Source organism: Nuphar pumila, chromosome 2, assembly GCF_984573655.1.
Source record: "Nuphar pumila chromosome 2, dmNupPumi1.hap1.1, whole genome shotgun sequence".
In the NCBI taxonomy this organism is placed as follows: Eukaryota; Viridiplantae; Streptophyta; class Magnoliopsida; order Nymphaeales; family Nymphaeaceae; genus Nuphar; species Nuphar pumila.
In genome coordinates this window covers 9,146,325-9,290,503 of record NC_143250.1, presented here as the reverse complement: position 1 = coordinate 9,290,503, position 144,179 = coordinate 9,146,325, and the positions used below count along the sequence as shown (strand labels likewise).

At 36.7% G+C, this 144,179-nt stretch overlaps 3 protein-coding genes across 5 annotated transcripts; 1 reads left to right on the top strand and 2 right to left on the bottom strand.

The window, feature by feature from the left end:
• Nucleotides 1-49,969: 49,969 nt before the first annotated feature.
• LOC149844687 (pre-mRNA cleavage factor Im 25 kDa subunit 1-like) lies at nt 49,970-79,640 on the top strand. 2 transcript variants are annotated; one of them, XM_089997302.1, is made up of 7 exons: nt 49,970-50,157; nt 50,521-50,566; nt 78,262-78,355; nt 78,627-78,700; nt 78,986-79,072; nt 79,151-79,261; nt 79,390-79,640. In XM_089997302.1, the coding sequence occupies exons 1-7, from the start codon at nt 50,039-50,041 to the stop codon at nt 79,459-79,461; spliced, it is 603 nt and encodes a 200-aa protein (XP_089853428.1). In that variant the 5' UTR covers nt 49,970-50,038; the 3' UTR covers nt 79,462-79,640. The 2 variants fall into 2 exon arrangements, with proteins under 2 accessions (XP_089853428.1, XP_089853426.1); XM_089997300.1 differs by having other exon boundaries at nt 78,627-78,704; nt 78,990-79,072.
• An 82-nt stretch (nt 79,641-79,722) lies between these two features.
• Nucleotides 79,723-82,084, bottom strand: LOC149844686 (RING/FYVE/PHD zinc finger superfamily protein). Its single transcript, XM_089985883.1, has 3 exons — nt 81,185-82,084; nt 79,871-79,927; nt 79,723-79,791 (listed from the first exon to the last, which is right to left on the bottom strand). Exons 1-3 carry the CDS (start codon nt 82,082-82,084, stop codon nt 79,723-79,725), a joined length of 1,026 nt encoding a protein of 341 aa, XP_089842009.1.
• Nucleotides 82,085-84,713: 2,629 nt separating this feature from the next.
• On the bottom strand, nt 84,714-134,758 carry PTAC14 (plastid transcriptionally active 14). 2 transcript variants are annotated; one of them, XM_089995100.1, is made up of 13 exons: nt 134,672-134,758; nt 134,374-134,538; nt 131,577-131,714; nt 123,996-124,121; nt 110,232-110,360; nt 109,669-109,758; nt 108,266-108,416; nt 95,225-95,334; nt 94,105-94,176; nt 85,681-85,786; nt 85,393-85,590; nt 85,106-85,148; nt 84,714-85,016 (listed from the first exon to the last, which is right to left on the bottom strand). In XM_089995100.1, exons 1-13 carry the CDS (start codon nt 134,723-134,725, stop codon nt 84,938-84,940), a joined length of 1,461 nt encoding a protein of 486 aa, XP_089851226.1. In that variant the 5' UTR covers nt 134,726-134,758; the 3' UTR covers nt 84,714-84,937. The 2 variants fall into 2 exon arrangements, with proteins under 2 accessions (XP_089851226.1, XP_089851232.1); XM_089995106.1 differs by having other exon boundaries at nt 85,393-85,557.
• Between the last annotated feature and the right edge of the window lie 9,421 nt (nt 134,759-144,179).

The window sequence follows — 144,179 nt, the reverse complement described above, 5'->3', positions numbered from 1 at the left end:
CAGTCAGAGAGTACCATACTGTAGGGTATGGCCAATATTTTCTAAAGAAAGAAGCAAGCATTTTGGGGACAAATTTGTATGTAGTTTTCTAAAGGTTTGCTCTTTAAAGATTCTTTTCGATAACGGCTAGTGCAATATTTGTTATTTAATAAGTTAGGTTTCTTTGGGATATGTGCATGGCTTTGTAAAACCCCTTTTTATTAATTAGTGAAATTTTCATTAAGGGATCAACCTTTTGCCCCTAATTTCAAAAGAAGCCTTATGTTTCTGGCCTTTCCTGCTATGGACCTTTTCTTTTAGAGACCTTTTTTTTCAAAATTAGTGAAATTTTCATTAAGGGATCAACCTTTTTTTTTAATTTCAAAATAGAGATGTGCTCTTACAATCAACTGTTAAGTTAAAATTGAGTCGGGGTGAGCTCAAAGAGTTTACGCTGTCAGGACAGCACGACCGTAAGTACGACAGGCAGAGCCGGCCACTGCGGCTAAGTCTCTGATCTTGAAGGTGGTTTCTCCGTGTAAATATAAAAGAAATGAGTTAAATTGACTCAAATAGTACCCTATTGTTTTCTATAAAAGTAAATACATATTTTTAAACTTCAAAAATCAATATGGAAGACTAAAAAGAATCACATTTTTCATATATGGAGGTTAACCTACAGTTGCTATTTGGCCGATTTCCAAGAAATCTATGACATATATCAGAAATTCAAAAAATTGAGGCTAGTTTTTTGCAATTAAGGATAAAATGTTGTCCCGGGTAGACCTTAGATGCCTATTCTTGCGCCCTAAATGCGCTATCCCAATAGGGGTAAAGGTGTCTTTTTATTATGACAAGGAACCCTTGCTCAAGCGAGAAAAACCCCTGGGAGAGAGCCCCACGACCACCCTACCTTACATGGCCTACCTCTGAAAGCTAGGACACACCCGTGCCAATAGGGTAAAAGTGTTACTTTATTACTTCAAATTAATTCCATTGGGTCATCTATCAAAACGACAATTTATGGTCGATTTACTTATTATCCCACGTTGGTCTCACATGGGATTCAATGTGAGGAGTTTTCCTTTTGTTATTCTAATACAAACCATGCATCCAAAGTCCCCCTATGGTGCCTACAAGATGAGGCTGTCCCTGTGAACTTAAACTGCAGATCAAAAGGACTAGAACAATTGGAACATTGGAAGCAATTATTGAATTGAAGCACATGTCAAGTCGTGCCCTAGTTTTTAAAAAATGGGTACTCCATGTACAATATCCGAATCGAGTACCGTATACGTATACGTGTCCCCGCATCCATACTTGTCCGTGTCTGTGTCCGTGTCCTTATGACAGCTGTTATGTCCCCTTCTCTCCATGTATTTAAAATTAAGTGGTATGCTTACCATGCTAAATGTGTAATATCAAGGTTTTGCTTGTTACTGAAAAAGTCCAGAGAGCTCGGCTCGAACTCATCTGACTATATAAACAAGCCAATTGTGAGTGCAAGGCAAGGCTCAGCATACATAAAGAGCCAAACTTGATCAAGGCTAATGAGCTCAATTAAGCTCGGTTAGCTCGTTTAACATAACCCTATTGGCATATGAATAAGTTTAAAAATAAAATAAAATAAAACATGTCCTACTCTAATGGGTAAGGCACTGTCCTTTGATTCAAGAGGTGGTGGCTTTAAACTTTGAACCTTGTCCCTTCTCTAAAGCATTTCAGTTTTTTTTTATTCACCCAGCTCGAGGATAGCCAAGCTATACTTGGTAAGTGAGCTTTACGAGACGAGCGTGAATTGTTCAAAGCTTGGCTCATTCTTGTAGTGAGTCAAGCCAAGTTCAAGCCGGCTTATTTATAGAAAAAATATATTGTGTTTTAGCTGGAAGAAATGAGACACAAAATAATGCATGTAAAATATATCTAAAATATGTCTTACTACTCAACATGTTTATATAAGCCTAGCCAAGCCAAGTGCTTGTTTCCCGGCCCTAACTTGGATAATGGCACTATCAAGACATTGGTGATGGACTAACGGGCATATGTTGGTTGCCTTGAAAAGGAAAACTAATATTTTTGAGGGACGAAAAGTGAATATATCAGTTACATTCCACTATAATATAGTCTCTGGCAAATATTTGCATTTCAGGTTTTCTCGCACTAGGGGCCTCGTGCTCCCAAGGGCCCGTGTCATTGGTGATCTCATGTGTGGCAGATGAGCCCCGCAGATAGCCTTGAAATGTAATTCCTCTTCGTCGGCGGGTTGAATCCTTTGCGGACGATTTAAATACCGACGGGGTATATATTATAAGTGACAGGGTGGCCTTGCTGCCACGATCCATTGAGATTCAACATCGATTCGTCCCTCCCATCCTTTTTCACCACACGAAACAAACTTTTCTCTAGTGCTAAAGGATGCTTGTGAGCACTTAAACGACTGCTTTTAGTTGGGGCATAACAGCTGCCTAAGTTACCTCAATGCGAAAGAAGGTTCTCGAATAATATGGTCCGGCCCACTTGGTGTTAGCTGACTGAATAGCATATCCATATCCTTTAGTATCAAAGGTTTACATATGGAGTGGAAAGAGCAGATCCAATACTCAACTGACTGAAGAAAGATCAGGTGCAATGTGATTACATTTTTGGTGTGCTGCTGCACCTGATCACCCTCCAACTGCTTTTGGGCCCCACAGCTTGAGGTAGGCATCGAGCCGGCTCACAGCCCGTGTATATATATATATGTATATATATATATATAGGCCTGACCGGATTAGGTCTACGGGTCTAATGGCCGAACAATGGGCCAGAGTTTTCCCAACTGACTGGCCCCAACTGAGCCCAGCCTTGTGCCTACCCCTAGCTGACAAGCTGTGTCACACTAAAAGAGTACAGCAGCACACTAAAAGAGTGCAATCACATTGCACCTGATCCTCATTCGAGAATGGATGCATAAAAAGGTATGCTCGATTGCTTTATTGGGAGCACTATATATATATATATATATATATATATATATATATATATATATATATATATATATATATATATATATATATCATGGGCCTTCAGCTTGAAACAGGACCTGGCTTACCACATGGGATACCACCTTGGTGGTAGTATATTTGTGTTGGAATGGTCGTTGGCTTTACCAAATTATGCTCATATTTCATCACCACCGCACATCTCATTTGATGGAAGTAGGAGCGGACCCACACTCACACATAAGTGAGATGTAGAGTGCAGATTAAAGATGACGGAAGCGATATACAATATGACGAAAATCACTCCCAACCCTGGCTAATCTTCATACTTGCACTTGAATCAAAAAGTCTAAAATGATGTGAAATCCTTGAAACTCTCCTAAATGTGTTGACCTATGGTCGTAATACATAGATCTCAGAACATTTCTGGATCCGAAATCTAAGGCAGTCAAACACATCTTAAATTTTCACTAAGCAATCAAACTAAACAGAAAAGGAGTAAGCCCACAGAGTCTTACTCTGCCAAGACAGTGATAGTAAGTATGGCTGACAAAATCAACATGGCTAGGTCTCTAATTTTGGGAGCAGTTTTCCCGTGTAAATTAAAAAAAAAAAACTGTCAAACCACTTGATCTAATTTCTAAGCGCATTAATTTGCAAAACACATGAAAAAATACCACTTTCTTAGGTTTTTGAGAAAAAAAAAATTCAAGCCAACCACTTTCTCAAGTGCTTACAAACTTGAAAAGTGCAATCCAAAAAAGTTGACAGTTTTTTTTTTTTACTTTTTTTGACAGAGAAAGCTGAGGTTAGCCGGACCCCTTCCAGTAATACAACCATGTACCATTCAGGCAAGTCCCAACACAAGGTGACGTGCACTAACTGCTCCTACCAGACAAGCCCGCTGGTAAAGTTGACAGATAGAGAGTTGATGCCGAGTTACCTGGGAAAGTGGGACACAGATTTGACCCCGTGACCGGCTTTCTCGGGAATAGTACCTGAGATGGTTGCAAACGTCCCCCAACACACCAACTTAAATGGGCAAAGACATGATGGGAAATAGAGTTTCAAAGTCATACGAAAAGTTTGGATCACTTGAGAAAACTTTATCCACCAGACCAGATAATGAAGTGAACAAAGAATACCTCAAAAAACTTGCATGGAATGCTTGCAAAGAGAATATTTTGAAGATTGCATGCTCAAAAGAAGAGAATCGGGTGCTGAATATTTGGGGCACAAGAAGGTCCCACCTTACGTTTTGAGACCACCTAATGCAGGAGAATTGCTGCTCTTGTTTACTATTTGGGGGTACTGAGGGAGCAAAAGCCTCTTTTGCAACAAGGGACTCAAGATGACCATTTCATTCTTGATGGGAGAGTACTAGAATTACTTTGATTGGAAGCAAACTTATGGATCATCAACAATGACTAAACGGGTTGGATTCGGTTCAGATGCACACGCTAGCGAATCTGACCTATTCAAATGTGCCTTAATCAGGGCCCATGACAGGGACTGGTGTCTCTACAAGAAATCTCTTGCCAGCCTTCCTGCAAGATGCAGGAAGCTGTTACCAAATCCAGATCCGATTACATAAATTAGCTAACCGGACATGAGTTTTACATGCAATGATAGACATTAATTGGATTAGGGTTCTGATTAAGATGTAAAACTCTCAAGAAGATTTGTATCCAAATAGTAATTGGATGCTACCTTTTTTTGGGATAATCCAAGGACAAAATCACCGACTATACATATTGAATGGCCTCTGGTTGGTAAAACCCTCGAGGCCCCCCTGCCCACCAGAGAGTATACCCAGCTTGGACCTTACGATAAGTCACATGTGGGTTTCGAACTTGTGACATCCCATCAACTTGGTGACATTCACAAGTTGCCCCTACCAGATGAGTCGAGCCCTTATCGGTAATGCTACTATATATATTTTTACTCAATACAACTAAATGGAATCGAATTTGTTGGGATATCTGACCCAAATAAATCCGGTTGGTATTCCTAATGTCATGGTTGTGTAATACACTATAGTCAATAGAATAGGGAATATCTCATGTATTTGAAAGGTTATTCTTCCAAATAGGAACCTAACATGGGATATAATATATCGTGCAAAAATTGCTAATACTAATTGCTTGTTAAAAAAAAGCCCTGAACTTTGCACATGTAGTGTTGGAGATGCAACCCTTGGATTAAGCCAAGATTGGTCAGTGTATCTCACAAGCTAAAAGTGCCTAGTCTTTGTCTAAACGATAGCACCACAAAAAATGGTGTCATTATATTAATCCCAGACATGTGATGGGACCCACACTTTTATATTAATTGCTCTAGTTTATTAGAAAGGTGAATACCAAAATTCTGTCAACCAATATAAACAATATGCAAAAGCTATTGGAAATTTTACAAAAAATTGACAATTTAGTGGAGCTAAGGTTATAAAGAACTACTTAACCTTAGATTGCCCTTTTTCTTTCACGTTATACCCTATATACCAATTACACTGGCCTACTTTATGTTTTGACTTACACCCCAAAGCTTTTCCAAAGATTATTTATTAGTACCATAAGTATCACCCTTCCTAGTTTTTGAAAGCTTGATTGGTTATTAGTATCATAAGCAGCACTTATGTGTATGCATTTATTTATTCATCATAACGTTAAGTTGGCCTCAATTTAGGGGATTCGACGGAAAGAAGGTATGATCCGTGGGTCATACCCATTTGCTTTCACTAGTTCATTTTTCATTTTGATACTTTAACTTGTACTTTTTCTCACCATGTTCTTATTTTTATATTGGCGTTAAATTGGAGCCTTTAGAGGAAAGACAGACAATTGACCTTCAAACTCACTTTCATAATATGCTTTTCTTCAAGGCACTACCAACCTAAGAGTCAATATTATGATTTGTATACACATTTGCACACAGCTTCATGTTGGTCCATTGGGCTCTTTTCTCCTTATATTGAGGCTTGGTGGTAGGGATGGCAGTGGATCAGGAGAAACGAGGATCCGTTCAAACACTACAAGAAAAATGCGGATTAGCGACAGACATTATCTGTCGTTAATCCATTTAGCGACGGATTGGTGACAAATTAGCGATAGATAGCATCTGTCGCATATCCTTAGTCGCTAATTAGTGACAGAACTGATCTATCGTAACTCCCGTCGTTAATTGGGGACGAATTAGCGATGAACGTGATCCGTCGTTAAATAAGCACATATTTGGTTTTGCGATGGATACATATATGTCGCTAACCCGTCTCTATTTTAGCAACAAATAATATCCGTCGCTAATCCATCGCAAAATTTTTAAAATTATTAAAAAAAATTGAAATATAAATATCAATAAAAAAATTCTCGTTTTACAAAACCATTTTTTTTTTAAATACTACACATTGAATGCAACTAACGTAAGTATAAAAAGGTGTGTTGTTAGATTAACTGTGATGAATTGAAGAAAAAGTCAAAATTTGTGATTATCCCTTAAACTATAATGTTATTGTGCACACAGAGAAGAAGATACAAACACAGATAGTTTCAGATTCAATGACCTAAGTTGGTCATGCACCTATCAATATCATCTGATGTTCTGGACATACAACCAACTAAAACCAGTTGACAAGATCCACAATAATACATAGTTAAATGTCCCTTGCTAACAGATTCACTACCATGTGAAAGCGACAATTAAGTGAATCTGCATTTACTTCACTATGAATCAGGTAATCACCCAATTATTACACACAACTAACACATTAGAAATGCCAATAGACTAAAGCATATGAAGGATATAACAAGACAACATACACTTAATCATTAACATTAACATACAATACTGAACTTCATAGAACAAACTACATGATTGTTCTCTAGGCCAATAAAAAAAATATACTTTTGTTATGCAGGATAACACATGACCTGTATCCAGAATCAAAACTATATTGCAGTGATATAGGATCCAATTTCATAGCCAACATTACTTAGGAGGCCAACCTTGGGATGGATCCATGTCAGTTAGATATTGGCCCATTCACATCCCTAACAAAAACTTTACCAACAAAGAAAACACAAAAGCACAAGTAGAAATTGAACAAACACAGACAGCAGAAAAACCATGTAATATTCAGTATTGACTGTATGAGTAAAGAAATATATTATTGTTCAAATACAAAGAGATAACAATATATTGATCTTGCTATGATTGTCATATACCCCGTAGATTGGGCATGTCCTTTCATAGCTGTGTATATGGCCATAGATGGCAAGGTCGACCTTATACTTTTGCCAAAGTCCTTGTAGGCTCTTTCTTCCCATGGGCTATTCAAAAGAGTCATCCATTGTATACACTAGATAAGAGGAATACCCCAAAACATGATGCACAATGAAAATAAGCCATGGCTGCTTTTGCCTATCAGTTGTTGCAAAACAATGCTCAATAAATTTGTATTGCTCAGTCCCTGGCCTCCAATCCTGCTCGGAGTCAGCTATATAGAAACAAAACATGCCATAATCTGTTGAATACCTGGATGAGCATTAGAAGTTAGATACACTTTTTTCTGCAATATCTGGATAGCATGTAGAAAAAATTAGGAACAAAAATTCAAGATCCCTGAGCAGGAGAAAAAAAAAACAATCATAATCAATGTCAAATGTGCAGCAAAGATGACTTAAAAGTCTGAAACAGATGAATCTGCATGCTGAGTAAATTACTACTTTGTGAAACTGTATCGGTGTGAATTAATTAATTAAGATTCATTCTTTATGGTTCAACTCGGTTCATTCCTGGACCAGAATAACTGGCCACAGAAGAACCAAGTTATTCCAGCTGAGTTTTGGAACCAATTCATGACTTGTGGCTATGACAAATCAGAATGGTAAGAAGCAAACATGGGATACATCTACTAGATTATTGACTATACAAAGGACATCTACCAGAACTTGTCCATGTTCTCAGCAGGAAAATAAAACATGGTTTCAGCCAACACTCCACATCTCCCTCTCGAGTCCTTGCCAGTATAGAATGAGCCAGACCCTGGCCAGTCACGTTCATGATTTCCACTGCATGAAACGGTTCACAAGATTTTTAAATAAACAAACCTAATGCATGAAAACCATCAGTAAATGTTTTGAATGCAAGTAAAACCAACTTTGCAATCATGTAGGGTACAGTGGATGTAATCGGTTCGATCGGTGCTATAAACTGGTCCCACTGATATATATCCATCAGCATAACGTATGTCACCAATATGGAAGACTATGTCAATATCCTTCAAGTCCTTTATGAGCTGATCTATAGTGTTTAGAGCTCATAGTCAAAATTGTTATATTCATTGGAACCATCACGCTATGCCTGAAAGGAATATAAATGATTATGGTTCTTTAAAGGAAATAAAACTCACATTATAACACAGAGAGATGGCTGATGAGCTCCACGCCATCCCACTATCCTTGCTGGAGATCCTACAAAAGGAAAAAACTTAATTAATTTTTAAGAGATTGAGAGGCCCCAAAATTATGTGAATTCATGTTACAATTCAAATAGCCTGAGTGCCCATCACAAACCATTCACCAGAATCACCACAGATTAGCATTCCCCATGTTTCTGCACCCTAAAGTGAATTTGTTTTTTAAGCAACTTGCAATCTAGTTTTTGTAGGATTGCACGGTTCTGCACCATAAAGTGAATTCCTTTATTTTATTGTTGAAATATTCAACAAAATCATGGTTCTACACTGTCACAATTTCTAATTCTAAAAGAATCGTATTTTTTCCTACTATTGTGACCACGCCCAACACATACATAGCGTCCGATTCTGCCAAAATTTGAACATAAGAGATTTGAAACCCCAAGAGGGTGTTTGACATCATGCATGTAGCAACTACGAACAATCACCGATTCTCGAGAAAAGGTAAGCAATAAACAACAATCCAGCTCTCATCTCTATTGTGAACGAGAAGCGTTGTGTGGAATATGGACACAGAAAAAGAAAAATAATTAAGCGTGGGAACGAGCAGGGGAAAAGGATGACAAATTTTTCTTTCGTTAACCACAAGACGAACGAGCATATCGCCCTTTCGCTTTCAAAGAGCGACCCTCAATTGCTCAAATTTTCTCCCTTAAGGCCCTCGAAGGCGATCGATTGTGCAAACCACCCCCCCCCACCCCCCCACTATTTATCGAATTTAGGAGATCTTGAACAAGGAAAATCGCAATGCGCACACCAGTTTTAAAATTAATAGAATAGATGAAATCACAAACTTAGAACTTTCAAGTAGAAATTGAAAGTTAAAAGTTTATGATGTTTCCACCACAAGAGGTATAAATAAAGACCTAAGCATATGCATTATTCGAGAACGACAAAATACAAGGATTTAGATATCACGGATCCAGATGCTCAGATATAGAGAGGCGACACAAACAATCACATACAAGAATTAGGAAGAAAAGAAACGAAAGAGAGAAGTTTATTTTACATATCCAATAGCTGAGATATACACAAAAATGCCCTGGAACCGCAGTAACACGAGCAAGAACCAGGAAGAAAACCAGCATATTTGGGGGTAATGAGAGAGAGAGAGAGAGACTTAAAAGTGAGGGAGGGAGAATTTTGTGCCTTAGATGGGCCGATTTAAATCGAAATGTAGCGATGGATTTTGTGATGGAAACATTTCATCGCAAAATCCGTCGCTAATTAGCGACGAAAAAATTTTTGTCGCTCATCCATCGCGAAGTTGTGATGAAGTTTGCGACAGAATGTTTTCGTCGTTAATTAGCGACGGATTCTGTGATAGAATTTATCCATCGCTAATTCTCTTGCTAATTCCAATTTTAACGACGATTAATTTTCTCTAGCTAATCCATCACAAATTTGCGGCGGAAATAATCCATCACAAATTTGCGTCGCTAATTAACATTTTTCTTGTAGTAAAACCCATCTCGTTTGGGGCGAAGATGAAGGACACAAAATAAGGAATGGACCCAGAATGAAGGTGAAAATAAAAAACCGTGTGGCAATGAAGGCAGGGATGAACTTACTCTTGCCCCACTCAGTCTCTAATCTTCATTAATAAAATTACTAATATATCTTTATTATAATATAAAATAATATTTAAATCATATATATTTCTAACCCTAAGTTCCTACTTTCTAACCCTAAAACGGACCCCTTTCTCTCATCTCTCCTTACTCTATCGGATATAAAGCAGGAACATGTAAATTCTATACTGAGACAAAACGGGGATTCATCCGAACCCACCCCATTTGTAGCGAGGATGGAAGACATTGGACCAAGGATAGAAGTGAAAATCAATACCCGCCACCGAGATGGATTGGGGATGGAGGGAAAAATTTTGAGACAAGGCATGGGTGGAGAGCTTGTCCCCATGCTCACCTCTATCCACTGCCATCCCTAATTGGTTGTTATTTTTTTTATGTCAGTTATTAATCAAAGTTCATAAAAGAGTTGAATGGATTTTATTGAGCCGGCATTCCCCTTCTATTTCATGGCTGCCCAAGTGGATGTGTTGTCTTACATTTGATGCCAATGGCTAAGATATCTTTCTAAGTCTATGGCGTGTTATGTTGTGATTGGATGAAAATGGGAAAAGAGAAAATTGGGGCCCCACATAATACTAAATTCCTCCTATCAATTACTAATTGCCACTTGAAGAGTACTTGGCACCATGCTAATTTTTACTAAAAAATTAAACAGCAAAATGACAACAATATTAGGCAATCGGTGTGTGCGGCACGATATTTTCAAAAATATCATGTTTTATCTCAATATTATCATTTTGTTAGCGAGATATGTATAGTTTAATAATTTTACTGCTTTGTTTCAAAATATATATTTCATGTTCAGATTCAATCTTACATGATTCTATTCAAATTCATACTCAGATTCAGGTCAATTGCACAAAATTCTTATTCAGATTTAGATTAGATAGGATCCTGCTCATATTCGATCCTTGTTTAGCAGTAAAATCACAAATATGTGATTTTAAGATGAACAGAGAAGACCGCATAAATAATATAATGTTTTGCACGCTTCTTGAAGACTAAAAAAAATATGTGTGAATATACATTATACAAAAAAATATGTGTAAATATCCATTTAAGTGATGTTTTGACATAGCAGACCAGCAAAACGATATATCGCACAAAAATCATGAGGTTCACTTGTGCGAAGGGTAGATAGTCAAATTTTTTTATTTGCGGTTTTGGACAGTGGGCGGATTTCAGAAATCTTAAAGCATTTGAAAAAATGCATAATATTTGTCGTACAAAACCATAATTTTTTTATTCATTTTTTGTGGACGCCATATATGCCTTTAGAAGAAGCAAATTGTTTTAACATGTACAATCTCTTAGTTGGAAATCATCAAGTTGGCTGACCCCAGCCATTCTCATTAAAAGGAAAAAAGAAAAAGCCGCTTTTCTCTTAATTCCTCACATAAAATATTACGGATATGTTTGAATACAGACCGGATCGAGTATAGAAGTTTTCTATTTGTGGTTGTACCGACCTGATCCAAATCCGGCTTTCATATGTATTTAGTTGTTCTGGATCCAATCCGTTTGCATTAGTATTTAATACCAGGTCTGGCGCATGGCCCCACACCAAGCTCGAGGTTTACTCAAACTATGGATCTCAAATCATTGATCTGCAATTGAAATATACATATATATATATATATGTAGTAAATTGTAGGTGCTTAATGGGTTTTTCAGGTTTTTTCATTTTATTTTTAAATTCTGACCATAAAGATGTGATCTATGTACTTGATTTTATAAGGATCAGCTCTCACATATGGGTTGGTTTTTATAAGGTTTGAAAAATAACAGTCCAAAATCTTTGTAAACTTTTGAGGATCCAAATATCATTTTTTTCATAAAAAACACATGATGCAGGTGTGGATTCCTCATAAATCAACCATACCCAACACATTTATGGGGTCAAAACTGCAAAAAAACATCAAAAAAGCAGAAAAATCTATTAAGCACCTACGCTCTACTATATATATATAAATATAAATTATGGTTTTCTAGCCCAACCTGAGAACAAACCGGGGTATTCAAGTGCACCTATGTGTTATTTTTACTATAAATAATTTAATAGCTGCCTATCAACCCCTAAATGCAGGCACCAATATCTGCCTTTTGTGTTGGGGGTTTGGGTGGGAGGGCAGCATGGAGCCATGGACCCCTGTCTATCAACTCACCTTTTGTGTTGAAGAGATGCTAGGAGACATGATCTATGGAAGTAAATCCTCAAAGGTTGTGACATTATTGTGCACATTAAAATAATTTACAACTGAATAAAAAACAAAAGGTCTTATAATGTCTCTAGTCCTAACTTTAGTGCATGTCAACTTTTCACCTCTCCCAACAAAATGAGCTGTAATGGAAGGCAGCATCAGTGAAGTGGTTTCATTATACCAAGCTCGATTATGAAGCAAATATTTAAAAAATACATCACTAATGGAAGTTGCAATCATGAGAAATTTTGGTTTTTGAGCTCTTTAGGCGGAGCTCATGGGAACACGTATGTAATTCTTCAAATTGAGTTCGCTTCAATGGGGGTGCTTCTTTTGGTACCGTTTAATGGCACTCAAAACTCAGTCTTAAACTGGGTTTTGGGTGTAGGCCGGATTTTATTTTCAAAAATCAAAGTTTTAATTTGGTGTGTTTAGGTGACACACCTAAACTTGGTTTTTAACCCAGTTTTAACAGAACTTGGGTAAGTGAAAAAAGGGCCCCCCTGGTTTGTTTATCCCCCCCCCCCCCCCCCACACACACACACACACACACTCAAATGACTCTTTCTTTCTTTCTCCCCTCCCCACACCTACTAATACAACTCGCAAATCCAGTTACCTTTCCGCCGGTCACTGGCCAGAAAGGTCACTTTCTGGCTGGTAACCGGCCAAAAAAAATCTAAAAAAAAACTTTTTTTTATTTTTGCATATTTGTGTTGGTAGTGGCTGGCTGCTATTTTCCGGCAAGGAAATGGCCAGCCTAGGATCGCATGGCACGGGAGACCCCAAGCCTGTCATTTCCCAACTGATGGCTGGCCGAAAAATGGCCAACCGGCCATTCTTTTTTGCTTTTTTTCTTATTTTTGACCTGGCCAACCATTTCCCAGTGGGTGGCTGGCAGGAAAATGGTTGGCTAGCCATTCTTTTTTTTTTTTATTTTTTTTCAAAGTTAATGGTTGGTCGGCCATTTTTAGGCCAGCCACTGGCCAGACCATCAGTGGTTAGGCCGAGAATGCGCCCACTTTTTTCCTTTTTTTTTTCTTTTTTTAGATTTTTGGTCACCCAAACAGCCCAACAAGACTGGTTCTTGGCAAGCCAGTTTACCAATAACCTGGTTTGAGCCAAAACCTGGCTTGCCGAACACCAGGTTTTCAACCCTATCATCCAAACGGCTCTTTTGTGTTTACAAGTAAAATATGATGTTAGTAACAAATTGTTACCAAGGTTAGCAAATATTGTTGTTTGTATTTTTATGGGTAGTTTACATTTGGGAACCAAACATATGGCAAAATTTATTTTTAGTGGCCTCAAGTTTTAAATATTTTTTTATGCTTAACCTTTCATTAAATTGCTCAGTCAGTTGCTTTTTAATTCACTTGACTTTAGCAATTTTTTAAAATGACACTTTGGACCTTTTTTTTTTCTTTAAATCATTGATGTCACTAAATTTTATAGTAAAAAATCAGTAAGTAATTTCAGTGAGAAAAAGCATGGTCTGTCATATGAGAAATTCTTGCAGCCAATCTTAAATATTCGAAACTTGAGAGGACTGAACATAATTACATGTAAATTACTTTATTATTAAACTACCCCTTGTCTATGAGAGAGAGAGAGGTAAAAAAGTGTTTCAAGTAACTAATTAGCAAGTTCTTGCAAGAATAAAATTGTTACCCAGATATATGTTATATAGGGGTGTCAACGGGTCGGGTTTGGTTCAGACCCAGGTGAAACGAGACCTGTCTCGCTTTTTATGTATGGTATCGGGTTCGGATCCAGGTCTAATCAAACTCATCATAAGAGAAAATATACCTGCACTCAATAAGACCCAGGTCATACCCGGTAAAATAATACTTTTATCATTTTTACATTGAAAATTTATGGGTCTTAATCGGAACTCAGGTCAGGTCCAAGTCTGGTATAAAATTTCACAAACTATACCGAATTTATATATTAATCAGACATTCGGATCTGGACTCGAATCTTAATAGGATCTTCTTATTTATCACCATACTCGGATCCTATAGGCTTTGGTACGGGTCGGGTTTGGGTAAACCCTACCAGTTAGACACCCCTAGTTATAACCTTATCCAAATGCCCTAATCATTGCTGGTAGCAGTTTTGCCACTCAAAAGACAAAAAGGTTTTACCCTCAAAAAATGTGCTGCATTTTTTCAATGCCTCCAAGGGCACCGGTGCAATTATTCAGCTTAAAAACCATCTAATCATATGTATGCCCCATTAGGGGTGGCAAAACCTGACACGACCCGCCAACCCCCTTCTTAGGCGGGTTCGGGTTGGGCTTAAGCCAACCCGTTAAATAAATGGGTTTAACCCGTTTATTAAATGGGTTGGATTTGGGTTAGGGGTACGCCAACCCACCAACCCGTCATACCCGCCCACCAACCCGACCCGCCAACCCATTTTCCTGACCCAACCCATTTATTAAACGGGTTGGCGGGTCATGTCGGGTTACCCATTTATTAAATGGGTAGGGTTAGTGTTTGCCACAGCCGACCCGTTTAATAAATGGTTCGGGTTCGGGTTGAGGTATGCTGACACGCCAACCCGACCCGATTGCCACCCCTATGCCCCATGACGCTAAGCCTGTGTATAGAGCGGATCAGGTAGGGTGTCAATGGATCGGGTTTAGTACCTAACCAGTACCAAACCCTATAAGGTCTGGGTATGATGATAAATAAAAAAGACTCGAGTCCTGACCCAAAGGTCTGATTAATACATGGAACTGGCTTTAGTTTATGAAATTTTGTACCAGACCCGGGCTCAACCCCAAGTTCTGATTAAGACCAGCAATTTTTCAATGTAAAAATAATAATAAATTATTATTTTGCCAGGTATAACCCAGGTCTGGTTCATGTAGTTTTTATTGGGTCCATATATGGTTTCTTTATGGTGGGTCTGATTAAACCCAGGTCCAGACCCAATACCATACCCAAAAATTGGGGCCAAGTCTGGTTTCACCTGGGTCCGAACCAAACTTGCACTCCTAGGATTAGGTCAGGGCAATGTTGTTAAAATCCGTTCACTAAGTGTATCGGTTTCTTTATAAAATCAAAGCATCAAATCAAATCCAATTTTTGGAAATGGAAGTATTTTTTATTAAAAATCAGGAAAAAAAAAGAATTTGCCTGATTCTAGGACGATTCTACTTCAAATCAGATTTTTTTGAGAGAAGAGTAAAGAACACAAAAATTTATGTTTAGACAAAATACTTTTCAAAAAAACTCAATTACAGATCCAATTGAATCAGATTTTAGGTTTGAATCGCAATGATTCTTGAATCCGAATCACATTGTTCTTTGATATTTTCATGAATTTTTTTCATCTATATTTCCCTTTTTTAACTAAAACCCAATTAAACCCGTAAGTATTATTTGCTGATGTTTTTGTCATTTCACGTTTTGCTAGCTATGGGGCACTATATCTTTTTTTTTTTTTTGCTCGAAGAAACCGCTCCAGGCGCAGATACCTAGCCGTGCTAGCTCAGCCTGCCATACGGTCTCTATTCATGTCAGCGTAAAACTCTGAGGGCTTACCCTTTGACCCTAAGGAGTCACGAAGGGTAGGCTTATGCTCATTGGGATTTGAACCTAGACAGTCCGGGCCCTATTCCACTATGCCAAACCCCTTGGGTCTCATGATGGATATCTTGCGTATAGATAAGTTCCACAATTTTTTCAGTCCATGCGGTTACCTATGTGGTTAGCAGGGTTCTGTATCAAGCAATGTTGTCATTATCGGTATCGACCTTGTATAGTTTGTCCAACGATTCAAGTGAATCGGCCGATACAGATACTCAAGTGAATTGTTCTGAATCCACTAAAAAATAATTAAAAAAATATTATGTGTCAATCACAATGTGACATGTGTTAAAACCATTAAAATAAATTTTAAAAAATAATTTTAGGTGTTTTTTATATTTATTAAAAATTAGTCTATTCAAGGGTGAAGCGTATCAATTTTCTGCAGATATGATATGTATCGGGCCATATGCAATACTTGGTATCAAGCTTAAGGCCCAGGATCGAATCTTATTAGCGCATGGGGGGCTGCCATTGCCTTATCATGATTGAAGCACTTTAGCCTGGGTGGTTGTGTCTTCAACCCGAAGTTTTGGGTGGCATGGAGGTGGGCCCTTTAAGTGACCCGGTTCTCAATGAAGGGTTTTTTTCATCATAAAACACAAAAAAAATCAGAGTCGATGTCATAAATGAACAGCACCTAGGGCTGAGAGAATGAACCCATGGAAACCAAACCCAAGTACTGGCGGTTGGAATTAGGGATGGCAGTGGGGGCGGGGCTGGGGACAAGGTCTCCGCCCCCGCCCCCGCCCGGCCTCAAGATTTTATCCTCCACCCCTGCCTCCATCCCCGGCGGGGATGGATTTTATCCTCCACCCCTGCCTTCATCCCGGTTTCATGTCCTCCATCCCCCTTTCATGTCCTCCATCCTCGGTTCAAGCAGGGATGAGGTGGGGCGGGGCGGGGATATTGCGGGGAAAAGTGGTCGGGGCGGGGCGGAGAAAAGTGCATGTCCATCCCCGCCTCCATCCCTGGATGGGGATGGATTTTAACCTTTGACCCCGCCTCCATCCCCGTTTCATACCCTTCATCCCCGATCCAAATGGGGCGAGGCAGGGCGGGGCCGCTTTCCCTGTCCACTGCCATCCCTAGTTGGAATGCCCTTCATCAAGTAGATCAACGGCACCAAAGGGGCCCCTTAACAGATTATTGCTAGGAATACCCCCGACTTTATCTGCTCTCAGCTCTGTGTGGATGGGTCTATAGTGTGAACGAGCATACAACTTGTGCCATAGTATACCAAATTTCTAGGCTTCTACGCATCGAGGGAAAATCTTGAGATATTTTGAAAATTATGGTTTCGCAGGAAAAAAAATTAAGATAATATCAACATATAAAATATAAATAAAATTATGAAATAATATAAAAGGCTCGACTAAAAGGTGTTATTGCATTAATAACTAATATTATCAAAATAAGTGATATTTCGAAAATATGGTGCCTTTTTAGCATTATATCAGCCCTTGAAAATATCTCAATAAAATCCCAGTAATTTCAAAATATTGAGTCATTGGTGCACACCATGATAATGGCACTTCGGTAATTTCAATCATCCCCTATATCATCCTCCATCTTCATACCATCTTATTGATCAAAATTGTTTTGATGAAATCTGACACAATAGATGGATTCAGCATGGCCAAATTAATAAGAACCAACCATGGGATTGCATGTTTTTGACAAAAAAAAATATGATTTTTTAAGTCACAAAGTTTATGCTTTGTTAACTGTTGATTTTTTGAATCGCCAAAAAAATCTTGCACACAAGTCGCATTCCAACAATTTAAATGTCAATCTTCACTGAATGAATGATTTAGATCATATCTATGAAGTGTGATTTGATCAAAACAACTTGCATCAATGAAATCCCAATAAGGGGTATGAAGATAGGGATGGCTTTGAAAAATGAGTGGAACCCGTTTGTGATAATGGTAGCCCAGGAGTCCTACCAGCATTCTCTTCATATTATTTCTTCGACAGAGAAACCAGGGGTTAGGCAGACCCCTACCAGTTATACAACTATACCATAGTGATTCAAACTTGCAACGTCCCAACACAAGGTGACCTGCACTAACTGCTCCTGCCACACAAGCTGAGCCTTCGTTGAAGGAATTCTCTTCATATTTGTTAGTGAGGAATGGCAAGCATATCAAGGAGGTAGGGTTTGACCTTGAGACAACCCAGATAACTGGATCCGGTTCCATACAGATAGGTCCAAACCCGGTTCCATAAAACAATTTGTGCATTGTAATACCATCACAAATAGGTTTAGGACACAATGTGCCCTCAAAATGACCATTATCTAATTTTGATATTAGGTTTCTTTATCATTTAACTCTATTTTGAACATAAACGATTCTACCCTTCCTTTAGACCCCCCTACACATTTTTCTTAATATAAACTCCTCCATCCACCCACCCCTAGACCACCTTTCTACCACTCTAAAAATGGTTGGTGATACTCGAAGTTGTCAGAATCGCATCCTTTAGGCGTTGTTCTACCCATATCATGGAATCGATGGCCCCTGTTACAATGTTTTAATATCTATGATAAAATAACCTTAATATTATATTACATAAACAAAATGAGCTTCTCTGAATGAATTATTATGTCATAGCATCCTCCAAACCTCAGCCTATATATCACACACATTTGATCTAATGAACTCATAATTTCTCAAAAAATCATGGTTGATTGGGTCGATGAGAGCTTTCTTTTTAAAACAGAAATAATTTTGTGTTTTGATTTCTTTAATTCAAAGTAAGGAGGGTGGAGCAGCCCTAGCAACCTTTCTTTCAGTTAGGCAATGTTTAGAGGTAAAGAATGAGATGTTTTGAGGGTTCAAGATGATGGAGGCATGAGGCTGAACTCAAATGGCAGATGAAAAACAAGGATAACAAACAGAAGAAGAAAGGGCATAGATGTATTTGGAGATTTTGGAAAATAAGAAGACGGAAACAATTATTAGGATTATGGAAGAAAATCAGGGACTTTTTGCATGCTCAACAGACTTGAAGAGCTTATAATTTTTGGTAGTTCCAGTGATGGGCAACCAGTGGGTAGGGATGGCAGTGGACCGAGTGAAAACAGGGCCTCGCCCCGTTTGAACCGGGGATGAAGGGCATGAAACAGGAATGAGAATTGAAATGAATTTCAAAATTAAGAATTGGAATTTGAAATTTGAAAATAAAAAATTTGAAATTGAAATGAAATTCAAAGTTGAAATTTGAAATTCAAAAATGGAAAGTTAAAATTGATATTAAAAATTGAAATTAAAATTTAAAATTTGAATAGAAAATTGAAATTAATATTTAGAATTGAAATAGAATTTTAAGAATTGAAATTACTTTTTTTTTGAAAAAATATTTTGAAAAGTAAATTGGAAAATATTTGAAAATACTTGGAATTTGAGAATGATTTTGAAAATACTTTAAATTTGTAAATGATTTTGAATTTCAAAAATGGATTTGGAAAATAACTTTGAATTTGAGAATAGAAATTGAAAATGACTTTGAATTTTGAAATGAAAATTGTTTTTTAAAATCATTACAAAAATCACTTGAAAATTGGAAAATAAGTTGAATAAAAAAATGATGTAATTCTATCTTAAATGATGAATATGCTATTTTTGAAAAATTATTTGAATTTTAAGAAAAGATTTATACTTTATAGAATTAAAACAAGATTAATTTTCATATATTCATGATTAGAACCATAAATATACTTTAAATTAATTTTTATTAAAAATTCTAATAAAGAAAAAAAATATACCTTTATAGAATAAAAACAAAATTAATTTTTAATATATTCATAATTAGAGTCATAAATATATTTTGAATTAAATTTTTTTTAATTCAAATAAAGAAAGAAAAGAGGATTAATTTTGAAAGAAATGATGATTTTAAAAAATGACCTAAAAGTGTAGGTCAAAATTTTATTCAATAAAGAATAATAACTCTAAGTATTATTCGTATTCTGACTATGGTCGTAAATATGAACTTTACTTAGTTTTATTTATTCTTTATTGAATGGTGCACATGTCATTCATATTTTTCATAGTGTATTAAAAAATAAATAAAAATAAAATACAATAAATAAATTATGAAATTAATTTATATGCTTATTCATTCTAAACTAAGTATAAAATAATATTTTTATTAATAGAATTATTACAACCCGTAAATTAATTGCAATAATTGAAAAGAAAGAAAAAGAAAGAAAATCTTGCAAAATGTGCAAACATGTTAGAAATGTAGGCATTTATGGATTTTCTTCAATTATTAAAAAATTGAAGAAAATATCCAAATTAGCCTTTTATGCCCAAAAAAAAAAGAAAAAATTGAAATAAAATGCAAATGATGCATGGCCTTTGCAAAAGCATTTTAAAAATATGTCTTTGTAGCTTTAAATTTTTGAAATTGTGGTTTTAAACATGTAAATTCATTTTAAAACTTGAAGTTAAAATGAATTTATCTTTGAAATTAAGGTTTTAATGAAAATACATTGAAAATGATTGAAATAAAAAGCAAATAAACTTCAAAAATTTGTTTAAAATGAAGTTATGACATTCTAAGTTGATAAAAGATATTTTCAATTCATGAAATACATGAATTGTATTTGAAAATTAAATTTGAAAGTGTTAAAATGCCCAATTTAACTTCATTTTAATAAGACAATGCCTTTTACAAAATTAGTCTTGGAAAATGCAATGGATGAAGAATTAAATAATCATAGAAATTTATAAAATTTGATATGGATAAACTAGAATCAAAATGGAAGAAAACCCTTTTTACAGATCTTGAAAATGAGTTTTCATTAGAGAGAGATAATCTAAACAAGTTGAAATAAAATTTTAAATAATGCTTAATGAGGCTAAATGACAAGGTTCTGATTTTCGATCAAAATGAAACATGAAAAATCTATAAAAAATTTTAAAAATTTTCAGAAATAAACTAGACATGCAAAGGAAAAAAATACAATTTACAGATTTAGAAAATAATCTCCCATTGAGGAGATCCAATCCAATCAAATTGACCAAAAACCTATAAAAGCGTGTGAAAGAAAATCGATAAGGTTCTGGTTTTTTATCCGAATGACAGATGAAAAGTTGATCAAAGTTTATAAAAATTGTTATGCATAAACTAGACATTTTAAAGAAAAACTCTTTTTTATAGATTTGAAAATGATCTCCCATTTGAGAGATATAAATGCAACAAGTTGATCTTGGGTCTGAGCAACGCCTGGGATTGCAAACAGACAGGGTCTTGACTTAAAATGCAAAAGAAATAGAAATCCTCCATAGAAATGGATGAACATTTACAACGATTAACTAGACATTTAGATGAAAAATAATATTTTTACAGATCTAAAAAATGATCTTCCATTAGGGAGATATGACTCTGATAAAATGAGCTAAAAATCGAATAATAAAAGTGATATAGTATAATAGGGTTGCAGTTTTTAACCAAAATCGGAAATGAAAACACCATAGAAATTGATAAAAATTGAAATGAACAAACTAGATTCAATGCGGGAGACGTCCCTTCTTATAAATTTGAGAAATCATCTCTGGTTAGGGAGAAATCACTCTAATAATTTGATCCAATTTCCAGAGAAAATCTGGACGACCAAAAATGACAGGGTCTGAATCCCAATTTTTTTGAGAGGTCAAACCAATTCAGAATGATTTAATTTTTGGTGGAAATCCCAAAAATACATGAATAAAGATGCAGTAAAAAATCATATCAAAATGACATTTAATTATATGTGAATTGATGATGTTAAAATCAGACCATAATTGAAAATATCATCTAAACATGATTGATCTAAGGATCAAACATGAGATCTATCATTTCAAATCATGGGTGATGTTGAAAATGATGCAAAAACAGAATTAATTCCTCTAAAAATAAAATTGAAAGCATTGAGACATAAATTGAAATCGATTTTGCCCATTGAATATGGGATTTGATCTATTGAAGATTAAATCCCAATTCCAAATGGCTATAATGAAAATATATAAAGTAAATAGCAAATTGAATGGATCAAAAGCATAAAATATAAATTAAAATGGAACTAAGATAGATCTACATTGCTATCTTTTGAAATTAGCAAGAAATTGAGAAAATATCTAATTTACAAAAATAAAAAATTACAAAAGAAAAGAAAGAGAAAAAAAATCAAAAGAGGGAAGAAAGGGGCTTACCTTGGGCTGAAGAGGGCTTGAAGCTTCCCCAAAAATGATGTCAACTTCAAGGAGGAAGGAAGGAGAGCGGGAGAGAGAAGAGGAGAAAGAGAGAATTCTTTTGATTCTCTCAATTTCTCAAATTTTCAACTTGTGAAAGAGAGGCCCCCAAGGGGTCTATTTATACCTTGAAATGGAGGCATTTCCTCTTTTTGCAAATGGGCAAAAAAAATGATTTTGGCAAAAAATGCACATGTGGTACCCATTTTCCAAGTGGGTGCCCATGTGGGTCTTTTTGAAGTTTTGTAAATGGGTAGAAGGGGGATTTGATAAAAATTTTGACACATGACATCACTTGGCAAGTGATGTCCATGTGTGCTTTTAAAACAAAGGGTATTTAAAAGTGGATTTAGAAACAACTTTGGTTTGTTTTTTTAAATGCCAAGTGGCGCCCCTTCTTTAAAAATATATTTTTTATCTTTGATTTTAAAATTAATATGAAAAGTGAAATAAAAATAAAAAATAAAAAGGAGAATTTGAAAATAATTGGATTCGAGAATCCAATTTTGATTTTCGAAAATCCAAATTGGGTTAAAACCGGATCTCGATTGAATTTTTTTTGCAAAAATATTGAATTTGGGTTTAGAATTCAAAAGATTATTTTTGAAATTGGGATAAAAATTAGATTTTGATTTTGAATTTGAAATCCCCAAATGGATTTTGAATAAAAATTATATTTTGAGACTCGATCTGGATTCGTTTTGATATTTTGAAATTCAAATTAAATTATGAACTGGATCTAGGGTATTTTTCAAAAAAAAATTACAAAATAATGGATTTTGATTTTGAAATTCAAGAATTGATTTTGAAATTAGAATAAAAATTGAATTTTAAAAAGGATCTGGATCTCAATTTGAATGAAATTGGTTTGAAATGGGAATGGAACCCTGAATATGGATTTCTGAAGAGTTGAAAATGAAAAACCCCAAATTCATAATAAAAATTAGGACTTTTGGATTTGGATCTTGAATCCAGCTCAGAGAATGTAATTGGATCTTGGATCTAAATCAGAATCCAAGAAGTAAAATTGAATCTTAGATGTTAGATTAATCTGAGTTTGAAAATTGATTCAATTTAACCTTCTGAATTGAACAGAAGGTAGATCTAGATTGAAATGGATCTGAAATGATTAATTGGATCCTTGATATCCGATAGGATATTCCAAGTTTAATAAATAAATTGGACTCTGGATATGGATTATAAAATGAATCAGATGAAAAATCTAGGTTCGGGATGGAAATTAGACATTAGATCCATCATTGGATCCACTATCCCAATTGAAATGGATTGGATCTCAGATATTGATGAAATATCAAATGAAAGAATTGATCTGAGTCCAAATTTAGGACTTGTCCTAATTCAAAAATTGTTAGAAATGATTTTTGAAGAAATTAGTATTTTTTTGTTTTCACTCTGCAGGGGTAAAAACACGATACTAGACTGGTTTAAACTAATTTGAACTAGACTAAATTGGAATGAACTGAATCTGAAGCCAGTTATACTCAGATGAACTAAATCTAAAGCTAGAACACTAGCTCAACCGGCTGGGGCTAGCTCAATTTGGATTGAATTGAGCTAAAACGAAGGTCCAAGTGTGAAAAAGTGACTCTTAACTGAAACTGGGTCATTCAAACTCTTAATGAACTTAGATTAGACTCCTAGGAATAAGATCTACTAGATTTGTCTGACTTAGGGACAGTCTGGCTAAAATTTGAGCTAAAATTAAGCTTATTTCTTGAGAAATAAACTAATTTTAGTTGAAATGGTCAGAAATGATCAGGATTTGCTCATCGTGAGCTTAGGGAAGTTAGAAATGATAGACATTCTAATTGTTCTGAACTTAAAAAAGAGTTTGGCTAGGTCTGACTCACAAAAAAGGTTAAGGGTGGCTCAGGGGTAAATGGTAATTTTATTATCAAAATAGGGTAAACTGACCTCTAGACTGGGATAAATCTAGGGGTGAGACTCGACACTGCCCTACAGGGGTTTGGCATTCGAGAGAAAGAATGTTTGGAATCAGACCTAAAAAATTTAGGATGTTTACAGGCTCCCAGGGTAACTTAGCACACAAGTTGTATTTTATTACTGGGTTTCAAACTTAACCCTCAACTAATATTAGGAATCAACACCATCCATCAAAACATTAGAAATCAACAACTAATGTCGGGACACTATAAAAATCAAGAACCATAATGTCAGTTTTCTTGGTATACCAAAACAACAACTCTGTCTACACACCACCCTTTAAGCAAAGTGGAAGACTCTCTCTAAAATCATGGTCAGGAGAAGAACCTTAATATCGGGTTCAGGGGCAACAATAACGCACACAGAGTTTTAGTATCCTCACGGTTTTCCCAAAACCGTAATATCCAAGATTCTCACACTAAAGAAGGGACATCAAGGGAACGTAGATTACACTGTTCTTTAATTTTTTGTATCTTGTTATTAATTTATTTTCTTTAATTTGCAATTTAACATGCAAAATTAATAACGTAAGCTTGCAAATCGACATGTCAAGTTCTTTACAGGACCACAGCTCGTGGCAACATGGAGCAGTGCAATAAAAACAATAATATCACATTTGATTTTTGCAATGCATTTAACAACTAAAACAAAGAGCAACACATGCTCAAGGCTCACACAGCCCAGGATGATCCATTTGATCATCAATGCATTCATCAAAAATCATGAATAACATGTCAGCATACATTCTTTTCACATGCTTTTCAATGCACATTCATGTATAAAAATTTAAAGATGTGTATGAAATAATAATACTCATATGCATGTGTGTGCGTTCACATAGTCATGTTAATTTCATGCTTTTATTTAATTCGCATGCTCATGTCAAATGCATATTCAAATTCACCTATTCATGTCATATGTAATACTTTCGCATGACACACACTTTAATCACACCGGTGAGCAATCAAGTAATGGTGCACGTGCCAAAGGCCTCACTTTAATATATATAAACATAAGGTGCAACCTTGAAATGTTACATTGAGTAAGCATGATATATCATATGCAAGTTGGTGAAACCGATTGTTCTTTTACATGCATACAGCTAAGCTCATCCACAAGTCTGGGAATTAATCACCTAACTGACTATGTCTACGCTAGGCATGTACTCGAAACCAAAACTTAAAATGACATATTGTTTGTGCACATGTTACCCAGTTAAAGCATGTGAAAATCTCATTCTTAACATGCATTAAAATACGCACACTTAATAAAATCTGAGAATTTAGAAAACACACAACATATATAATAAAATCTGGAAATTTAAAACACACACACACACATATATATATATATTGAGAACATATGACCCAGTCGACTAGGTCATTTTTCCCCAGCCCAGCCGACCCAGTCGGCTGGGGGCTGATTTCCCATGGCTCAGCCGACTGCAGGTCGGTTGGGCCCAACTGTTTAAAAACTCTCTTTTCTTTGAGAAAAATACAGCCCAACACCCAACCGACTAACAGTCGGCTCAGACTCGGCTCCAACCCGACCGACCCAATCGATTGGGTCAGCCCTGGCTCGCTGTATCAAAGTAATTAAGTTCTTTTTTTGTAGTACAACAATCGACTACACCCAGCCGACTCAGTCAGTTGGGTCAGTCCTAGCCCAGCTGACTCGGTCGGCTTGGGCCAACTGCCCCGCGACATATATATATATTTTTACATACGTAGATGCCCTTTATTTAAATTTTGTTTATGCATGCCTATGTTAACACATATACAAATTGCAAGGACAAACGATTTTCATCCTTCAAGTGACATGGCTATGTTAGATTTGCAGGCACATACAACCCACCCACTGCATACATTTAAATGCTTATTAAAAACCAAGACCACGTGCCTAATCAAATTTTCATAGTGTCATGGATCAATAGACCACCAATACACAGACTTTTCATGCAAAATACATGAGTATAAAGTATTCTAGCCCATTCTTATCTGCATCTAACGATCCATGACATGGATCACCCATGGAAATCGATAATACCCTAATGTAAGGACTTAGCAAGCCATTTGAATTATCAAATAAATTTGGTTTTAGCATGAAAATAATGGTGGACAGATTTTTTATTTTTAAAAGGATGACAAGAATCAAGAACACATCCATGGAAGAGGGTACATAAACCCTCTGCCATGTACTTTAGAGTAAACATTCATATTTACTTCATTTTCATGGATTTTCTCAAAAACATTACATGTAAATTGAATCCATGCTCTTTTTCTCGCTCGAAACAAGAGAGGAACTTGTACCATGAGAAGAAAACAATGATAGATATTGAAAAACGCAGATGGATGGCTGGAGAAGACCGGATCTCCTCCTCTTCTTCTTCTTCTTCTTCTTCTTTTCCTTTTTCTCTCTTTTTCTATCTCTTTTCTTTCTTCCCTTTCTTTTTTTCTCTCTTTTTTTTAGACCCAAAGGCCTATTTATAGGAATAGGGGGTGACCCCCCCCCCCCACTCACTAGAGAGCCTTTATCAAATGGGACTCTCACTCCCAATTTTTTGAATTTTTTGAAATTTTTGAAATTCTTCAAGTGTTGGCTTTTCCAAATTTAATGTTTTTAGAAGTCTTTTTTAAAGCCACTAAAGCATGGACAAGGCTCTATAAAGAGTTTTAACAAATATCAAATAAAATTTTGGAATTAAATTATTTATTTAATATTAAATAAATTTTCAGAAGCTTTCAAAAATTACCAAATTAACTTAAGAGGCTTCTTAACATTAATAAACCCTAATTTAAAGGTCTTTAACAAATTTAAAGTAGGAAAATTTGTTGGGCATGAGTTTGGATTTGGATCCAAATCTATCTCAAAAATCTAAATGGATCTTGAGCTGGATCAAATCCAGATTAATATGGGTCTTGGATAGAGCCCGAATTCATATTAATTTGGATCAAATCCATTAGATCTGGTCTGATGCAAGTTCAGATATAAACAGATAAACTGCTCAATTTTTAAAAAAATGCAATTTTGGGGCCAACCATTGCCCGAATCAAAGAAAATAAAATATATTACGCTCAAAATTTTGAGACGCATCTAATGATATATAACTCAAATTTTGCTTCAAAAATTCATCTAAAAATAACGTGAATCTCGCTCAAATTTTACTTGAATTTAAAAGTCGAAAATAAATTTTTTTCTCACGTTTCGATTGACTCGTTTAAACCTAGTTGATGAGACTTGGGCCAAGCCCAGACTCAAAAGCATCAATCTAAAATCGAGGTTCAAACGATTTTTCTCCCAGACTTAACCAATTTTTCAAGAATCTCAAGTTTAACTAAGTGTGAAAAATATGTGACATGGCAGAGTTTTCTGTTGTCGGCACGATGACCGTAGGTATGGCAGGCTGAGCCAGCACGACCAGGTCTTACTGCCAGGTGTGGTTTCTTCGGGTTATAAATTCAAAAAAAATGTGAGCAAAATCATTATAATTTGCACATTAATGTTCACACAAGACTCCCAAGTGTGCAGAGGTCAAAGCTTGGTATACTTTCCAGTGTGCAGACCTCAAGGGTTTTACCAACCAGAGTCCAGTCCGTTGGTGATTGGAGGTTTCTCCTTCGACTATCCAAAAAAAAAAAATCAAAGCCTAACATAGGCTCCGTTTGGTTATAGAATTGCACATTAATAAACTATCTTATAAAAATGACATGAAAATGGTTTAAATTTCCCCCAACAAAACGATAGCGTGACAACTTTTTCTCAAAATATTTTTACTTTTATGCAATAAAGTTATTTTGGAAACTTTGTCAGAATGATTATTCCTTTTCAAAAAGTACCAACATCGCTTTAGAGAGGATGCAGATCAAATCCCATGTCTAGGCCAAGCTACAGGGTCAAACAATTGACGCCAACCGGTTGATCTACAAGGTTTATGTAACTGCATAAAATACTAAGTGAGCGATTCAAAGTAATTGTGTAATAATGCATGACAAGTAATTTAGGCCTTTTCTCAATGTTATCAAAATCAGTTTCTGAACTGAATCATTTTTCAGAATGATTCAAAAGTTCAGCCTGAACCAAATCGGATTGAATCATTTGAATTTGTTTGTTTAAAATTTATTTTTCAAAAAAAAATCAAAATTCATAAAATCAAAAAACCGAAAACCTTCAAGAAAAATTATCTAAGAAAAGGAAAACACAGAAATAAAGTAGATGCTGATTTGAGGTTCAATCAAATTCTAAAGCATGCATTTAATACTTGAGTTTAATAACAAACAAATATTATAATTATCATAAACTATTCAGAAAGAAAGAAAATCGATTCTGAACAATTTCCAATAAATTGGTGGTTCCAATTTGCTTCGATTCATTTCGATTTTGACAAGATTGAACATGTTTGCCTAATTGAATAGCAAATTTCAGATTCTCCTCAATCTAAACTCATGGTGGCGGACAGAAATGAAGGATGGAGTTGCAGTAGGCACCTCCCTATGCTCATGGAATTCAAATAGGGTGTTTGACCCAAATATTGGGTGGCCTCGCTCAATCAGGATGTCCCCTTAAAGCTCTGTAACAATTGCAGAGGCTCATGGCAGCCGGCCACTAAACTAATGAATTGTGTTCAGAGAATACAAGGAATACGTGATGAAAACAGTAGGGTTCGACTTTACTTGAGTTGCTGGGGTGCAGAGAGAGATAGCTGGTCGAAAGTGGCCCAGGCAGTGTGTAGTTTCAGACCCAAGGAGCGCACGCAACTCATAATGTATCCGCTAGCAGTGTTGCTAGACAAGGAAGGAGAATTAGCTGCTCGCAAGATGGCTAACGTGTGGGGTCAACTGAGCACCCCTGCATTTTTTACGACAGTGAATTTGTGTTTGCTGACATGGAAATTGGGAGTGGTGATGGGCCCGACTAGAAAGTGGGTTCAGGTGCACAGTAGCCAGAGTTCTTCAGAGTTATGCAGAACCCGCCTGTCAACTTTTTGACATTAAGCTACAAAGAAAGTTGGCTGCAGCAGAGACGAATATGGCAATTTTGTTCCCATCAGCAAACCATTTTTTTACTCCACTCGGAGTGCCCGTCTCAATTCTGTTGGAATGCTTTTGCTTCCTTAGAAAAGAATGTAGACCAAACAACAGATAATGATCCCTTCAGTGACAAGGAAACTCTAATAATGTCAACACGCTGATGAAGCTAAAAGACGATCACCTATTAGGATTGTAGAGCAGGAAGGAATTAAACAAAAGTGTGGGAACCCTGTGGCCATGAAATGGAGGGTACATCATAGGCTTCAACAAGGATCTAAAATGGGAATAGGGACAGCAGGAGTCAACGACCAGTCAACAGAAGTGACGGTTACAATTAGAATAGAAACTCAAGGGCTTTAAGGAAATTGGGTCCAGCAGACTGTGGGAGCTGTAGAAAACACTATGGAAAGGTTAAAAGCTAATTGCCAACATAGTACAGCATACCTAACATGCAGTAGACAGAAGAAAGAAAGCTAGAAGCTAAGATGAACAGGGTTGGTAATTCTGCAGCACCAACCACTGTTGGTAAACAGTCAAGGCGAAAACCACCAGGGCTGCAACTACCACTCTTAGTGACAGGAGCTCCCATAAGACTGCTACAGCATATCCCAAAGAGACCATGGAGAAGATGCACACAAGGCATAACTAAGGGAAAATTGCAGCATGCACATACTGCCAGCCTTCCTATGTGCACCATACAAAATACAGCGCACAGCCAATAGGTGCTCGCACACAAAAAGCAACACTGTTAAACAGTGCAGAGTATTGCTATTGCTGCTGGACGTCCTCAATCCTGCACACCGCCCTCGTTCGGAGTGTTGACGGAACCAGTAAGTACATCTAAGTGGGTTGCTGCTTGCAACATACGTGACAATGCTCTTTGCACATTACCTCACTTCTTAAGGTACATGCCTACAACAACAAACTGCCAAGTGCCTTGTGTTGAACACGCTGTTGGTGAACCCCTGTCAGTCAGTGGTGCAAACCTTCAAAGTTATTGATGGTCTGCACTTCTGCTACATTGACCATTGCACACTGTCACACAGAGAATCGCTCTCGATGTTCAAGCTCTTGTGCTCGCCAGTATACATCCCATGCAGTCACCCTGAGGTAGTCACGCTAGCTATATCGCCTCAAGCTCTGAAATTTACAAAATTCAGGGAAGTGTACCATTGGATGAGTGCACCACAGGAGTTGTTGGTCGCCTCTGGGAGCTTTGAGGAAATAGCAAACTGCATATGTTATGGCCTGCACAACCCTCAAGGGCAGTTGCAAGCAGACACCAAATCATCTTCCCACCATCAACAGTTCGCATATAGAAGCCTCCCTATGAGTGCCACAACTATCCGCATCTCCCGAGCTTCTGTGCAACCATCAGACACACGATACTTCAACGGAAGCTTGTACCCCTCACGCCATTGCTTGCCAATAAGCAATTATAGTAGTAACAGGGCAGCACTTACATTTGTCAGAGCATTGCACCAACTCTCGACAACGCCAATGACGTCAGAAAACTAGGCCCGCGTGTATTGCTACCGCTTATGCACTCGTGCATGCAGTCCCCACTGTCACCTGCAGCCCTGTACATCAGTGGTGCCCAACTATCTGCATGGAGAGGGTGGTGTATGTTCCCCCCCCGGATGATTCACTGAATCTCACGTCTGTGTTCGGGGCTTTGAATGAGCACCACTTATACAAGCACATGGGGCTCGTATTCTCGTGTATGTTGACATAACTTTGCATCGGACTCTGGTGTTGTTGCAAAGACTTAAGTACCCTTTCTTCCTATTCTTCTCATAAAGTGATGGTTTGAGAAAATGACAAAAATGTCTTTCATTCAAAAAAAAAAAAACAGTTCAAAAAAAGGACAAACATGTCCTCCATCCAGAAAGTCGAACATGATGTTGACTCTTCAAAGTCTTCTTCTTCTTTCTCCGTAAAACACTGTAAAACTCCTCCTCTCTCTCTCTAGAGAAGAAATCAAGGGAGGATTCTTGAAAAGACTTAAGTGCCCCAAAGATGATTATTTAAGACCCCGTCTTTGCACTGCAGGATTATCCGAGAAAGAAATCTCTCCTGGAGGAGGCCATGAACATCAACCCTCTCACTCCCTTCTCTTTCTGCTTCTGTGCACATCCAGCAGAAGATCCTACATTGCTCCATCAAGCACCGACTGCCCTGCACATTGACTCTTGTGGAGCCTGATTCAGAGTTTTTACCCTTACAGGAGGAGGGTTTGGGGGCTCCTCTCAGCGTGGGTATCATCATTCAACTAAATGAGTTGTAGATCCTGATTCAGAGTTTTTACCCTTACAAGAGAGGAGTAAAACCTCATCTCACTCTCTCTCCCTTCTCTCTCTACTTCTATGTACATCCAACAAACGATCCAACATTTCTCCATCAAACACCGACTGACCTGCACACTAACTGTAGCATCGTTCAACTTGATGAGTTGTGGAGCCTGATTTAGAGTTTTTGCCCTTACAGGAGGGGGGTTTGGGGGCTCCTCCCAGCGTGGGTAGCATCATTCAACTTGAAGAGTTGTGGAGTCTGATTCAAAGTTTTTACCCATTCATATTTTAAGGCATTAGATCTCATGTTTGAACATCCACGCATGTGCAGTTTGCTTTCATCATGTTCAGTTGCTTTCTAGATTATACTTTGAATTCTGGTGCATTTTAGATCTATCGATTTGTATGTAACTAGAGCTCATTTTAATCTAAATTTTTTACTGCAACTTTATGCATATGTCTTCATACTCTCAACCAAAAATCAAATCATTCTGAGTTTGTTTGTCCAACTTTAAAAATCGAGATTCAAAACCTGTTATTTTGCACCGTTAGGATTTTAGCAGAATCAGGACCAACTTGCGGGAGTGATTTCTCCCTAACCAAAGATGATCTTTCCGATCCGTAAAAAAGGTTATTTTTTAAATTGAATCTAGTTTATTAATACCAAATTTCAGTGATTTCTATGGTGTTTTCATACCAGTTTTGGGTCCAAAACCATAACCCTGTCACCCTGTGTCATTTTAACGGTTCAGATTTTGATCCATTTTGTTTGAATTTTAATTCCCTAATGGGAGATCATTTTTCAATTCTGTAAAACGGGTTCTCTTTGTTTATGTGTCTAGTTCATTCCTGTAAATTTTCAGAATTTTTCATGATCAATTACTATTTTATTTTGATTAAATACCAGAACCTTGTATCCAGATTTTATAAATGTTCTGATTTTGCCCCCCATATCATGACTGTTGTAGCACTTCTTCAACAAATCGTTATTTGATTGACAATATTCTTGAGCAAATTGTTGTTATGATTTTTTTGGGTCTCTAATGAGTCTCTACTATGATTTGTAGTATTTTTTGGTCTCCAACGAGCCTCATAATGATTTATAGTGTTGTTCGGTCTTTTAACTATGATTTATAGTGCTTTGGGGTCTCCAACGAGCTCCACAGCAATTTGTAGTATTTTTCGGTCTTTTAACTATGATTTATAGTGTTTTCGGGTCTCTAACAAGACCCACAGCAATTTATAGTGTTGCTGGACCTCGCTATAACGATTTGTAGTGTTTCTCACTAAACACTACAGCGATTTGTGATACAAATCGCTATCCGAATCAGGACCAACTTGTCAGGGCCATATCTCCCTAACCAGAGATCGGATTTCAAATCCGTAAAAAATGGTGTTTTTGTTATGAAGTCTAGTTTATTTCTGTAAATTTTCAGCGATTTATATGGTCATTTGATACCTCATTTGGATCTAAAACTAGACCCCTATCAGTCTACCTTATTTGAGTGACATAGGTTTTTATTTCATTTTGTAAGAGTCATATCTCCCCAACAAAAGATCATTTTCCAAATCTGTAAAAAGGGTTTTCTTCCTCTATGTGTCTAGTTTATATCTGGAAAGTTTTATAACTTTTTATGCTCATTTGATATTTCAAACCTGTTAAAAAACGAGACATGTTATTATTCTGTTTTAAGTGAGTGGATGGAAGTTAATTATAACTTGTTGGAGACATGTCTCGGTTTTTAACAGGTTTAAAATATCAAATGAGCATAAAAAGTTATAAAACTTTTCAGATATAAACTAGACACATAGAGGAAGAAAACCCTTTTTACGGATTTGGAAAATGATCTTTTGTTGGGGAGATATGACTCTTACAAAATGAAATAAAAACTATGTCACTCAAATAAGGCAGACTGATAGGGGTCTGGTTTTAGATTCAAATGGGGTATCAAATGAACATAGAAATCGCTGAAAATTTACAGGAATAAACTAAACTTTATAACGAAAACACCACTTTTTACGGATTTAAAATCCGATCTCTGGTTAGGGAGATATGGCCCTGACAAGTTGGTCCTGATTCGGATAGCGATTTGTATCACAAATCGTTGTAGTATTTAGCGAGAAACACTACAAATCGTTATAGCGAGGTCTAGCAACACTATAAATCGCCGTGGGTCTCATTAGAGACCCGAAAATACTATAAATCATAGTTAAAAGACCGAAAAATACTATAAATCGCTGTGGGGCTCGTTGGAGACCCCAAAGCACTATAAATCATAGTTAAAAGACCGAACAACACTATAAATCATTGTGAGGCTCGTTGGAGACCCAAAAATACTACAAATCATAGTAGGGACTCATTAGAGACCCAAAAAAATCATAACAACAATTTGATCAAGAATATTGTCAATCAAATAACGATTTGTTGAAGAAGTGCTACAACAGTCATGATATGGGGACCAAAATCAGAACATTTATAAAATCTGGATACAAGATTCTGGTATTTAATGAAAAAAAAAATAGTAATTGACCATGAAAAATTCTGAAAATTTAGAGGTATGAACTAGACACATAAACAAAGAGAACCCGTTTTACAAAATTGAAAAATGATCTCCCATTAGGGAAATAAAATTCAAACAAAATGGATCAAAATCTGAGCCGTTAAAATGACACAGGGTGACAGGGTTATGGTTTTTGACCCAAAACTGGTATGAAAACACCATAGAAATCGCTGAAATTTAGTATTAACAAACTAGATTCAATTTAGAAAATAACCCTTTTTACGGATTGGAAAGATCATCTCTGGTTAGGGAGAAATCACTCCCGCAAGTTGGTCCTGATTCTGCTAAAATCCTGACGGTGCAAAATAACAGGTTTTGAATCTTGATTTTTAAAGTAGATCAAACAAACTCAGAATGATCTGATTTTAGGTGGAGAGCATGAAGACATATGTATGAAGTTGCAGTAAAAAATTTAGATTAAAATGAGCTCTGGTTACATACAAATCGATAGATCTAAAATGCACCAGAATTTAAAGTATAATCTAGAAAGCAACTGAACATGATGAAAGCAAACTGCACATGCGTGGATGTTCAAACATGAGATCTAATGCCTTAAAATATGAATGGGTAAAAACTTTGAATCAGACTCCACAACTCTTCAAGTTGAATGATGCTACCCACGCTGGGAGGAGCCCCCAAACCCCCCTTTTCTTTAAGGGTAAAAACTTTGAATCAGACTCCACAACTCTTCAAGTTGAATGATGCTACCCACGTTGGGAGGAGCCCCCAGACCCCTCTCCTATAAGGGTAAAAACTCTGAATCAGGATCTACAACTCATTTAGTTGAATGATGCTACCCACGCTGGGATGAACCCCCAAACTCTCCTCCTGTATGGGTAAAAACTCCGAATCAGGCTCCACAACAGTCAATGTGCAGGTCAGCCAGTGCTTGATGGAGCAATGTAAGATCTTCTGTTGGATGTGTATAGAAGCAGAAATAGAAGGGACAGAGAGTGTGAGAGGGTTGATGTTCATGGCCTCCTTCAGGGGAGATTTCTTTCTCGGATAATCCTCTAGTGCATAGACTGGGTCTTAAATAATCATGTTCAGGGCACTTAAGTCTTTACAACCACTCCTTTTCAAGAATCGTCATTTTTTTTTGCTCCAATGGAAGAGAGGGTACTTAAGTCTTTGCAATCACATCAAACTCCAACGCTAATTAATGCTGACAAACATGGGGATACGAGACACACATGCTTACATACGTGGTGCTCTTTGGGACCCCCAAGCATGAGATGTAGCTAACTGCCCTGTTCGGGGGGGGAACATATAACTTGCTTTGATCTGCATGCGTGCAGGAGATGCCTCGGAAAATGGTGACAAGCTCCACACTGACCACCAACTGCATGTGCTACCCTGTTCACAGGCCTCCAATCCAGCAGCCAAGATGCAAAGATGCAGCTTCCTTTGGCCGAATGGCACGCACACACCACCATGAGCAACAGTCTGCCCACCACTCGCCAACCAAATTCACCTCTCACTCGTAAGAATGCCATGGCTGGAAGCAATGGAAGCCACCATGGGCGAAGTGGGAACGTGCACACAAGTTTACCAGTCACCTTGAGGACAAGGTGATTTTGCAGGAGAAGATGATACGGACTGACGCACAAGTTTTGGGCCTCTGAGTCCAATTGTATAGCGCAGGTTTAGAGAAGGTTAGGTTTGGGTTCAAATTGTGGGTCACAGGTCCAAATGAGGTGTGCTATGAGATTGGACGCACACATTATATATATATATATATAAAGTGGTAGTTGTGCAACCCTTAGATGCGCAGCTATGAGTGGAATGCTGCTGAGTAATGGAAGCTCAGCGTCCTTTTCTTGCAAAAATGTAGTTCAGCATCAAAATTGCGCAAAAAAAAGACCTTTAGACCGCCGCTAAAGGTGGGTGGTCGAAACTGCCGCTAACGCCCCTAGGATGTGTGCGTCATTTTTAAAAAGAGCTTTAGCGACAATTGAAAATTGTCGCTAAAGATATTTTTTGCACAATTTTCATGCTGAAACAGTGTTTTAAGCATCCATCACTCTCACGATAGATGATCAGCAGCATTGCGCTCCTATTGATTGTGCACCTAGGCATCTCTCTCTCTCTCTCTCTCTCTCTCTCTCTCTATATATATATATATATATAATATAAATGAAGTGTTGGCCTTTGGCTTTGGGGCTACTCCACCTCGAAGGAGCTCCCCGTTTCTTTCTTCTCCTCACACCTCTCTTACCTTCCATCATTCTCTGCACAAGGTGTGATATATAAACAGCTACCTATTTAGTCGGTTAATATCATAATACAAAAGGAAAATGCACTTGAGAAAAAATTACTCCTAGTACATGTGTATTAGAGTGTGAGGTTTGAGGTGGTTCGATATGGATCTTGATCCATATCTATATCACTCACGTCATTATTCATGACGTTATTGTTCACTTCACATCTCTTAGTTTCTTGTTATATTTCATTATATATTATGTTCTTAAAATACCCTTTATTAATCTTCTTGTATTTTGTGTTAATAAGGATGTTTTAATAAAGATGTATTTTAGTGTAAAATGAATATAAATAGTCACAGTGAGGTACGAATTTCCCATATTGAGAATCATGAGAGTTCAGTCCAAACCTTTCTCTTGTCTTCTTTCTTTCTGCAAGAACCTAAGAAGACCTAAATCTAACAGGGTGGACAGGGCTAGAAAATCTTGGTGACAATCTTTATTTTCCCAGGTAACAATTGAGTCTTCTCTTTTCTTCTATTCTCTTTTCTTTTCTTTTATCTCAAACTTGTGTCTCTTCTTTTGGTTCTTGATTCTTAAATCATATATGTGTATTTTTTTATTCCCTAATCTCTCTTTATCTTTGTTTTCTCATTATTTCTTTCCCTTTAAATCAGATTTGTGTATTCCTTGACTCTCTTTTTTTCTCTCTAAGATCTTGGATTTGATATCTCTTTTATGAATTTTGGCTCTATTGTGTTTTGGGTCACATATGTCTGGCCGAACAAGATTTATTAGATCTGAAAAAATATATCAAATCAGAAAAATAGATTGGCATCACCTAAGGCCAGCGATTCCTGTTTTGCATCATTCGACAAAAAAAAAGGATTCCAAGTTTACTTTGATGCGTGATTTTATTAAGATATTTTATTTATAGTGGCATATCTAATTTATTGTTCACAGTCCTTTCCACACAAAAAAGGACGTGATTGTTATTGTTGCCAATTACTGTCGCTAATTTTCTATATCTTTGTTATTGATTATCTTATTTTCTTCTTTAATTATTTGCTCTCATGTTTTATTCATTTTGCATTGATTCCTTATTTGCCTATCATGGATTCAAGTTCTTCTTCAGGATCCATCTCTGCTGACTTTCTTGGCCAATTAATTTCTAAAAAACTGAATAACTCCAACTACCTTACTTGAAAAAGATAGATTATTCCTTTTATTAGGAGTCAGGATCTCGCTGGTCACCTTGATGAATCAGTTGCTGCTCTATCTGAGTTTCTTATGCAGGAAGATAAAGATGACAAAGGGGTTATAACTGCAACGAGGACCGTTAGGAATCCAGATTTTGTCAATTGAATGAAGAAAGATCAAGTCTTAGTGGCTTACATCACTTTGACCCTATCTCAGGAGGTATTGGTGGGAATTCCAGATGATTGCACTGCGATGATGTCATGGAATACATTAGAGCAAACTTACTCAGAGATTTCAGAGGCCAAGATCAGATGTTGAAGGAGGCATCCATGTCTATTATGGAATGTTTCAACAAGATAAAGTCCATTACAGATCAGCTAGTGTTAATTGGATGTCAAGTGTCAGAGAAGGACAAAATTCAGCAAGCTCTAGTTGGCTTGGGACTCAAATTTCATGCTTTGTCCACTACTTTACAATATACTGGGATCGTTTGTACTTTTGTTGACCTAAAAGTCAAACTCCTCAATTATGAGATGTCGTTGAAGGTGATGACAGATACAGAAAAGACTGAAGCAGATTCCCATGATGTGTTGTTTATGAGATCCTTTTCAGGTCATGAATGTAGAGGATGACGTGGTAGAGGTAGAGGTTACAATCAGGGAGGCCGAAAAATTCTTTCTACTCCCAACATCCCTCCGGGAGAAAGAGGTGTATTCAATAATAGCATTACTACATGTTAAATTTATAAGAAGAAAGGACATATAAAAGCAAAGTGTTGGTTTAAAAATGATTTGAGGTACAATCCTGAAGCTAAAGGCAAATATTTACCTAAGGATCAAGGGTAAAAACAAGGGTCAAACTGGTCCTAACAAGGAGCTTTTGTTGGATGACTTTTTGAACTGAGTTTCAAGAAAAATGATCAGGTTGTTGTTACGTTGATTCAGAAGTTGTCAGCCATGTCACAAGTAACGCAGGTAAATTCTCTAAACTGATTCCTTATTTTGGTAAAAATAACACAGTTACTGAAGATGGTAGACGTCACCTAATTACACACTCCGGAGATATTGTTCTTCCTTTGTCTAAATCACATTTTGTCAAGTTGTTTGATATATTGTGTTCCTTTAATATAAAAAAGAATAGTCTTTGTTTCTAAGCTTGTTAAAGATATCAATTTGCATATTAAATTTACTTCATCTTCTGTGTATGTCAAGGATCTTCAAACAAGAAAGACGTTCACTGAGGGAGAAAGATGTGGCAATATATATGTCTTCAAAGAAGATCCCTTAACTGCTTGAGCTACATTGGATAGTCACTCGAAGCCTGAATCCTCTGCGTGTGTTTTTAATATTTCAAAATTCAATCAGTCAAATGTTTGGTATAGTAGGTTAGGTCATTGTGGTGGAGTTTTTCTTAAAACACTGCAAGAAAAATGTTAATTAGCGGCAAAAATTTGCGACAGATTTTTTCTGTTGCAAATTTGCGATAGATTAGCTAGAGAAAACTATCCATCGCTAACATTTGTATAATTTATGAAATTAGCGACAAAAAAAACATCGCTAATCTGTCGCTAATTTATGAAATTTAGCGATGGATTAGCAACGACAGTTTTTTGTCTCTAATTCTCAATACAGGAAAAAACATTTTAGCGATGGATTTAGCGAGGAAATTTTTCCCTCGCTAATCTGTCACTAATTAGTGACGGATTAGGGACGAAAAAAATTCTTTGCTAAATCCGTCGCTAATTTTTTATTAAAATCGACCCGTCTAGAGCACAAAATTTTCCCTCTTTCCCCGTTCGAAATTTAAACCAACCTCTCCATCGCTTGATTTAAACCAACTTCTTCGTGGAGGGCGACAAAGTTCGGACAACTTCTTCGTGGAGGGCGCAAAGCAGTTCGCTGCGACCGGGTTGACGCCATCGCCGACGAGGTCATTGACGCTGCAGAGGTTCTTCCGGTGGCCATTTCCTCGACCGTCATCGGCGAAGCATATCAAGGCATCCCTGTCCAAGTGGCAGGGAAAAAGGAAGCAGAAAAGCGGAAGGGCTGATATCGGAGAACGGCGACGAGGCAGAGTGGCCGCTGGACAAAAGTTTCATGAAGGATGGCAGGGCTGATATCGGAGGACAGTGACGTCAGAGAGCACGTTGGTTCTATGCAGAAGACCCCGCAGTGGTGGGCCGGTCCGCTCGGGTCTAAGACCCTGAGCAACGCCTGTCGGGTGTGGTACAAGTCCGGCTTATTGATGTCGGAATACCGCCCGACAGGGAGCAATTTTTTTTAATTTTTTTTTAAATTAGCGACGGATAATGTCCATCGCAAAATAAAATCGATGTTGCTTATTTAGCGACGAACTAGTGATGGATCATGTATGTCACTAATCTTCGCAAATTAGCGGCGGAAGTAACGACAGATAAGTTTTGTCACTAATTAGCGACCAAAAACTTGTGATGGGCGCTATCCGTCGCTAAATAGTTTAGCGATAGATTAGTGATGGATATCGTCTGTCGCAAATCCATGATTTTCTTATAGTGAAAGACTAGTTTCAAATAAATTGTTACCAAAATCTGTCTTGGGTGAAGAATCTTGTGATAGACTGTCCTAGTTGTCAAGTTTTTAAGAGTCATATTTTGCCATTTAATTCATATAATAAAAGAGATTTGAGACCTTTTGATATTATTCATTATGATGTTTGGGAACCATCTTCACTTCCTTCCTATTCTGGTAGCAAATATTATGTATTATTTATTAATGACTATTTTTGTTACTCTTAGATATTTTTCTTAAAGCATAAGTCTGATGTTTTTGGTGTGTTTAAAGCCTTTTAAGCCTATGTTCATATTCAATTTTTATCAAATATTATAAATCTTCATTATGATGGTGGTGGTGAATACTCGTCAAAGGAATTTATTGAATTTTTACAGAATAATAGAATTGGTCGAAGAGTTTCATGTCTGGGGATACCTCAACAAAATGACATTGTTGAAAGAAAGCATCATCGTATTGTAGAGAGTGTGATGTCCATGATTCATGAGAGTAAAGTTCTCATAAAGTTATGGACCAAGGCATTTAATAGAGTTGTATGTGTTATAAATAGATGGCTCATAAAACTTTTGCAAAACAATTCTCTTTATTTTATGTTATACGAGAAGCAACCAAATTATAATGAGTTAAAGGCATTTGGATGTGTGTGTTATGTTCATGTGGACAGCCGACTGAGAAATAAATTTCAGAATAAAGCCCATATTTGTCATTTTGTTGGATATGTTGATAATTATAAAGGTTACAAATGCTATGATTCCAAGTCAAGCAGAATTAAAATATCTAGAAATGTTGTGTTTGATGAGTGCAACTTTTCTAATGATTAGTGCAGCCATTATATTTTGCAGGACAAGAATAATATTGAAGTATATATATCAATCTTTTTTGGATAATAGCTTGTTTTCAACCATGAATGATAGGGTACAATAACTAGATCTTTTTTATGATCAAAGCCAAGATGTCTTAGAGGATCCACCAGCCGAATTGAAATGTGACACAAAAACTTATTCAGGCAATGTAGAAAGCACATTAAGAAGATTCAAAGAGGAATGTGTTTACACAAGGCATAATCAAAGTCAGTCGGTCCTGCAAGAACAACAACAATCGTTAGATCAGAAGAGACAACTTCAGTCAATAAAAAATCAAGCAGGGTGAGACATCTGATTGAAAGATGGGTAAGTTATGAAAATTTCAACATAGATTTACAAAGCTTTCTTACTCAAATCAAACAGCAACAAGAACCTAAAATATTTCAACTTGCAGTGCAGTCAAATAGGTGGATAGAAGCTATGAATGAAGAAATGCAAGCCTTGCATGAATGTCAGACATAAGAGATAGTGAAAAGACCGCCTGATAAAAATGTAGTTGGTTTGAAATGGGTGTATAAAATAAAATATAAACCATATGGAACTATCGAGAGATATAAAGCTCGCCTAGTAGCAAAAGGATTTACTCAGGAGTATGAGCATGATTATGATGAGACCTTCAGTCTTGTTATTAAAATAGGCATTATACAGATCATCATTTCTCTAGCGTTTGATCATGGGTGGCAACTAAGTCAGTTGGATATAAAGAATGTGTTATTACATGGGCATCTTAAGAAATAAGTTTATATAGAGCAGCCATCAAGGTACAGTGAAAAGGATCCAAAAACTCATGTTTGCAAGTTAAAAAGAGTTATTTATGAACTGAAGCAAGCTTCGAGGTCTTGGTTTGAAAGTTTTTCGGTTTCAATTCAAGACTATGGTTTTACTCAGTCCCCATTAGATCATTCAACTTTCATTTACAAAGGTAACAATTTTATCACTATGTTACTAATTTATGTTGATGATATAATCATTACTAGCAACTGTAGTGAACATATTGAAGAAGTAAAGAGGTTCTTACACAAAAAATTTAAGATAAAAGATTTTGGTCCTTTATGGTATTTTCTTGGGATAAAGGTAGATCGGCAAGCTGATTCCCTTATTTTAACTCAACAGAAATACATGATAGAACTCCTAAATAAAACAGGAATGAAAGATTGTAAACCTGCTGCAACCCCAGTTCTCATTCATTAGACATTGGACGCAAATGATGGAGAATTATTTCATGACCCAACACAATTCAGAAATATAGTTGGAATGTTGCAATATCTCACTTTCACTTGTCAATATATTGTTTTTGTTGTTAATCGGGTGTCAAAATTCATGCATCAGCCTAGAACATCAAATATGGAGAGCGTGAAAAGAATTTTGAGATATTTAAAGGGCACTATTAGAGATGGCTTGGTCTACAGAAATAAGCACCACATGAAGATATGTTAATGGTTATGGATTATTCAGATGTCAATTGGGCAAGAGATCCTAATGAGAAAAGGTTTGTTTTTTGGATACTGTATTTTTTTAAAGAAATTTGGTCTTATGGAGTAGTAAGAAACAAAAGGTCATTGTGAGGTCCAGTACAAAGGCTGGATATCGTTCCATGGTTGCAGTTATAGCTGAGATGACATGGATTAGACACATGTTGTATGATTTAGGAGAAGTCATCCCCAAGTCACTCTTACTGTGTGATAATCAATGAGCTATCAAGATTTTAGTAAATCTTATTCAACATGAAAAGACAAAACATATCGAAATTGATCAGCATTTTATTCATCAAAAAGTGGAGGATCAAAAGATTGAGACCAGCTATGTCTAGACTGAAGACCAAGTGGTTGACTTATTCATTAAAGGCCTCACAAAGAACAGGTTTTGGTATTTAAGAACCCAAGTTGTCCATGATTATTAACCATGCACAACTTGAGGGAGGCTATTAGAGTGTGAGGTTTGAGGTGGTTGGATCTTGATCTTGATCTACATCCATATCACTCATGTCATTGTTCATGACGTTATTGTTCATGATGTCACTATTTACATCTCCTAGTTTCCTATGCTATTTCATTATATATTGTTTTCATAAAGTACCTTTTATTAGTCATCTTGTATTTTGTGTTAATAAGAGTTTTTTAATAAAAATGTATTTTAATGTAAAGTGAATATAAATAGTCACAATGAGGCATGATTTTTTATATTGAGAATCGTGAGAGTTCAGCTTAAACCTTTCTCTTGTCTTCAACTCTAACAGTGTGTGTGCATGCATGCTTGATTCAACTGAGAAATTGAAGCTTACCCGACTGAGCCACAACCATAGTAACATGTTGAATGGTCTAAAATCTATGAAGTCCCCATCTATTGCTACATAGTCTGAATAAGTCCCACTTAGCAAAAGTTGATGAAACACCAAAAAAAGCAATAGAAACTTGATACCTGTCGTCAATCAAAACTAAACCACATGGGTGACAACGGCAAGAGAAAGTAAATGATCAGTAAGTAATACATACACATACACTACTTGCGAGCATGATTATTACTTCAAGAAATATTCTAGTTGTCAGGTTAAACTTTTTATCCTAGTAACCAAGACTTGCACATACGCAAGACCAAAACAAAAGGGCAGAGAGAGAGGATATTGTTTAATGTAATGACTTAGAATTTTTGTTTAAGAGTTTACATTTAAGATTATATTCATGTTTAATTACTTTAGGTTAAATTTTTTGAGTGCATATAATCACGTGGGCACAGGCACGCACGTGTTTGTGTGTACAGAAAAAATATATAGTCGTGTTTGTGTGTACAGAAAAAAATATACAGTCGTGTTTGTGTCTATATTACATAGATATAGAGGGTTTATCTAACATTAAACTTATTATATTTTACATTAACTACATTGAATTAAATGAAATGACCAAAACACCTTTATAAATGTGATCTACATGATTTGTTTAGTTGAAAACATGGATTGGATCATCAAAACACCCTCTAAGAACACACACATGTTAAAAACATGGATTGGATCATCAAAACTCCTTTTAAGAACACACACATATACACACAAACACAAGGGTTGTAGGGAAGCTACCTTCGTAAAGACCCACGGACCAACACACACACAATTGAAGAACAAACCCAGAACCAGAATAATCTCAAAGAAAAAACAAGAAAAGGGAAAAACACAGAGGTTTTTTACGTGGTTCTGACTTAAACTGATTTCTTAATCGTACTCCACGGGGTGCTGGAATATTTCCACTATCAAGAAAGTCTGAATGAAGAAATTACAATAGGAAGCAACCCTAATTTGCTTTTATATCCCAAGCAAATTAATTACATCACAGACCACCAAAAAAAATGTGTACACAGTAGTCCGGACCGGTCTCACATTGGTCCGGACCCGGGTCATAAAATCCAATCAATCTTCACACTTAACAATCTCTCACTTGAAGATTGATTTAGACATTCCGCCAATCATCAATTGTGAACAACTGTCACCAACAATCATCAACACCACCAGCACTCAACCTCCCACTCAAGCTTGGAGACTCACAGAAGCTGAACAGGACTTCAGCTTCTCCACAGTAACCACCTTCGTAAACATGTATGTCGGATTATCTCTATTGTGAATCTTTTCCAAAGTGAACTGACCATCCTCTAACAAAGAGCGAATAAAGTGATACTTTATGTCGATATGCATGGTCCTCGAATGAAAGGCTGTATTCTTTGCCAAATGTATCGCACTTTGACTATCGCTGAACAATCTGCAATTACCTTGATCCTTACCCAACTCTTTCATGAAGCTCCTCAACCATATCATCTCCTTGCATGCCTCTGTGGCTGCAACATACTCTGCCTCTGTTGTGGAAATAGTTACTAATTTTTGTAGCGGCAAAACCCAACTAACTGCTGCGCTCCACAAAGTAAAAACATACCCAGTAGTGCTCTTTCTACTGTCAATGTCCCAAGCTAAGTCTGAATCTACAAATCATTGCAAAAAAATATCAAAACCCCCAAAACACAAAGCCAAATTAGAAGTACCTCTCAGATACCGCAGAATCCACTTGACCGCCTCCCAATGATCCTTGCCTGGATTTGCCATGAACCTGCTGACAACTTTTACTGCATAAGCAATGTCTGGCCTTATGCTAACCATAGCATACATCAGGCTGCCTACCGCTGAGGCATACAGAACTTTGGCCATATAGTTTTTCTCTTCATCAGTTACTGCCCCTTTTTTCTTCGAAAGCTTGAAGTGACTCGCCAATGGTGTGCTAACAAGCTTAGCACATTCCATGTTGAATCTTTTGAGCACCTTTTCAACATATTCTTCCTGTGACAACTTCAACTTTCATTTCACTCTGTCCCTACTGATTCGCATCCCAAGGATTTTCTTCGCAAAACCCAAATCCTTTATTGCAAACTCTCTAGACAATTGTGCTTTGAGATTAGCAATCTTATCCATGCTTGAACCTGCAACAAGCATATCATCTACATACAATAAAAGTATAAGATAAGATTTACCAAGCTTCTTAAAATAACAGTAGTGATCCCCATGACATCTACTAAACCTTGTTACTGCCATAAAAGTATCAAACTTTTTATACCACTACCTAGGTGCCTGTTTCAATCCATACAGACTCCTTCAAAGCTTGCAAACCTGATCCTCCTTGCCTTTCACAACATAACCTTTTGGCTGATGCATGTAAATATCCTCCTCCAAATCCCCATGAAGGAATGTAGTTTTTACATCTAACTGCTCTAAGTGTAAATTCTCAATAGCTGCAATATTAAGAACACATCTGATAGTAGAAATCTTCACAACAGGAGAAAATATTTTAGTGTAGTCAATACCTGGTTTCTGCTCCAAACCCTTCACTACCAACCTCGCCTTGTAGCGTTTACTCCCATCAGATTCTTCTTTAAGCATGTATACCCATTTTTTGTGCAGAGCTCTCTTCCCCTTTGGCAATTGAACCAAATCCCAAGTCTAGTTTGATGAGAGAGAATCCATCTCATCATCCATCGCATGCTCCCACTCCTCTCTAGTATCCACCTGCAATGCTTCCTTAAAACATTCTGGTTCACCACTATCAGTCAACAACAAATAGTTTAAAGCCGGAGAATAACGCATTCTAGGTTTAATCGTACGAGTGGACCTCCTGAGAGGAGGAGTCTGTGGATCTGCATGTGGAGTAGGTTGTGTATTAATATCCTGAGGTTTTAAAACTTTCCTGTTAGGGATCCCCTCAAACTCTACAAAGTCTGAATTTTCATTAGCCTCCTCGGATTGATTTTGTCTATTTTTATACAAAACAGACTCATTAAATACCACATCCATACTCCTGCGTGTTTTTCGGTTTTCAAAATCATACAGCTTATACCCATAGCTATCGGTACCATAGCCTATGAACACGCACTTTCGAGACTTAGCATCAAGTTTATTCCTTCCTCTTGATTCAATATGCATGTATGTCATGCAACCAAAGACTCGTAAATGCGATAAATTTACCTCTTTACCTGACCAAGCCTCCTCCGGCAATCCATGATCCAAAGGAACTGAAGGCCTCCTGTTGATTAAATACACAGATGTATTCATTGCGCCAGCCCAAAATTGCTTAGGTAACCCAGCATGTGACCTCATGCTCCTTGCACACTCTAGGATTTTCCTATTCATGCACTCAGTGACTCCATTCTGTCTTGGCTTCTTTGGGATCGTTTTCAATCTCTGAATCTCATTCACAACATAGTAAGCTTCAAACTTACCATCACAATATTCGCCGCCATTATCAGACTTTAAACACTTTGATTTCTTTCCTGTTTCATTCTCAACTAATGCTTTCCAGTTCTTGAAAACACCAAACACATCAGATTTGTGCTTGAGAAAATAAACCCATAATTTTCTAGTAGTGTCATCAATGAAAGTGACAAAATAACATGAGCCACCAAGAGAGGATACCTGAGATGGGCCCCACACATCCGTATGAACCAGCTCCAACTTTTCTGATTTTAAATTTCTTGCCACCTTTGTAAAGCTAACCTTTTTCTGTTTCCTGAAGATGCAATCCTCGCAGAAGTCTAAGTCCAATGACTTACAACTCGGAAATTTCCCCTTCAACAATATTACTTTCATCCCTTTTTCACTCATGTGTTCCAACCTATGATGTTGCCACTGCGATGCTACTGTAAGTGCCTGAAGATACATATAGGGTTCCTTCCTTTTCACCTCGAGCCACAACCAGTGCCCCTTTGCTCATCTTCCAAGCATCTGTTGTAAATGACGTGACTACTCCACCCTCTGACAACTGACCCACTGAAATAAGATTCCTTGTTAGACTAGGCACATGTCTAACAATCTTCAGATTCAGTATTGTCCTGTCTGTCTGAGTTATCTGCACATCCTCTTTTCCAACTATGTTGCAGGCTTCATCATCACCCAAATAAACCTTTCCAAAATTTCCCTGCACATAGTTTTGTAACACATCCATGCGTAGAGTGGCAAGGAATGAGGCTCCCGAGTCTACAATCTAAGACTCATTGCGAGAATCCAACGAACAAATTAGGGCTTCATTATCCGACTCATCGGTAGCATTGACGTTGTTCTTACTTCCCCGATTATTCATGTTTTGCTATTTTTTCAATGGTACTTTACAATCTCGCTTCCAATGCTCCATCTGACCACAATTCCAACAACCTTTAGGTTTTGGATCTCTAAAATGAGATTTACTCTTGTTTCTACTACTTCTGGAATTTCTTCTTCCCTTACCCTTGTTGCCTCCCCTATTCGTAGACCTGCCTCTTTCCTCTATGCTTAGTGTTGAACCCAAAGCAGCATCCTCACCTGATGCTCTTCTCCTAGCCTCTTCTCCTAATATCAATCCAGTAACATCTTCCATTTTAATTTTTGTAGACTCGAAGAAATTACTCACTGCCATGACAAGTTCATTCCAATTTTCTAGCAAACTCGATAATAGGATAAGAGCTTTAATCTCATCATCAAAATTAATGCCCACGGATTCTAACTGATTCGTGACTGTATTTAATTCATTAAGATGTTCAGCAACAATAGAGTTTTAAGGCATCTTTAGGTTAAACAACTTTTTCATCAGATATACCTTGTTCACCGCAGAAGGTTTCTCGTACATCTTTTCTAGGGCTTTGAATAAATCTGTTGTAGTCTTTTCTTTGGTAATATTTGACGCAACCAATGGCGCGAGGCTCAGTTGCACAGTCTCCAAAGCATTGCGCCATCGGTTGGGGATTGTGCGACTGAGGTTTACGCAACCGATGATGGCGCGAAGCTCAGTCGCACAATCCAAAATATCCCAATCTTCTTGTTTTACGCTATCTGGCTTCTTTCCGTTGATCAGCTGATATAAATCCTTTTGATACAAGATATCCTCCATCTGCATCTTCCAGAAAGTGTAGTTCGTACCATTGAACTTCTCGATCTTGTATTTGTCTTCAGCCATTGTGTTAGCCCTAGACCTCCGAACGTAGGCTCTGATACTAGTTGTAGGGAAGCTACCTTCATAAAGACCCACGGGCAAACACACACAATCGAAGAACAAACCGAGAACCAGAATCATCTCAAAGAAAAAACAAGAAAAGGGAAAAACATAGAGGTTTTTTTACGTGGTTCCGACTTAAGCTGATTGCTTAATCGTACTCCATGGGGTGCTGGGATATTTCTACAATCAAGAAAGTTTGAATGAAGAAATTACAATGGGAGGCAACCCTAATTTGCTTTTATATCCCAAGCAAATTAATTACATCGCAAACCACCAAAAAAACATGGGTACACAATAACCCGAACCGGTCTCACGTTGGTCCGGACCTGGGTCATAAAATCCAATGGATCTTCACACTTAACAAGGGTGTCCATGGCAGGAAGTTACTGGGCAGGACAGCTGAATAGTTAGGCATTTGTTATGTCTTATCAAGCAACTACATTTACAATATGATGGATATCTTGCAGACCAAACTAATTAGAAGTTGCAACCTAATAATATTCAAGGCTTCTAAACCAGTCTTTCAACCTCTCTGTGTCAACAAATCAAGCTTTGGGCTGGTAAGAGAGGCAGTTGTGAAGATGCCAGGGGGTGTCAAGATGGGCGCTGAACGCTTGATTGTGCAACAACCTCCTCGCAGAGGTTGTAGCCAAATTGGAGAGAGTGATGGATTTAGCGCTGCCCAACTCCATCCAGTTTCCAGTATTTGAAATATCCATCCCAAACAAGAGAGGGTGTCGGGATTCTACAAATCCCATCTAATGCCAAGCTCCCACCAGAGGTAATATATTTTGCAAAAACCTCAACTCACATCACAAAGATGTCCCCAGAAAAAAAGACCAATTATATCTTGTCCTAAATGGCCATGTGTGTGTGCATCACCAACATAACAAAAGATCTACGAATTTAGCTGAGATGCGGAGAGGGTGTAAAAGAGAGAGAGAGAGAGAGAGTGGCAGGATGACGCTTCTTACATGGTGCAGGCAAGGATGATGAGGTAAATGATAATATAGTTGCGGATATATCTCTTCACAATCTCTTGAATCCTCAATCTAGCTTGGGAGGAGCTGGAGGGCAGCGAGTACGATTGTGAAGGGCCAGCACCCGACTCGAAGAATTCAGCAGTCCAAGGTGCCGCAGGACTGGTGAGGTCATGTCATCTTGTGTTTGGACGCATGTTCAAAACCCAATGGTATTATTGTATAACTGGTAGGGGTCTGCCTAACCCCAGCTGCCTTTAAAAAAAGTACAATGTACTGATATTTTTCCAAGACTTTTTCAAGATTTTTTAAATATATTGCAAGAATTTCCATTGTGAAAAAAACGCTAACGAGATATGTGACCATGGTTAAAAAAGTAATTAGTTTGCCGTCCGTTGTACCAAAACCGGCCAAACCGACAAACGAGCATGCAGCCGTTGTCCATAACGCGTGTACTCGAACACGATGAAACAGACAATAAAACCAAGGAAACCATACGTGCTTCATAGATTCATCTTAAAAAAAAACATTTGAAATTGACCCCTTTACTCCAAAAAAGAAAAATCAAAAGTGAAAATACTCTCTTGGTAAAACTGACAGAAAGTTACTGCAGAACTTAACTCGGATTTAACATTTCGTCACAACATCATTACCCGTCAAAGGAAAACCACTGGACCATCCAAACTACCAACGGCTTCGGGTCTCACACCGTATACTTACGTTAAAATGATTCTTTTTTTGTGATAGAGTTCACTACATGCCCCCCAACCTTTCCTCTCCCCTCAATTAACTATTTGGACATCTACTTTTTGCATAGTACTCTGAAGAGAGAGAGAGAGAGAGAATGGATTCTGGGCTTGTTGTTGACGTCTATCCCCTGTCTTCTTACTCCTTTGGCTCCAAGGAAGCTAAAGCAGAGAAGGATGAGTTCTTATCAGATAGAATCCTCAGGATGAAATCCAAGTAAGGTCATCGATGTGGTCTCTTTCAATGGTTATGAACTGTTATCTTTTTTTTTAATCATATATTTATTATGCCTTCTTGTAGTGATTCCTATTCAATTCCTTCTTGTTACTCTTTGTTTTTGAATGATCTCAAATACCCATATGTCACCATTGCAAATATCTTGATTCTATGCATGATTCTGGGTGTATTGTGTTTCTAGCTTGTGATTTTAACAGCGTGGTTTGTTGCCGTCTTTATGCAATTGTGCTCCTTTGATCGTATCCCAACTTAAGTTGATGCTTATGTGATTCCCGGCCTGCGGGGACGCGATCTGTTTCGCTTGCGTCGAGCTAATCGGTTTTCCTTGTACTTGTGTATCAGTTTTATGAGAGAAGGCATAAGGAGGTGTGTGGAAGGAATTGTTCTGGTTAGTGATTGTTAGCTCGATGAGTTCTTCATTTCTGTTTGCCATATTTCTTTTTACTTTATGACTTATTTCCAGTTTGGTAAGTTTGACTTTAGTATCTTTAAGCAGGCTGCTTTCTTCATAAATACATCCATATTTGTTTTTTGTTGCTTGAGATGCCTGCAATTTCCCATCCCACTTCTTTTTATTGCTTGGAATGTGCACAATAGGTGTTTTCCCTTTGGATCTGAGATCATAGTTGCACAAATTCTGGTTCCTGTTTTGTTTTTAGGTTGCACAACTTCTGGAATATGGCGACTAATCTGAAAGGACAGCTATTTGGAAGAAATACAAGTATATAATTAAATTGATGTGCTGAAGCCGACCTCAAGTAGTTTTGATAAGACTTCATCATGATGATGAATTAAATCGTAATCCTGACTGCAACTAATTAAGGAGTAACCATTATCCCTGTAGACGGTATATAGAAGAAATAAATAATATTTAAAAAATGGTAAAGAACCACAGCAACATCACACAATTTTTATAGAGGAAGCATATATTCTGCATATCTACGTTGTTTGCGAACTTGGGACTTTCATGGAAGCAGCTTTGGTGGTTGTTCATGGTTTCAGATGATTTTAACGAATATTATGTCTAGTCATACACATTGTCTAAGTACAGTTCTGAAGATAGTAGGATAAGGAATTGTGTAATGTTTTCTCTTAGATTGGAACAGCTCCTAATTGGTTAATGAGACATAGGAGAATAAAAAAAATCACCTTTGGTTTGGTATGAAATGATTATCATGCTAAAATCTATCAAAGAAAGCTTTTTTTTTTCATAACAGAGCTGGGGGAATTAAGGCCCCCTCCTTTTACAACGGTTACACAACCACCTACATAGCAATGGGTATCGAACTTGAGATGTCCCATTACATGGTGACATGCACTAACTGCTCCTACCAAACAAGTGGAGCCCCAAAAAACAGCATTTTAGTTATGTTCTTCCACACTGCTGAACGTGCCATGCTGTTCCATTCATCAACTTTACTGCAATTTGGCAAAAAAAAATCTGAGAAAGTGGATATTGATGCACATGCTTTGGTGGATTAGAAGTGAGATCATGGTTTGCATGGAAGAAAAACTTTGCATGTGCATAATCATTTATGATGTGTCTTATCAGCATGAATTATGTTCAAGTTTATCATGAAAACAAGTTGGTCCCATAGCAGATTACATGTTTTGTCACTGTGGGGTTAAGTTTTTGGTTGTGCAATTGTAATTTATTAGGATTCAAACCAAGGGGAACATATCAATGTTGCATTTGAAAAATTAAAGATGACATACTTAAAGCATACAGAGATGATGTTGAGATAGAGATGAATAAAATTTCAGTATGGAAGTGGAATTTCCCTAGTAAGTTGAAATTGGTTCGCTTACATGAATGAAAATGAATATGGTCTTATCACTCTCAAATATCTTACTCTACCTTGTGAACAACCAAATTCTTGCATATAAAAAATGATGAAGCATTTGAGATAATAGTGATAAATGTATTATCTTGCCAAAGGTTAGTGTATTTTAATAAATATATTCCATATTAAACTCTTGTTTGTGTAAATTCTTCTTTGTTTGACTCGCAGTGACTACTCATTGCTTGTCTCTGATGATGTTATTTAGTGTATTCCTTTTGTTTGCCAAAAATAAATACTTTATGACTTCTACCAAATAATTTTCCATATTTCAAAGCTACAATGTTTCTTGTAAATTGGAAAATCTTGTATGAAGAGTCTACAACTATGCTACATGGATACTCTAAGTTATTGCTTCAAAGAAAACAGTGGAGAGGAGAGAAAATGTGAGATGCCTCTATATGCATGCCATAAAATGGAATAGGTCTTCCTTCAAAATCAATTGTCACTCTCTAATCAGACAAGCAAAAAGTGGATTCCTCTGATGGTTGTTGCCATGTATAGAACAATACCCTCAGTCAAGTAAGAGTAAATATGTTGTTTATGTTGGGGCTATTTAGGTTGGCTTGTGACCAGCATAGGGTGGTGTTAGGCAGTTTAAAGTTAGGTTAAATCAAGCTAGATGCAACTGGAAGAATATTCTAGCGTACTTGGTGAGCCAACTCACGAATTGGTGACTAGGGGAGCTTTGGTATTTTCTCTTAAGGTCATCAGACAGGGAGCACTGGTTTTGGATGTGTATGACAGCATAATGTATTTTACGTAGCTTTTGAATTTTAGAATTGAGGACAAATTTGGTCTAATCTGGTTATTGAAGACTTTTCTATAATTATAACTTATTTCCTCAGATTAACAATATAAATTTCAAAAGTCAAAATTCCATCAAACAGCAGTGGTGAGAGAGGGAGAGAGCATTACAAGAGCAATTAATGTAATTTTTAACATATATGGTTTTGAAATCTGAAATAAAATATATTGTAGATATCATTTATGTTTTTCAGTCTGGGGGGATTCAGACCAATCAATGGCTTGAAATAAAGCTTAGTTGATGGATTGCTAATATGTTGGCTTTGTAATTCATACCAGCTGCATGTGGTAGGTTTGTGTGTCTGTATAGATTGTTGGATATAAAGATAGTGCTCTATAGAGTATAGACTCACAAAGGCATAGGATGCAGGTCATTATATTGATTAGAAAGTCTTGCAGCTACGCCAAAGTCGGTCATTGTATCAGGTTCAACACCATACCAACGGGGGGCTCCGCTTGTCTGGCAGGAGTTAGTGCACGTCGCCTTGCGTTGGGACGTTGCAAGTTTGAATCCCAATGGTATGGCTGTAAAAGTATCTTCAACAAGATACTAATAGCAATATTACAATATTCTTGGAAACAAATGCGTACACATACGCACAACAAGAACACTTGAAACACTTGTGCATAAAAAGTACAACACAAACTCACAAATGCGCAAAAGCATACCCAAGAGTCATAAGATTGAAAAGGTGCTTGGGCTATAATTCCAAAAGCATAAGAATACACAAGGGGAGAGCCACTTTAAATAGAGGAGGTGGAGTCCTTGGAGAGGCTCCACCTCTAACCGTTGGAGCCCCTCCAACGGTCACAAATGTGACCGTTGGAAGGGGCCCAACGACTAGATGGTGGGCCCCTACAAGGTACTTTTTACCTTTTACAAAAAGAACAAAAAATAAATAATAAAAATAAAAATAAAAAGAATTACAAAACATATTTCGAAAAGAATATGTCTAAAAAGACTAAACTACCCCTACGGCTAAACAATTAGAAATATATATTTTATATATATAATAAGTAGATACATATACATATATATTAATATATGTATATGTATTACCTTATATATATAAAATATATATATATAACATTACATGATTGATTACATAATTTAACACCCCCCCTCAAACTTAGGGCAGTATGACTGAGAGTTTGCTAAGAAGGAAGTTGAAGCGCGGAGCACACAAAGCTTTGGTGAAGAAATCCGCCAGCTGATATTCTGACGTAACATATGGAAGGTCAATGACTCCTTTGAGGTACGCCTCACGAACATAGTGACAATCCATCTCTATGTGTTTGGTCCGCTCATGAAAGGTGTGATTCTTAGCAATATAAATTGCACTTTTGTTGTCACAACATAGCTTGGTAGGTCATTCGATTGTGATCCCCATATCTTCCAACAACTGATGAATCCATACAATTTTCATTGTGGTAGTTGCCATGGCACGATATTCGGCTTCAGTTGATAATAGAGACATTTTTTGCTGCTTCTTGCATCTCCATGAAATTAGTGAATCTCCTAAAAACACACAAAAACTAGTGGTGAAGTGACAGTTATTTGGGTCACCTCCCCAATCAGAGTCAGTATAAGCAATTAACTTTAAGTCAGACGAAGAGGATATAAAAACTCTCTTGTTTAGAAGTACCCTTAATGTATCTTACGACTCGTAAGATAGCACTCATATGGACAGATGTTGGTGCATGCTGAAACTGACTTGCAGTATACACTGCATGAGAGATATTTGGTCTGGTAATACTCAGATACATCAATGATCCTACAAGCTGTCTGTAGGGAGTAGGATCCGAAAGAGGAATACCATCATCAATCTTCATTTTAGTTCCCACTATGGCAGGAGTTTTACAAACCTTTTCATCTGTAATACCTGACTTGTCAATGATCTCAGAAGCAAGCTTAGTTTGAGATAAAAAATACCCTCTATGAGAGTATGCTACTTCAATTCCCAAAAAATAAGTTAGAAAACCCAAGTTAGACATTCTAAATTTATCTTTTAAAATTGATTTTATACCCTTAACCCCATTAGAATCACTTTCGATGATGAGCATATCATCCACATACAACAACAAAATCATAATCCCTGCATTGGATTTTCTAACAAACAAAGCAGTATCAGTAAAGCAAGAAGAAAAAACATTTTCCAACATTACTGAGTTAAACCTATCGTACTAAGCCTTAAGAGCTTGTTTTAGGCCATAGAGCGCTTTCGTAAGACGAAGCACTTTTCCTTTGGGAGTCTCTATTCCAGGTGGAGCATCCATATAAACTTCCTCATTCAAATCATCATTCAGAAAGGCATTCTTAACATCCATTTGATAGATGTTCCAATTGTTAATTGATGCAACAGTGATGAGACATCGAACAATGACCATTCAAGCTACAGGTGCAAAAGTTTCTTCATAGTCAATCCTATACTCTTGACTATAACACTTGGCAACCAATCCAGACTTATATCCCTCAAAAGATTCATCGCTCTTAGTTTTAACTTTAAAAACCCATCTACACCCTATTGTTTTCTTACCCTTAGGAAGAACTTGAAATTCCCATGTCTTAGCTTTTTTTAGAGCTCCGAGTTCATTTTCCATCGCAACTATCCATTCAGGACTTTTACTAGCTTCCGCAAAGTTTCTAGGTTCTACGTAGAAGTGAATGGCACTAAAACATCTCTATATCTAGGTGAAAAAGAATCATATGATATGAACCTAGAGGGAGCTTTTTTGTGTCTTTCGGTTCTACGAAGATTTTCCTCACCTTGAGGAATAGTCTAACTATCATCATATCTTTCAAGAGCACTTCTAAAAGTGCTCATATCTCTATGAGTATAGGTGATGGGATCTCTAGATGGCCCTTCATCAATAGGTTGGTGAGAGGAGTAAAGCGAAGAAATGATTTTCTCAATATCAATATCACTTGAGTCATTCTGATTTGACTCATCATCACTAGAATCATCACCTTTGGCTAATAGTTCAAACAAAAAAGAATAATCAACATTTTCATTATGTAATTCTGGACTTTCAAAACCACTAAGATTTTCCAAAAAATTCACATTTCTGGAAACATAAAGTTTGTCATTTTTAATGTCATAACATCGAAAACCCTTATGGGTTTCGGAATAACCAAGAAAGGCACACGAAATGGCCTTTGGGGAAAGCTTTTCATTTTTATATGTAAGGACAAAGCACTTACATCCAAACACCCTTAACCTGCTATAATCAGGTTCTTTTTCATGCAACTTTTCAAAAGGAGAAATTTTACTCAAATTCTTCGATGGAAGTCTGTTTATGAGATATACCGAGGTAAGGGCGGCTTCAGCCCATAGTTTCTTTGGAATGTTTTGTGAAATGAGCAAGGTTCTAGTTTTTTTAATAATATGCCTATGCTTCCGTTCGACTAACCCATTTTGTTGTGGGGTTTTAAGCAAGATTTTTGAAGGATAATACCATAACTTTCAATGTAACTCTTGAATTCATTTGAAAGGTATTCACCACCAGAGTCAGACCTAAGAATTTTTAAACATTGAAAAAACTTCATGTTTATGTTTAAGAAAGTATATCCAACAAAACCTAGTGTAATCATCCACGAAGATAACATAATACGAGAATCCTCCTTTAGATATCACAGGAGCAGGTCCCCATACATCGGAATAAACAATTTCAAAAGGCTTTGTTGAAAACATGGATCTTTGAGAAAAAGTTAGATTTTTCATTTTCCCAAGAATACAATCATTACAAACAAAATCTCATTTACAAAGATGTTTAATAAAAGGCAAATAAGAGATTTTAACAATGTTGGGATGTCCCAGTCTTTTATGTCATACATGAATATCTTTGTTTTGAACAACATTACAAAATTGATTCTTGGGAACTTGAAGAAAGTCAATGTAGTAGAGTTCGCCTCTCCTAGAGCCTTCCCCAATCAATCTCCCGGACTGGCGATCCTGAATCCAACATTTATCAGAAGTGAATTTTACATCGCAACCATGATCCGAGAGTTGAGAGACCGAAAGTAAATTTAAATTTAATTTTGGTATAAGACGAATTTTAGGGATAAAAAAATCTTGTTTTTCAAAATTTCTTATTCCTTTTATTTCAAGAGGTGTTTCATCCACCGTTGAGACAAAAGATGGAAGAGGATTTTTAGAAAATTCAGAAAGGGAGCAAACACTTGGAGTCATATAAAAAGATGCGCCGGAATCTAAAAGCCAAGATATCTTACCGGAAGGTGAAGAGGTAGACATAGCAGCTCTGAAAGTTCCTCCCTTGAGAAGAGGTTGCAAAGGTTCTACAATTTGATGAAGAGAGAGAGACCCATTTGACGATGATGGACGTTCCTCTTGTTGAGATGTCATGGCCATAGCAAGTATTTTCTTTCATTTTGGGCATATAGGTTTAATGTGCCCCGGTTCTTACAAAAATAACATGTAAGCTTGCTATAGTCCTTCTTTACACCTTGACCAATTGAATTTTGATTCTTAAAGTGAGGAGGCTTATAAGTTTTCAAATTGCTCCCCGGTCTTGATACGGCATTAGCGCCTTCATTTTCTTCATTACTTGAAGTAGCAAGAACACTTGAATTGTTTTTGCTAAAGTTCATACGAGTTTTCTCCCCACTTAGCTTTGTAATGACATCTTCAAGAGAGGGGGAAACGAAGGAGGAAAGGAGAGAGGACCGAATTTGCTCGAACTCGGGTCTAAGACCATTCAAAAAATTAAAAAAATGGTCCTCTTCCAATTGTTTGTATCTAAGCTCAATAGCTTCTTCACTCCACTTAGGCTCAAGCATTGCGAGTTCATCCCATATGGACGACAATTCCACAAAGTATTCTCTTATGGACATCTGATTTTGTTGAAGGGTCAAAGCCCTTTTTTGGAGATAATACTTATGTGACAAGTCTTTTGACGTGTACATTTTTTGTAGATAATGCCAAGCTTCTGATGCTTTCTTGAATTTAATAATGTTGGCATTTATCTTTGTTTCAACCGATGAAAACATCTAAGAAAGAATCTTGAAATTTTTCATTTCTCATTCTTCATGTTTCTTGGAGTATTCCTCAAGAGCTTTGTTCCTGTCTTCTCCTTCGAGAATTTTGATTTTGCCTTTCTCTACCAAAGTAATCCTTGGTTCGGGTTTCGGTATAGAACCAAGAACGTATCCCCAAAGACCCTTACCTTTTATTTGAGCTTCCATGTTCCCGGCCCAAACATGATAGTTTGAGCCATTCAATTTGAAGCCAAGAGAGAAATGGGAGTCTTTTTCGCCCATTAGAGAGGATAGAAGTTGAAAAATAATGCGTACTTCAAGAAACTTTCACGCCTTCCTTAACAAAAGAGACTCAAAATATTGCCCGAAGAAGGTTATCCACTTCAAATGCCAATAGCTTGAAGGCACGTTTTTCAAGGCACTTGAAAAATAAATAGAAGCACGAACCTCCTTCAACCAAGCTTTGATACCATGTAAAAGTATCTTCAACAAGATACTAATAGCAATATTACAATATTCTTGGAAACAAATGTGTACACATACGCACAACAAGAACACTTGAAACACTTGTGCATAAAGAGCACAACACAAACTCACTAATGCGCAAAAGCATACCTAAGAGTCATAAGATTGAAAAGGTGCTTGGGCTATAATCCCAAAAGCATAAGAATACACAAGGGGAGAACCACTTTAAATAGAGGAGGTGGAGTCCTTGGAGAGGCTCCACCTCTAGCCGTTGGAGCCCCTCCAACGGTCACAAATGTGACCGTTGGAAGGGGCCCAACGACTAGATGGTGGGCCCCTCCTATGAAGAATCCTTGCAAACAATCAAGTTTTCAAATAACTTATACTTCAAATACCCAATACACAAAATAAATGCACAGTGTTTATAAGCTTTACACCAAATAAAGTGCAATAAATGCACAGTGTTTATAAGTTTAAGGAGACAACTCCTTACTCTAATACATACCTACAATGGGATCACATAGCCCTTATTTATAAGCAAGCTTAAGAGACGTTGGGCTAACCCAACGTCTATATTTTTAAAACTGTGTACACAATAAAATGGCTGACTGTTATACACTCAGCCACTGACTGTGTACAAAAACATTATATAAAAAAACAAAAATAAGAAATGAAAAAAATTACAAAAATAAAAAGGAGGAATTACAATCATATTCAAAAACATGAATATGTGTAAAATGTAGAAATGACTAAAATACCCCTACAGCCAATACAATAAAGAAATATATATTTTATATATACGAGTAGATGAATACATATACATATATGATATATATATATATATATGTATATGTATCTTCTTTTATATATATGAAATATATATATATATGTATCTTCTTTTATATATAAAAAATATATAGAGAAAATACATTTTCTTATAAATTACAATTTAACACCCCCCCTCAAACTTAGGGCAAGATGACCGAAAGTTTGCCAAGGAGGAAATTGAACCGCGGAGCACACAAAGCTTTGGTAAAGAAATCTGCCAACTGATATTCTGAAGTTACATATGAAAGATCTATAACTCCTTTCAGATACGCTTCCCGAACATAGTGACAGTCTATCTCAATGTGTTTAGTCCGCTCATGAAAAGTATGATTTTTGGCAATGTATATTGCACTCTTGTTATCACAACATAGCTTGGTGGGCCCTTCTATTGAGATCCCCATGTAATGAAAAGAGGCGGAAGCACCAATAGAGCAAATGTCACTCTTAAAGAGTGACCACTAAAGCCAAGAACACAATCACCAAATGTGCACACACAAAAACTCTCAAATATGGAAATGACTTAAAGTCATAAGTTGGATATTGAAGAAGAGAAGAGAGAGGGGTATAAAACCCATACATAAGAAGGAGAACACCTCCTCTATTTATAGAGGAGGGAGGCTCTAAGGAAGAGACTACAAGGGGGCTCCCTTGTAGTCGTTGGGAGCTCCAACGGTCAGAAATATGACCGTTGGGGCCCCAACGACTACAAGAGTGGGGCCCCTTGTGGTCATCCTAAAAGGAAAAAAATAAAAAGATAAAAAGTAAAAAGCAAAAAGGAAAAAGGGAAAAAAGATAAAAAAGAAAAAGAAAAGTACATTGACAGAATTACAATAATACCCCTATCGGGTATTTCAATAAAATAGAATATGTATATATATACATATATGTATACATATACTTGTATATATACGAATGTATATATATAAGTATATGTATGTATATATATATATATATATATTTTAACACGCCCCCTCAAACTTTACGGGGAGAAGACCGAAAGTTTGCTAAGGAGAAACATGAATCGTGGAGTTGGGAGTGCCTTGGTGAAGAAGTCCGCTAGTTGATGCTCTGAAGTAACATATGGTAATGAGATAGTCCCTCTGAGGTATTCGTCTCGAACATAATGGCAGTCCATTTCAATATGCTTGGTCCGCTCATGAAAGGTGTGATTACTAGCAATGTAAATCGCACTTTTGTTGTCACAGCAGAGCTTGGTGAGAGTAGAAATGGGGACGCCCATGTCAGCAAGGAGACTTCTGAGCCATACGATTTCCATAGTTGTCATTGCCATGGCCCGATATTCAGCTTCAGTGGATGACAGTGAAACCTTCTGCTGCTTCTTGCATCTCCACGAAATGAGGGATTCACCTAAAAAAATACACAGACCCGTTATTGAGATACGATCATTGGGATTTCCTCCCCAGTCAGCATCAGTAAAAGCAGTTAAGTCAAGAGAGGAGGAAGAGGATAAGAAGAGTCCTTTGGATATAGTATTTTTGATATATCTGACAATTCTCAATACGGCTGCCATATGAACCGAAGTAGGTGCATGCTGAAACTGGCTTACTGCATGAACCGCATGAGCAATATCTGGACGTGTGATGGATAGATAGGTGAGAGATCCGATTAATTGACGGTAGGGGGTTGCATCCTCAAGAAGAACACCATCTTCAAGTCTCAGTTTTGCATTAATGACTTCAGGAGTCTCAACTTTCTTTTCATCAGATATTCCTGATTTGGCACAAATTTCTGCAGCTAATTTCATCTGAGATAAGATGTATCCTCGCGGGGAATAAGCCACTTCAATCCCTAAAAAATATCTCAAATAACCAAGGTCAGACATATCAAAAGTTTCTTTTAACATGGACTTTACATTATTTACTCCCTTTTTGTCATTCCCAGTAATGATCATATCATCAACATACAACAGAAGCATAATAATGGAGTCACCTGTCCTTTTAACAAAAAGAGCAGTGTCAGTATAACAAGAAGAAAAACCTAAATTTATTAATACATTACTAAACCTATCATACCAAGCTTTAGGGGCTTGCTTAAGACCATATAAGGCCTTTTTTAATTTCAAGATTTTTCCATTTAAATCCATACCCGGAGGCGGTTCCATATACACTTCTTCATTTAAACTACCATTCAAAAAGGCATTTTTGACATCTAGTTGAAAGATTGGCCATTTTTTAACTGCGGCTATAGCAATAAGAGCTCGAACACTAGTCATTTGAGCAACGGGGGCAAAAGTTTCATCATAATCTACCCCATACTCTTGGGCATATCCCTTGGCTACCAACCTAGCCTTATATCTTTCCAAAGAACCATCACTCTTAGTTTTTACTTTAAAAACCCATCTACATCCAATGGGTTTCTTGCCATTGGGAGGATCAATGATTTCCCAAGTTTGTGCCTTTTTAAGAGCATTAAGTTCAAGTTGCATAGCATCATTCCAATGAGCATATTGCTTAGCATCATTGTAATGAGATGGTTCATGAAAAGAGTGAAGGGCAAGTAGACATGCTCGAAAATTAGGCGAAAAAGAGTCATAAGAAACAAATCTATTTGGTATTTTAGAAATCCGATTTGACCTTCTTTGAGAAGTCTCTTCGATGGACTCATTTTGGGAAAATCTTTCAAGGGCACAAGGAGGATTCCTTTCATTCCTTCTAGAGTAGACTTGTATTGGTCTTGAAACATTTTCTTCTAGGTTTTGATCATCGCTTGGATGTTCAACAAGATCTTCACTAAGAGATTCATTAGAATCAATATGATCATCTTTAGGCAATAAGTCAAATAAGAATGAATAATCAATATTTTCATTTGGTTGGTGCGAAAAACCACTTTCCTCTTCAAGAAATGTGACATCTTTAGAGATATAAAGCTTGTTTTTAAGTATGTCAAAACATCGATATCCTTTTTGTTTTTCGCCATATCCCAAAAAAATGCATTCAATAGCCCTAGGGGAAAGTTTATCATTCTTGTGGGTTAAAACAAAACATTTACATCCAAAAATTCTTAGTCTTTTATAATCGGGAGACATATTGTAAAGTTTTTCAAATGTAGAAAGATTTTTCAAAGAGGACGAAGGAGTTCTATTGATAAGATATGAAGAGGTTAGAACCGCTTCGGCCCAAAAAGATTTTGGAATGTTTTTTGAGATTAACAATGTTCTTGTAGTCTCTATTATGTGCCTATGCTTTCTTTCCGCAAGGCCATTTTGTTGCGGAGTGTTGGGGCAAGAACGTTGGTGACAAATTCCATTTTATTTCAAATAGGTTTGAAAATCATTGGACATATATTCGCCTCCCGAATCGGATCTAAGAATAGATAGAGTTCCCAAAAATTGGTTTTTGACCATTGCATGAAATTCTTTAAAGAAGGAAAAAACTTCGGATTTACGACTTAGGAAGTAAATCCATGTGAATCGAGTAAAATCATCAATAAATACAACGTAATACGAAAAACCACCTTTAGACAAAATAGGGGAAGGTCCCCACACATCGGAATGGATAAGTTCAAATGGCCGAGTGGTAAAGTAACTTCTTTGTGGAAATGGAATAGCTTTAGATTTCCCAAAAATGCAATCTTTACAAGGCATGTGATTGTCTTTACAAGTATTGTTCAAAAACGGAAAAAGAGACATTTTTACAAAATTTGGATGGCCAAGTCTCTCATGCCATATTCCAATACTTTTGTCTTTTACAAGATTGCACGATGGCTTAGATGGAAGAGTCAAAAAATCCATGAAATAGAGGTCACCCCTTCTATGCCCTTGCCCAATCAGCTTCCCTGACTGGAGATCCTGCACGGTGCAATCCTTGGGTGAGAAAGAGACTTGGCATCCATGATCGGTAATTTGAGATACGGAAAAAAGGTTTAAATTTATTTTAGGAACGATTCTTACTTTAGGAACAAAAAAATTCTTAAAATTAAGAGATCCAATACTTTCAATTTTTAATGATGTACCATCGGCCGTTGAAACACAAGAAGATATAGGTTCTGAAAAAATATTTGAAAGAGAATTTTTATGAGATGTCATATGAAAAGAAGCACCGGAGTCTAGTATCCACATACCTCGAGGAGATGAAGAGTAGGCAATGGCAGCCCCGGATGTTGAAGGAGAAGCCTTGAGTAGATGTTGGAGAACTTCAGAGATGTGATTTAGAGTTTCTTTGATATCTCCTTCTTTGGTGCTTTCTTCCTTCTTTGGAGAATCTTCTCCAACCGCGGCAACTTTTCCTTTAAGCTTTGGGCAAACGGGTCTTATATGCCCCGGTTCATTACAATAATGGCATATAATCCCCTTTCTAGGTCCATAGTTATTTTTGTTAAAGTGGGGAGGTCTATATGCTTTAACATTTGATCTGGGCCTAGTAACGACCAAAACATCATCACTCTTAATGCTCAAACCAAGCCGAGTTTCTTCTTGACATATCTCGGCAAAGGCATCTTCAATAGGTAGGGCTTTGCTTCTATGGAGAAGAGATGCCCTTACTTGTTCAAATTCCGGGCGAAGTCCATGAAGGAATTGAAAAAAGTGCTCCTTTTCAATTTGTTCTCTTCTTAGCTCAATATCTTGTGGGGCAACCCACTTAGGCTCAAGAAGAGCAAGCTCATCCCAAAGGGGGGTTAGAGAGCTAAAATAGTCCCGGACACTCATGTCCATTTGTTTGGTAGAACGGATTTTCTCTTGACAAAAAAATTGTCGAGCAAGATCCTTTTGGGTATACATACCCTTAAGGAAAAACCAAGCCTCATTGGCCCTTCTAAATTTGGCAATATTAGCACAATTTTTAAGATCTACATTGTTCATAAACCATGCCAAAATTTTGGCATGGTTACTTTCCCAATCCTCAATTTTGGATTGATGATCATTAATGGCTTTGATGCGCTCATCGCCATCTAAAGCCTTCTCAATCTCATTTTCAATTTTGGTGAGAACAAGAGAGGGTTCGGGAGTAGTTCCCATAACAAAACCCCAAAGTTTCTTACCTCTTAGGTGATTTTCCATAGCGGAGGCCCACATGAGGTAGTTGGACCCATTTAGCTTAAAAGAGAGCTCCACTTTAGAGTCACGTTCCATCGGCACCAAATATTCTTCTTTTCTTCAAAAAACTTTGAGAGGCACGCGTTCCAAGATGACAAGAGAGAAGCCCAATCACCAACCGAGCTCTGATACCATGTAATGAAAAGAGGCGGAAGCACCAATAGAGCAAATGTCACTCTTAAAGAGTGACCACTAAAGCCAAGAACACAATCACCAAATGTGCACACACAAAAACTCTCAAATATGGAAATGACTTAAAGTCATAAGTTGGATATTGAAGAAGAGAAGAGAGAGGGGTATAAAACCCATACATAAGAAGGAGAACACCTCCTCTATTTATAGAGGAGGGAGGCTCTAAGGAAGAGACTACAAGGGGGCTCCCTTGTAGTCGTTGGGAGCTCCAACGGTCAGAAATATGACCGTTGGGGCCCCAACGACTATAAGAGTGGGGCCCCTTGTGGTCATCCTAAAAGGAAAAAAATAAAAAGATAAAAAGTAAAAAGCAAAAAGGAAAAAGGGGAAAAAAGATAAAAAAGAAAAGTACATTGACAGAATTACAATAATACCCCTATCGGGTATTTCAATAAAATAAAATATGTATATATATACATATATGTATACATATACTTGTATATATACGAATGTATATATATAAGTATATGTATATATATATATATTTTAACACCCCATGTCTTCTAATAGTTGATGAATCCATGCAATTTCCATGGTAGTAGTCGTCATGGCACGATATTCAAGCTTCTGTTGAGGATAAAGACACTTTTTGTTGCTTCTTACATCTCCATGAAATCAGCGAGTCTCCTAAAAACACACAAAAGCCAGTGGTGGAGTGACGGTTATTTGGGTCACCTCCCCAGTCAGAGTCAGTATAAGCAATTAATTTTAATTCAGAAGAAGAGGATAAGAATACTCCCTTGTTTAGTGTGTCTTTTATGTATCTCACAATCCGCAAGATGGCACTCATGTGAACTGATGTTGGTGCATGTTAGAACTAACTTGCAGTATGAATTGCATGAGAGATATTTGGTCTAGTAATACTCAGATACATCAAAGATCCCACAAGTTGTCTGTAGGGGGTGGGATCGGAGAGAGGAATACCATCATCAATCTTCATTTTGGCTCCTACTATAGCAGGAGTTTCACAAACTTTATCATTTGTAATACCTGACCGGTCAATAATCTCAGAGGCAAGCTTAGTTTGAGATAAAAAATACCCTCTATGAGAGTAAGCTACTTCAATACCTAAAAAATAAGTTAGAAATCCCAAATCAGACATTTCAAACCTATCCTTCAAAATTGATTTTATGCTTTTAACCCCTTTAGAATCACTTTCGGTTATAAGCATATCATCCACATATAAGAGCAGAATGACAATCCCTGCATTGGTTTTTTTAACAAATAAGGCAGTGTCAGTGAAACAGGAAGAAAAACCATTTTCTAACATTACGGAGTTAAATCTATCATACCAAGCCTTAGGGGCTTGATTTAAACCATAAAGTGTTTTTCGAAGATGAAGCACTTTCCTTTTGGGAGTCTCCATTCCTGGTGGAGCATCCATATATACCTCTTCATTCAGATCATCATTTAAGAAGGCGTTTTTAATATCCATTTGATAGATGTTCCATTTGTTGATTGAGGCAACGGTAATGAGACATCGGACAATGACTATTCGGGCCACAGGGGCAAAAGTTTCTTCATAGTCAATCCTGCATTCTCGACTATATCTTTTTGCAACTAATCGAGCCTTATATCTCTCAAAAGATCCATCGCTCTTAGTTTTTACCTTAAATACCCATCTATACCCTATTGCTTTCTTACCCTTAGGAAGATCTTGGAACTCCCAAGTCTTTGCCCTGTTGAGAGCTGAAAGCTCACATTCCATTGCTTTCAGCCATTCATCATTCTTTTTGGCTTCTTCGAAGTTTTTGGGTTCTATATAGGAATGGATGGCGCAATGGCAAGCTCTATGTTTAGGAGTAAACGAATCATATGAAATAAACCTAGAAGGCATCTTTCTACTTCTCTCAGTTCTTCGTAGGTTTTCATCATTTATTGAATTGGACCCACTTGGTTCACTGAATTTTTCAATTGCACTCCTAAAACTGTTTTTATCTCTATGGGTATATGTTATAGGATCTCTCAATGCTCCTTCACTTCTATGTTGGGAGATAGGTGGATGGGAAGAGCCATCTTCTTTATCATTGACGTCATTATGAATGAAATCGTCATCAATATCATCACTATCATCATCATGTGCTAACATTTCAAATAAAAAGGAGTAATCCATGTTTTCTTCAAAGGGTTCACTCCTTTCAAAACCATTAACATTTTCCAGAAAACTCACATTTCTGGAAACATATAGCTTGTCATTCTCAATATCATAACAACGAAACCCTTTTTGGGTTTTAAAATATCCAAGAAAAGCACAGGCAATGGCTTTTGGCGAAAGCTTGTCATTCTTGTCAGTAAGAACGAAACATTTGCAACCAAAAATTCTCAACCGACTATAGTCGGGTTCTTTGGTATACAATTTTTCAAAAGGCGAGATATTGTTCAAGTTTTTAGAAGGTAGCTGATTTATCAGATAGATAGATGTTAAAGCTGCTTCAGCCCAAAAACCTTTTGAGATGTTTTGAGAAACAAGTAATGTTCGAGTTGTCTCTATTATATGTCTATGCTTCCTTTCGGCTAATCCATTTTGTTTAGGGGTTTTGGGACAAGATCTTTGGTGACGAATACCATGACTTTCAAGATAATTTTTGAATTCACTTGAAAGGTATTCTCCACCAGAGTCAGTTCTAAAAATTTTTAGATCCTCATTAAATTGATTTTTAATCATCATATGATAGATTTTAAAAATTGTGAAAACTTCATATTTGTATTTAAGAAAATAAATCCAACAATATCTCGTGTAGTCGTCAACAAAAATGACATAATATGCAAAGCCTCCTTTTGATAGGACGGGTGTCGGTCCTCATATATCCGAATGGATAATTTCAAAAGGTCTTGTTGTAAACATAGATCTTTCACAAAAAGACAATTTTTTCATTTTCCCAAGAATACAGTCATTACAAGTTAAATCACTTTTACATAGACTTTTAACAAAAGGTAAATAAGAATTTTTTGCAATATTTGGATGTCCAAGTCTCTTGTGCCACACATTAATATCCTTTTGTTGGACAACATTACAAAACGGGTTCTTTGGAATTTGAAGGGAATCGACATAGTATAGATCGTCCTTCCTAGAGCCTTCCCCAATCAATCTCTCGGACCGGCGATCCTGTATCCAACATTTGTTAGATGAGAACTTTATATCGCACCCATGATCCAAGAGTTGATAAACAGAAAACAAATTTAAGTTTAATTTGGGTATAAATCTAATTTTTGGAATAAAGAACCCTTGTTTTCCAAAATTTCCTATTCATTTTACTTCGAGAGATGTTTCATCCGCAGTTGAAACAAAAGATGAAGAGGGATTTTTTGAGTATTTGAAAAAAGAACTAAAACTTGGGGTCATGTGAAAAGAAACACCTGAATCTAAAAGCCAAGAGGTCTTACCGGGAGGAGAAGAGGTTGAAGTGCATCCACGATTTGTTGCAATGAAAGAGCTCCATTTGAAGATGACGAGCATTCTTCCTTTTGAGGTTGGGATGTAGCAGCCATGGCAAGTAACTTTTTCCACTTTGAGCAAATAGGCTTGATATGCCCCGGTTCTTTACAAAAATGACATAAAAGCTTGTTATAATCCTTCTTCCCCCCTTGACCACTTGAGTTTTGATTCTTGAAGTGAGGAGGCTTGTAGGTTCTTAAGTTGTTCCCCGGTCTTGAGACGACATTAACTCCTTCATTTTCTTCATTATAGGAAGGTGTAGCTAGAACACTTGGGTTGTTCTTGCTTATACCCATACGAGTCTCTTCCCCATTTAGTTTAGTAATTACATCTTCAAGAGAGGGGGAAGTGAAGGCGGATAAAAGAGAAGATCGGATTTGTTCGAATTCAGGCCTAAGTCATTCAAAAAATTAAAAAATCTATCTTCTTCCAATTGTTTATAACGAAGCTCTATGGCTTCTCCACTTCACTTGGGTTCGAGCATAGCAAGCTCATCCCAAATAGAAGAGAGTTCGGCAAAATACTCCCTTATAGTCATCTCTCCTTGACGAAGAGTTAGAGCTCTCTTTTAAAGGTAATATTTATGAGATAGGTCCCTAGAGGTGTACATCTTCTCAAGGTACTCCCACGCTTGAGAAGCCTTCTTAAACTTGATAATATTGGCGTTAATTCTTGTTTCTACGGATGAGAAAATCCATGAGAGGATTTTAAAATTCCTCATCTCCCATTCTTCATGCTTTTTGGTGTAGTCTTCAAGAGCCTTGGCTCTTTCTTCGCCTTCAAGGATTTTTATTTCTCCTTTCTCCATCAAGGTTATCTTATGCTCCGGTTCGGGAATCGAGTCTTGAACATAACCCCAAAGCCCTTTTCCTTTAATATGAGCCTCCATGTTTCTGGCCCAGACGTGATAGTTAGACCCATTGAGTTTGAAGCCGAGAGAAAAATGAGAGTTTTTTTCACCCATTAGAGAGGAGAGATGATGAAAAAGAATACGTACCACAAAGGATTTTTAGACCTTTCTTGATAGAAGAGTCTTCTAAAATATTGGATGAACAAGTGAATCCACTTCATTCACCAAAAAAATCGAGGGCACACTTTTCGAGGCACCCGAAAAAGTGAGAATCCGCACGATCCTTTTTTTTTCTCCAACCTTGCTCTGATACCATGTGAAGAATCCTTGCAAACAATCAAGTTTTCAAATAACTTGATACTTCAAATACTCAATACACAAAATAAATGCACAGTGTTTATAAGTTTTACACCACAAAAGAAGTGCAATAAATGCACAATGTTTATAAGCTTTACACCAAATAAAGTGCAATAAATGCGCTTAAGGAGACAACTCCTTACTCTAATACATACCTACAATGGGCTCACATAGCCCTTATTTATAAGCAAACTTAAGAGACGGGCTATTCCCAACAGCTCTTATTAGAGACGTTGGGAATCAGCCCAACGTCTATATTTTTAAAACTGTGTACACAGTCAATGGCTGACTGTTGTACACTGTACACAGTCAGCCACTGACTGTGTACAAAAACATTATATAAAAAAACAAAAATAAGAAATGAAAAAAATTACAAAAATAAAAAGGAGAAATTACAATCATATTCAAAAACATGAATATGCGTAAAATGTAGAAATGACTAAAATACCCCTACAGCCAATACAATAAAGAAATATATATTTTATATATACAAGTAGATGAATACATATACATATATGAAATATATATGTATATGTATCTTCTTTTATATATATAAAATATATATAGAAAATACATTGTCTTATAAATTACAATTTAACACCTCCAAGGTACTTTTCACCTTTTACAGAAAGAACAAATAATAAATAATAAAACGAAAAAGAAAAAGAATTACAAAACATATTCCGAAAAGAATGTGTAAAAAGACTAAACTACCCCTACGGCTGAACAATTAGAAATATATATTTTATATATATAATAAGTAGATACATATATATTAATATATGTATATGTATTACCTTATATATATAATATATATATATAACATTACATGATTGATTACATAATTTAACAATGGTTATATAACTGGTAGGGGTCTGCCTAACCCCAGCTTTCTCTGTCGAAATGGGAAGGGGAGTAGATTCCCTACTAGTCTTGCATTGTCGGATGTTAGATCCTTGTTATAAGCCCTACCTTTATGCACCTTGTTACTAACTAAAGATAACGTGAGTATAAAAATCAGTAATGTTTATTGGATATGGAGAATAAAAGTCAAATTTGTTAACACTTAGAAGGGTTAACAATATGCTAAAGAAGGTCGTTAAAATGTATATGTATATACATATGTAACATATGTGTATATATATATATATATATATATATATATATATTTGTAAATAATCTTTTTATTTTTATTATTTTCTTCTTTTTGACCTAATCAATATAAGTTGACTAGAAGGCTTAGAGCCGTTGGAGCTAGTCCAACGGCTATAATTATAGCCGTTGGGCTAAATGGCTCTATGCGCCTCTCTTGTAGTATATAAAAGGGATGACTCCCCTCGTTGTGTATATGCATTCTTGCATTCTCTTATTAATAAAATATCATTATTTTTATCTCTTGTGTGAGTTTTGTGTGAATACCCCTTTGTGAGTTTTGTGTGTGGACTCCATTGTGAGATTTCCTTTGTTGATTGTCCACTTATGTATTTATTTGGTGGACTTTGGTGGTGATATTTAAAGATCACCATTTCATTACATGGCATCAAAACTTGAAAGTGTTGAAGCTCATTTGGGACTCTTATTCAAGTGCACGTGAGATCGTGATTGTGCAAGTGCTTGTGTGATTGTGATTGTGCATTTAAAGATTCAAGTGATCGTGTGATCCATTGGTGGTGGAGTGCTCGTGTTCTTCACCTTGCCTCTTCTTTTTCTTCTTCTTCTTCCTTTTTTTTCTCTATCCTTCTCTCTTCTCTTTTTATCTCTCTTAGCCCTTATAAAAGTAGATGGCAATGAAAATGACACCATTAAACCCATAAAACTCAATGATTTCAATTATGTAACATGGCTTTCAATCATGAAGCACCTTATATGGGGACTAGTTGATGGGTCTGATCCATAACCTAAGCTAGTTATTACCAAAGTAGTGGTTGAAAAAGTACCTCTTACGGAGGTTGAGAAAACTAAGGTTATGGCTACCTATGAGAAGGAATGGAAGGAATGAAAGATGGGGCATGCCAAGATCATATCTTGGCTTATTAGTAACCTAGATATCAAAAGGTGATCTAGCCTTGCTAAATTTGAACATGTCCAGAATATGACTCAAGGGGATAAAAGTATTAGACAATAAAATAACGAGTTGTTCGAGCTTTGAGAAGAGTTGTCTCTCTAGACCCAAAATAGCATTGTCTCAAAGATATAGAACTCCGCAAAAATAAATAGATGTAGAACACTTCTACTAATTCATCAATGGATTGAGGTTGGAATTTGAATCCACCAAATCGGTTTTCTTTCATAGAGTAAAAATTTTCTCTATTAAACACATTATATAAGAGTTAAGTATGGAGGAGAATAAGTTAAAGAAACTCTCTACCAAAAATGAGGATGATTTGGTCATTGTTGTATCTAGACCAAAAAATTATATATGTACTTACAAATCACCACATTATGGAAGTCAAGAAAATGAGTATGATAAGAAAAAAATAATTTGTCACTATTACCACGAACCGGGATACATAAAGTCCCAATGTCCCAAACTTAGAAGGACTTATGAGAAGAAGGTCGTCTCGGTTAGCTCTCCATAAGAACCAAATGACATTGCTCCTACTCAAGAATCATCCATTGAAAATATGTTTCCTGGCTCAACTTATGGAAGCTCTTCAACCTCTTCTCAATGGAGCATATTCATCAACTAGAGCTAGTGTCTCATCATTCTCGTATCCCGGTAAAAATCCTTTACTTTTTTACTTCAGTGTCTCGTTTCATATGACACCTAATGGTGATATTTTATCTGAATGCCACGGTAACTCATGTATGTCCAATTGTTTAATGTTGATGGTACATCTCTTGAGATAAAAGAAATATGAAATTTAAAAAAAAAATCTCAAAATTCAAAAGTTTTATTATTTCAAAAGCTAGATTTATTCCTAAACTAAACTTAAATATTTTATTTGTTTTACAAATATCTGACCATGGATGTAATGCTTTTTTCTCCTCTGATGGTTGTTGGGTGTAGGATCGCCAGTCAGGAAAGCCGCTTGGGAAAGGCCATAGGGAATGAGGCCTATATTACATGGCATTTTTGGAAATTCTCAAGAATACTTTGTGTTGTAATGTTCAGAAAATAGATTTGGATTTATGACATAAAAGACTTGGCCACCTTAATGCATCCAAAATTCAATACTTTCCAAATTTGAAAAAAAATTGTAATTCTTAAGAGATTGTCAATGCAAAAATAAGAATTAAAGATGGGGAAAACACTTGCAGATCCTAAACCCTACAGACAACTAATCGGAGTTCTTTATTATCTCTCAATCACTAAACCTAATATAGCACATGTTTTACACACAACTAGTCAATTTTAGCACGCTCCTACTTCTGGTCATATGAGAGTTGTTTTATGCATTATTAGATATATTAAACATTCTATTTATCAAGGTCTTTTCTTATTTGTTTTATCTATCTTGGATTCAACTGCCTATATTGATGCTAACTGGGGAAGTGATCCTAATAACAGACACTCAACCATGATTTTTTGTATTTTCTTAGGTGAATCCCTAATTTTATTGCGATACAAGAAGCAGCAAAAAGTTTCTCTTTCCTCAACTCAAGCTGAATATTGGGGCATGGCTATAACAACGATGGAGGTAGTCTAGCTTAGAAGATTGTTGGTTGATATAAGAGTTCAGATATCAGGAGCTTCACGATTGTGCTGTGACAATAAAAGTTTCATCTACATTGTCAGCAACTAGACCTTTCATGAGTGCACCAAACACATCGAGATGAACTGTCACTATCTTTGAGATGAGTATCTAAATGACACTATTAATCTACCATATGTTGTATTTAAGTACCAGTTAGCAAATTTCCTCACCAAACCTCTCACCGCTCCTCGTTTTTACTTTCTCTTAGGTAAACTTTCGGTTGTCATACCGTAAGTTTGAAGGATAGTGTTAATATATATATATATATTAGAAATATTTTTATTATTATTATTATTTTTCCTTTTTTTGACCGAGTCAACATAAGTTGACTAGAAAGCTTAGAGTTGTTGGAGCTAGTCCAATGGCTATAATTATAGCCGTTGGACTAGCTTCAACGGCTATATGAGCCTCTCTGATTGTATATAAAAGGGGATGACTCCCCTCATTGTGTATGTTCCTTTTTGCATTCTCTTATTAATAAAATATTATTATTTTTATCTCTTGTGTGGGTTTTATGTGAATGCCCCTTTGTGGGTTTTGTGTGATAACTCCATTGTGAGATTTCCTTTGTTGATTCTCTATCTGTGTATCTATTTGGTGGACTTTGGTGGCGATATTTAAATATCACCATTTCATTACAAACATGTGGTGGTGGTGTTTCACTTTCTAAAGCAATTGGTTGTGAGCTTTAGCATTTGGTAGACATCTAGTCTAACCGGTCTCTGTCAAGATCATGCATATGAATTTGGTCACATGAAGCACTTGTTGGAGAGTAGCATGAGGGGAAACTGTGTTCCCTTGTTTAGAGCAAACAATGAAGGGAGAAAAAATATCTTTATTGAACAAATTAGATATATGTCAATGATTGTGAATTCTTTGTAGAACTAATCATAATGACATAAAATGCATCTTTCACTAGATTTTTTTTATTACTTTTTTCTTCTCTTATAATATTTGTATGATATTTTCCATATCTTCTTTTTTTTGTATATTATTTGGCATGCATAATGCCATTATCATTGAAATCTGCACATTATGCATTACTCAGCTACTGGCCTTACAAATTGAATCTTGATTTATTGTCTGTTTATGATAAATCTAAACTAGTTTTTCAGATTAGTTGAATACCATATCAATGGCAAAATGGATGGTATGTTTTGATTACTCCAGCTTGCATATTAGCGCTAACCCAGCATAAAGGTTATGTCACAGGGACACGTGGATTTGGTCCTGTGCCATGCATGACACGAGCGGATACATGATACGGCACATTTATGACTACGACACACCTTGGATGGGAGGTTGACCGAGTCGGATGCATGTCATGCCCCCAAAAAGTCCTTTTTATCTCTGTTTTTAAACATAACATGAAAAAAGGTGAAAAGAGAGAGAGAGAGGCTGTGAATAGTCGTTCACAGCTGGCCACTCTGCCAGGAAAAGGGTGGATTTTGACCTCCTAATCAAATCTGACTGTCCCATCTGTGTAAGATCAGATGGCTGAAGCTACTATTCATAGTTTGTACATATGTGAATCATATCACCATGTATATATATATATATATATATATATATATATATATATATATATATATATATATATATATATACTCGTGTCCTCGTGTCTTATTTTTAGAAATTTTTTAATCCGTGTCATGCACCCGAGTCACGTGTCCGTATCCAATGGTGTCTTTGTGACAGCATAAAAGTATGGCATTTATACTATCCTCATAGTTGATTTTTGCATGCTTGGTAGCATGTAGCTATGATAAGTAAAAGCTTCTCATGTATCCACATGTACACAAGTGGATCCCCCAATAGGTTCATCTCCTTGGTATGCATGGCATTTGTCATGATATTGGGGTTTATGTTTATACATGTGTGCATTATGATATTCTCATGGAGAGAAGGAGAAAGAAAAAAAGAAAAGAGAGGATGAAGTTCATGAAGTTCACACCTTGGGAGAGGAAAAGGATATAGGTGAGAGATTATTCAGGCACATCACCTGCCCCAGGTATAATCTTGTGGAGTGACTGAGGTTTATTGGTGAGCAACTAGGAAGTGAATACATTTCAGTGGCTGATATGTTGAATCATACATCATATTGGAAAAAGGAAAAGAAGGAAAATACCAGTGAGGTCCAAGCATGATAATGAGAAAGGGAATGACTCATTGCATGACTAGCAGGGATTTTGGTCCAACAGTAGTTAGAAACAGTCAAGATTCACAGTGAATAATTTAGGTGGATCTCTGTCTGCCTTAATATATTATCATGTGTGTGCATGCTAAAATATGTGGAACATACCTTGCAACCGTGCTAGCATTTTAGGACTGAACAGCAATTTGTAATTTAGTTGTGCATTTAACACCATGTGTAGGATAAAGATTCTAGCTGTACATGTTTTTGTCAGTTGGCAACAAGTCTACCTTTTGACAAATCTATCAAACTCGTGACTGTGAGCACCCATCATGGTCATGCCACCAAAAACTACAGGCTGTGATCTCATGACAGTCCATCCCAAGACATAATCTGGAAGATTGAGATGAGCCCAGATTGATCGAGCTAGGTTTGATAGAGCATATATCAGGCTCAAGCTCAAACCGAGCTTGAACATTTGTTTCGAGCTTGACTCAGCTTAACTCAAGCCAGCAAATTCAATTTTTTTGTTTTCCATTATTGTGTTAAAAAGAAAGGGTGTTGGATTTGAACAGAGTGTCTCTTTTATTAAAAGATATGACACCACTTCACCAATGTACATTATGATGATAAAATTCATGTATAAAACTTATATACATATTTGTATGTGGCTTTACAAAAATATAATATAACTTATTGAGGTTTTGTGAGCCCAAGATCAGGCTTGAACTTGGCTCGTTTAACTGAACAAGCCTTATTTGAGCTCAAGCTGAGACCTGGAGACTTGGTTCATGATGCAGCACATCTGGGGGATGTGTTCAGGAAAAATGTTTCATCGGACCCGAATGTGCGAACTCTGTCCATCTTGGACATCCCATGGACAATTTTGGTATTTTTGAAATTTTGAAATTTTTTTATATTTAATTTTTATCCACAAATGTGATTTATTAGAATTTAGAAATTATTTTGATTGTTATTTTTATTTTTTAAGATTTTCGGTCTGACAAAATAATCGGATCCAGATATAGGTCTGATAGCCTGTTAGGATCTCTTTAGGGCTATTGGAGGGTGTATAAGCTTTTCGGGTAGTTTTCTTTTTAATTTTTGGGTCTGAATTTTTTTAATATGAGTTTGAATCTCTAAATTCATATTCTGGATCTCCTCGGGTTCACAAATATAGCTGTTGGCAACCAAGCAGACCCATTGGCCCAAAAAGAGGTGGTTGGGCCTAGCTTCCGCCTATTGGTCCAATGTGGGATGGATCTCTCCCATTGGACCTATGGAGCGGCAGCCCTAAAACCCTACCCTCTTGCAAAAAGTTGTAAAGGGTTCATCTCTAAAAGAAAACCCTAGAGATAAAAGAAAAGGAGCTTTGTTGTTTTCGAAGAAAAAAAAAAGAAGAGTTTTGTTGTTTTGAGATAAAGAAATAAGAAGAAAGAGGAGCCTAGGGCTTGAACGCCCCTCCCTCTCTACCATGTTCCTCCAACTGTAGCCGTCAAGTGACGTGAACTGCATGGAGAACACATCCATGGCCATGCGTAGACCTTGTTGAGGTTCGTACGTAAGCTAGGAAACTGGTGAAAAATTTGCCGCAATCTGTGTTGGCCAGCGACGAACACCGGAACTATCAGATTTGGATTCCTTTCCCCCTCTGTTTTATTTTAGTTTCTTGTTGAATGTCATAAACGAAACCTGTTTTGTGTGCTTGAACGATATTGCTGTACCTCATTTGTTGGATAAATGTTTTAAATGTCGGTTTTTGGGTGAATATTTTTCTTTGGGATTTTCTTATTGTTGGATTGAACAATATCTAATTTGATTTTTGATCTATTGTTGGATTGGATGTTGACTGCTCATATGTTTTTCTTCAAGCCTATTTAAGTTCATTTTATGCCTGGATTTTCTGATGGAATGGTGGTAGGGAATTGGATGTTTCTGTGCATTGATTGCGTGAGAAATTGAATGCACAAAATCTGTTTTTGTTCTTCTCTATTGTTGACGTGCCCAATCTGATGTGCATGCATGGGCATATTTTGTTGTTTCATGTCCTAGGCCAAGAACACGTTTTATCTCTTTCTGCTCATCCTGTTAAAGGCCAATCCAGAACATGTGCAGGACTGATAACAGACCCAAGTGTTTAGAGTGAAGCTCATTGGGCAGATACTCTGTCCCCTGCAAATTCGTTTCTGTATTTTCCTCTGTTCACGCCCGCTCGTGTTGAACTCATTGGGGCGTTTTAAAGTGTGATGTGCTGCGCCTGACTGTACTCAGATTTTCTGCTTGGAATTGGGACAGCCGATGACCACTGTCCCGGTTCATCCCATGTTCAAATTCTGTTTACGCTTGTTATTGAATTGACTCTGCTGGTTCTTCGTTTAATCAGGATATCATGCTGCTGACCTGAATGCGTTCAGGCCCTATTTAAATTTTCTGTTATCTGCATTGACCAGACTGTGTTATCATTCTTTAAACTAAGATGTCAACTGAATTGGCATGCAGTTCCTTAAATCGTGTTAGTGTCTGATTAAATCTGAAATCTAAATAACTTAAAGGTGATAGCAAAACAGTAATATATATATATATATTTTATCATCATACCTATTTAATTTTTCTTAGATTAGCCCTATTCCAGTAGGCTTGTATGATTTAGCGTTCAGAACACTAGGGTGCTCCTTAGCATCATACCTCCATTTCTCTTGCATCAGGTTGGATATATATTTGTTGTCATCGACTTCCTAGGTTGTGGTTCCATCTCCATAGTTTCGTAGGATTTAGTGTTTGGGACACCATTAGGGTGCTCCTCTTTAGCATCGCTGTCATTCTTGTGTCAGTTCATTGCTTACCCTTGCACATTTTCAAGCAGCTTCTAGGCACTTCAACAGTTTTGTTGCAATTGCGGTTCTCATCTTTCTTAGCATTTTCAGGTTTTCTTTTCTTTTTTTTATCTTTACTAATTGAAATCTCACTGCCAGAGGAGAGCTCATAGTAAAATGTGTCAGAACAGATTAACTATTTTCTAGGAACTGTGACTTGAAAATATTCCTCTTAGTTTTATTCAGTTTGCCTCTATTTAATGCACCTGACATTAGCAAACTTGCTCTTACTGCTTCCATTAAATGGTCCTTGTCATTTTACATTATCTTGCTATTCTATAACCACCACCATCCCAAAATAGTAGCTGATAACATTTGGTTATGTTAATAAATGATTGTAGTCATCTAGTTATGGAGTTGAAACCATTATGTTAACGCTTTTAGATAGTGAAAAATTCACCACTACGCCTTCAGATCATGCCTCAAAATATAATCTTTTGTATGTAAATTGGTTCGTATGTGCATTCTAACATTAGTGAATGTATTGTTGGTTTTCATCATTTCTGCTACTTCACCCCCTCCATTGATGATAACCAAAGCTATACAATAATAGGTGGAGCAGTCCGATCACCCTCATGTGTTGTTGTTGCAAGTAAGAAATTCCTTCTACAGGCTGCCTGGTGGTCGCTTAAAGCCTGGTGAAACAGGTAAATTATTTGTGGCAGTTCTAGTTTTGTTCCAACATATTTTGGCATCTCTATTTTTTAAAACTTATCCGGACACAAAATGATGATTTCTCTTTTATCAAGGCTGTTGCTTTCAGCTCTAAATTGGCAATCATCTTGACAGATGTAAATGCTTTGCTGGTGCTTGTATATTCTATTGCAACATGCCATAGGAAATTTTTTTTTCAGGTGTTAAACAGATCTGTTTTTTGACTGATGAACTGAATGAGCAGTGAATGCATACTTTTCTTAGAGATTGAAGGGCTGAAACGCAAGCTATCAAGCAAGTTATCTCCTGATGAAATCGACTCAGATGCAGAGTGGCAGGTAGGTCTATGAGTTGTATTTTAACCATGAGGTTAATCTTAGTAAACATTTGGGTTGGGCTGTAATGATGTAATATTCACGTTTTAAAGTCAGCTGTGTAATTGTGGTTTATTTTCAAGATCAAGCATGAACTTAGGCCAAACTAAAAACACCATGATCTGGATCCATGACTTCATAGGTGAATATTTTAGATAACATTTTATCCAACCATGCAGTGAGCTTCTCATACTGGAGTGTCTGATGATTAGTAGGCTAAGGTCAAGTGAGATTTCTTTTTTTTACCAGGGAGGAGAATGTGTTGGCATGTGGTGGAGGCCTGGTTATGAAACTCTCATGTTTCCTTATTGCCCATTTCACGTAAAGCAGCCAAAGGTGGAGAAACTTACACAACCGCAGAGACTAATTTCATTCAGCACACTTCAACAAATTCTCACAACCATTTTCATGCAGGAATGCGTGAAACTTTTCTTGATTAAGCAGTCTGCTAGTCGGAAGTTCAGAGTTCCAAGAAACATGAAATTGCTTGTGGTTCCACTCTTTGAACTCCATGATAATGCCAAGGTATTACAAGTTAGATACCTCACATCAATCAGAATCATGACACTATGTTAATCATTTTGGTTTAAGCTCTCTCTCTCTCTCTCTCTCAATATTTTTCTGATTCTAATTCCAAGCACTTCATTTTGTAGACTTATGGCCCTATAATATCCAGTATACCAGAACTTCTATCAAGATTCTCATTCAACTTTGTCCGTGATTGAATATGTTGCGCAAAAGATCTCACAGGAGGAAGTAGCTGCATTGATTGTGGATATTACATCTTACAAGGGTCTCTTTCAACAACTTTTGTCCATGATGTGTTTGTGTGGAGTTTTGGATTTTTCCATGGACTGTATCATATTATGCTCTATTAATAGAAACCAAACGAATTTCAAACTAAGATGCAAGTACATTTATATTGCATAATGATTCAAAACGGAAATCATCATGACAGTTTTGTGATTCGTATGGCCCAAATAAGTTCAATAATTACCAAGGTGAAACTCTTTAGTAGTAAGGGTCTGCCTTGCATAGAGATTGAAGAACACTAACTAGCATGACAAATTAGAACTCATTTACAACATGAATGTGTAAAGGAGAGGGTTTGTCATTGATTGTGTTACGATTTACCCGTCTGCCTTTTGCTTGGTCTCTGGGAACTATCTTGAACTTGCCTGTCTGTTGTTGCTGCAATAAAGAGAGAGAACCATTTAACATCATATTACTAAGAACAAGGTCTAGGAGAACAATATCCCCAGTGCGCAGGGGTACTTGCAGAGTCTTACTGTTCTACACTGAAGACACTGAAACAAGACCACGTCAACATTGCACCACTCAGCTCATAACAAAACATCTGAAACCTTCTAGAACAGATTAGGTGATATTCCAAAAGCCAATCTTTTGGTGTTTTGGCAAGATCACCATCCAATATCAGCCAGCAAGGCTGCTGATGATATCACCTGGGCCATCTGTGGGACCCTGTTTGTTTGCTAGATCAACAGTGGCGATGAACAGAATGGACGGTAAAGATGCCAAAATAAAGAGGATCGGTAAATTTTGCATATTGCCTGATCTGTTCTCATGTTATTTTGAAAAAAAGATCTGTTTTTTTTCTTCTTGAAAATGTTGTCAAGAAGATATCAGTATATATAAAAATACAAAAATATGAAAGTACAAAAAAATACATATTTGCTTTCATCACATTGCATTGACGATATTTTCAAAACACCATTTTTTTAATATTATAATGGCTCTTGAAATATTGCAATAAAATCATGATATTTTAGAAATATCAGCAATATTTGCTACATAACACAAGCATGTGATTTCATTTCTCGCATCAAGGATAAGCTTCTAAAGTTTTAAGAAGTTTTGATCAAGGTCCAAAGGAAGGGAAATGGATAAGAAAAAAGTGTTGGGAAACAGAAACAGGAAACAAGACTTTAAGGTATGTATGTTTACCATGTGATGTGAAACAAGTTTTCATTCCATGGGAATGGAGCTTCCCATGCATTTTTAGAAGTTTCTCGCAAGTTTCAGAAACACGAAGAGGGCATTTGTTACAGTACCGCCAATGGGAAGACTCTCTCCTTTGGAGGGAAAACGCTTTCATAGGGAAGTTATGAAACCATTTTTACAGGAAAGCTGTTTTTTTGCATTTATTATGTAGGTCTCACCATATATTTTTTCCATAGACATGTTTGTTTCACCATTTGTATGAAACAGCAAAGCTTCTTTCATAGAAAAGGATAAGAAACAAACACCCCTTCCGGTTTCAGAAACAGGAAACAAATTTCACGTGTAAGTAGAGCTTCTGGTAACCCCACCCTCGTTTTGATGCCTAGTCTACAGATTAACTACCTTAAGACGAGGCATAGTTTGCGATGATGGCAACCAAAAATCCACACAATGTCAAGAGGGAAAACACGCGAACCATCTTTTTACCTTCTTCCACAGATGGGTATGAAGCTTGCAGAAGCCGACGATGAGCCCACCGGCCTTCTCCTCTCTGTACTCGAGATGCAGATCGTTCTCCAACCCGCAAGAAGCATGGAATGCGGAGGAGCATCTCGGCTCCGAGCACTCGATGACGGATCCCTTAGTGGTTTTACAAACGTAGCAACTTCCTCCCCATCTTCTCCGGGGGACGTTGGAGCAGTCGATATCGTTCCTTCCCGCAGGATCCCTAAAGAACACTTCCGGGACGAGAAGAGCGCACAGGATGTGAGCCCACCGGCCGTCGGTGGTGGGCTTCAGCGCGCCGGTCTCGGCCGGGCAGAGGCAGCAGGACGGTCTCTCGGACCGGCCGGGAAACCGGCACTTTGCGCAGAACCAGTCGCCGGCGGGGATGGCGTCCGAGAGAGGTTTGCCGTAGCAGGAGGCGTGGACCGTGACGTCGCAGCCATCGCAGAGGACAATAGGGTCGGAGGGGTCTCCGTCAGTGCTCTTGCAGACGCTGCAAACTATACCATCGTCCTCCTCCTCGTTGCCATCATCATGAACGACACGTTTTTCTTCTTTTGCTTCTGGTTTGGAGCTGGAAGAGAATGTGGGGATCTTTCGAATGGGGGTTTTCTTGAGGGTGGGTGAGTGGGAAGGGAGATGGTGGCGTTTTGGAGGAGAAGGGGAGGGGGATTCGAGTTGGGTAGGGGCGTGATGGAGAGCCCAGATTCTCTTCTTGGCTGGGAGGCAGTAGGTGGTGGTGGTAGCGGTGATGTCTCTCTTCTTGCCTTGCTCTTCTTCTTGCTGCAGTAGCTTGAATCGTTTGAGAGGATGGAGGCCGTGGAACCTCTTCGATGGCGATCTGTAGTCTTGTTGGGAACGATGAGTTTCCTTGTCTCCCATCTCTCTCTCTCTCTCTCTCTCTATATATATATATATATATATATATATATATATATATATATATATATATATATGCAGTGTGTAGCGAACGAGGATAGCAAAGAGAGGAGAAAGAAGGGGGAAGAGAAGAAGAACTGGAGAAGGCGGTGGCGGGAAAGGTGAAAACCCGGGAACGAATTCGCCATTTCGAAAAACAATTTTCGGAATTTCTGGCGTTTGGTTTGAAATTTTCAAATTTTAGAGGGCCCTCTCTCTTTCTCCCCCACCCCACTTGAAAATTTGTTGCGATTTCGGGCTTTTGGTTCTTTGTTTTTGAACTTCCCTCCATGTTTTTACATTTCGTGTTCAAGGAGGTATCTTATTCAAAATTACAGTCCAATATTTTATGCCAAAAAATGCCGTCTGTTCTGAATGACGAAATTTTGGAACTTCCCTCGTGCTCAATGAGTCGGTTTGACTCGTACCAAACCTAATTGGATCAGGGTTTGGTGACAATGAAAGAGGTCCGATTAGAAATCAGGTCGGATCCAAAGGGTCTGATTACTATAGGGAGCAGGGTAACCCGAGTTCCGATTAAGACCTGTGAATTTTTAATATAAAAAAGATTTTTAAAAATTTATTATTTTATCGGGTATGGTTCATGTAATTCTTATAGGATCCGGGTATGGTTTTTGTTGTGGCAAACCCAATCAGACCCGGTTTCGGGCTTCCTATCTTCCCCTCAAAGTCAGATCCAGGTTCAGACTCACCTGGCTCCAAACCAGATCCAACTCGTTGACACCCTGCTTGGGCAAGGGTTTTGTCAAAGGGTCGTGTGTGACCTGGTTCTAACCCAGATCCGATCTATTAGGGTTCAGGTTCGGATTTAGTGATAGGACTTGGGAGTGTGAATGGGTTGGGTATGACCCGTTCCTTACCCATACTGGGTTCAGTATGTCAGGTAACAAAGGAACTGGTCCGGTTAATTATCTAGGTTAGACCCGTGAGATCCATTAGCACACAAAGCCAGGTATGGGTTTTGAAATTTCATACTAAACCAGGGTCCGACCCAAGTTTCAATTAAGATTCACAATTTTTCAATGTAAAACAACATAAAAATTATTATTTTACTGGGTATGGACCAGGTCTGGTTTGTGCATTCCTTATAAGATTCAGGTATAGTTTTCCTGTGTTAAATACAGTCTGACCCAGATCCGGACCTAGTACCAACACTTCTGTTTTGGATCTGGGTTCAGACCCACCCAATTCTGGTGGAGGTCCAACCCGTTGACACCCCTAGATATAGGTATGATTGGTTAATCGGGTCAAACCCACAAGATTCGAGTACCGTAAAGACCTGGGTTTGTTTTGGGAATTTTCATGACAGACCCAACTCCTACATGAGTCTCGATTAAGATCAGTTATTTTTTAATGTTAAAACTGTAAAAAAAAGTTAAGATTTGATTAGGTCTGGTTTGTGCCATCTGTAGCCAGACCCATGTCTGATTTTGCATAGGCCAAGTTTAGAACTTGGACCCATATCCAGACCCTGTGATAGCACCTTACAGTTGGACCCACTGGGTCCGAAATGTCGATAGTCCTATCCGCCTCTGAACTTGACCAGACCTTAGTGGAATGAATCTAACCAGATTTGGCAAAGGTAGGACCAATTTTGTTATGATCGATTCACATAGTGAGTCGTTTCTTAAAATTATTCAAAAGATCAAACCTAATCGAATCAAATCAAATCGATTTTGAATCGGTTTATAAAAAATAATCATTTCAATTAAAATTATAATAGGAAATAAATACAGTAAAAATTGAAAAATAAAATTTTGGAAAACAAAAATAATGAGAGGTTACAAATATCAATGTTGTCAGTATCGGTCCTGAATCGTTGGGCCACCGATTCAGCTGTATCAGCCGATACCGATACTCAGCTGAATCGTTCTGTATCGGTCAGAAAATAATAAAAAATTATTATGTGTCAACCATAACGTGACGCATGTTAAAATAATCATAATAATTAATTTTTAGTATTCTTTCACATTTATTTAAAAAATAGCCGGTTCAGGGTGAAGCCTATCGAAATTCGGAATACGCACTCTATAACATACGGACTAGTTTAATGCATGATGTCTGTCACAGGGACACGCTATTTGCGCTGTGTGTCACTAGTGAGACAAGGACAATGACACGTACTGCATTTTTTTTTTTTTTTTTAAATAATATTTCATTACATTTTAATTTTATTTCGATAAAAACCCATGTTTTAATGTTAAAATATTCAAAAATAGCTTTTTTTATTAAAAATAAATAAATAAAAATTCCATGTTCTCATATCCCATTTTTTAAAGAATTTTCAAACTTTTGAGTGGAATCCGAATCCCACGTCCTCAAGCCCGCGGATCATTGTGACACAGCATATACTTGTCCAAAAATGTAAACCAAAGCCCAAGAAGTTGCCCAAGGGCTCCGCACACCTGGCTATGTGGGTCAGCTTAACGCGTTCAAGCTGAAGGAAGTTGTGAGTTCAATACCCGGAGTGCACATCCCTTGCCACAAGCTAAAACTAATGAAAAATTATCCTCAGTGGAGAAGGGAAAGTACTTGCAGTTTTACACCAGACACTGAAACAGGGTTCTCCAAGTTATCCAAAAAAGAAAAGCCAAGGAAGTTCCTTTCAAGCCAACTTTATGTGACAATGAAAGTTCAGTCCAAACATGAAAAGAATTTCAAGGCATCTACTGCTTACAAAATTTCCGCCATTGTACACATACATAAGCAACTGCCAAAAATAACGTTGCTCGTACATGATTACAGATTGATACATTAGCAGTTTGAACGTTAATGCAACACAAATTATGCAGTTAATCAAAAGAGTATTCTGTCAAGATAAAGTTCCAATGCGCGGTTAACCTTCTGAATAAACGTCTTCCGGTGCATTCGGTATCTGCCATACCACAAGATCATTAGAAACACAAGTATTAAAAAACGCAATAGCCCAAACACCAGAAAATGCTAGTGCAGTTGTGAACATACCTGATTGCAGCTTCCAGTGATCTCCTCACTTCGGGATTAGAATCTGAACATTTTTATCACAGAAATCAATCCACAATATTCATAAATTTTGGTTCCTATGGGTACGTTTGAAAACCTCAAATGGCATATCTATGTATTTAAATATAGTATGGAGCCCACACTGAGATCCAAGGTAAACGAACGCTGAATTTGGGATATGATCTCAAATTCAAATTTGAGATCCAAGAAATCAAACTCCCCAAGAGAAAAATAAACAAGCAGTCATTTTCATTTCTCACAAATCATACCAAGAATTTGCTGATCCTGTTCAGCTGTTGTAGGGAATTCTGCTAAAATGCTTTGGCATTCTTCCTGTAACTCCAGAACTGCTTTCCTTTCTAAGCTTGGGATTGGAGGCATATCCCCATCTGACCATGTTGGCAGCGTACGTGCAGCTGCTAAGATGGCCCCATCTACAAAGGTATCTTCTCTGTCAGAAAGCCTACCTGGGGGGCGGGGGGGCCAACATCCTGAGCTATTATTTGACAGGCTATACATAGTTCAAGCAAACAAGATAATTGAAGCACAATACGTACTGTTGTAGTAGTATTCATTTGGAAGGCCTGATATATTGAAAGCAGATAAAAATGAATCCAAGTGAATCCTTGAATTTCCAGAGAAAGGTATGTCGTCCCAAGGATTCTGGTATGCCAAACAATCAACAAAACATAGAAAACAATGGAAAGTTAAAATAAAAAACATCAGCTATCCATCTGAAAGAAGACAGGCATCAGGAAATAACTTGAAATAATGAAGTTTCAATTGGACATGTGCATCAGAAGTGCTTGAAACATATAACCTTGCCAGGTCATGGATAAGCACAGATCTCCACAACTTGTAGAAATCTTAGTAAACTAGGACTAACTTGGATCAACAGAATTGACAGATTCAACCACGTTCAAATCCCAAGATGGGTAGACAACCAAGCATACACTGAATATAATCATGAAGCAAAAAATTCTATTACCAATCTCAAGTGTATGGCAAATCTGAAATCCATGCTAGACACATTTCATCAATAACTCAAACTTTGATTGTAGGTAATAGTGAGAGGATTTTTCAAGTGTATCAATAAAAGAGAGAACAAGTCACGTTGGTTGTCCAGTAGTCATCTGAAACAGTAGTGAAAAAATGTTTAAAACTGTAAAACGCCATTTTTTTCTTGTGAGATTAAAAAACTTCATTTTCTCACATTTTGGCAAAATATCGACAAAAAATTAATAAAGAAAATGAAAACTAATTGTTACAAAGGGATTTTTTAATTTAAAAAGTAAAAAATTCAATTTCTTGTTATATTAACAATTTAATCGGCTAGGAAAATTCTCATGTTTGTCGCAATTTTTGACAAAAACATTGATATTTGTCACTAAGCCTGAAACAAAAGCTAAGATAATGAATGTTGTAAAATGTTTAGCTTAAGGTGTACCAAAACAGTCTAAGATAATGTCACCTAGAAATTGTAATGAAATATGCGGAAAAGAAAAGTATGTCCTACAATGGACATTCACACATGGAAATTAAAGAACAAGTCCAAAAGAGGACATACACAAAAGCCAATAATGGCTAGAAAGCATAAAATCTTATAAATGCACTAAAGGGCTTGAAGAAGCCACACCTTACAAAGGGGGAGACCCCACTTATTTATAGGCAAGAGAGGAGTGAGGGAGAGTTAGAGAAAAGCAAGAGAGAGGGACCATTGGGAGTCCCAACAAGGAGTCGTTGGGCTCCCAACGGTCACAATTGTGACCGTTGGGGGCCCAACGACTCTTTGTTGGGGCCCCCAATGGCTGTGCATTAAATGCACAAAAAGAAATAAAAAAACAAAAAAAGGAAAAAGGAAAAATAGAAAAATGAAAAAGGAAGAAAAAGGAAAAAGACTAAACTGCCCCTATTGGGCGAGATTACATAACTACCCCTTATCGGGTAGTGACTGATATATATATATATATATATATTACATATATTTTAACACCCTCCCTCAAGCTTTACGGGGATACAACGGAAAGCTTGTTGAGAAGAAACATGAAACGAGGAGCAGCAAGAGCTTTGGTGAAGAAGTCCGTCAACTGGTACTCGGATGTGACGTAGGGCAGCGCTATGGTTCCTTTTAGGTATTCATCTCGAACATAGTGGCAATCCATCTCAATGTGTTTGGTACGCTCATGGAAGGTGTGGTTGCTTGCAATATAGATAGCACTCTTGTTATCGCAACACATCTTCGAAGGAATTGAGATGACGATGCCCATATCGCAGAGGAGACTTCTAAGCCACACCAGCTCCATGGTTGTAGTGGCCATTGCACGATATTCCGCTTCAGTTGAGGACAATGATACTTTATGTTGCTTCTTGCATCTCCAAGAAATCATAGAGTCACCTAAGAAAATACAAAAACCAGTGGTTGAGACTCTATCATTGGGATTTCCTCCCCAATCAGCAGCTGTATAAGCAATTAACTCAAGGGATGATGAAGAGGAAAGAAAAACTCCCTTAGTTATGGTGTTTTTAATATATCTGACAATCCTTAAGACTGCACTCATGTGCACAGTTGTAGGTGCATGTTGAAACTGACTGACGGAGTGAACGGCATGAGCTATATCTGGCCGAGTGATGGATAAGTATGTCAGAGACCCAACGAGTTGACGGTAGGGAGTAGGATTCTCAAGAAGAGTCCCATCTTCCAGCCTGAGCTTTGCATTGATAACCTCAGGGGTTTCTGTCTTCTTATCATCCGAAATTCCAGACTTGGCACAAATGTCAGCAGCAAGTTTCATCTGAGAGAGAATATACCCCCGAGGTGAATATGCAACTTCAATACCTAGAAAATATCTTAAGAAACCAAGGTCAGACATGTCAAAATTTTCTTTCAAAATTTTCTTAATATCATGGATTCCTTGCTCATCACTTCCGGTGATGATCATATCATCAACATATAGTAGTAGAATAACTACAGAGGACCCTGCACTTTTCACAAACAACGCAGTGTCAGTATAACATGAACGAAAATTTAAGCTAGTCATTACATTGCTAAATCTGTCATGCCAAGCTTTCGGAGCTTGTTTTAACCCATATAAAGCCTTTTTTAGTTTAAGAATTTTGTTTTCACCAATAGATACTCCTGGTGGAGGATCCATATAGACCTCTTCACTGAGATCGCCATTAAGAAATGCATTCTTAACATCCAATTGATAGATAGGCCATTTTTTAACGGATGCAACCGCAATAAGAGTCCTAACACTAGTCATTCTAGCTACGGGAGCAAAGGTTTCTTCATAGTCTATTCCGTACTCTTGAGCATATCCTTTGGCTACCAACCTAGCTTTATAACGTTCTAGTGACCCATCACTTTTAGTTTTGATTTTGAAGACCCATCTACATCCAATAGACTTCTTTCCAATGGGTAATGAAGTTATTTCCCAAGTTTTAGCCTTTTCAAGGGCACTAAGTTCTAGTTTCATAGCTTCAACCCATTGAGGAATATTTTTGGCTTCATTATAGTGTGATGGTTCATGATAAGAGTGTAATGCAATTAAGCATGCCCTATATTTAGGTGTTAGAGACTCATAGGAAACAAACCTATTAGGAGGATTGGAAATTCGGCTAGATCTCCTTAAAGTGGTTTCTTCAATGTTGGAATTTTGAGAATATTTTTCTAAAGCACTTATGGGAGTTTCTTGACCACGCCTAGCATAGGTTTGTATTGACCTATTTTCAACATCATTACTTCCATTTTCAACATTACTAAGAGGAGTATCCTCTAAATCATTAGAAACATCCTCTTCGTGAGGAGTCACATCTTCTTGAGAGAGAAGATCAAATAGGAAAGCATATTAGCTTTCATCAATATCTTTATTTTTCTCAAAACCATTCTCATTTTCTAAAAAAGTAACATCTTTGGATACATAAAGTTTGTTGCTTTTGGGATCGAAGCACCTAAAACCTTTTTTATTTTCTCTGTATCCTAAGAACACACATTCGATAGCTTTGGGGGATAACTTATCTCTTTTATGTGTAAGGACAAAACACTTACACCCAAAAATTCTTAATCTATTAAAATCGGGTATTCTTTCAAAAAGTTTTTCATATGGAGATATATTTTGTAGGGATGAGGATATCATTCTATTTATCAAATAAGTGGAGGTTAAGGCGGCTTCGCCCCAATAGCATTTAGGAATTTCTTTGGAAATGAGAAGAGTCCTAGTGGTTTCCAAGATGTGTCTATGCTTTCTCTCGGCTAGACCGTTTTGTTGGGGAGTCCTAGGACATGACCTTTGATGACAAATTCCATTAGTTTCTAAATATTCTTGAAATTCATTTGATAAATATTCTCCACCGGAATCGGATCGAAGAATGGAGATATTAGTTGAAAATTGATTTTTGACAATCATATGAAATTTTTTGAAAGAAATTGCAGAGGATTTGAAGAAAATGAAATCAAGAAGGGCAGTTGGCCCAGATGGTATACCTATCGAGGCTTGGAAATGCTTGGGAGAGAAAGGTTTAGAATGGTTGACAAATCTTTTTAACTTGATTTGGCGAACAAATAAGATGCCTAATGAGTGGAGGAAGAGTACTTTGGTGCCTTTATATAAGAATAAGGGTGATATACAAGATTGCACAAACTATCGTGGTATAAAACTCATGAGTCATACTATGAAACTTTGGGAGAGGGTGATTGAGTCTAGGTTGAGGAAGGTGTTAAAATATGTTGATCCTTAAATGTACATATATATATTTATATATATATATATATATATATAAAGATACGTATACATATATATATATGTATACATATCTCTCTATATATATAAATATATATTTTTTATCTTCCTAAAATACCCTCAAGGGTATTCTTGTAAATTAGCATTTTACGCATATTCCAATTGGAATATGCATTGTAATTTTTGTTTTATTTTTATGTTTTGTTTTTTATATTTTTGGGTTTCGTACCACATTGGGGGCCTCCCAAAAGTGACGTTGGGAGCCCCCAACGGTCACAAATGTGACCGTTGGGGGCTCTCCAACGTCCCCTTTGGGAGCCCCCAAGGTGGTCCCTTTTCATGCTTATAAATAGGGGATTTCCCCTTTGTATTTTGTATTCTTGAGGGAGCTTATGCTCCATTGTAATGGGGTTTTCACCCCTTCTCCATTATTCTTCAATGATATGTAACTTATGACTTTAAGTCATATTTTTCCCTTTTTATGGGTTTTATGTATTGGCACATTATGTGCGTGTGTTGTTTCCCTTTAATGGGTATATTTGCACTTTACGTGCATAAGTATGGGTTCATTATTGAACCCAAGGTATTTCAAGTCACTTTCTAACAGAAGGTTGTCATGATATCGGAGAATCAATTTGGTTTTATGCCTGGAAGATCAACTATGGAAGCTATACATCTTCTTAGACAACTTATTGAAAGATATAGAGAGAGGAACAAAGATTTGCATATGGTTTTTATTGATTTAGAGAAGGCATACGATAGAGTACCTAGGGACGTTCTCTGGTGGACAATGATGAAGAAAGGTGTTTCTCTCAAGTACATTAGTATAATTAAAGATATGTATGAAGGAGTAGTAACCAATGTCCGCACTTGTGGAGGGGTGACAACCAATTTTCCGATAACGGTTGGGTTACATCAAGGATCTGCTTTAAGCCCTTTCCTATTTGCGATAGTGATGGATGAGCTTACGAGATCAATTCAAGAAAATGTACCGTGGTGTATGTTGTTTGCTGATGATATTGTTTTGATTGATGAGTCTAGAGCTGGGGTTAATGCTAAGTTAGAATTATGGAGACAGACATTGGAAGCTAGAGGTTTTAAGTTGAGTAAGAGTAAGACTGAATATATGGAATGTCGGTTTAGTAAGCAACGAAGTAGGGATGGGAGTGTAGTGAAGCTTGGTGAGCAAGATATACCGGTGAATGATTATTTCAAATATTTGGGATCCATCATTCAAAAGTATGGAGAAATTGATGGAGATGTAAATCATAGGATAAAGGTTGGGTGGATGAAATGAAAAAGTGCTACTGGAGTGCTGTGCGATCGTAGAATGCCATTGCGGTTGAAGGGAAAGTTTTATAGGACGACTATTAGACCCGCTTTACTATATGGTACGGAATGTTGGGCTGCCAAGAGACATCATATTCAAAAAATGAGTGTAGCTGAGATGCGGATGCTTAGATGGATGTGTGGAAATACAATAAAAGATAAGATTCGGAACGAAGAGATACGTAAGAAGGTAGGTGTTGCACCCATTGAAAATAAGATGCGAGAGAATCGTTTACGGTGGTTTGGACATATTCGGCGAAGGCCTAATGATGCTCCAGTTAGAAGGTTGGAGAAATGGGAAAATATATTAGTTAAAAGAGGTCGGGGTAGGCCTAGGAAGACTTGGATGGAGATGATAGGAAAGGATATGAATGCTTTGAACCTCACCGAGGACATGGCGTTGGATAGAAATGATTGGAGGAAAAGGATTCATGTGGAAGACCCAAAATGAATTTCTTTTTTGGTTCATATCGCTGACCCCAATTGTTTTGGGATGAAGGCGTAGTTGTTGTTGTTGTTGTTGTTGTTGTTGTTGTATATGAAATTTTTTGAAGTTAAAAACTTCGGATTTTAGGTTGAGAAAGTAGATCCACACATATCGAGTGAAATCATCAATGAAAGTGACATAACATGAGTATCCTCCTTTTGATATGACCGGAGAAGGACCCCAAACATCCGAATGAACTAATTCAAAGGGTTTTTTTGACACAAATGTTCTCTTTGGAAAGGGAGTGGATTTCATTTTTCCAAAAATACAACTCTTGCAAAAAAAATGTTTCTCATTACAAAATTTCTTTTCAAAAGGAAAGGAGTACAGTTTTGAGAAGCTTGGAGGTCCAAGTCTTTGATGCCAAGTTTCTATATTTTTATCTTGGACATGATTACAAAAAGAGTTAGTAGGAAGTTTCAAATTGGTCATGTAGTAGAGATCTCCCCTCCTATGGCCTTGCCCAATCCGCTTCACGGACTGGAGATCCTGTATAGAGCAATGCTTGGTTGAGAAGGAGATTTCACATCCATGATCACATATTTGAGAGACAGATAAAAGGTTTAAATTAAGTTGAGGTACTACTCTTACATTTGGCACAAAAAAATCTTTTGAAAAGTCTAAGGTTCCAAAGCTTTTAACTTGTAAAGAGGTACCATCGGCGGTGGAAACAAAAGAATTTTTGGGGTTGCTACATATATTGGATAGTCCATTTTCAATAGGGGTCATATGAAAAGATGCTCCAGAGTCAAGAATCCAAGAAGACGTACCTGGAGGAGAAGAAGAGGCAATGGCGGCTCCCGAAGTTGATGGCGATTTGAGTAGAATTTGAAGTGCTTCGGATAGTTGAGCAAGGGAGAAGGACTCATTCCCTTTCATTGGCTCCTCCTTTTGTGGGATTTCTTCAATAATAGCAACTTTACCTTTTGGAGGTTCATTTATCTTTGGACAATTCGGTCTTATATGACCCAGTTCTTGACAGTGGTGGCAAATGGCTTTCCTATAATTGCCATTATAGTTATTTTGCCTCCCAAAGTGTGGAGGCTTATATGCTTTCATATGATTGCCGGGTTTAGACACGGCAAGAACTTCATCTCCTCCTTTAATCATGCCAAGACGTGTTTCTTCTTGGCATATTTCGGCTATGGCATCTTCCAAAGGAAGTGGTTTGGATCTATGAAGTAGGGAGGACCTAACTTGTTCATATTCGGGCCTAAGCCCATGTAAAAATTGGAAAAAGTGTTCTTTTTCCATTTGTTCTCTTCGCATTTCCACATCTTCACTTGATACCCATTTGGGTTCAAGAAGGGATAGCTCATCCCACAAAGGTCCAAGAGTGCTATAGTAATCTCTTACACTCATTTCACCTTGCTTAATGGTACGAATTTTTTCTTGGATAAAGAATTGACGAGCAAGGTCTTTTTGGGTATACATACCTTTCATAAAGAACCATGCTTCATTTGCTAGGCGGAATTTAGCAATGTTGGCGCAAATCTTTAGCTCCACGTTGTTCATGAACCATGCAAGAATTTTTGCATGCTTACTTTCCCAATCTTCTACCTTGGATTGGTGATCTTCAATAGCCTTCGTGCGAGCAATTCCTTCTAGAGCTTTTTCTTGATCACCATCTATTTTTGTAAGTTGGAGTTGAGGTTCCCGAATGGTGCCCATAACATATCCCCAAAGCTTTTTACCTTTGAGGTTGTTCTCCATGGCGGCGGCCCACATCATGTAGTTAGCACCATTGAGCTTGAAGGAGAGATCAATCTTTTGTTCTCCTTCCATTATATAATCAAGAATGGAGGATAAACAAAAGAGAGAAATAAAGCTAGACAACTAGCAAAGAAAATCAAGAGCACAACCAAGGCTCTGATACCATGTAATGAAATATGCGGAAAAGAAAAGTATGTCCTACAATGGACATTCACACATGGAAATTAAAGAACAAGTCCAAAAGAGGACATACACAAAAGCCAATAATGGCTAGAAAGCATAAAATCTTATAAATGCACTAAAGGGCTTGAAGAAGCCACACCTTACAAAGGGGGAGACCCCACTTATTTATAGGCAAGAGAGGAGTGAGGGAGAGTTAGAGAAAAGCAAGAGAGAGGGACCATTGGGAGTCCCAACAAGGAGTCGTTGGGCTCCCAACGGTCACAATTGTGACCGTTGGGGGCCCAACGACTCTTTGTTGGGGCCCCCAATGGCTGTGCATTAAATGCACAAAAAGAAATAAAAAAACAAAAAAAGGAAAAAGGAAAAATAGAAAAAGAAAAATGAAAAAGGAAGAAAAAGGAAAAAGACTAAACTGCCCCTATTGGGCGAGATTACATAACTACCCCTTATCGGGTAGTGACTGATATATATATATATATATATATTACATATATTTTAACAGAAATAACCAAATTGTACTAAATTCTTACTGTTGGTGATGAAAAGCCATATCTCTCCATGAAGAAGTTGTTCTTCTTTCCTGGCATATAGTTGATTGTCATCTGCAATAGTTTTGTCAGAAACATAAACAGATATTTCAGAAATGAATGAGCAACATGATGCATTTCTGAGATAATTTACTTTGCAACCTACAACATAATCCTTCAGTTATGATAAGTTTATTTATTTATTATAGAAGTATCAAAACCCAGAGCAATAAACAGATGCTCGAACAAGAGGAACCTGGAAGTAGTGAAGACACTAACCTAAAATCCAACATATACACAAAATTAAAATGAAAAGTAACTAAAAAAAAGGATTCTGATATCGTTTAAATATTTCCACCAGTAAGGTGATGCATTGGTCATCTGATCAAAATAAAATTACATAATTTAAACAGATTGACTTAGTTTTCTTTAACAAGAGATTTCAGCGAGTTCTATTTAATGTTCAAGTACAAATTGCTTGAATCTCTAAGAAAAGTAGAAACTTAGCATCAAAGTATTCCAAAAAAAAGAAAAATGTGATCAAAATAAAGCCTTATTGAAAAGATCTAATACTAAAACAGAGAATGCCAGTATTGGAATCATGATCTCGCACTAAGAATGGGTTTACATACACAGTAAAAGAGATATATATATATACACAATACATTTTATCATCATTCACATAAGATAAAAAATCCAAGCATTTACAATGAATATATACACCAACAAACCCATTACATTTCGATAAACAATGCACATATGATCGGAAAACATTAAAACCCAATTAAGACGCCATCTGTTTCCCTATCTAACAATGAAAGGAAGTTATACAAGAAGAAAATTATATAGAACTTTCCTTTTCTACAACAGAAAATAATACCACCATGCAAATGATCTATTAGAGGACAATGATGACTCTTGTAAAACGCATGAGAAGATTTAAGAAATACAACTTGAAGCACCAATCTTACACCTAGATCAGAAGTTCACTGGCAATACAGAGGGAAAAAGAAAAAGGAAAATCAATGAAGGAAATGCAAGGACATATAAGGCATCTGTAATCTCAAAACATGAGCTAAATCAAGGCAACATCACATGGCTATCAGGAGAACTCAAAGTTTACCTCATCCCCTTTTCTGATCTGCTGACCAGCATTTATCATCACCTCCAGCATCCGGTCCTTGAAACGCCAATGCAGGAAACAGTTTGGCTGAAAGGAATGATTTAGCATATCTGAAAAGTAGAAAATATAGCTATTTAAGAGCTAGGAACAGTAGGAATAAAGCTCATAAGCAAACCAACATGCGCCATAAGGATTTCCAACCAGAGACAGATTTAAGTCAAAATTCAAGCTCCATTCAAGTACTTGTTTACTGACCCAACTATTTAATAACCAGCAATCTGTGGAGTGATGTCACTTCTTAAAATTTACACCTTTATCTCTAATTACAAGATAGATGTTTGAAGGACACATGCATGTTGGAAAATTTAAACTAATTAACAAATTCAACTTTGAAATATGATCACCAGTTTGTCTACTTTGGGCCAACATGCATATTACCTGCAACCAACATTTTGAATTACAGCTCCCAATGAAACAGACTCTCTGATAGGATATGTATATCAATAATCCATCAAGAATGACACACACAGAGACACATGCATACATGTTAGATCACATTTTGCAAAATACATGTATATATTCTTATATACATATGCACATTTGTACATACATAGATTCCTAATACCTTATATATAAATATGATCACCAGTTTGTCTACTTTGGGCCAACATGCATATTACCTGCAACCAACATTTTGAATTACAGCTCCCAATGAAACAGACTCTCTGATAGGATATGTATACCAATAATCCACCAAGAATGACACACACAGAGACACATGCATACATGTTAGATCACATTTTGCAAAATACATGCATATATTCTTATATACATATGCACATTTGTACATACATAGATTCCTAATACCTTATATATATATATATATATATAGAAGTATTTACTAGTTGATATTTTGAAAGTGTTCACATTATATGCAGCGGCATTACATGATGCAGTGTCCCTGACAAGCCATCTTGGCATTTCTCAAGATGGGTGTGGTCTCCATCTCAAAAAATGATATGGGTGGCTGTTAGCGGCGGCAAGAGAGCTGCATCATGCGGCACTGCTACATAAAAAATGCCCTCTATTTTGAAAAGACCTGCTAGGCAGTCAAGAAACACTAGTTTGTATTAGTTTGCATACAACTGCACTTTAGTGCTATATTATTCTTGTTGGAACTGTGATTTTGTACATACCTATGTATGTATGCAGGCATGCATGTATGTATATGCAGGGAAGGTGTTAACTTCCAAGGCCTTCCATAGACATTCACCACAAAATTTACAACCCTAACAAATCTGAAGATGACAGTCATTTCATGCATTAATTGTGTATGGGTGTGGGCGTGAAAGATATGCCTTAGGAATTTCTGAAAACATGGGTGTGGGGTGCAGAGTGTGTGTGTTTGTGTAGTCAGACCTAGGCAAAGAGAGAGATTGGGGAGGGTTTTTCAATCAGAACCAGTTCCAACGATCCAATCAGGATCTAATAGGGCTCAGGTCTTGATATGGGTCGAACATGACCCGCATCCAATCAGAGAGAGGAGGTCCTAATCAAACCCAGGCCCAAAAATACCTTAGTCCAATCAAACCCAAGTCTGGTTCGGTTTACAGGTTTGATTAAACAAGTGGAGGAGGTTTATGATTAGATGTAGATCATATCTCTGATAAGAGATGGGAGAGGGCAGGGTTCCAATCAGACCCATAGTTGCAAGGACGAGAATAAAAAACGAGAAGCAGTCAATCCAATTTTTTGGAGGATTCAGGAAGCGGGAAGCGGTAGGGGGAATAGTTAAGGAAGCAATATAAGAAATTATGAGAAATAATGATAAAATGATTGATGTAAGAAAACAACTTTTAAAGAATGAAGTTTTTTGAAGAAAAAAGAAGTGTCAAAATGAATAATTAAGAAATAATGTCTACAATTGACAATTATATCATCTTATTAGAAAAACCAATGTTCTATCGTACCGTATCATACAATACGGTACGATACATATCGTTACCATGGGCAAAAGTGGTACAATACACACTCGTATCGTGATACGAGTATGTATCGTATCTGTATCACATGTATCATATGATACACCTTCAACGCACTTTAAAAATGGCTGAAACTTGTTTTTTATTTTTGAGGTTTTAAAGACCTCTTGAGGGCTCATTTGTGTAGAGGCCATTAGAGGGGTATGCAAGCACACTAGGAGTCGTGAGAGCAATTAGTGGGCTGATCCATGCGCAAGGGATAGGGCTTTTGCAGTTTGCTCAAGTAAGAGTGCATTTTCACCATTTTCTCACTCAAGTGGGTTAAGGTAAAAAATCTCTATTATGATACACCTTTAAATTGATGACTTGCATGAAAAGAATATTCAAGCGAATTAAAGGTTTCAATCCAAAGTCCAAAACATCCATTTCAAGCAGTGTATGCCAAGGTCTATCACACAGAAAAAAGGGATTCCCATTACCAGACCATATGACCTGAACAACCTTGGTGAAAGACTAGAGTCATCTCTATTAGAGAAGTCATTAGTTTCTAATACTTGGGGGATTTATGTCACTTATGTATTATTGTGTTGTGGTGTATTATTCTTTTGTATGAAGGGATAGTTGTTATTTGATGATGTCTTATGCAGCTCATAGAGACAAATGCTTCATACATGATTTTATGGTTGTGTTTTGTGCAATTCATCATTATTCATGTGTTATGATTTCATGATTTTTACGGCACGTATCTTATTTTGGGCCCGACCAATACATGTAACAATACGATACTTACAACCTTGATAAAAACTATATAAGATCATCTAATAGGATAACTAAATAACACATACAATCAATAAAAATGCAAAGCCTTTAAAAATTACAAGTTCATAAGTTTATTTTGGAATTTGGATGCAAAACATTAATACAACAACAACAACAACTACGCCTTCATCCCAAAACAATTGGGGTCAGCGATATGAACCAAAAAAGAAATTCATTTTGGGTCTTCCACATGAATCCTTTTCCTCCAATCATTTCTATCCAATGCCATGTCCTCGGTGAGGTTCAAAGCATTCATATCCTTTCCTATCATCTCCATCCAAGTCTTCCTAGGCCTACCCCGACCTCTTTTAACCAATATATTTTCCCATTTCTCCAACCTTCTAACTAGAGCGTCATTAGGCCTTCGCCGAATATGTCCAAACCACCGTAAACGATTCTCTCGCATCTTATTTTCAATGGGTGCAACACCTACCTTCTTACGTATCTCCTCGTTCTGAATCTTATCTTTTATTGTATTTCCGCACATCCATCTAAGCATCAGCATCTCAGCTACACTCATTTTTTGAATATGATGTCTCTTGGCAGCCCAACATTCCGTACCATATAGTAAAGCGGGTCTAATAGTCGTCCTATAAAACTTTCCCTTCAACCGCAATGGCATTCTACGATCGCACAACACTCCAGTTGCACTTTTCCATTTCATCCACCCAACCTTTATCCTATGATTTACATCTCCATCAATTTCTCCATACTTTTGAATGATGGATCCCAAATATTTGAAATAATCATTCACCGGTATTTCTTGCTCACCAAGCTTCACTACACTCCCATCACTACTTCGTTGCTTACTAAACCGACATTCCATATATTCAGTCTTACTCTTACTCAACTTAAAACCTCTAGCTTCCAATGTCTGTCTCCATAATTCTAACTTAGCATTAACCCCAGCTCTAGACTCATCAATCAAAACAATATCATCAGCAAACAACATACACCACGGTACATTTTCTTGAATTGATCTCGTAAGCTCATCCATCACTATCGCAAATAGGAAAGGGCTTAAAGCAGATCCTTGATGTAACCAACCGTTATCGGAAAATTGGTTGTCACCCCTCCACAACATTAATATGATAAAAAATTTGTGCAGCAATTGATGTGTAATTCATCACACATTATAATTCTAAGAAACTTCGACTAAGCCTAACAATATAATCAATTGATACATGATACCCTTAAACAACAAGAAATGTACAAGAGCTAACAATGTTATATATATATATATAGATAGATATAGATATAGATATAGCTAATTATGTAAGTGTGTCTTAACAAAACAAAAACATCTAACAACATATAGCTACTGATGTATTGCTAAGGATACTAAAGCTGCACATAAGATACATAAAAGCTACTGGGTTGTTGTGCAAAAAGTAATACAAATTAGGTTGATAAGTTATTTATCCTCTGTTAAAAAATTCAGCAATTTGAAATATTGAACAGATGTATCTATATTATGAAACAAAGAACAAACATCTGCAATTAAGTCCAACATGCATATAGAAAAACATATCAAACTAAATATGGTAATTCAAAAAAATAAAAGGAACTTTTTTTTTGCAATCAAAACAATAAGACTAAAGTCAAAAGTCAAGTGCATTTATATTCTACATACTATGTAAATCCGTGCATTTATTTGAGATGAATAAGAGAAAATGAGGGGCTTATAGCTGTTAAATTATGTAAATCAATCTTGTATTTTCGTATATATATTTTATATATAAGGTAATACATATACATATATGATATATATGTATATGTATCTACCTATTATATATATATAATATATATATTGCTAAGGGTAGTTTAGGCATTTTACACATATTCATTTTCGTGAATATGTTTTGTAATTTTTCTTTTTCTTTTTCTTTTTCTTTTTCTTTATTTCTTTTCTTTAATTAATACAACTTGTACTTGCCTTGGGAGGGGCCCAACCCACTAGTCGTTGGACCCCTCCAACGGTCACATTTGTGACCGTTGGAGGGGCTCCAACGACTATGTGGAGCCCCCTCCAAGGCCTCCTAAATGCCCTATAAATATGGGCTGCTCCTTTTGTATTTCTTCAAGGGTTTTGGGATTATTTCCCAACCTTTTCTTGTTTATGAATCTTATGAGTGCATTTGCACATTTGTGATTTTGTGTTCTCGTGTTTTTTGCACAAGTGTTCTAAGTGTTCTTGGTGTGTGTATGTTTACACATTTATTCTCAAGTAATCGATTATAGTATCTTATTGAAGATACTTTTACATGGTATCAAAGCAAGGTTGAAGAAGAAGGATTGTGATTCGCCTTCACTTGCGTTCCTCGATAAACGTGCCTTCAAGCTTTTTGAAATCGAAGTGGATCATCTTCCTCGGGCAATATTTTAGAAGCTTCTTTTGACAAGAAAGACGCGAAAAAGATTTAAGGTACGTATTATTTCTTGTCTTCTTTCCTCCCTAATGGGCGAAAAAGACTCTCATTTCTCTCTTGGGTTTAAGCTTAATGGCTCAAACTATCATGTTTGGGCCGGGAATATGGAAGCCCATATTAAAGGAAAGGGGCTTTGGGGTTACGTTCATGGATCTATACCGGAACCGGAACCCAAAATCACCATCATCGAAGGAGGAGATATTAAGATTCTTGAAGGGGAGGAAAGACAAAAGGCTCTTGAAGAGTATTCCAAAAAACATGACGATTGGGAAATGAAGAACTTCAAGATCTTATCTTGGATTTTCTCATCCGTTGAAACCAAGATAAACGCCAATATCATCAAATTCAAAAAGACTGCCGAAGCATGGGTGTATCTTGAGAAAATGTACACTTCAAGAGATCTATCCCACAAGTACTTTCTCCAAAAGAGAGCCTTGACACTTCAACAAAATGATATGAGCATTCGGGAGTATTTTGCCGAATTATCCTCTATTTGGGACGAGCTCGCAATTCTTGAACCAAAATGGAGTAGAGAAACTATCGAATTAAGGCACAAACAACTTGAGGAAGATCGGTTCTTCAACTTTTTAAATGGCCTTAGACCCGAATTTGAACAAGTTCAGTCCTCTCTTCTCTTCGCGTTCACATCTCCCACACTTGAAGATGTTATCACCAAACTAAGTGGTGAAGAAACACGTATGGGGATTAGCAAGAATAATCCTAGCATTCTTGTTGCCTCTTCTACTCAAGAGGATGGTGAAATGGTTAATGTCGTGTCAAGACCGGGGAATAACATGAATACCTATAGACCTCCTCATTTCAAGAACCAAGGTCAAGGAGGAAATGATCGGCATGGCAAAAGAGACTATAGCAAATTGAATTGCTACTTTTGTAAAGAACCAGGACATATCAAACCTATGTGTCCTAAATGGAAGAAATTGATTGCAACGGCTATGGCATCCCAAGCAGAAGAACGACCTCCATCATCAAGTGAGTCTCTTTCCTTTCAACAAATCGTAGAAGTATTACAACCTCTTCTCAAGGGAGCCACTTCTGGAGCCGCTATGTCATCCTCTTTCCCCGGTAAGACATCTTGGCTTTTAGATTCCGGGGCATCCTTTCATATGACCCCTAGCTCTTGCTCTCTTTCAAATCTTTCTAAAAATTCTTTTCCATCATTTGTCTCAACCGCGAATGGAACATCTCTTGAGATTAAAGGAATAGGTAATTTTGAAAGACAAAACTTCTTTATTCCAAAAATTTGTTTTATCCAAAAAACTTAATTTGAATCTTTTTTCCGTCTCTCAACTCTCGGACCATGGTTGCGATATAAAATTCTCTTCTAATAAATGTTGGATACAGGATCGCCAGTCCGGGAGATTGATTAAGGAAGGCTCTAGAAGAGGAGATCTCTACTACGTAGATTTTCTTCAAGTTCCCAAGAGTCAATTTTGCAACGTCGTTCAAAACAAAGATATTCATGTATGGCATAAGAGATTGGGTCATCCCAATATTGTTAAAATCTCCTATCTGCCTTTTGTTAAACATCTTTGTAAAAGTGATTTTCTATGTAATGAATGTAATGTTGGGAAAATGAAATGTTTGCCTTTTTCTCAAAGAACCATGCTTACGACAAAATCATTTGAGATTGTTCATTCCGACGTATGGGGCCCGGCTCCTGTGATGTCAAAAGGAGGTTTTTCATATTATGTGATTTTTGTGGATGACTACACTAGGTTTTGTTGGATCTATTTTCTTAAACATAAACATGAAGTTTTTTCAACTTTTAAAAGTTTTTATATGATGATTTCAAATCAATTCAATGGATGCCTAAAAATCCTTAGGTCCGACTCTGGAGGAGAATACCTCTCAAATGAATTCAAAAGATATCTTGAAAATTTTGGTATTCTTCACCAAAAATCTTGTCTAAAAACCCCTCAACAAAATGGGTTAGCCGAACGAAAGCACCGGCACATCATTGAAACAACTTGGACTTTACTTATTTCACAAAACATTCCAAAGAATCTCTGGGCTAAGGCAGCTCTTACCTCTGTCTATCTCATAAACAGACTTCCATCGAAGAATTTAAACAAAATTTCTCCCTTTGAAAAACTGTACGATAAGGAACCTGATTATAGCAGGTTAAGGATCTTTGGGTGTAAATGTTTTGTTCTTACTGATAAGAATGACAAACTTTCGCCTAAAGCCATTCCTTGTGCCTTTCTTGGCTATTCTGAAACCCAAAAGGGTTTTCGTTGTTATGATGTCAAAAGTGATAAACTGTATGTTTCCAAAAATGTGAGTTTTTTGGAAAATCTAAGTGGATTCGAACATAGTGACCCTCATAGTGAGAATATGGATTATTCTTTTCTATTTGATTTACTGAATAAAGACGATGATACTAGTGATGATGAGTCGGATCAAAGTAACCCAAATGAATTTGAAACTGAAGAAAACATCCCCTTGTTTCCTTCGTCACATCAACATATTGATGAAGGATTACCTAGAAACCCTATCACCTATACTCATAGAGATCGAAGCAACTTTAGAAGTGCTCTTGACAGATATAATGATGCTAGTCCCAGTGTCGCTCAGAATGAAGATATCTCACGTAGAACCGAAAGAAGTAGAAGGCCTCCTTCTAGGTTCATTTCCTATGACTCCTTTTCACCTAGATATAGAGTCTGCCTTAGTGTCATCCACTCCTATATAGAACCTAGAAATTTTGAAGAAGCACGAAAGTGCCTTGAATGGATTAATGCAATGGACAATGAACTTAAGGCTCTAAGAAAAGCCAAAACTTGGGAATTTCAGAATCTTCCTAAAGGTAAGAAAACAATAGGGTGCAGATGGGTTTTCAAAGTTAAAACTAAAAGTGATGGATCCCTTGAAAGGTATAAAGCTCGTTTGGTTGCGAAAGAATATGGTCAGGAATATGGTATTGACTATGAAGAAACTTTTGCTCTTGTAGCTCGTATGGCCACTGTCCGATATCTTATAACCGTTACTTCTATCAACAAATGGAACATCTATCAAATGGATGTTAAAAATGTATTTTTAAATGGTGATTTAAGCGAAGAAGTTTATATGGATGCTCCACCTGGAATAGAGACTCCTAAAGAAAAGGTGTTTCGTCTACAAAAAACACTTTATGGTTTAAAACAAGCCCCGAAGGCTTGGTATGATAGGTTTAACTCTGTAATGATTGAAAATGGATTTTCCTCTTCCTTTACTGACACTGCTCTATTTGTTAGAAAATCTAATGCAGGTATTGTGATTTTACTATTATATGTTGATGACATGCTCATTACCGGGAGTGACTCTAATGAGGTTAAGAGTATAAAATCTATCTTAAAAGATAAATTTGAAATGTCTGATTTGGGTTTTCTAACTTACTTTTTGGGGATTGAAGTAGCATACTCTCTTAGAGGATATTTCTTATCTCAAACTAAGCTTGCTTCTGAGATCATTGACAGGTCAGGTATTACAGATGAGAAGTTTTGTGAAACTCCTGCCGTAGTAGGAGCCAAAATGAAAGTTGATGATGGGGTTCCACTTCTGGATCCTACACCCTACAGACAGCTTGTAGGATCATTAATGTATCTGAGTATTACTAGACCAGATATATCCCATGCAGTCCATACTGCAAGTCAATTTCAGCATGCGCCTACATCAGTTCACATGAGTGCCATCTTACGAGTCGTAAGATACATAAAGGGTACTCTAAATAAGGGAGTTTTTCTGTCCTCTTCTTCCGATTTAAAATTAATGGCTTATACTGACTCTGATTGGGGAGGTGACCCAAATAACCGTCACTCCACCACTGGTTTTTGTGTATTCTTAGGTGACTCATTAATTTCATGGAGATGCAAGAAGCAACAAAAAGTGTTGCTCTCCTCAACAGAAGATGAATATCGTGCCATGGCAACTACTACCATGGAGATTGTTTGGATTCATCAACTGCTAGAAGACATGGGGATCACAATAGAAGGGCCCACCAAGCTGTGTTGCGACAACAAGAGTGCAATCTACATTGCGAAGAATCACACCTTTCATGAGCGGACCAAACACATTGAAATGGACTGTCACTATGTTCGTGAAGCATATCTCCAGGGAGTCATTGATCTTCCTTATGTCACATCCGAATATCAGTTGGCAGATTTTTTTACTAAAGCCTTGTGCGCTCCGCGGTTCAACTTCCTTCTTGGCAAACTATCGGTCATCTTACCCTAAGTTTGAGGGGGGTGTTAAATTATGTAAATCAATCTTGTATTTTCGTATATATATTTTATATATATAAGGTAATACATATACATATATGATATATATGTATATGTATCTACCTATTATATATATATATATATAATATATTGCTAAGGGTAGTTTAGGCATTTTACACATTCATTTTCGTGAATATGTTTTGTAATTTTCCTTTTTCTTTTTCTTTATTTCTTTTCTTTAATTAATACAACTTGTACTTGCCTTGGGAGGGGCCCAACCCACTAGTCGTTGGACCCCTCCAACGGTCACATTTGTGACCGTTGGAGGGGCTCCAACGACTATGTGGAGCCCCCTCCAAGGCCTCCTAAATGCCCTATAAATATGGGCTGCTCCTCTTGTATTTCTTCAAGGGTTTTGGGATTATTGCCCAACCTTTTCTTGTTTATGAATCTTATGAGTGCATTTGCACATTTGTGATTTCGTGTTCTTGTGTTTTTTGCACAAGTGTTCTAAGTGTTCTTGGTGTGTGTATGTTTACACATTTATTCTCAAGGAATCGGTTATAGTATCTTATTGAAGATACTTTTACAATAGCTGCACTAGACAAAATCACACTACAAATAGTGAGGAACCAGAATTCCTATATATGAGGAAGTGAATTCCTCGACTTGGGAATTATAATTCCAATGAAAATAAAAACTCAGCCATGGGAATCAGGATTCCCATCACATGGGAAGCGAGATTCCCTTGTTGGGGAATCATGATTCCCATGCATAGGAAGCACGATTTCACATCGCTTCTGGCTCCCGCTTTCTAGGAATTGTGACTCCCACCTTATAGTAGTCTTTCCTGTAACTATGATCAGACCCAAATAAGATTTGCGACTAACAAGAGAGAGGGGGGGTCCCTTGGCAGAGGGAACAAAAACATTGAAAGGAGGGAGGGAGGAGGAGAGGGAACTCGAGACACACACACACGCAGGTCTTCTCCTCTCGAACTGAATGAGAGAAAGGAAAAATGTAAGGGAAAATAATAAAATAAATAAAAACATGTGCAATTTGCCGGAGTTTGCCATAGTTTGTTAGAGTATGCAAAGGTTGCATGTGATCAACAATGACCATAGAGGCACAACAAGGGAGAGTTGGTGACCAAAGGGGTTGAGAAAAAAGAGGGTCTAGGGCTCAAGAGGTCAACCTTCCTTATGTAGTTTTCTTTTTAAAGTATTAGACCACTTTTGACTCAGACAACTTTGACCAAGTCTAATACTGGATGAAACAAGTTGGGTGTGTGTTGAGTATGCTTGACTCCAAGTCAAATGAACCCAGACAAACTCCATGCCGCACTGTACTCGCACACTTGTCACACTTATGTCATATGTGAAGGTGCGAATATGGGTGTAGCAGGAATTACATGGCAATTTCAAGAAACATTGCAGGCGTGCAACAATATATGCGTACATCCACACACATAAATGTGTGTGTTTATGCATGTCTTCCATAGAACGTGTTTACAGTTATACAAATGAAATTATAATTTAATCTTATATACTTGGTAACATATAACTTTTTGTTCGCAAGGACATGCCACTTAGCATGAGTATAGCATGTTGGCATGACACAATACTCAAACAAGCGAGGATATTTTATGGACACAGTCAAACTAGTGTTGTACACAGTCAACATTGTGCCATTAACTTCCTCTATTTCTTTTATATTCTCGATTACTTATTCTGTATTCACTTGCATTCATTTTCTCTTAAAATTTGTCATTAATTTCATCAATTTTAACTTAGTTTTAGTATTTGATATTTTTAATTAGAGTCATTTAGAATTATTGTTATGTGTCTTTATGTATACAGCCATCTCTCTGTATCCTAATATTTTAAAGTTTTTGTGTTGTACCAAGCATATATGCATCATGTCTCATTCCTGCATCTATATCCATGTGACATATGTTAAGTTTTTCTAAGTTTTTAAGGGTTTTTTAAAATTTGAACAATTTTGGACTCTGTCAATTCTGACCAAGTCCAAATTTGGACCAAAATGATCACGGATTAAGTGCACCTTGCCATGTTAAGTGCTGCACCAATGTCACACCACACCGGCACAGGTGCTTCAATCCTTTTAAAGAGTCTATGTAACTGTTAAAATGTATTGATTCATATATATATATATATATATATATATATATATATGAGTGTATATGTATATATTACATAATTTTAAACTGTTTTTCTTCCCTTTATAATAGGTAATAACCTTTAGGGGTATTGTGGTAATTTATACATGTAACAGGTTCTGCCCATTAGGAGTAGAATGGTAATTTTGTATATGTAATAGGATCTGCCCTTTAGTGGCAGAACTGACCTCTCCTTTTTTTACTGTCCTTTACACTTTTGTAAAGGTCAGTTTTGTCTTTTAGTCAATATAGTTGTTGGGAATCTCCAACAGCGATATTCAGTTTTGTCTTTTAGTGAATATAGCTGTTGAAAATCTCCAACAGCTATATTTCTAGCTGTTGGAGTCTTTCAACAGCTATATAGGTCCTCTTGGCCCTCTTATTCGTGTATAAATAGGGGCTTCTTGTCCCATTAGATGTTTTCCTAATCATTGTATCTCAATAAAGATTATTATTTTTTTATGTTTTTGTTGTATGCTCTTTGGTGCCTCTTATGATCTCATGTATTCGTCATTGATTGGCTTGTGTATTGTCCCTTTGTAGACTTGTGCTTGTGCACATTTAGGCTCTTTGTAGCCATTGTGTGCACTTAGGTGCATTTGTATTGCTTTTGGCATTTGTATTGTCCCTTGTAGGAGTTGTTCTTGTGCTTATGCACATTATGGTTTGTTTTCCGCTTGATTTCATTACAGTAACATAGTGTCACACTATGTAAACACGTGTCTGCTCTATAATAGCCCCAGTTATTTGTTGTTAGCTAAGGTCAACAACACCCTATGACACCACCAGTTGTGTTTCTAATTAGATCTTCGAACTTGAGCTTAAGTTCTCGAATGTGCCTCCTTTCACAAGTCACATATCTCAATCCTCCATATTTCATACCATAATAATGCTCAACCAAGATAGCAAGAGAGAGGAGGATCATTATACCATGTTCTTTATTGAAGACCCAAATGCCTTCATCCAGCTTAAAATATGATAGCAACGTTAGACAGAAAAGAACTGAAAATGATAAGACTCCCACAATAAGAGTGTACACATGTATAGACAAAAATATGTTTTTACACACTAGTGCAACTCAAGTTATATGGACAATGCAACACCATGAATATACATTCAGATATGTACAAATTCAGTGAGTAATGGAAAATCTAACTTCCCAAATAACTAACACACTGCAAATTGAGAGGCACACCTCACATCTAGGGTATGTTTCTGGCGAGTCAATAGGTAAGCTATATAGACATACAATTGAAGTAGAATGTGTATAATAGAGAATCATTTTTTCATGGAACTATGCACAGGTTGAAGAAATATATCTGCTACGCCTATTTACATTCATCAATTGTGCAAAAAAAAAATATAGAATACAACATTACCAAATAATTTCTTTTGATTAGGGTCAACATTACCAGAGTAAGGAGCTAGCATATGAGTATCTTGGACTAGTGCACCAATCCTAATTTGCATATTGGTGCAACGGGACTGAGCAATGCCCACTGCCCAGAGAAACCTTTCAGGTTCACGTGCAAGACGCCTTACCTTGAGAGGGGCACCAGGATGCTGTTTCATTTGAAACCAAAAAGCATTTTGTTAACCATGAGTACTGATCATCAAAAGAAAAAAGAAATGTTTTTTGTAATCATCATTAGACAAGCAAACCAGTTGATACATAAACAATGGCTTCAAAATTATGCACTAACATTGGACCCATAAGGTTCGGATTCTTCTTGAATCAGATGCGGCTTAGAAGGTTCAGATAGAGCCTTAGTTGTCAAAGGCGGCACCTAGGTGCTGCCTAGGTGCAACCCCACCGCCTGGGTGACCAGGTTTGGGCGGTGGGGCCCTATATTACCGCCTAGGCTGAGACTGCCTAGGCTTTTTTTAGAGCCTATGCTTTTTTTTTTTGAAGTTTTTTTTTTAAGACATCATTTGTTTTCTTTTTCGAGGGGGAGGAAGAAGAAGAAGTGTCCATTGCTTGTATTATATCTATTGTTGAGAAGAAGAAGAAGAAGACATTATTTGTCTATTGCCTGTATTATGTCTATTGTTGAGAAGAAGAAGACATTATTTGTCTATTGCTTGTATTATATTTATTGTTGTTAATTTTTTTGTATACATGAATTTATTTTTTGTGTACTGTTCTTCACATTGCTAGTTGTATTGTTTGTTAATTTAGTCTTAATTTGTTTGAGCAAGTTAAGGTTATGTAATATAATTGCTTTAGAGTGTTCAACAACATATTATTTGTCTATTGCTTATTGTTGATTGATTTTATATTGTATACATGTTTCTCATTATCTTTTTTATGTTTTGTTTTTGTTTTTTTTTATTTGGGGTACTGCCTAGGCTTTTTTAGGAGCTCATCGCCTAGCGCCTATGAGAACTAAGGATAAAGCCTCATAAATTGATTCCAGGTTGCTATGAACAACATTCACCGACTTTATTTCTTTTTTGCATGGGCTAAGGAGGACACTTTCCCTCGGTTTACTGAGACACATGGAAATTCCACATTGGACAAAATTCTTCTGATGTCTATCTTGAGTCAAAGGAAGCTAGAATGAGCTGAGCCAGGTATGCCTTGGAAGAAAAAAATTGACTATCTGCTTTGCAGAAGGAAAGTGCCTCTCATACAGCATAGATGAGAGAACTCCATCCAGTTCTAGAGATTTACTTCTGGATTGAGACGTCAAGAAACTGGCACTGTTATTCAAGCCTTCTCAAATGAAGCCAGACCAACACCAACCCAAGTCAATCCAATTCATGTCATACATATTCATCATTGAGTATTACAAAAGTACCATAAGCCACCTACCCAATGCTTTTCCCAAAATTCTACTGCTTGTCGTCGCCTCTCTTGAATAGCCACAGCAAGCTTTTGGTCTTGCAACTCTAAGAGCTCATCCTGACAGAAAGAACAACGGGATTACTAGTAAAATTGATTAAGGGCATTCAATGTACCACAAGATAAAGAAGAAGAGCACATCTACAACTGAAAATAAGAAAGATAGCCGAGACGATTTATTTTGAGCAGTCACAAATAAAAAGTGTGCCACTAAACTAATAAACTTGGTAGAGCTGCATTTTCAATGTACATCCAGTTAGCAAGGTGGCACTAAACAGCACAGGTTTATGGTAAACAGACATCCAACACACACACACACACACACACACACACACACACACACACACACTCATTCATTCATGCGCATGCATACACGTGCACCCATGTCCACATTTATGGGCACTCACAAAGACACACTACACACACACACACACATATATATATATATATACTTTTTAAAAATATTCATATCTACTAGCCTAAATTGTAGCCAATACCTAAGGAAGGACAAAATTAATTTAGATAACGCACACCTCTGTTGCCAGAAGCAAACTTGTACTTTCATCTGCACTAGGTAAAAAATCACCATACAGCTGCCAAAAGTTCCCTTCACAATCAAATGCAAACAATAGAAGACAAGCCAACCTCAGGTCCCAATCTGCCTGCACAGCAATTTATCAGTAAAGATTTTTCAACATCTTGCCATTTTAAAAGAATAATACAAAATAGATTAGCTGTAAGATGGCAAGAAATCTTATGATGTGATTCCTCTACGAGATTTCACCTGGCTGTTAAATGCTCATACTGTTCAAATATATTATATATACATCTAAATATGTATATATAATATTCTTGATGATTGGCTCTATGTAAATCAAAATACCCTTCAAGGGTATTTTGATCATTTTATTTTGTTGCATAGTTCATGCACAATAAGGGAATACTTGTAATTATCATTTATGTCTCTTTTTTTTTATTATTGTTGTAATATGTACACTTGTCATGGGTTTTATTGGGAAGACAATATAGTTGTTAGGGCTTTATTGGGAAGACAAATATAGTTATTGGGCAAGAGCTATATTTCTAGCTGTTGGGTAGGCCCAACAGCTATATTGACCTCCCCACTTCATTATAAGTAGGGCATTCTAGCCCAAGTGAATATCATCCTTTTGAAAGGATTATTTGTTAATAAAATTTTTATTTTTTCAAGTGTTCTTGCCCTTTGTGGTTTTTGTGTTAGCACTTTGAGTGCATTTTATGTGTTATCCTCTTGTTCCTTTGTAGACTTCAAGTGTATTATTATTATATTGTTGTTATACTCAAGGTTGCTTGTATTGTGTCGTATCATACGATACGGTACGATATGTATCGTTACTTTTAGGGTTTATGATATGATACACACACGTATTGCGATATGAGTGTGTATCATACCTGCATCGGGTATCGTACCTGTATCGGGTGTATCATACGATATACCCCTGTATCGACCCGTATCGTATGATATGGGTATGAGTCGGACGCACTTAAAAAGACCCGAAATTCAAACTTTTTCATTTTGGGTTTAAACAACCTCTTGAAGGCCGAGTTCTCTATATGTTTAGAGGTTGTTAGAAGGGAACCCATGAACCCTAGGTTCCATGAGATCGATTTCGGGGTCGATTCGTGCGCAAGGGGGAGAGCTTTTATGATTTTATCAAGTAACAGTACATTTTCACCTATTTTTTTCACTCAAGGCAATGGTGCACTCAAGTAACGAGTGAAAACCGATTAAAAATCAAATGCAACTATTGCCAAAATAGTTATTCGGGTGGTATCTGTTAAGATTGATGTATTCTTTTGTACATATATACGTATGTATATATATATATACACATGCAATTTATAATATATTATATATATAATATAATATATTGTAAATTGCATGTGTATATATATATATTAAAATATGATTAGTCAACATTGGTTCACTTCTAGCCGTTGGAGAGGGTGTCGAACGGCTAGATTTCTAGTCGTTGGACCCTCTGCAATGGCTAGAAGGGGCTTTCTCTTCTCCTCTCTATAAATAAGTGGGTGTGTGCGTATGTGAGGTTTGAGAGAGTGTATGGGTAGCTTTTATTGTAACGAGTGTTTTGAGTGATTGTAGTGAAGCTCTTTGTAATTTTGCATTTTTTTGTATTATTTGAATTTCATTATTAATGAAATTGTTTATTTTTCAAGTTTTGTGTTCCATTATTATTTCTATGATGAATATGTATTCAAATAAATTGTATTTATTGGTTCTTGATCCATTTCAAAGTGCATATGACTCCACTAGGGATCCAGTTCAAAGTGCCCTATATATATATATATATATATATATATGTATATATATATATATATATTGTAATACCCACTAGGGGTAAAATAGTCTTTTCCATGTAACACGCATATTCCTCCTGGAATATGTTTTTCTTTCTTTCTTTCTTTCTTTTTTTTTCCCTTTTTTTCTCTTTTTTTTTCCTTTTTCCTTTTCATCATTGGAGGGGTCCCACCATAAAGTCGTTGGAGGGACTCCAACGACTCTATGGGAGCCCCTCCCTGGGTCCCATTTTGTCGATAAATAAAGTGGCATGCCCCATGTATTCTCAAGCTTCTTGGAAGCTATTCTCAACAGAAGATCAATATTTTTTCTCTCTCTCTCACTTTGTGTTTTTTGCCACTTAGTGGCTTATTCTATTTTTGCCCATTAGTGGCTCTTTGCTTAAGTGCTTGTGCATTTGCTAGTCACTTTGTGACTCTTTTATATTTCGTGACATGGTATCAAAGCCTTGGCTGTGAAAGCTCTATTTAAAGACTTCTCAAGTGTAACGTATTTTATCATCTTATTTTTTACTCTTCATCACTCTTCTCCGAAATGGCCGACAAAGATTCAAAGATTGATCTTTCATTCAAATTAAATGGAACAAATTATAGGATGTGGGCGGCCGCCATGGAAAATAATCTCAAAGGTAAAAAACTTTGGGGTTATGTGTGTGGAACCGTTCCGAAACCACAACTAAAGCTTACAAAGAAGGGGGGAAATGAAGAGAAGGCCAAAGCTATTCAAGGATGCCAATCAAAGATGGAATATTGGGAAAGTGAGCACGCCAAGATATTGGCATGGTTCATGAACAACGTGGAGCTCAAAATATGTGCCAATCTTGCAAAATTCAAGAGAGCAAACATAGCTTGGTTTTTTATGAAAGGTATGAATACTCAACGAGACCTTGCTAGACATTTTTTCTTGCAAGAAAAAATAAGACAAATTAAGCAAGGAGATATGAGTATTAGAGACTAGTATAGTGCTCTATCCTCTTTATGGGATGAAATCGCCCTTCTCGGACCTCAATGGGAAGAAAGTGTTATTGCCATGAGGCAAGAGCAAATGGAAAGAGAGAGATTCTTTCAATTTATTCATGGGCTTCGTCCCGAATTTAAACAATTAAGAGAGTCCCTTTTCATAAGACTTCTACCCCTCTTAGTGAAATATTAGCGGATTTATGCCAAGAAGAAACTCGCTTGGCCTTAAAAAACGATATTGATGAAGTACATACCGGGAAACAATGTGAGGACTTATAAACCACCTCACTTTTGGAAAAATAATAATGGTGGTGGAAGAAAGATTATTTGTCATCATTTTAATGAACCGGGTCATGTTCGACTAGATTGTCCTAAGTTGAAGAAAAAGGTGGCTTCCGTTGGAGAGACTTAAAGCAACTCAAATGAAAAACCAAAGAAGGATGGAGACATAAAAAACTCTATTACACAACTCACCAAAGCTCACCAACAATTCATGAGAATCAACTCCTCCACACCTTCCACTTCGGGTGCAGCAATATCATCAATCCCAGGTATGTCCTCTTGGATTCTTGATTCGGGTGCCTCTTTCCATATGACTCCAAATGCATCTCTTTTATCAAAACCAAGTCTCAATACTTTCAAATCTTTTGTCTCCACTGCCGATGGAACATCACTAGATGTTGAAGGAATAGGAAATCTTGAAAAAGTTTATGGCCAAAACAAAGAACTTTATGTTCCAAAAATAAGAATTATTTCAAAACTTAATTTAAATCTTTTTTCGGTTTCTTAAATCACCGATTTTGGATGTAGTGTCTCTTTTTCACCAACCCATTGCTATGTGCAGGATCTCCGGTCTGAGAAGCGGATTGGGCAAGGCTATAAAAGAGGAGACCTATATTATATGAATTTTTTGTCTTTGTCATCCAAATCATTTTTGTAATCATGTTCAAACTAAAGATGATGAGACTTGGCATAAGAGGCTTTGTCATCCTGGCATTTTCAAGTTGTATCTCTTTCCATTCTTGAAAAAAAATTGTAATGAAAAATCATTTACTTGCAATGATTGTATCCCTGGAAAAATGCATTCGCTTTCGTATTCACATAGTAATTTTGTTTCCAAAAGACCATTTGAACTAGTGCATTCCGATGTATGGGGACTGGCACCCGTCATATCCAAAGAAGGTTATTCATATTATGTTATCTTTATTGATGACTTTAGTAGATACACATGAGTGTATTTTATTAAAAATAAATATGATGTTTTCTCTAATTTTAAAGAATTTGATGCTCTTATTGAAAATCAATTTCAAAGTAACAGCTATTTTTAGATTCGATTCCGGAGGGGAATATATATCAAAAGAATTTCAAAACTATTTCAAAGTAAATGGAATTACACATCAAAGGTCTTGTCTAAAAACCCCTCAACAAAATAGTCTTGCCGAGAGGAAGCATAGGCATCTCATTGAAACAACAAGGACTCTTCTTGTTTCAAAAGGTGTTCCAAAAAACTTTTGGGCTGAAGCCATTCTTACTGCAACATATCTCATAAATCAAATGCCTTCCGCCTCTCTTAAAAATATTTCTCCTTTTGAAAAATTATTTAAAATATCTCTGGATTTTAAGAGACTAAGAATTTTTTGTTGCAAGTGTTATGTTCTCTTTCAAGGACAAGATAAACTATCACCAAAAACTCTTGAATGTGCTTTTATTGGCTATGGTGAGAATAAAAAAGGTTATAGGTGTTATGATATACAAAACAATAAACTCTATGTCTCTAAGAATGTAATCTTCCTTGAAGAACAAAATGGCTTTGAAAGTCAAAAGTCTAAAGAAGAAGTTGATTACTCTTTTCTATTTGACTTAGTACCGAGAAGTAAGTCTAACAATGATTTAATTTGTGATGACAATCAAATTGATGGTTTGTCTCCCATAATTGATGATTCTCATAGTGAGAACCCTAATGACATTCATGTTTATACTCAGCGTGAGGGAAATGAACACAAAAATGCTTTTGATAGATACTCTCAAGATCTCTCCTTAGAAGATCAAGTTAAAGAAACCCAACTTCGGCGATCCTCTAGAAATAGTAAACCTCCTTAAAAATTCATGTCATATGACTATTTTTCTCCAACATATAGAACTTGCTTAATGATTGATACATTCCTATGATGAACCTTCTAATTTTAAAAAAGTTATGCAACACTCACATTGGATTGACGCTATGACATTAGAACTAGAAGCTCTCGAGAAGGCAAATACTTGGACCATAGTAAGTCAACCATTAGGCAAAAAGGCTATTGGGTGTAGATGGGTATATAAGGTCAAAACTAAAAGTGATGAAACATTAGAAAGATAGAAAGCAAGGTTAGTTGCTAAGAGATACACCCAAGAATATGGAGTCGACTATAAGGAAACTTTTGCTCCAGTAGCTAGGATGACAAGTGTACAAACTTTAATTGTGTTAGAATCCATCAAACAATGGCCTCTCTTTCAACTTGATGTTAAAAATATTTTTTTAAATGAGAATCTTAGTGAATAAGTGTTTATGGATCCTCCGCCGGGTCTTGATATTGGTAAAAGAAATGTTCTAAAACTTAACAAAGCTCTTTATGGTCTCAAACAATCTCCAAAAGCTTTGTATGATTTATTTAGCAAAGTAGTTCTTGTTAATGGTTTTTCCTCTTGTTATACTGATACTGCTTTGTTTGTTAATACTGCAAGAGATCACATTACTATCTTATTGTTGTATGTAGATGATATGATCTTCACTGGAAATGATAAAAAAGACATTGCTCTTATTAAAAATATTCTCAAAGAAAATTTTGATATGTTTGACCTTGGTTTTCTAAGGTATTTTCTAGGGATTGAAGTGGCATATTCTCCAAGGAGTTATGTCTTATTTCAGATGAAGCTTGCATCCGACATTATTGCTCGATCTGGTCTAACTGATGACAAGAAAGTGAAGACTCCAGAAATAATCAACGCCAAGATGAGAGCCAATGATAGAACTCCTTTAGAAGATCTCATTCATTACCGTCAGCTGATTGGTTCACTTACATATTTGTCCATCACAAGGCTAGACATTACTCATGTTGTTTATAGTACAAGTCAATTTCAGACTGCCCCTACTTCAATTCACATGGCGGCAGTTATGAGGATTGTTAGATATTTAAAAGGCACTATCACAAAAGGACTATTTTTAGCCTCCTCTTCATATCTTAACTTACTTGCTTATACTGACTCTGATTGGGGGTAACCCCGATTATCGTATTTATACAACAGGTTATTGTGTTTTTCTTAGAGTTACCAGTCGAGGAAGCGGGAGCGGGAAGCGATACGGGAAGCGGGAGCGGGAAGCGAGGCACTTTCAAAAATTTAGGAAGCGGGGAAGCGTGGGACCACTTAGAAGAAAATTCTGAACCGTCTCGGAAGCGACCTAGGAAGCGAACCGGAAGCGACCTAGGAAGCGAACCGGAAGCGAGGGGGAAGCGAAAAAAATGAAAAAAATGGGGAAGCGAGGGGGAAGCGTGGGGGAAGCGCGCTTCCCATTTATGGGAAGCGCGCTTCCCATAAAAGGGGGGCGCACTTCCCATAAAAGGGAAGCGCGCTTCCCATAAAAGGGGGACGCTTCCCCTCACGCTTCGGAAGCGCGACGTTTCGCGCTTCCGAAGTGCGCTTCGGGGAAGCGCGCTTCCCCTTTTGCCTAGGCGCTTCCGGTAACTCTGGTTTTTCTTAGAGAGTCACTCATTTCTTGGAGATGTAAGAAACAACAGAAAGTTTCTCTTTCATCTACGAAGGTGGAGTATCGGGCAATGGCCACCACTACTATCAAACTTATCTGGTTAAGAAGTCTACTCAAAGATATAGGCATCATTTTCTTCACTCCTTCGAAGTTGTGTTGTGATAACAAGAGTGCTATCTACATTGCTAGTAATCACACTTTTCATGAACGAACAAAGCACATAGAGATGGATTGTCACTATGTTCGCGATGAATTCTTAAGGGATACCATTCAACTACCTTATGTTGTTTTTAAGTATCAGCTCGCAGACTTCTTCACCAAAGCCCTGCTCTCGCCTCGCTTTTACTTTCTCCTTAGCAAACTCTCGGTGATCTCACCGTGTGTTTGAGGGGGGTGTTAAATTGGATTGTACTTCCTCTATATATATCTACATATATATAGAGAGAGACACATACATATATATATATTCGATATATATATATACATGTCTACCTAGATATATATATATATATATATTGTAATACCCACTAGGGGTAAAATAGTCTTTTTCATGTAACACGCATATTCCTCTTGGAATATGTTTTTCTTTTCTTTCTTTATTTTTTTTCCTTTTTATTTTTCTCTTTTTTTTCCTTTTCCCTTTTTCCTTTTCATCATTGGAGGGGTCCCACCATAAAGTCATTGGACCCCTCCAACGGTCATTGGAGGGGCTCCAACGACTCTATGGGAGCCCCTCCTTGGGTCCCATTTTTTCTATAAATAAAGGATCATGCCCCATGTATTCTCAAGCTTCTTGGAAGCTATTCTCAATAGAAGATCAATATTTTTTTTCTCTCTTTCACTTTGTGTTTTTTGCCACTTAGTGGCTTATTGTATTTTTGCCAATTTTGGCTCTTTGCTTGAGTGTTTGTGCATTTTCTAGTCACTTTGTGACTCTTTTATATTTCGTGAGAGTACCCTCCATACCCGCACCCGTACCCAGGTGACATAGCATCCAACAAAGTCAATCTGAAAATCAGTTTTAGAGAACCACGGGGTAGATCATACAAGGCCATATCTAGATATGCATTAAAAGCAACAGCAATGTCATGAAAAATCATGTTGAAGTTTACAAGACAGTGAAATTGTCTACGAAGAGACAATACGCATACAAGCATAAATACTTTATAAAAGTGCACGAAAGCACTCTCACAACACTTGAACAAAATACGCAAAAAGCGTATAAATAATAAACATGCAATAATGCATGTATTTCATAAAATGGAAGCAAATGCTTGAGACTCTCAAGCTTATTTTACAACAAGGGGGAACACCCCTATTTATACAAGAGCAATGGGGTGCAAAGGGGGGCTCTCCAAAGGAGTCGTTGGGGAGCCCCCAACGGTCACAATTGTGACCGTTGGGGGGCCCCCAACGACTCTATTGGGGGGACCCCCAATGCACCTTTTACAAAAAATAAAAAAAGAAAAATTAAAAAGAAAAGATTACAAAAAAATAAGAAAAGAAATACAGCATATTCCAAGTGGAATATGCGTAAAATGTGAAATGACAAATACCTTTTTTGGGTAAAAGAAAAAAAGGGAAAAATATATAAATATATATACTTATATATAGAGATACGTATACATATAATATATGTATATGTATCTCTATGTATATAAGTATATATATTTATACTTACAATAATATTTTTGAGTATACATTTTAACACCCCCCCTCAAACTTACGGTGCGATAACCGCAAGTTTGTCAAGAAGGAAATGAAATCTGGGCGAACAAAGAGCTTTGGTGAAGAAGTCCGCAAGTTGATACTCAGACGTCACGTAAGGTAAGTCAATGACCTTCTTCAAGTATTCTTCCCTGACATAATGACAGTCCATCTCTATATGCTTTGTTCGCTCATGAAAGGTGTGATTTTTGGCAATATAGATTTCACTTTTATTGTCACAGCATAGCTTTGTTAGCTCTCTGATAAGCACACCCATATCTTCCAAAAGGCGTCGAATTCATACAATTTCCATGGTAGTGGATGTCATGGCTCTGTATTCGGCTTCAGTGGATGACAAAGAGACCTTCTGTTGCTTTTTACATCGTCATGAGATCAAGGACTCACCTAAGAAGACACAAAAACCAGTGGTTGAGTGACGGTTACTAGGGTCACCTCCCCAATCTGAGTCAATATAAGCAAGTAATTTCAATTCAGAAGAAGAAGATAGAAATACTCCTTTATTCACAGTTCCCTTCAAATATCTGATGATGCGAAGCACAACACTCATATGAACGGTTGTAGGAGCGTGCTGCAACTGACTGGCGATGTGTATAGCATATGACAAATCAGGTCGAGTAATGCTAAGATACATTAAAGAACCTACCAACTGCCTGTAAGGAGTAGGATCGGTTAAAGGAACACCATCGTCAATCTCCATTTTTGCTCCCACAACTTCAGGAGTTTCGCATACTTTGTCATCAGAAATCCCTGATCTGTCAATAAACTCACAAGCAAGTTTAGACTGGGATAGAAAATAACCACGTTGCGAATAGGCAACCTCAATTCCAAGAAAATATGTCAGAAAACCCAAGTCTAACATCTCAAATTTTGAAGTCAAGACGGATTTAATACCCTTGACTCCTTGAACATCATCACCTGTAATTAACATGTCATCAACATAGAGTAATAATATTACAATCCCTACATTAGATTTTCTAGTAAATAAAGCAGTGTCAGTATAACATGAGGAGAAACCATTTTCCAGCATTACACTGGTAAATCTGTCATACCAGGCTTTGGGAGCCTGTTTCAAGCCATAGAGGGTCTTTCAAAGACGAAGAACTTTATCTTTAAGAATCTTCATGCCTGGTGGAGCATCCATATACACCTCTTCGTTAAGATCACCATTTAAAAAAGCATTTTTCACATCCATTTGAAAAATGTTCCAATTTTTAATAAATGCAATGGTAATAAGACATCTAACTGTAACCATTCGGGCTACAGGAGCAAAAGTTTCTTCATAATCAATCTCATACTCCTGCCCATACCCTTTTGTAACTAAGCGAGCTTTATACCTTTCCAGAGATCTGTCGCTCTTAGTTTTAACCTTGAAAACCCATCGACAACCTATAGTTTTCTTTCCTATGGGTAGAGTTTGGAAATCCCAAGTTTCAGCCCTTTTAAGAGCATTAAGTTCATTTTGCATGGCTTCTTGCCATTCTATACATTTTTTAGCTTCTTCAAAATTCCTTGGCTCAAAGTAAGAGTGAATGGCACTAAGACAAGCCCTATACCGGGGTGAAAAGGAATCAAAAGAGACAAAACGAGTTGGAGGTCTCCTATTCCTCTCAGATCTTCGGTGATCGAGAGCAGGAACAAGCTTACTATATTGGTCAATGGCACTTCTAAAGGTGTCTTGGTTTCTACGTGAGTAGGTTATGGGGTCACTTGAAATCCGGTTTTCTTGTTCATTGAGAGGGTTATATTCTTCAACATCGCCATCATTTTCCTCATCATGGTTTGATGATACATCATCATCACTAGATATATCATCATTACTAGTCAATAAGTCAAAAAGGAATGAGTAGTCAAAATTTTCTTGTTGAGAAACATTTTTTTCAAATCCACTTTTATTTTCTAAAAACATTACATTTCTAGAAACATATAACTTATCATCTCGAAGATCATAGCAACGAAACCCTTTTTGAGTTTCGGAATACCCAAGAAAGGTGCAGGGGATAGCTTTGGGAGAGAGCTTGTCATTTTTATCCGTAAGTATAAAGCACTTGCATCCAAAAACTCGTAACCTATTATAAGCAGGTTCAAGCTTATATAAGATCTCAAAGGGAGATATTTTCCCTAATATCCTAGATAGTAAACGATTTATCAGATAAATAGAAGCAAGAGCTGCTTCAGCCCAAAAAAATTTAGGAATGTTTTGGGAAATAAGAAGGGTCCTAGTGGTCTCAATGATGTGTCTGTGTTTTCTTTCGGCCAACCCATTCTGTTGAGGGGTTTTAGGACAAGACCTTTGGTGAATAATTTTGTGATCTTCAAGATATACTTTAAATTGGTTGGAGAGATATTCTCCTCCAGAATTACTTCTAAAAATCTTTATATTACTGTTGAATTGATTCTTGATCATTGAATGGAAGGTTTTAAAACACGTAAAAACTTCATGTTTGAACTTAAGAAAATAGATCCATGAATATCTGGAGAAATCATCCACAAAAATAACATAATTAAAAAAGCCTCCTTTTGAAACAATAGGTGTGGGTCCCCAAACATCGGAATGAACAATTTCGAAGGTTTTAGATGAGAACATAGTTCTTTGCTCAAAAGGTAAACTTTGTATTTTTCCGAGAATGCAATCATTACAAGAAAAAGAACTTTTACATAGATCCTTCGCAAAATGTAAATAAGATAACTTGGTGATATTAGGATGACCAAGTCTCTTGTGCCACATATTTATATCTTTGTTTCGGGCAACATTATAAAAAGATTTTGGAACTTAGAGAGATTCCATATAGTATAGGTTTCCTTTTCTAAAGCTTTCCCCAATCAATTTCCCAAACCGGCGATCCTGTATTAAACATTTATCACATGAAAATTTAATATCGCAACTATGGTCCGAGAGTTTAGAAACAGAGAGAAGGTTTAAGTTAAGTTTGGGTATAAATCTAATTTTTGGAATGAAAAAATTTTGAGTTTCAAAATTACATATTCCTTTAATTTCAAGAGAGGTTCCATCCGCAGTGGAAACAAAGGATGGAAAAACATTTTTTGAGTAATCGGAAAGTGAAAACATGTTTGGGGACATATAAAAAGATGCACCTAAGTCCAAAAGCCAAGAGACTTTACCTGGGATGGAAGAAGTAGACACGGCGGCACCGGATGTAGCTCCCTTTAGAAGAGGTTGAAGGGCTTTCACTATTTGATTTAAAGAGAGTGACCCACTTGATGATGCATCTTCCTTTTGTGGTACACCGGTGGTAGCCATGGCGAGAAGCTTCTTCCATTTGGGACATATAGGTTTGATATGCCCCGGTTCTTTACAAAAATGACAAATAATCTTGCTATAGTCCCTCTTTCCTCTTTGTCCACCATCTCCTCCTTGATTTTGTGATTTGAAATGAGGAGGATGATAGGTCTTTACATTATTTTCGGGTCTTGATACGGCATTGACCTCATTGTTTTCTTCATAATTACAAGGAACCGCAAGAACATTTGGTCCTTGTTTACATAAACTCATACAAGTCTCCTCACCACTTAATTTGGTGAGAACATCTTCAAGAGAGGGAGGAGTAAATGAGGATAGAAGTGACGAACTTATTTACTCAAATTCCGGTCTTAACCCATTCAAAAAATTGAAGAACCGATCTTCTTCAAGTTGCTTGTGGCGGAGTTCAATTGCCTCTCCACTCCATTTTGGTTCAAGCATGGAAAGCTCATCCCAAATGGAGGAAAGGTCGGCAAAATATTCCCTAATAGACATTTCACCGTAAGGGAGAGGGTCTTCTTTTGAAGGTAATACTTATGTGATAGATCTCTTGATGTATACATTTTCTCGAGATAATGCCAAGCTTCCGATGCTTTTTTGAACCTGATAATGTTGGCATTAATCTTTGTTTCGACGGATGCGAAGAACCAAGAAAGAATCTTGAAGTTCTTCATTTCCCACTCGTCGTGCTTCTTGGAGTATTCTTCAAGAGCTTTGATCCTTTCCTCTCCCTCAAGAATCTTGATTTCACTTCCGTCCATCACGGTTATTTTGGGTTCCGGTTCCGGAATTGTGCCTTGCACATAACCCCATAATCCTTTAGCTTTTATGTGAGCCTCCATGTTCATGGCCCAAATATGATAGTTGAACTCATTTAACTTGAAGCCAAGAGCGAAGTGAGACTCTTTTTCACCCATTAAGGAGTAAAGAAAAGGAGAAGAAGGCGTACAAACACAGTGCTTCAACTTCTAGCTTGCACAAGATCCTTCTAAAATATTTGAGAAGCAAGATCCACCACTTCAACTTCTAAAGATCCGAAGGCACGGTTTTCGAGGCACTCGAAAAAAGGAGAATCCCACGATCCTTAATCACCAACCGTGCTTTGATACCATGTGAAATTGTCTACGAAAAGACAATATGCATACAAGCATAAATACTTTATAAAAGAAGTGCACGAAAGCACTCTCACAACACTTGAACAAAATACGCAAAAAACGTATAAATAATAAACATGCAATAATGCATGTATTTCATAAAATGTAAGCAAATGCTTGAGACTCTCAAGCTTATTTTACAACAAGGGGGAACACCCCTATTTATACAAGAGCAATGGGTTGCAAAGGGGGGCTCCCCAAAGGAGTCGTTGGGGGGCCCCCAGCGACTCTATTGGGGGGACCCCCAATGCACCTTTTACAAAAAATAAAAAAACAAAAATTAAAAAGAAAAGATTACAAAAAAATAAGAAAAGAAATACAGCATATTCCAAGTGGAATATGCGCAAAATGTGAAATGACAGAAATACCCTTTTTGGGTAAAAGAAAAAAAGGGAAAAATATATAAATATATATACTTATATATAGAGATATGTATACATATAATATATGTATATGTATCTCTATGTATATAAGTATATATATTTATACTTACAATAATGTTTTTGAGTATACATTTTAACACAAGACATCATAATTTATTGATGTGACTTATGTATAGCCAACAATATACACCCTTAAATTGAAAACAAGGATGTTTCAGACCATGACAATAATTGCGTACTTGGGCCTATGTTGCATTAGGTTTCAGGATATTGCCCTTTTGTTCCTGAAACCATAAGGTTCTCTTTCTTAGGAAAAAAAAGGTTGAGTGCACCACGTCTCACTTTTCACTGATAATTGACACTTCTATGTTAATGAATATTACAACTCATATCACACTAATCTGAAGGCAATACATGTGTATCACATTAATCTAAAGAACATTGGACAGTGGAACAGAAATAATGACCTAGAATTTGATTCAAGGAAATAATTCATTTTCTGCACCAAAGTACATGGATGACACAACCAAAACTGCAATTCACAAGTGGATATAAATATTTAAAGTTTAAACATTCTGCAGTAACAATAACATCAATTTTTCATGTGTCTAAACTCTAAACTAACAAAGTACATTTTTTTCCCATTAAAAGAAGGAAAATCAGTAGTAGAAACAGTGAACTTCAATTCATGAATTAACCACAAGAGCATGTACCTCTTCATCAGTTGAGTTGATAATATCAAATATGGGATGACCTACTGGCACAATATCGGGAAAAAACATCCATGGAACCTTTTTACTAACGGTTAACATCAATTCCATTGGAATTTCCATGATAACCTGCAATCAAACCTCAGAGTGAACATCAACATCATAAGGGTAATTTCTACCCAAAATGAGAATAAATGGCAGACAGAAGTTTATCTAAGAGACAAAAGGTTCTTAAACAGACAGACTAGCAAGTATACATGCAACAACCTAATAAAACAAACATGATAAGTCAACCCAAAAACTAATGAATAGGAAAAGAGATGCTTCAAGGAAAACAGACTATGATAACAATGTCAGAACAGGTAGTACATCATACATCAACACCTCAACATACAGTTCCTTAGGAAGCTGCCACGCATTGAAGAATTAAGAAGCAGACATTAGAAAAGCAAAACAGGTGACTTGTTGTTGCAGCACTTAACATTCACTTATCAACTGCCTCAAAATGCAGTTCCCTGGTCCCTAAAGAACTGCCACAGGACAAAGTATTAAGCAATAGACATCAGATATGCAAAGCAGAGAAGTAATGTTTGCGGCAATTATTTGGTCAATGTGACATAATGCATCTGAACAGAAACCAAAGATTGCAAAGCAGATGACTAATGCTTGTAGTGATTATTTGGTCAATGTGGTAGGAGTAGGATACAACTTATTTGAACAGAAACCAAAGGTTACAAAGCAGATGACTAATGTTTGCACTTTGCAGTGATTATTCAGTCAATGTGGTAGGACATAACTTGTTTGTACAGAAACCAAAGTTTGCATCTTTGCAAATGCTTGAAATATTTCAAACTTTGCACATTCAGAGATGAATGTAGGGATGTCAACAGGTCAGGTTTGGGTCGGATATTCGACTGACCCGAACCTGATTAGACAGGTTTGGTACAAAAAGCTGAATCCGATTATGGAATCGGGCCGGATTCAGTTTTGTAGAATCAAATTCGGATTCAGTCGGTTTTTTACGGAGATCTAATCATATTCTCAGGGTACACATGGCATATAAATTTTCAATAAAAAAAATCACCCACAAAACTCGAACAGCAATCCTCCCTGCATATCAAAGACTTCAGCATTAGCCGCTAACCACCCAAGCACTTCTGCACTTGTGATAAGCTTCGGAACATTATTTCTTATAACCACTAACAACGAATCCCACTTGTTTAAGAGAAATTTAGGTCGGATTCGGTTATTTAATGTTTAGTCAGATTTGGATTTGGTTTCAATAATCTCTTGTCCAACTCCAAGACCAATTAAAGCATATCCGATTTGTCCGATTTGGTAATGACCACATCCAACCCGTTGACACCCCTATAGATGATGAATGTATCCCGAGAAAGAGAGTATGCATGATAAAGTTAGTTATTTGATGCTAAATATGGTATCTGTTTATATATATATATATATATATATATATATATATATATATATATATATATATATATATATATTCTGATTAGTCTGTGTATTTATACCAAAATACCATTTCACTATGTACTTTTTTATTGTTTAGGTTTTTTTTTCTTATTTTTGCTTTTATTTTTTTATTCTTTCTTTTTTTATTTTTTTCTTATGTAAGGGACCATTATATTCTGATTATTCTGTGTATTTATACCAAAAAACCCGATAGGGGTATTTTGGTCATTTCACCATGTACTGTTTATTTCTTAGGTTTTTCTTTTTCTTATTTTTGCTTTTATTTTTTTATTCTTTCTTTTTTTATTTTTTGCTCATGTAAGGGACCATTGGGGGGCCCACATAATGGAACGTTAGGGCTCCCCAACGTCCATTATGGGAGCCCTAATGGCTCCCTCTTTTTGTGTTTCCCTCTTGTATATAAAGGGGTCTCCCCCTCTCAAAATTGTATGAGTTCTCTCACATTTTCTCTCTTAAATAATATTCTTTTTGCCTTTTGGCATTCACCCCATAGTAGGTTTGTGTAAATTGCATATTAAGTGCTTGTGTTATTCAGTTCATTATTAAACCTTTTGTATTTTCGCATATCTGATTACATGGTATCAGAGCCAATTGGGTTATTTGTAATCTTAAAAGTCTTTTTAAGATTCTTTTAAGTTATTTCTCATCTATACCTTTCTTCGTCATCATGGAGCACGACACTAGAGTAAAGCTCTCCTTCAAGCTCAACGGATCAAATTATTTGATGTGGGCGTTGGTTATGGAGAATCATCTTCATGGAAAGAAACTATGGAGCTTCGTGATGGGGACTACTCTTGAACCAACATTGAAGCTCACCAAGATCGAAGGTGGTTTTGAAAAGGCTCTTGATGGTAAGGATCGCATTAAAACAATCAATGAGCATCAAACAAAGGTAGAAGATTGGGAAAGTAACCACGCCAAAATTTTGGTATGGTTCATAAACAATGTTGACATAAAGATTTGTACCAACATTGCTAAGTTTAGAAGAGCCAATGAAGCTTGGTTCTTTTTTAAGAGAATGTATACCCAAAAGGATCTAGCTAGACAATTTTTTTGTCAATAAAATATTAGATCCACTAAACAAGGGAACATGAGTGTCCGAGATTATTTTAGTGTTTTGTCTCCCATTTGAGATGAACTTGCTCTTCTTGAGCCCAAGTGGGTGGCTCTGAAAGATATTGAATTAAGAAGACAACAAATTGGAAAATAACATTTCTTTCAATTTCTTCGCAGTCTTAAACCAGAATTTGAACAAGGTCATCCCTTCTTCATAGAAGCAAGGCCTTACCTATTGAAGATGCCCTTGCCGAAGTATTTCAAGAGGAAACTAAACTTAGTATGACTCATAAAAGTGATGAGATCTTGGCTGTTACTAGGCCGGGATCCAATGTTAAACCCTTTAGGCCTCCCCACTTTACCAATAATAATGGCTTTAGAAAGGGTGTTATTTGTCACTATTGTAATGAACCAGGTCATATCAAACCGGTTTGCACTAAGCTTAAAAGAAAAGTGACCGCAATTGGTGAAAATGTCCAAAATAAAGAAGAAGTGAGCAACAATGGAAGAGACATTAAAAACACTCTAAATTAAATCTCAGAGGCACTTCAATATCTTCTTAAGTGTTCCTCTACTTTGGGTGCCGCCATCGCAACCTCCTCATCTCCTTCAGGTATGTGGATTTTGGACTCTGGTGCTTCTTTTCACATGACACCACATAAAAACATCATTTCTAATGTTTATTTCACCTCCACAACATCTTATGTTTCAACGGCCGATGGGACTTCTTTGAAAATTGAAAACATTGGAGCACTTGATTCAAAGCATTCTCAAGAATTTTTTGTTCCAAAAGTAAGGGTTGTTTCGAAAATCAATTTAAACTTATTTTCGGTCTCTCAAATTACCGATCAAGGTTGCAAAGTATCTTTCTCGCCTAAAGATTGCACCGTGTAGAATCTTCAGTCAAGGAAGTTGATTAGGCAAGGCCATAGGAGGGGCGATCTATATTTTATGAATTTTTTTACTCTACCATCTAAGTCATTTTGTAAATGTCAAAAGTATAGAAGTTTGGCACAAGAGACTTGACCATCCGAATTTTTCAAAGATGTCTCTTTTCTCCTTTTTGAGAAATTCTTGTAATGAAAAAGTTATGACTTGTAAAGATTGCATCTTTGGTAAATTAAAAGTCACTCTATTTCCTCAACGAAGTTTTGTCTCTACACGGCCATTTGAATTGGTTCATTTCGATGTTTGGGGTCCTTCTCCTGTTATGTCTAAGAGTGGTTTCTCATATTATGTAATTTTTGTGGACGATTTCACTAGATACACACGGATCATCTTTATAAATCGAAAATCCGATGTTTTCCGTCTTTAAAGTTTTTCATGCAATGATTAAGAATCAATTTCTAAGTAATTTATCTATTCTAAGATCGGATTCGGGAGGAGAATATATGTCAAATGAATTTCAAACTTAATTACGACAAAATGGAATTTGTCATCAAAGATCTTGTCCTAACACACCGCAACAAAATGGTCTTGCGGAAAGAAAACATAGGCATATTATAGAAACAAATAGAACCCTTTTAATTTCTAAAAGTATTCCAAAGTCATTTTGGGCCAAAGCCGCTTTAACTTCAAAATATCTTATTAATAAAACTCCTTCATATTTAAAAAAAAAATCTCATTTTGAAAATCTTTATAATATGTCTCCGGATTTCAAAAGACTAAGAATTTTTTGTTGTAAATGTTACGTTCTTACTCACAAAAATGATAAGCTTTCTCCAAAGGCTATTGAATGTGTTTTCTTAGGATATGGTGAAAAACAAAAAGGATACCAATGCTTTGACTTATCAAATAATAAACTTTATATCTCAAAAGATATCACTTTTCTTGAAGAAGAAAACGGTTTTGCAAATGATGAAGCAAAAGAAAACATTGACTATTCTTTCTTATTTGATTTAATACCCCGACAAGATTAATCAAATTCGATTAAGAATCTTGAACTTTTCAATGATGTTGAAAATCAAAATGAACAAACTTTTAACAATGAAAGAAATGACTCACATGAAAGTATAGATAAACAGGTAACAAATAATACTCAAGTTTATACTTAGAAAAAGTGAAAATACGCATCTATTTGCTTTTGACAAATTTTCTCAAAATATGTCTTTAGAAGAATCATCTAAAAGAAGGTCAAATCGTATCTCTAAAGCACCAAACAGATTTGTGTCGTATAAGTCTTTTTCATCACATTTTAAAGCTTGTTTATTAGTCATCTACTCTTTTTATAAACCATTTCATTACAATGACGCTAAACAATATGCACATTGGAATGAAGCCATGGAACATAAACTTAATGCACTTAAGAAAGCTCAAACTTGGGAAATTGTTAATCCTCCTTAAGGAAAGAAACTCATAGGATGTAGATGGGTTTTTAAGGTAAAAACGAAAAGTGATGGCTCCTTAAAAAGATATAAGGCTAGATTGGTAGCCAAAGGATATGCACAAGAGTATGGGGTAGATTATGATGAGATGTTTGCTCTAATAGCTCGAATGACAAGTGTTCAAGCTCTTATTGCAATTGCTTCTATTAAAAAATGACATATTTATCAACTTGATGTTAAAAATACTTTTTAAAATGGAGATCTTGGTGAAGGTGTTTATATGGATCCTCCTCCTTGTATGAATTTAAATTGAAAAGTTTTGAAACTAAAGAAAGTATTATATGGTCTTAAACAAGACCCCAAGGCTTGGTATGACAAATTTAGTAATCTATTAATTAACTTGGGTTTTGTCTCATGTTATACTGGCACTGCTCTCTTTATTAAGAAAATAGGTTATTCTATTGTAATTCTTCTCCTTTATGTTGATGATATGATTATCCCAGGAAGTGACAAAGAGGGAGTTTAAAGAAAACTTTTGATATGTCTGACTTGGGTTTTCTGAGATATTTTTTAGGTATTGAGGTGGCCTATTCACAAAGAGGATATATTTTATCCCAAATGAAGTTAGCAGCGAACATTTGTGCTAAGTCGGGGATTTCAGATGATAAGAAAGTAGAAACTCCTAAACTTATAAATGCCAAATTAAGACTTGAAGATGGTGTTCTACTTGATGATCCTACTCCTTATCGACAATTAATTGGATCACTTACTTATTTGTCCATCACCCGACCGGATATCGCCCATGTTGTTCATTCAGTAAGCCAGTTCCAGCATTCTCCTATGACAGTTCATATGGTAGCTATCATGAGAATTGTGCAATATATCAAAAATACTATCTCAAAAGGGTTTTTCTTATCCTCTTCTTATTCTTTTGATTTAACTGCTTATACTGATGCAGATTGGGGAGGTAATCCCAATGATCGAATCTCAACTACCAGTTTTTGTATTTTCTTAGGAGATTCGCTTATTTCTTAAACGTGCAAGAAGCAGCAAAAAGTATTATTGTCATCAACAGAGGCTGAATATTGTGCCATGTCGACTACAACCATGGAGATTGTATGGCTTAGAAGTCTTCTTTATGATATGGGGGTCATCATCTCAACTCCTTCCAAGATGTGTTGTGACAACAAAAGTGTGATCTACATTGCAAGCAATCATACCTTCCATGAGCACACCAAGCATATTGAAATGGACTGTCACTATGTTTGAGATGAACACCTCAGAGGGACTATTACATTGCCTTATGTTACATCTGAATATCAGTTGATTGACTTCTTCACCAAAGCACTTCCAACTCCTCATTTTTTGCTTCTTAGCAAACTTTCGGTCTTCTTCCCGTAAAGTTTGAGGAGGGGTGTTAATATATATATATATATATATATATATATATATATATATATATATATATAATTCTTATTATTCTATGTATTTATACCAAAATACTCGATAGGGGTATTTTGGTTATTTCACCATGTACTTTTTATTTTTTAGGTTTTTCTTTTTCTTATTTTTGCTTTTATTTTTTTATTCTTTCTTTTTTTATTTTTTGCTCATGTAAGGGACCATTGGGGGGGGCCACATAATGGAACGTTGGGGCTCCCCAACGTCCATTATGGGAGCCCCAATGGCTCCCTCTTTTTGTGTTTCCCTCTTGTATATAAAGGGGTCTCCCTGCTCTCAAAATTGTATGAGTTCTCTCACATTTTCTCTCTTGAATAATATTCTTTTTGCCTTTTGGCATTCACCCCATAGTGGGTTTGTGTAAATTGCACATTAAGTACTTGTGTTATTCAGTTCATTATTGAACCTTTTGTATTTCCGCATATCTCATTACAACTTCATGGTTTTCATCACATATCACATGAAGAAAATGTCTCCATCACATAAAGGAGTTCAAGAAAAAAGCTAAGTCAAAATAAGAAGCTAGAGAGCACAGAAAACAAACAGAAAATATTGGTCTTTAAAGAAAATCTTGTTAAATTATGTATCTTTGTATATATATATATATATATATATATATATATATATATATATATATATATATATCTGTGTGTGTGTGTGTGTGTCTTCTGTGTTGTGTAAACTGACTACCCATTAGGGGTATTTCAGTCATTTCTCATGCAATAGGTGTAAAAAAGAATTTGTTTCCTTATTTTTTTATGTTTTCCTTTTTTATATTTTTTTTGTAATATAGTTGTTGGACCAGTCCCAAAGGTTATAATTGTAGTTGTTGGAGCTGGTCCAACAGCTAGTTGGACCAGCCCAACGCATCTTGGAGTGCCTATTTTAAGGCACTCCCTCTTGTATTTTTCAATGCTTGTTCTAAGCATTTGGCCTTCAATGATAGTTATTTTTTAAATCTTGTTGTGTTCTCTCTTGGCACTTTGAAGCTTGTATTTGCACTTTGTGCTTGTGTAGTGCCTTGTACCTTGTGTTGTCCCTTAGTGTACTTCACTTTCCGCTTGTTTTCTTACAAGTCTATTGTTGGGCCAAAACAAACTACCAGTAACTTTGCTATAGAAGGAAGCTTATGACAAAATAAATTGTAATATTCAATATAAGAATTTGTAGACTAGCATAGAAGTAAATGATTGAAGCATGTACAAAAATGAATTGGTATGAATAAGGCATAATTTAGCTTCTTCTTCACCCTGGATCTTCGTAGTGGTTCCACATCTCTAGAAGCATAAATCCCAAAACCATCAGGCCCTTCCATGAATTCAACTCCATAAGCACGAACATGACGAACGTAGCCAATTTTGTAAAAATCAGGATCAGCAGGCTCCAACTGTCAATGCATAAAGAACATTAACAAATGAACTGGGAAAAGAAAAACAATGTGGACATGAAGAAAGAAGTTCAAACTAAACGAAAATCTAAGAAAATTTTATTTTTTAATTTATTAGGTATAAACTTATGAAGAACTGTATAGTAACAATGCATAGCTACCAGTGATTTAGTCTGAAGATGCTATTTTTAGCTTAAACAATGGAATCAGTTATAGCTTGTTCACCAAAAGAAATATCAGTACAACATACTCACCAATGAATTTGAACAGGCAGCTAATTTAGAGCTTGACTGAATTTGCTTAGGAGGTGTGGTCATAGAATGATTTTCTGATAGGGCCATTAGAAGCTTTGCAACAATTCCTCCACTCGCACATAAAAAATTTATTATTGTAATGACCTTTTAAAGAAGTCCAAGGAAACACAACAGATTCATTTTACTTTAGCTTCTATGAGAAACCATTTGAAATCAAGGCTAGAGAAGGCAGATGCAATTCATCATTGCTTTTATTTAATCCAAAATACAGAACATACAAAATTTTCTACTAGAGAATCCTGGTTCAAAAAAGAAAAAACCATACTACTAAGAAGGTTTTCACTAAGAAAGATGCAAGGGGACATCCAAGATGTTGATCCTCAGTGGGTGTTATATTTGTTCTCAAAATTGGCAGATGAATGAAGAAAGATCAATAGTACATAATGCTTAATTCTCTGAAACAGGAAAGAAGGAATCCAACCAAATAACCCTAAATGTGAGGAATCATGTTCACTTGTGGAGTTCATAAACTGAGGTCAAGACTCAGAATTCCAGTACAACTTATAACAGGAGCCACCAAAAAAGTTCAATTATTTTCACTAAAGCTCAATAATCTCGTACAACCCATGATGACCATGTAGACCAAACTCCAAAGTGGGAAAAAATTCAAAAGGTGGATTCCACAACCAACACAAGTTGAACTTTCCCGATGTGTTGAGCATAAAAATTTATATCCAACGGGTCAGGTAAGTTATTGCACCAACCCAAACGAAGCCTCCATATTTCGGTTGGTGTTGCCTCCAAATAAAACCTATTCTCAGTGATTCGAATCATTCGTTAAATCCTTGGTCAACCTTGACCCAAAGACCGTGTACAGCATGTGTAACTTCAAACCCATGCAGACCAGATCTAACTAGTATAGACCTAGGTGATTTAAAATTTTAAACTCATAACATGGCACACAAAACAAGATCAGAAAAAGTAATGAAAATATTTTAATCGTGCAAACTTCTGTACTGATTAATAGTGAGAGGCACACGCATACATGTCAGATCACTGATGATACACCTCAATCTGTAAAGAACATTTATGTAATTGCATTTCTATATTGACTTAAGATACGAAGAGCTCAACTAATAGCAATTTCATGACACCATACACAATTCTAATCATTCTTTTTCTCCAACAGCACAATACGGATGGAAGAATCAATGAACAAATCAATTGCCTGATGCATTATGCCACAAGGATCCCCAGGCCCTTATTAGCATAGACATTACAGCAACCAAAGTCATAATCTAAATGGATTCTCTATGTCCTTGAGTATGTTAAGTTGCCAGTTGCTGAAGCCGCTCACATATATGATGCCCTAGCTGGGCAGCAGAAATTTCTATTGTCTAAAGTTAGTTTAATTAAACACCCTCCTCAAAAAGGAAAAAGAGTGAGGAGAAGGAGGAGAAACGAAGAAGAAGAAGAAGAAAGGGAGTAAGCTACATAGTTTCAGTTACTATCCATATATGTTCTATATATTTCATTAGGAGATGTGCACAAACTGACTGAAAACCCATAAAATATGATGTAAAATATACCTCAAGGCAAAAACAAACAAAAGAAAACTCCAGAACTTTTAACAAAAAGGAAAATTATGTAACCCCCCCACCCCACCCCCCCAAATTGGGGAAAAGATACCTATCATCCACAACTTACACACGGTCCTTTACAACGTTGAATTTCCAACAACTTTTGTGAAGAAATTGGCTAGCTGATATCGAGTCTTCACATGAGGAATAGTAAATAACTTCGTTTCTATTTTCTCATTAATGAAACGGCAATCTATGTCCATATGATTTGTCCTTTTTAACGAATAGTATATGGCCTGTCCACTTTTTACACCCACCCTATATTCGGTGTTTGCACTTGATAGAGCCATCAGGCTGTGTTTCTTGCTTCTCCATGAAACAAGTTTTCCTCCAATGGAAACACAATATCCAAAGGTTGATCTTCCAATATCCAATGGTCCAGCCCAATCGAAATCTGTACAAACTTCTAAATTACAGCTACCATGATTATAATATAGGATCCCTCCTCTTGGGCTTCCAATGGGATCCAGAAAACTTCCTGAAAATGTGACTTAGGGGGCAGGAATAAAATGACTAAAAACTCTGTGGAAAATTCTTAGACGCATCCAATGCTGATTAGCCACGGTGGCAACTATAATAAAAATACAACGTGACGCGATAATTTCGCCGTCAATGCTTCTACCTATGCATGAAAATCACTTTCCAACATCCCCAATACTCGGAATGTTCAACGTCATGAACAATGAATAAGAAGATGAGGAAGCCTATGTCACAAATCAAACTTACAACCATAAGAAGACAGTTGGTTGGGTGGTAAATACTTACTCCTCCTGGCATCGGTTGCTCGACATGGGCCTTCTCAAAGAGTCTGAAAGGAGGGAGTTCGGTCGCAGTCTCTAGTGAAGCTCTGGTGGTCACCCTCATCAAATTCTCCTTCTTCTCCCATTTCTTCAAGAATCGGGAGGTGGGTTTTGTTCGAGAGAAATGGTGCTTCAAAAACAGATACCAACACATGAAAAACAAGAATTTTCATTGCATGAAATGGTAAAACATGATCCACCCCGTCATCCATCGAAACGATTTCGGAAAAACGGAGAGCAACAACAGTGCCAAGACAACGCACCTTCTCGAAGGTTCTAGAGCCGGAGGGCTGCAGCTGAAACAGTAGAGAACCCATAGAGAGAGAGAGAGATTTGCCTTGCCGCCTGAAGAAGACGTTATCCTTTGACATTTTTATTTATTTTTATCTCCACGCTGCGGGTGCAAACGGATTGGATATGGTTAGATATTTGACCCAAGTCCAATATATTATTTACGGGTTTGGATTCTTCGAGTACGATCCGGATGTGTATTTAGATCGGACATGGTTCCCCTTAATCAGATCATATAGGGATGTCAATGAATCCGAATATCGAGGCGAATTTAATTCCGTTCAGTTGCATTTGGAAAGTCAAAAACATATCCGATTATAATGAGATATTGCTATCTAATCTGACAAATATCTGAATTTGACGGATATCCACATTTATCTACATGTAAAAAACGGATCTGGTATGTGCTTTTCACCATCAGAATCCGAATCCGAGCTCCAACCCATTTAACCAACATCTGATTACTGGTATTGGCCACATCCGACCCTAGCCCTAACTGTTACATCCCTGTACTGTATCAGATCATATATAGATTCAGATCAGCATCTGATACTGGATTAATTCGGATTTGGGCCAAAGTGTGATCCAATCGCCTTTTTATGTGTAAGGAGTATGTTTTGGATGGTTTTTTACCACATGTTGGATTCAGATTCAATACTACATCATCTGATCCTTTACAGATTCGGAATGAAATTCGGATCAAGTACACAAAATTCAGATTTGAATCTGGATCAGCTAGAATCTATCCTGTATTCAATCCATTTGCAGCCCCCTGCTCCACGCTTGGGTGGGCTGTCAATGGATCTGGGTTGTCTCCGTTACCTAATCCGACTAGAACCTGGTATTCATTATGGGCGACGTTATATATATATATATAGTGAAATGGGTAGGTGCCAAGCTAAAAAATGGGTGGGCATGTATGAAAGTTTAAATGAAAAAACTTTAAAATTTTGGCTGAAAAAATGGCTAGTTGGTACCACCCTCATCGAATGGTATCGATCTGGCCATTTTTTTCGTAGGAAATGGCCAACCTGAGATATTTTTAAAAGGGGTGCAAAAATGAAGGAATGGGAGAGAGAAGGTTGTGGGAGGAGGTGGAGATGGGTAACCCAAAAAAATAGAACAAATCAGGTTACCCATTGAAAAAATTGTCCCCTCAGTTTTTCCAAAATCTAGTTTGAAATAAGTTTTGTCAAACATGGTTTTTCAAAATATAGGTTTAGTGTCATTCAAATTAACACCAAACCTTTTCAACTGAAAAAAAAAGTTTACATCCAAAACTTAGTTTTGAATGTCATCCAAATACGACCTATGTTTTTAGGTAAAACTTAATTTGTCAGACAAAATCAAGACCCATACATCCTGTAAAAAAACAATTCTACAACAAAACATTAAACTTACTTAGTACAAGAAAACAACCTTATTATTGTTAACTAGGTAACAGTAAGTTACTATGTTGATAACATTATCAACTATGAAAATTGTGGTACGAAGTTAATTGTACAACGTAAAGTCCTTCACCTTCTCGTACATTTGCCAAAGAACCCAATGATTATTATTCCAGTTGGCAAGAAAATAAGAGCTGCAAAATAAATCAAGATGTCCAAGTATGTTACTACCCCTCTTGGTGCTCAGGAGTTGTGAGCAATTGATGTGACCAGTCAATGTATAAAGTTAGTTTTTTTATTTGAAGTAGTAATACACCAGAAACAAATGGTTGTGCTTACTCACAAAGAAATAAAGAGTAAGGTAAATCATTTATTGGCATATTTTTTCTCTTTCTCATAAAAATATTGTGTTTTACTTGAAATCTTTTTTTGAATATTGTTAAATGCTATATATGTGGTGCATGCATCTTATATTCGAATAAATAAACTTACAAAATAATAAACAAACGAACATGCAAATTTCATACTTACATCACTTGTCATCCAAGTTTTTTTATCAAAATCAAGTTCTTTTTTCTCACAGCCAGTCTCCTCCATATCCTAAACCTCAGGGGGATGGGGCTTTGGAGTGTTTACGTCTATCATGTCTCCCTTTTCCTTTTGATGTCCTTGTACTAATTGCAAACTACCTAAGATATAAATGCAACACACAAGACATTAGAGTTGTTCATTAATAAAGACTACATAAATATTAAGAAACAAAATTCATTAAAAAAAGAACTAACAAATATAGATGGCATAATAAACTAATAAATAAACGTATGATTTTATGTGTTTTCGCTTGTTAATCATCATTAAATGATGGTAATAGGCGGAAAGCAAAATAAATTAGTCTTCAAATGAACCATATATATCCACCCTACATACTTTTCATTTATGTCATGCTTGTTTCGAATTAAACTCCACACCTTCCTCGTGACTAATGTCATTCATGAATTCTCTTGGAGTCATCTTTGGGTTATCGTGCAATCGTCTGGGAATAACACTGGGAATAACACGTGAAACCCACTTAGAGGGCATGTTTTCTACTACTAGGTTTCCCAATGATTCATTGCATGTATGCTCGCTTTGATACTTTTACGCTTAAAAGAATGTTGTTCCCCACACCTTTGCGCAGTGGATCATCCAAGTGCAATCAATCTTAATATACAGGTACTTTTTCATGAATTGATAGCTATTTTATACAAAGCGATATAAATCAATAGTGTACCACTTGTCTCAGTATTCATCTGGTTGGTTGCCTTCATATATAATGCACGTGATTACATATTTGCATGGAATCCGACTAACCTGTCACTCTCTACAATGTCACTCTTTACTCACGAGATTAACAGCGTAACCAAAATCTCAATCGCAGGCTTCATATCAACGCTTGAGAAAATGTACTACTTGCACACGTACCCTTTGTGCATGTTTCTTACCTTTCTCAAGCTTTTTTTTTTTACGTTGGGCATCACAACAATTCCTGACATGTTCTACCCATCATTTCTTCTTTGCTCATAAAGTTTCATCAACATGAGATTAAGCTTTTCAATAAGAGAAATCAGGGGCTTGTCACGTATTGTGATAATCAATGCCTTGAAGCTCTCTACTACATTAGAGGTTAAACACTCATACCTCTTAGTTGGAAACTCACTGTTAGCTTAATGTTTCTTTGCAACATCTTTTGTGATATATGTGTACGCATCTCTACGTTGCTCGTTAATCTTGTCAAGAAAGTATGTGCATTCAGTTGTCATAGATGTTCTGATTGCACTCAACCAAAGTGGTACAAGTGATAGACCAAAAGATTGCTCAGTGCTCTGATTGCACTCGACCAAAGTGGTACAAGTGATAGACCAAAAGATTGCTCAGTGCTCTGATTGCACTCCACCAAAGTGGTACAAGTGATGGTACAAATGTTCATACAACTTATATGCCTCCACATCAAAGATTGTCAATTGCTCTTATGCAAAAAAGAACCCATCCAATGAGAACTTAGTAAACCTTAAACATTAGAATATAAACCTAAAATATTTTTAAAGCCCAACAAATGCTTACAAAACTCACACAACATACCAACATTTGGGCTTCTTAGAGGTCATTTATGCATCATTGTTTGGATGCCACACTTTTGAAATACCGCTAAAGACTATTTTTCTGCCAGACCTTTAGCGGAGCTTTGAAACGCCGCTAAAGGTCTTTTAACACGTGTAAATCACCTTTTAGCAGCGCTTTTAAAGCGCTGCTAAAAATGTATTTTCTTTTCAGAATTTAGCGATGCTTCAAAAGCACCGCTAAAAATGATGGACACTCATTCTCATCGTGTGTTCATCACACACGCATGATGGACATAGGTTTGACATCTATCCCTTAATATATATATATATATATATATATATATATATATATATATATAAAGAGAGAGAGAGACTAGAACTAGAAATATGAACATTTCCAACACTTTTTTTGCAAATCCAACCATATGGATGTGCTTAGCATAGTGAATTTGCTAGGAATCAACCATTGGATCGTGTATTTTTGATGAAAAAATATGATTTTTGAATGCTTGAATATTTGTGAAGATTATGAACCATTGATTTGAAAGCCTTAAAAAAATCTCATTTTTTGCATCAAAATTCGATGATTAAAGAGTGGGTTCTTATAAAATCAACCATGTAAATCACACCTGTATGAGTAGACTCAAGAGAAAAGAACAAAAAAATCCATGAAATTTGCAATTTACACATTAGTTCTCATATCTTCACTTATCACATTCTACTAACTAACTATATATATACTTCTTTTCATATTTTTTAGATTCCTTTATAGATCATACCTTGTATATATAATTTATAAGATTTGTTTAATAGAAAATGAAATTGCTTATACGTTGCATTCATTTTATTCTTTCACAAAATTAAGATTCCCATACATTGCATTCATTCTATTATTTCACAAAGTGAAGTCTTTCATACATTGCATTCATTTCATTATTTCACAAAATAAAATTACTCACACATCTTTTCAGTTATCATAGTTCGTTAGGGTGGATGCTTTATACATCATTATCCTCCACATTCTTTATGATAAGAATACAACTCTCAAGAACAACTCGTGAACTTTTAGTTTTCTATCCCACTCATACCATAAGATCTCACTGCCGATGTTTTTACTGAAAAAACTTATTGTCAATGAAGTACCACCATTCTTTTCACCATTGATGCTTTCACAAAAAAATTCATCATTGATGAATTGTTGTGGATCTTATCACCACATATGCTTTTATCGAAAGAACTTATCATCGATGAAGTGTCGTCCATGCTTTTACCGAAAAACTCACTGTTGATGAAATGTCGTCTATGCTCTTACCGAAAAAACTCACTGTCAATGAAGTGTCACTCATGCTTTTGGGGTTTACCACCATCGGTTAATCATTGTCAATGAACCGCCATCGATGAGAGATTTTTGCAAAGCCTAAATGTCTTCAAAATATTGTCGGAATGTCGCTCGAAAAGTTGGGGACAAAAAGAACCCTAGGGTTGTAAAAATAGGGTATTCATATGCAAATAAAGGGTTAAGAAACAAATCGGCATTTATATAGAACATAACTTTGCATTGCCTCTGTGATACACTTTCAAAATTTTGTAAGATACAAATGTTTGTAACACTTAAAAGGATTTTCGTCATGTGCCTTGTGATACTCTCATGATTTTTGCAAGTGTTTTAAAATTTCACAAACTTTTTGAGAATATCACAACCTTAGATGCAATCTTGTTGATGAGTTTCGTGGGTCCATCCACTTTTAGCATCGTGACCCACGAAAATAAAAAATTCGCAGATGCAAAGGTAAAAGCATAAAAAAAAGTAAGAACATGCAAAATTGTCAGTTTGGTGGATTTGGTAAATTGTGCGGCATTTTTTAAAATACATTATTTTAAGACAACCCTTTTTAAAAACTAACTTGCTAGGTGAAAATCCAGACGGCGTCAATGTGTTCAAAAACTCTTTTATGTAAAGATTTTGAGAATTTTTTACTACACTATCAAAACTAAAATATGATACTTCATTCCCATCAATCAGAGACAACATTTTGTTGTTAATCATATCTATATTCTCATTTGTAGTTGCTAAAATCCCTCTATCTATAAACCATATAAACCATTGGTGGTTGTCATAATTTTCTTGTATGCCATCATAAACAAAATCTATAAGTCTACATAGACCAAACTCATCACTAACTTCATCAATCAAATAATTTTTTAGGGACATTAACCTAACTTTCGTCTATCATTTCACTAAAACCATTCCCTACATTAAGAACATAGATTGCAAACTCAATATTTGCAGTTGCACTCATATTTTTCATCAAATTAAAAAATACACAAGTGGCCAAATCCTAGACCTACATAGAAAATGTTTGATTATACCTCCCTTTGGTGCTTTTAGAACAATAGGTAATACATGTATGAAGTCACCTCCCAAAACAACCATCTTTCCACCAAAATTTACATCTGATGTCGCGAAAGGTCCTATCCAACCATTCAAAAGCACATCTTGTTACCATAGGTAGTCCTTAAACATCTGCAAGTGTAGATTGCTTAGATATTCCACACATAAAAGTTTCATTAACTTGTAAAGGTATTTTAAATATAGAATGAGCAGTTTTTTCTCCTAACAAAACAATTGTTGTGACACCTAAAAGACCTTAAAAGATCAGGTGCAATATGATTGCACAAATAATTGGGAATTAAGCACTTGATCACCGTCTATCTTGGGGACAAGGCCTGTTAGTTGTGGGGCCAAAGGCCTGATGAAGGACAATCAGGTGCTTAATGCACAAATTTTGTGTCATGTGATTGCACCTGACCTGGACTCCCAAAAGATTCAGTCACAATCACCATCACATCTTTTGGACCGTCTACAAAATGCAAGTGAAATTGCTTTTGCTCAACTACATTCATGATTTCATTAAATGCACTCTGTTCATCATTTATCATATTATATTCAACTTTCTGGTCATCCAAAATATCAATATTAATATCAGCAAAAACATTACGTCCAAAAATATCGTGTTGTAACATCTACAACAGAAAGAAGATCATAGTCTGCTATACTCTTGTTATTCATTTGCAAATAATAAACACCAATCAATACATTCTTCAATATGGTAACCATCAATCATATCTTCCTTGTCTCTGTAAATGCAAATAGAACCTATCCCACAACTCTCTCATGTTAATAATTTCACAAAAAACAAGCAGGGTTGCAAACAAACAAAAACCCTGTAATACCTGACCAGGCAGGCCCACCTGGCTAGGCTGGGTCAAAGAGAAGGGTGCCCTTTCCTCACCCAAGCTAATGTGGTGGGGAAAGAAAAAAGCGCCCCACACCCATGGGCCTATAAAAGTCCATGGGTCTTCTCTCTCATTTTCCCCACTTGCTTTGAAGTGAGAAAGAAACAAATTGAGAGAGAGAGAGAGAGGTGATAGGGAAGGAGAGTGGGTGTGAGGGAGGAGACTCGAGCAGACTATGGAAAGCGACTTCAGTAAGTTGCCTCTCTTTCTTTCACTTTCTTTTATGTTTTTATTTTTCTTTTTGTTTGAAAGAGAGACAGTATTTGTTTCAACCATTGTGCTTGCAGCCTGACCAACTCGGTCTCGGTTAACTCAAACCGAGTTCAATCAGGATGGAGGCATGACAGAGTGATGTCACTCTTTGTCTCAACCAGTTGTGAGCTGGCCATCGAGCCAACTTGGTCTGGGCAAACCCAAACTGAGCCCCACCAATGCAGTAGTGACACAGAGAGTCGACCCTTTCTGTCTTGATCTATGGTGGGGTGGTCATCAGATCGACTCGGTCTAGGTGAGACCAGGTCAGGCCCTGTCCGGTCAAAGCCTAGGACAAAGAGTCGAGGCTTCTTGTCTCAGCTCAGTTGGTCAACACCCAACCAACTCGGCCTGGGTGAACCTAGACTGAGCCCGACTAGGAATAGAGAGACAAAGAGATAGAAAGTTGTGCTCTCTGTCATGAAGTAGAATGGTGTCAGGCCGAGCTTGGTCACTGGCATAGAGTGAGACAGAGAAGTCGATCCTTTGTCTCGCAGACTGACTCGGTCTGATCATTTCGTGGGCAGATTGTCTCACAGATTGACTCCGTCTCTCAGATTTTTCCTGGCCTGTTGTAATAGGAACCCAGATGACTCGGTACATATCTGAACTAGATCGAGTCAGTCAGATATCTCGATCTGGGGTGACCCAACCCGAATATGGTCAAGGGGCTTTAAAAAAAAAGCGAAAATAAGAAAAATAAGAAAATAGATAATATATATATATATTGATTTAGAACCGAGACAATCACTATCTTGGTTTTCTATTATGAACTGAATCTGCATTTTGGATCATGTTAGACCAAACCAGACCGGATCAAGTTTGAATCCAGATATCAGGTTTGGATCCAATAGGATCAAACCAGAATGGATCAGGTTTGGATCCTGTTGGACCAAACTAGACTGGATCGAGTTATCAGGTTTGGATCTAGAAGAACCAAACAAGAAAGGATCGGGTTTGGATCCTGTTGGGCGAAACCGGATCGGATCAGGTTTGGATCCAGTAGGACCAAACCCTAATAGATCAGGTTTGGATCATGTTGGACCAAACAAAGTCAGATCAGTTTTGGATCCAGTAGGACCAAACCAGAATGGATCAAGTTTGGGTCCAGTTCAGACCCAAACTCAAATTAGATCGGTTTGGTTCTATTTTGTACCAAACCCATAATGAACCGAGTTTGGATAAGTAATATTGGATATGGATCTAGTATATAAAACATAGACTAGATCTCTATCTGTTTGGGATCCACATTAAATTAGATTTGGATTTGGGTTGAAGAATTAGGAAGTGAACTAAAAAGGTTCAGTTTGGATTAAACCTAGACCATGCTAGGTCTGAGTTAGGTTTAAAGTGAGGAAATAATTGAACCTAGCCCAGTATGGGTTTTGTTTAGGTGAAAGGTTATGTTTGGTTTGAGACTGAACCCAGACCAAACTGAGTCTGGGTTAGGATTTGAACCTTCGACCTCTCATGAGAAGGGAACTACCCCTAACTAGTAGGTCAACCTGGTCCAGTTAGTCAAAGAGAGTAAATAGATTGTACATATGTTTGTTTTGGGTATGTATATAAGATTCAGATCAAGGTAAGATCTGATCCAAAATTTGAAAATCAGATCAAGAGGGTTGGTTGGATCCCTCGTGAATCCTAATATATGGATCTAGACCTGTTTGGGAGGTGAAAAAATTGTTTTGCCCAATTAGTAAATCAGGCATAACTCTTCACCCTGATATAGAATTCATGTGATTTTTTGACCCCTTTGAGAGTTTGAGATCAAAGTTTGACAAAGAGGTATAGGGGCGTTTTCATAATTTTACACAAGCAAGGACTTTATAATATTGATTGTTGTAAATTTCTGTTTATTTCATATCAGGATTTGCATCAAGACTAAGGTTAATCCTTAGTTTGAGATTTGGGTGGTTCAAGGTAAGTGAACATTTGCAAATAATTCTCTAGATAGATAAGATTAAAGCTTTTTCATGAATGCATCTTGTTATTTGATTCCATATGCTTTATAAGTATGTTGATTATTTCATGTACATGATCATATCCACTGAATTGCATGCTTAGGAATCTGTATTTTTATGTTTTCAATAAGTTGCATGAGAATTGTAGTACATATTAAATACTTATTTTTAGCACTTAATCGTGTCATGTAAATGTTAGCAGATGATATGACTCATATCATGTTTGCGTTTGTTATGAAAACAAGGGTAATGGTTGGATACATGTAATATGTTGTGGAAAGTGAAAATGAATGCTTTGAGAAAAGGAAGCAGAGTTTCAAGATTATCAAAAAAATGATTTATTCTGAGAATGTCATGCTTATACCTTGGAAGGGGTATTGTAAGTGTCATGGCATATGATGAATGTTTTTTATAGTGATATTGAGACCTTGCCATATATGAAAAAAATTGGCTTTGTTTTGAGGTTATTTTAATATTTTT

Bases quoted from the DNA above. Each gene is read 5' to 3' on its own strand.
- LOC149844687 (XM_089997302.1), top strand. From the start codon at position 50,039: ATGGATTCTGGGCTTGTTGTTGACGTCTATCCCCTGTCTTCTTACTCC. The intron at 50,158-50,520 runs GTAAGGTCATCG...CTTGTGTATCAG, and splicing joins ATCCTCAGGATGAAATCCAA to TTTTATGAGAGAAGGCATAA. The intron at 79,073-79,150 runs GTGGAGAAACTT...ATTTTCATGCAG, and splicing joins TTCACGTAAAGCAGCCAAAG to GAATGCGTGAAACTTTTCTT.
- LOC149844686 (XM_089985883.1), bottom strand. From the start codon at position 82,084: ATGGGAGACAAGGAAACTCATCGTTCCCAACAAGACTACAGATCGCCA. The intron at 79,928-81,184 runs GTAAAAAGATGG...TCTTTATTGCAG, and splicing joins ATACCCATCTGTGGAAGAAG to CAACAACAGACAGGCAAGTT. The intron at 79,792-79,870 runs GTAAATCGTAAC...TTGTCATGCTAG, and splicing joins ACCAAGCAAAAGGCAGACGG to TTAGTGTTCTTCAATCTCTA.
- PTAC14 (XM_089995100.1), bottom strand. From the start codon at position 134,725: ATGGGTTCTCTACTGTTTCAGCTGCAGCCCTCCGGCTCTAGAACCTTC. The intron at 85,149-85,392 runs GTATGATTTGTG...AAAAATGTTCAG, and splicing joins ACAGGATCAGCAAATTCTTG to ATTCTAATCCCGAAGTGAGG. The intron at 85,017-85,105 runs GTATGTTCACAA...GTGGTATGGCAG, and splicing joins TCACTGGAAGCTGCAATCAG to ATACCGAATGCACCGGAAGA.